The 126,394-nt window shown below is 41.1% G+C and overlaps 11 protein-coding genes and 1 long non-coding RNA gene across 15 annotated transcripts; 7 read left to right on the plus strand and 5 right to left on the minus strand.

Moving 5' to 3' along the window:
• Positions 1 to 13,864: 13,864 nt before the first annotated feature.
• camk2n1a (calcium/calmodulin dependent protein kinase II inhibitor 1a) lies at positions 13,865 to 17,091 on the minus strand. The gene is made up of 2 exons (XM_085273581.1): positions 16,472 to 17,091; positions 13,865 to 15,658 (listed from the first exon to the last, which is right to left on the minus strand). The coding sequence occupies exons 1-2, from the start codon at positions 16,638 to 16,640 to the stop codon at positions 15,585 to 15,587; spliced, it is 243 nt and encodes an 80-aa protein (XP_085129707.1). The 5' UTR covers positions 16,641 to 17,091; the 3' UTR covers positions 13,865 to 15,584.
• Positions 17,092 to 19,344: 2,253 nt separating this feature from the next.
• Positions 19,345 to 27,334, minus strand: LOC146574027 (trypsin). Its single transcript, XM_085273580.1, has 5 exons — positions 27,126 to 27,334; positions 25,865 to 26,024; positions 24,107 to 24,248; positions 23,722 to 23,988; positions 19,345 to 19,802 (listed from the first exon to the last, which is right to left on the minus strand). The coding sequence occupies exons 1-5, from the start codon at positions 27,265 to 27,267 to the stop codon at positions 19,626 to 19,628; spliced, it is 888 nt and encodes a 295-aa protein (XP_085129706.1). The 5' UTR covers positions 27,268 to 27,334; the 3' UTR covers positions 19,345 to 19,625.
• Positions 22,060 to 23,978, plus strand: LOC146574028 (uncharacterized). The gene is made up of 3 exons (XR_014892454.1): positions 22,060 to 22,353; positions 22,592 to 22,747; positions 23,792 to 23,978. It is a non-coding gene; the product is annotated as an uncharacterized LOC146574028 (long non-coding RNA).
• Positions 27,335 to 32,753: 5,419 nt separating the features above from the next.
• Positions 32,754 to 39,826, plus strand: LOC146574029 (trypsin-like). Its single transcript, XM_085275531.1, has 6 exons — positions 32,754 to 32,878; positions 33,801 to 33,869; positions 34,510 to 34,660; positions 34,854 to 34,995; positions 38,653 to 38,910; positions 39,212 to 39,826. Exons 2-6 carry the CDS (start codon positions 33,806 to 33,808, stop codon positions 39,359 to 39,361), a joined length of 765 nt encoding a protein of 254 aa, XP_085131657.1. The 5' UTR covers positions 32,754 to 32,878; positions 33,801 to 33,805; the 3' UTR covers positions 39,362 to 39,826.
• Positions 39,827 to 40,030: 204 nt separating this feature from the next.
• cdab (cytidine deaminase b) lies at positions 40,031 to 42,392 on the plus strand. Its single transcript, XM_085273583.1, has 4 exons — positions 40,031 to 40,286; positions 41,105 to 41,216; positions 41,635 to 41,692; positions 41,932 to 42,392. The coding sequence occupies exons 1-4, from the start codon at positions 40,100 to 40,102 to the stop codon at positions 42,070 to 42,072; spliced, it is 498 nt and encodes a 165-aa protein (XP_085129709.1). The 5' UTR covers positions 40,031 to 40,099; the 3' UTR covers positions 42,073 to 42,392.
• On the minus strand, positions 42,386 to 53,698 carry LOC146574031 (dnaJ homolog subfamily C member 16-like). The gene is made up of 15 exons (XM_085273582.1): positions 53,131 to 53,698; positions 52,879 to 52,945; positions 52,595 to 52,740; positions 52,093 to 52,268; positions 47,330 to 47,514; positions 47,085 to 47,189; positions 46,590 to 46,748; positions 46,371 to 46,501; positions 45,972 to 46,149; positions 45,429 to 45,611; positions 45,220 to 45,296; positions 44,875 to 44,955; positions 44,637 to 44,732; positions 43,902 to 44,072; positions 42,386 to 43,779 (listed from the first exon to the last, which is right to left on the minus strand). Exons 1-15 carry the CDS (start codon positions 53,316 to 53,318, stop codon positions 43,299 to 43,301), a joined length of 2,424 nt encoding a protein of 807 aa, XP_085129708.1. The 5' UTR covers positions 53,319 to 53,698; the 3' UTR covers positions 42,386 to 43,298.
• A 928-nt stretch (positions 53,699 to 54,626) lies between these two features.
• Positions 54,627 to 57,609, plus strand: b3galt6 (UDP-Gal:betaGal beta 1,3-galactosyltransferase polypeptide 6). Its single transcript, XM_085273584.1, has 2 exons — positions 54,627 to 55,129; positions 55,455 to 57,609. The coding sequence occupies exon 2, from the start codon at positions 55,465 to 55,467 to the stop codon at positions 56,482 to 56,484; it is 1,020 nt and encodes a 339-aa protein (XP_085129710.1). The 5' UTR covers positions 54,627 to 55,129; positions 55,455 to 55,464; the 3' UTR covers positions 56,485 to 57,609.
• Positions 57,610 to 58,890: 1,281 nt separating this feature from the next.
• On the minus strand, positions 58,891 to 61,676 carry LOC146574033 (protein FAM107B). The gene is made up of 5 exons (XM_085273585.1): positions 61,575 to 61,676; positions 60,366 to 60,399; positions 60,025 to 60,181; positions 59,169 to 59,310; positions 58,891 to 59,027 (listed from the first exon to the last, which is right to left on the minus strand). The coding sequence occupies exons 1-5, from the start codon at positions 61,596 to 61,598 to the stop codon at positions 58,926 to 58,928; spliced, it is 459 nt and encodes a 152-aa protein (XP_085129711.1). The 5' UTR covers positions 61,599 to 61,676; the 3' UTR covers positions 58,891 to 58,925.
• A 2,117-nt stretch (positions 61,677 to 63,793) lies between these two features.
• Positions 63,794 to 66,944, plus strand: tmem167b (transmembrane protein 167B). The gene is made up of 3 exons (XM_085273588.1): positions 63,794 to 63,943; positions 64,645 to 64,776; positions 65,871 to 66,944. Exons 1-3 carry the CDS (start codon positions 63,934 to 63,936, stop codon positions 65,951 to 65,953), a joined length of 225 nt encoding a protein of 74 aa, XP_085129714.1. The 5' UTR covers positions 63,794 to 63,933; the 3' UTR covers positions 65,954 to 66,944.
• Positions 66,945 to 69,393: 2,449 nt separating this feature from the next.
• Positions 69,394 to 94,806, plus strand: mapk14b (mitogen-activated protein kinase 14b). 2 transcript variants are annotated; one of them, XM_085273586.1, is made up of 12 exons: positions 69,394 to 69,850; positions 75,304 to 75,433; positions 82,917 to 82,975; positions 83,846 to 83,957; positions 85,587 to 85,616; positions 85,970 to 86,017; positions 86,146 to 86,260; positions 87,091 to 87,162; positions 89,547 to 89,626; positions 90,745 to 90,823; positions 92,450 to 92,623; positions 92,704 to 94,806. In XM_085273586.1, the coding sequence occupies exons 1-12, from the start codon at positions 69,732 to 69,734 to the stop codon at positions 92,769 to 92,771; spliced, it is 1,086 nt and encodes a 361-aa protein (XP_085129712.1). In that variant the 5' UTR covers positions 69,394 to 69,731; the 3' UTR covers positions 92,772 to 94,806. The 2 variants fall into 2 exon arrangements, with proteins under 2 accessions (XP_085129712.1, XP_085129713.1); XM_085273587.1 differs by lacking the exon at positions 89,547 to 89,626 and adding an exon at positions 90,136 to 90,215.
• Positions 94,807 to 96,687: 1,881 nt separating this feature from the next.
• Positions 96,688 to 120,449, plus strand: srpk1b (SRSF protein kinase 1b). Of its 3 annotated transcripts, XM_085273591.1 has the most exons (16): positions 96,688 to 96,812; positions 97,448 to 97,502; positions 109,357 to 109,484; positions 110,321 to 110,429; positions 113,090 to 113,177; positions 113,269 to 113,356; positions 114,021 to 114,127; positions 114,295 to 114,460; positions 115,013 to 115,038; positions 115,141 to 115,363; positions 115,502 to 115,909; positions 116,552 to 116,646; positions 116,789 to 116,896; positions 117,590 to 117,659; positions 117,825 to 117,917; positions 119,031 to 120,449. In XM_085273591.1, the coding sequence occupies exons 1-16, from the start codon at positions 96,800 to 96,802 to the stop codon at positions 119,213 to 119,215; spliced, it is 1,962 nt and encodes a 653-aa protein (XP_085129717.1). In that variant the 5' UTR covers positions 96,688 to 96,799; the 3' UTR covers positions 119,216 to 120,449. The 3 variants fall into 3 exon arrangements, with proteins under 3 accessions (XP_085129717.1, XP_085129716.1, XP_085129718.1); XM_085273590.1 differs by lacking the exons at positions 96,688 to 96,812; positions 97,448 to 97,502 and adding an exon at positions 100,667 to 100,845; XM_085273592.1 differs by lacking the exons at positions 96,688 to 96,812; positions 97,448 to 97,502 and adding an exon at positions 104,224 to 104,539.
• Positions 120,450 to 121,355: 906 nt separating this feature from the next.
• Positions 121,356 to 123,667, minus strand: lhfpl5a (LHFPL tetraspan subfamily member 5a). The gene is made up of 2 exons (XM_085275469.1): positions 123,256 to 123,667; positions 121,356 to 121,606 (listed from the first exon to the last, which is right to left on the minus strand). The coding sequence occupies exons 1-2, from the start codon at positions 123,656 to 123,658 to the stop codon at positions 121,356 to 121,358; spliced, it is 654 nt and encodes a 217-aa protein (XP_085131595.1). The 5' UTR covers positions 123,659 to 123,667.
• Between the last annotated feature and the right edge of the window lie 2,727 nt (positions 123,668 to 126,394).

Consider the following 126,394-nt stretch of genomic DNA (forward strand, 5'->3'; position numbering starts at 1 on the left):
TGCATGTAGAATCTTTAACCTTCATTTGTGGATGGAGCTGAGCACAGTTCACCAACTGTGCTCACGACTAAGATTTCTGGAAGTGTTCCTGAGCCAGTGCAGTGATTTCCATGACCGATTCAGAATCAGAATCAGAATCAGAATACTTTATTGATCCCTGGGGGAAATTATTTTTTGTTACAGTGCTCCATTTTAAACCAACATTAAGACAAGACAGACAATACGCTAACTAAGAATAGTACAATATATACATATATATACATACATACATACATAAGTCACTTATAAATAAATATTTGGAAAAGAAACATGTGTAGTTGTAGCAGCAAACAGTGTGTTAAGTGGATGCGTTGTACAGGGAGATGGCCACAGGCAGGAATGATCTCCTGTGTCGTTCAGTGGTGCTTTTCGGTAATCTCAGTCTCTCACTGAACGAGCTCCTGTGACTGACCAACATGTCATGGAGTGGGTGGGAGGTGTTATCCAACATTGTCTTTATCTTGGACAGCATCCGCCTCTCCGACACCACCTTGAGGGAGTCCAGCTCCATCCCCACAACATTGCTGGCCTTACGGATCAGTCTATTCATGCCTGTTTTTAATGCAGTGCCACCCAAGAGCCTGAAGATCAGGCATCCAGTGTTGACTTTCGACCTTGTCCCGTGCGCACAGAGATTTCTTCACATTTGATAATGATATGAAATGAAAATGACGAGATATTCAAAGTCCTTGCAATGTTACATTGAATAGACATATTTATGAACTTTTTCCATAATTTCAATTTGCGTGTCTCCATAGTGTCGTGCTTTACACATTTACCTAACAAGCAAAAGATCCCTTAATCAGTCCCACGAGGAGACGCAACTCCCTTTGGGAAGGACATCTAGCATAAAAATCTGCCAACTCAAACATATGGAGCTACCTGCTGCATAGACCCCTTGTGAATAAGAAAGCTGCCAAAAGTAGCTCTACCATAATTTGTAGATGCAGATTGGTGAACCTCTGCAAATCTTTACATCTGAAAGTAAAGATGTAAACACCCAGTCACATTACAGACTTAGACTTACTCAAAGTGTGCATTTTCACAGCTTGAACATTTGATGTTTTCTATGCTCTTCTGTGAAGAAAATCTGGGTTTGTGAGATTTTTCAAATCAACTGCGTCCCAAATTTTTTACCCCTCAGCCCTAAAGAGCTGGCATGGTTGGTGTGGACACCTGAGTTTGTCAATGTGATAACTCAAGAACGAGGCAACGAGCTTCAAATTGAAAAAAGCATGGATGAGTTTGAATCTCAGTGAAGTCGATCTCAAGGTTAGGGTCAAAGGTAAAGTTTTATGCAAACAACTCTAGAAGGAAGTCAACCAAGATTTTCAAATTGATAGCATAGGCACAACTATTAAAAATCTCAGAGGAGTTTGGATCTCAGTAACCTCAAGATCAGAGTAAGTAAGTCTGAAAATCTTGTGATAACTTGAGAATAAGGTGACCTAGGACTAAGTGTCTCGACTAGGAGACGGAGTGGAAACACTGGGGGTTGCCAGCATTTCTGGAACTGGCATTAACCAAAGCCTCTAAACTAGATTTGTTTAAAGTAGCAGGAACACAGTGAAGTGAAAGTGAGTCACTCAGTAAATCTGAACCTGAAATGCAAGTAAAGGTTTCTAATGAGTGCCAGTGATCATTTAGTAATCATTTATGTATTATTGTAGGTTTTTTTTTTTTTTACCAAATAACATAAAGCACAATAGGAAGACTGTTGTTAGAAAGAGTATTTCTGCTCTTCTTCTGGTCCTTTGCCACAGCACAATTAGTGCTGTGGCAAAGTTATCCCAGTTTAGTGCTTTAGTGGAAACTAGGCTATTAACCAGAGTTGAACTCCACTAAGGATCATTCAGGAGCACTGGGGGTCACATCTGGAGCAGGAGTGCTGTGGCTGACTGCTCCTTAATTGATTGCAGAATGGATTTCGCACATTTTGTCTCCTCCGCTGGGATAGCTAGATGGTGACTGTGGCTTTGGACTTTGCTGGAGCAGATTGCACTGATCTCTGTTCTGTTCTGACACCCAGCACTTAATTCCCCTGCGTGTGCATCAGTTTGAGTTTATATGTATGTTAGTGGGCGTGTTAGCATGTGAGAAAGGATACAGGGAGACTCTCAGATCTTCAGTTTGGAGACAAATTTTTGTCGGGGGCTTGATAGAGTAGAGTTTATTGTTGCCTCCAATCAGCTGCCTTAGCAGAGGTATCCATGGCAACTGAAAGAGTAAAAGTAAGGTTTGAGGTCTCCAGAGGATTTGGAAGAGACAGAGAGAAGGACTTTGTATTTCCATGTAGCACTCATTTCAAGAGCTGAATATGACAGAAGGGATATGAAAGTAGAAAAGTAGAGTGGTCGTGGTGCGAGCGATCTGAGGAGAGATAAACACGCAGCCCACAAATGCATAATGTAAGATCACTCAAACGCTCCTCCATGCTCCCACATTGACAATGTGTCAGTGTTTAGGTAGGAAGTATAATATATATGCTCCATAAAATTACACTTCAACACTTCAGCAAGGCGCAAGCTGGAACTTGTCTTCTAGGGTTAAACAGGGATCTGCCTCCTCCTCTTCCTTCGTTATTTAAAAATGCAAGTGATGCAAATGCAAAAGCATCGCCAGGCACGGGAAAATTCAAACCTCAGAGTTCCTTTTGCAAGAGGTGTTGTGTTTTACCGCTTCATCTGCAAACTGAACATTATGTCGATATTAAGATTGCTTTTTTTTTCTCATTTTCTTTTTGAGGTTTTTTTGACAGGAGACTATATACTGCGTGGGTGTAGTGCTGGTAAGGTTAGCCAGTGTGTTTGCATATGTTTGCTTCCTTTACTTTCTTTGCTTTTTTTGGAAAATGCAAAGTGAGCAGGAAGTATTTACTTTTTTTAGAACAAGCGTCGACCACTGGGAGTTTTTTTTTATGAATCATGTATTTATATGTTGTGTTGTGTATCGTGGACTGTGAAGTGATAAACAGGCGGCTCGCGGGTGACCAGGCACCACTTCAGCTTCGAAAGCAAATGCAAAAATGTGACCCTGTTGGATAAAATGGAGCAACTATAACCACTAAGACGCTATTAGTAAACAAATGAAACAAAATGACTGATCTGTTTTTACACTGTCTTGTGATTGGCTGACCACAGCGGATGGTAGAGATCCGTTATAACGTACAACAAACGAATACAGTGTAAAGAAGCAGAAAACGTGCGATAATATTGGTATTTTTGGGGTTTTTTGCTTCGCGTGGTAATCTTACAGGCGGCAAAGACAAAGATATCCTTTTACTGAGGACTGCAGTGCAGACTGACAGTAGACAACAGGCTGCCCTCAAGCCGTAACAAGTACAGACAGGCAGAACTGAACAAGAGGTAACAGGCTTAGACGACTCGGCTGATGATCTGGGAGAAAATAAGTAATGGCTTTTCCTTGATACATAGTGGGGCTGAGGAGCTGCTGCAGTGACAGATGAAGGGATATGTGAGGTCGAGACTCTGTAGTGACAGCTGTTGGATGGGTACAGAGTGGGAATGCTGGAGACATTCCTATTCTGTATAAACACATAGGTATCAAGTGTGTGTGTATACATTTTTTTAATGTACATTGGTTTATTGTCAAAAGGAGGAACAAATGACAAAGGCAAGGCAGAACTGTATTATTTGGTACACCTTGGTAGCACTGGGTTGGCCCTCCTTTTGCCTTCATATCTGCCTTAATACATTGACATGATAGTGATGATAGCGCAGGTTGGGTGAGCCCAAGCAAACTGCAGTCTCAGTTTCCTGTTCCTAGCTGACAGGAATGGCACCCAGTGTGGCCTTCTGCTGCTGTAGCCCATCTGCATCAAGGTTCTGCATTCCTTGCAATGAGTGGTTATTTGATTTACTGTTGCAGCTTCTGAAACACTTTGACCAGCCCGTCTGGAACCAACAGCAATGCCATGTTCAAAGTCACATGGTAACAAAGAGAGAGAGAGAGGGGGAAACAGTGGCGCGACTATAAGAATAATAAAATCAAGACAGAAATAAAATAAAAAACACCACATCATAAAACTGAAACTTATCATCACACAGGACCCAGGAGCTCAATAATGAAGTCTGAGAAAGTCTGAGGAAGAGGCAGTAAAATCCATTAATGGGAGCTGTTAATGTGCAGATCAATCTATTATCATATCATCAGGACTTTCTGGCCTTTATTTAATTTTATTGCGAGCAAAGATCTATTTACGGTGTTTCTTTTCACACCATTTTTCTTTATTTGGCTTTGTGCAGTTGAGTGTTTTCACTTTGAAACAGGAATCAGTATCCCTGCACTGCTGTTCCAAGTAGACTGGTGTCTATAATATATTATATCTTAATACTAAAGTTACATCGTCAAATGGTACAGAGTGGTCTGGCATGAACTATGAGTACTATGAATAGGCTTTCACATACTACCTAACATGAGGCAAAGAACAGAAGCAGTGGAGTTGAAGACTAAACTGCTACCCTGCTAATATAATTTCTTTCTTTACCTGAAAGAACCACCATATCACACTGTGCTCGTTCCCCAGAGAACTCGTAATAGTCTCACACACATTGCCACCTTTAATTAATGCACAGTAATCATCCCACTCAATATGGTTACCAATATGTAAAAGAGCCAAATATGACTCTGCTGTGTAGTAAAGGCAAGGTCATGTGTGAGACTGAGCAGCAGCAGGACTCTCTCTTCTCTGTTACTGTTTGCTTTAACACGACGGAATTCAAGTCCTTGGTTGTCCATTGACAACTAATTAATCAAAATCAAAGGGAGACAAATCCCATAAACACACACGAGCTGTGAGCGCGGGTCCATAGGTAAGAGAGAGACAAGCAGAGGGGGAGAAAAGGAGATTAAGGAAGGATTCTCCCCAGACGTCTTCTTCCCACTTTCTTCTGGTAGAAGTCATTAGGATTCATACCCCTGATCCTTTACTCTGTGCGGCTCCTCCGCTGCTCGCACCGTGCATCTCTAGCAAGCAAAAAAAATAAAAACTAGACAGAACCTGGACGCCCACGCCAGAATTAAAATGGTGATGCAGCACTTGTTTTCTGTCAACAAGAGTGAACATACTGAAAAAGAGAGCGAGAAAGAGAGAGTGAGATAGCACAAGAAGAAGAGGGAGAGAGCGAGAGAGTTCGGGGCTGACTGCTGGTTGGTATTCCTGAGGCTTAGCCAGAGAGGCTGATGGTGCAGAGTGGACATCAACAAGGAATTTCAATGTGGATGCAATGGCTTGCAGTTTTCAAACCTTTTATAGTAGTGTCTACAAACGACACACTGAAGTGGTTAACATTAAACAACATGAGATCGTCCCTCATTACCTCATCAGCATAAAATATCATTTTAACACATTAATCGTACTTCACATTGTGCATTTTCCTGTTATACAGCAAGTTTTATAAGACGACGAGGCAAATGTGTTTTTGAGTCAGTGCAGCTGTTTTGTTTGGTTTTTTCAAATCTACTTTTTTGGGCACAGACGAGTCGCCCTGTAGTCAAGAAGAGGCGAGCACTTCTGCAGCTGTTATTGTTTCAATTGATTTTGATCTTCATTTTCCTGTCCTGTTAAGAAAGCGATTTGCAGTGATCTGTATGAGTATTTCACCAATTTATGTACAAAAATCAGTTAGGCAGATGAACTTATGATTGGGATTTACGAGAGTTAAGATGAAAGAATCAGCGTTCGGGGCTGAGCCTCCAGCACACGGCACAGTCTCAGCCCCAACGTCGGCCAGGCAGCAATAAGCATCTGGATCCAGCCTCCCTCCTTTCTCAAGGGGGAAACCTAGCTCTCCCTAAACCCAACCAATTCACTCAATAAACAGCTGGATTATTACATAAGACACGGCGAGGGCTTAATAGCCCCAAGTTCTTTGAAAAACCTGAAAAAAAAAAGAGAGAAAAGATTAGGCAGACTTCTAATTTGCTCATGCAGTTTGGAGTTCAACAGTCATTGACAATCGTGCGGCCATGTTCATTCATCTACCGGGGCCAAAGAGCTTCAAGGCTGTCAAGCCCCGGCTCAACAATTTTCAATTCCTTAATAATTTATTGATGGCGGGCAGTCAAATTGCATATCAATAATGTACAAGGGCTCAGTACAATGTTGATACGAAATACCCTTTCAGCTGGGCTCATTCATGCTCACAGACCTGCAGACATATGTACCGTGTTTAGTCCCACGTGGTCCGGCGCTGGCACGTTGCATGAATACAATCTGTTTCTGTGAGCTGTGTAAGTCTAGTTGATGATAGAGCATCTAAAAAAAAAAGGCCTCTCATGTTTTCATGTTTCAGGATAAAACCTCAGAGGAGGAGGAGAAGAAGAATTAAGCTTTTCATGTGGGGGCTGGGACAGAATAGCAGATCAACTACAAAGACACTGATATGAAGAACAATGACAAAGCAATCGCTGTGTAAAGTGATACAAGCGTGATGCTGTAATAATATACATTCTTTATATTGTTGCACGCTCTTTCTCTCCATACATGCAGAAAGAAAGTTTGCACGCGTGCATTTCCTCGACGCTTGTCTTGGTCTTCGATTGGGCAGCTATACTGTGGGTTTGGGCATGAGCCAATCACGCGTGTAGGACAAATTAAGTGACCAATGGCGGATTTCCATCTAGGTCAGCATCTTTTATTCAGGAGTCATGCGTACACAGTTACATGCCATCCCGCCCTGGGGGCCCTGCGGAGACCCGCTCTGCCATAGAGAGATGGTCCACCATTTTGTTCTGTTTTGAAAATGATCTCCATGCATGAGATTAGCTGGGGGGCCCGCGAGCTCTTCCCTTTGTTGTGCATCCCAGTTTGGATTTTCCCGGTTGGTGTCTGTGCGAGTGTGCTGGGAGTGTGCACGTGCAGGGCGTGCATCCGTGGCGGCGAGCTGCATCTGTGCATGAGCGTGCATATTGCCTGTGTGTCTAAGAATGTGTTTAATGGGGGATTTTGCTCTGAGCAGAGGAAAATGCAATCCTGATGGAGACATCCGATGCCCCACTCAGTGGTCTGCTGCTGAGCTCAAAGCACATCTCCGGCTTTGGCCTTTATAGCAATGCACACTTTTTCATTCATACCTCTACATGTGCAGCAGGTATCTATGCCTCTTTGCATGAAGAAGGGTCATGGACTAAACATTTATGAAGGTCATTTCTTAAACTGTGCCTGACACTGCACTGCTGCTCCCAGCATCTACGCCTTTGTAGGAGGCTTGTGCCTGGGACGCATCGGCTGGTGTGTTGTTTTACATAGCTTTAAAAAAAACAACAAAAAACCCCAACACCTTTACCGTATGAAAAATAATGTATACAAGTGGCTACAAAAGTATGTAAAGTTGGTTTTAAAGCTGATGTTGCCACTGCACCAAAATGTAAAAAGCTGTCTCTCTCAGCCGTTGGTTTCCCTCCACAGACTTAAAGCAGCAACAAAGCAACTAGACAGAGAGACGGAGAGTGAGAGATAGAGAGGGAGAGAGACTGGGGTATGTGGTTGCTATAGTAACCATCTGGTGGGTCTGAACTGTTTCTCCCTGGCATTCATTTCATCATATCGAGCCCCTGTCTCTCTCTCCGCTCTCTCTCTCTCTGTACGTCTACTCTCACTTTTGTTTATCCCTCTCTTTTTTCCCCTCCATCTCTCTTATCTCCTGATTCCCATCTCGTGCCGCTCTCCCACTCTTTCCAAGCTGCCTGGCTTCCTCCTCCTCCCCTTTTCTCCTCCGGTTCTCCTCACTTTTGTTGCAAAGCAGTCGGAGATGGAGAATGTTTAATGTTAAATGCGCAGTGGTCATTCCATCTCTGTCCTTTTGGCTGTCCGTCCATTTTTTTAATCACCCTGCCCTGACAGACCCATCTGTTAATCCTGGACCTTTTCAAAAAAAAGAAAAAGAAAAAAAAAAAAGGGGGGGGGAGAACTCAATTCGTACAGCCAGAAGAGCTGAGCAGAAGCTGGACTGATATCTAAGCGCAAACTTGCTTGAACGATTGACGTCATCTGTAATCACGATTTAGATGCAAACAAAGCGTGTTTTTACCATCATATCATTGAGGAGAGTTGCTTTTTTGGATAGATCTCTTTAAAAATGTGACGTGTAACTCCACTCGGGAGCAAACAGAATATTCTGGAGTGGTCTAAAGGGATATTTATTTTATTTTTCCAACCAGAGCTGCCTGCATTTCCCCCCTTTTCCTTCTTATCAGCAGTTGTCCTTGTGATTTCCCAGCAGAGTCTCAATCAGCAAGAGAATACCTGATCCCAATGCCCACTGATATTTTTTGCGTCCACACACACACACACACACACACACACACACACACACACACACACACACACACACACCACAAAATAAAAAGAAACATCAACACATGCATGTATAACCGCACACACGCAGTGGAACCAAATGCAAATGTCGCCTCAGCCATTTGCATGCGCACACATTATATTGCTGAGCCATATAGCGCCCACTGATTCACGCCAAAACCAACAGAGCGGGTGATTTTCCCAGGGAGTGGTTCAGCATGTCAGGTCACACTGGGTATTTCCCTGGCAGAAACAAAGGTCAGATTCAGGGTTGCAGTGGAGAGCAGCATAGTTTGGGATTTCCGAGGGGGACAGCCGTGTGAGAAACTGCCCGAGTGTGTGTGTGTGTGTGTGTGTGTGTGTGTGTGTGTGTGTGTGTGTGCCGCAGCTAGCAGGGTGTGGTTTCTTTTTTCCTCCACTTTCTGCCAGCGACCTGTGAATGTTCTCTCTCATTCTCTCTGGATTGTCTCTTCCTGTCCTTCACAGTGCTCCTCTTCATACTCTTTCTGCCTTGTCTTCTTCACCTGTTGGAGCTTATGTAACCTAACAGCTACGCTGAGTTTGACTTTCATCTGCCCCCCCCCGTCACAGCACTGGTGATTACTTTCTCATGAGTGCTCATCACAAAACTCAACTGCCACAATATCATCCAAGAAGCAACTAAGCATATTAATCTGTTAATGACAATAATAAAGAATCTGTTGAATCGTACGTGTCATCTTTTGAGCATCTTTTAACAGTGATGGCCACACAGGAAAAGTCTGGGCAACATCTCCTGCACCTCTCTGCATCAGGAGTTCTAGTTCTGCTGAACTACAACATAAGAGAGAGAGAGAGAGAGTCCTGCAGAGAAAGAAGGTGGTTGAAATGCAATTTCCAGAGGTAAAAAGATTTAAAAACCTTATTTTGCGAGCAAAGCCAGCAAACTTTATCAGGCTTGACCGGCTGATTCTATAAAGGCCGTTTTTATATCACAGTGGCCATTGACAATTTATATAATATTTTATAGTAACTGCCCAAATAACTGCACAGAGACATTTCAGCCCCGGCTAAAGATATATCCCCAGAGTGAGTCAAAACTGCACGTTTATCTGTGAGCGTGTATTAGCTGTGTCCGAAAGCAAGGCCAACCAAAGACCACATGGCGTCAAACATTCATGGACGATCTGAGAACTGTCGACATTGCCTGGGATGAAGCTGAAGCTGACCGACATCGATGGAGATCACTAGCTGCCCGATGCGCCACCCGCCGTAGGAGGAACTAAGTTCTAAGTAAGTAAGTATTAGCTGCGTAAGCTAGCAGCGATAAACTGTATAATATAAAATGGCTAAAGGATTTCTATTGCGATGCACAATGAGGCCCCCAGAGTTGTAAGTTGTGCTATTTATCCAGTGTTTTGCTGGATCTATGCGTTAAAATATTCCAGAATGACAACTGAGTAAGTTTATTATTGTCATGATCCTGGGTTATTTTGACCCAGCGTTTTGTGTTTCCTTGGATTTCATTTTGTGTTCATTCTGATTTTGTATCAGTTTAGGGTTGAACCTGGAGTTTAGTGTTTTATCAGCCCTACCTGTGTCTGTCCTCGCTGCTCTGTTCGTGTCCTCGTGTTTGTGTTGTAAAACAGTCTGTGTGTTTCCTGTTTTACTTTGAAGGTTCGTGTCTTGTCTGGTGAATTAGGTTCAGCTGTGCTCCCCTCCTGTGTGCCTTTCCCTCATTACCTTCTGTGTATTTATAGGGTGTTTCTGCCTGTGTCCCTCATTGTGCCGTCTGTGTTTCTTGTTAATCCCAGTGTCTCTCTGTCCTTTATTCCTGCTCGCCATCACCAGTGTCATTTCCTTATGTTTTTCTGTGAGTTATGGTTTCAGGTTTGGTTTGTTATTAGTTTCCCTAGTCTAGGTTTATGTTTAGTTCTGTCCTGGCTTTGGTTCTTTTCCACTGTAAATAAATCTTCATTCGCATCTCCACCGCCATCTGCATCTTGGCTCCTCATTCATTCCACAACACGACTGCTGCCCCAGCCGTGACAATTATAGTCAACTAATATGATCTTAAAAACCAAACCAGGTGAGAAAAGCTGAAATAAACGGTGAAAGACAGACATTTTTTCAGAAATGTCTTCTTTTTTTTATACTGTGAAAAACAAACTTGTAGATTGCGGAAAAACAGGAATATAAGAATCTGTTTCTTGATTACTTTGGTGTGGTATGAATGCCAACTGAGAGCAGGGTCTTGGTCAATACAAAAAGCTGTAAAGCGTGTCAAACACACAAACTTCAAAAGCTTGCCCACCTTCAGCGGCCAGGCTTTGTTTCCGGCCCCCGGGCCTGATGTTTGACACCCCTGTTCTATGGGATGACTTCATGTTTACACGACTCTGAGTAAGCTACCTTCACAGTTTGTGCTGTTTCTATTGTGGTACCTGTGTTGAACTTTTTTTTATTAAAAAAAATCTCCTAAATAATACCGTTAAATAATAATTTCTCAATATAAATACAAAATAAAAACGAATATAAAAATGCTAAACTGTGACAGCTACGTCTCACCACTTTGATAATGCCTCGGGGCAGTTACCTTTCACTCTGATCATGTATCTGGTTTTAGTCCAACACATATACAACCTCACTTTCTATTTCTAACCTTGCACCATACATAATGAAGTTAAAAGCTATTTTTATGCACACAGATCTGTTATTTATTGCTCTGCACCCACATGAATGTGGAATCTCCCAGAACTTCCTTTCAGCTTTGACACCGTTCACAAAGCTTTGCATGACTTGCAAAACTTGTCTTTAATGCTGATGAAAGAACTCGCTCAACATTTTGGTCCAAATGAAGGGAAAACCTCTCTTTTCAGAAATACTTCATAGATTCAGCTCATCTTTAAGCTTCACAACTTGTGGGAAACGAGAAGATAAAACTAGGTTTTCTTCTAATGCTGAAAGAGAGACATTTGTTGCAGCTATAAGAGTTTTGTTTGCTTGACTGTGTTCTGTAAATGCTATTCTGGGATACTGTATATCTCTAATATATAGGCTATGTTCCTTGTATACCTGGATTGGCTGGTTCCCTTTTAACCTCCTGCACATGGATTGTATTCATTTTGAACCTGTTCTTTGGTTAAATCCCCCTTAACTTTCCCTCCACATGCACAGCTGGATAGGGGTATGACTACACACCTTTGGAGCAGGAGTTGCAAGTTCGATTGAGTGGGAACAGTTTGTGAGCCAGGACCAGGATACTGGCTAGACCCCCCCGCCCGCTAAATACCAAACCCTTGAATGGCACGGCTACGTCTGCAGCCAGCTCGGACACAAAACATTTCACTGCATGTTGTACTCTGTATGACTGTATATGTGACGAACAGTGTTGGTCAAGTTACTTGAAAAAAGTAATCAGTAACTAATTACTTATTACTCCCCCCAAAAAGTAATCCCATTACTTTACTGATTACTTATTTTCAAAAGTAATTAATTACTTAGTTACTTTTATACGATTTACAACCTGAATAGGTGATAAAGCGATAGATCTTTCAGCCCAATTCTACTTTTTCTGCATAATCTGTCATACAAAATGTAATTAAATGGAAAAGTCTCTTTTTAAAACTTGTTTTATTAGTTTTAATCTTTTAACTTTATGCATGAAGCAAAAATGTAATTATGTGAAATTTGTTTAATATTTAAAGCTATTTTCTGCACATTCCGGCACATAAAATAAAATATTTTTTTGTGTTTACACTCACTCTTTCAAATAGATGCAAGTAAAACACAGCAGTAAATAAATAAAGTCAAAGACTAGCGGTCCTGTTGCTCTATTTTCACTGTAAAGCAGGAGTGGGATAGGGAGAGGTTTGCCCTGGTGCAGGTGTGCCGCAGCGGTCAGTGGAAGAATCCGCGAGTTTCTCTGTGAGTTTCCCATTACATGGTAGCGCACTCGGTGCTTGCTTGGAAGTTTAGGGGTTGTTTTCGCTGTAAAAAGAAGTTTTCTTCTCACGCACAACGGACACTAATGTTTTTGTCACTTTTTATGGAATCAAACTCAAAGTAAGGTCAGTACTTCCACGCTTTAAACGCTGCAAGCTCATACGCTCTCCTGCACTCGATATATTATCCATTGTTGATCTGCACACAGCTGTTGTCACGAACGTCGCACTCGCTTACGTCACTGTCATGCGACATTCTCGCAAAAAGATTCACGGTTTTAGTAACGCAGTAACGCAGCGTTCCTACGGGAAAGTAACGGTAATCTAATTACCGTTTTTGCAATAGTAATCCCTTACTATACTCGTTACTTGAAAACAGTAATCAGATTACAGTAACGCGTTACTTGCCCATCTCTGGTGACGAATAAAGCTTGCTTGTTTCTTAGAAAGAAATACCTTGATCCTTGATATTGGGACACAAAATGCCCAATTTTATCCAAAGTTGTAATCACAGAAATTCCTGCATCGAGATTCAGACCTGGTTAATTAAATTAAGATCAAGTTCAGCCAAGCTGACCCTACGTCTTGTTACATTTCTATGAAATCAACCGAGGTTGCTAATAAAAAAGAAAATTAATACTTGCCCAATTCAGGGTCGGACTAGAGCCTATCCCAGCTGTTTGTTGTGGATTCAAACCTAGGACCATGCTACTGTGAGGCAACACAGTTCACCACTGTGCCACCCCAAACCATGTCATCTGACCTAACTGGCAAATGTAAAAATGATCCACTTATCTATCATGGGTCACTCAGACTCTAAAGGTTTGGTTGTGTGGGAACAGTTTGTGAGTTTTACTTCAGACTGAGGAGACCCAAACTTCATCCAACTAATCGAATCGAGCATTCCATGCACGATTTTGTATAAAAAGATCCACCGCACAGGCAATGGTAAACCGCTACTCCCCAAATGTAACATCCCCTGATCCTGTGTGAGGGGATAGACTCTTACTGCAGTAGGCATTGCTGTCATGCTTTACTGCCATCTTGGAGGAAGGGACTATTTTGGCAGGATAATGTGGTCACGCCACAGAGTGAATAGGGGGTCTTGAGAGAAGAGGGCAGAGATAAGAGAATGGAGAGCATTCCATTAAAGCTCGCGATTGCATCAAGCCAAGGCTCAGGGAAGACTATTCTGCACCGAATACCCACCGCAACACCCATCAAGTGCAAGGTGCATCTGTTACCATGGTACCCGGCGCAGGCAGCCCCTTTCATGTCTGTCAAGATGGGGAGGGAGAGAGAGACTAGCAATATGTTAGTCTCGCCTGCAGTTGGAGCTGAAACGGACATGCGAGTGCCTGTGTTTGCTTGTATGTATGCGTTTGTAGCATAGATACAGGCGGCCCGGGTTTTAAGATGCCGTACGCTGACAGAGGCTCGTCACACAACATGAATCATTTAGCCGCCACAGCAGAGCTGGAAATGTCACGTCTCATCAGCATTGCTCACGCCTTGGTGCTCCTGCACCATTCACATCTCCGGCAGCGGAGTTGAGGGACGACTTGATTAAAGAGAGAAGCTGAGATTTTAAATGCAAACAGACATTTATTGCATTGGGAAGCAGTGGTGTACATTTTCCCCACAAATTAATTTGCAGTACTGTAGCACTTCATGAGATCAGAGTCTGTTGTGCAGTTGTCCAAGCAGTGTGTCAACTTTCCTTTTCGACAAATCGCTACAAAGTTTCGATTCCAGGCTCTTTGATGGGATTACTCGCTCATCATGCCGTCTCCTTCCATATCTGCTCTTTCCAAGGAGTAGGATGCTACTTTCTCACAGTGGAAAATGCTGACTTGCCAGATAGGCAATCCAATAACAACAGGAGAAACTGTACAAGGAACATATCCAAAATTTTAAGCCAAGCTATCTGCTAATGTCTCTCTTATACAAAACTATATTTTTTGTGTTTTTGCTACAGATTTAAAACAGTTTTAACAAAAAAAAAGCAACATCAAGTACATCATTCCTTATTGTAAACCACAATCAACACTAACAGTAAATAGTACTTTGTCATAATCTTTATTACAAGATATTAGGCCACTGTACAAATCAGTGTGAATCGTACAGTACAACGCAGAGTTAAGACTGTTTCTCGAGGTTTGTCATTCAAAGCTGTATACGAGGTGCTTCAAGAATACACAAGATTTTCAGAATTTTCTGCCATGCATGCATGATTTTATATTTGCCATGCATGAGTCGGTATTTCAGTGTTTTAAGAAAGAGCCCTAAAAAATGGCAATCCAACAAAACAATTAAACTCAACGAGTAAATGTATAAAGCACGAAAAATAACAACTTGTCCGGTACAGTATATCCCTCATGAGATTTGGCACACACAATAATGCACAATGCAATATAAATAGTCTTTTTTTTTTTGTTATCAATAAGGTGTGTACAGTCAAGTTACAGTATCAACCAATCCAGGTGAAAGCCTGGGAAGCTTACAAACAGGTGGGAGGTACACGGTATATAAATGACTCGTTAGCTGCAAAGTATGGTAACAAAAAACACTCAGGCAACATCAAGAATTGTTAAGTGAAAAAAATATCACTCTCGTTTGCTCACAGTTTTCTCAACATACAAAAAAAAACACTCCCTCAGGCCTTAAGTCACTGCAAAAGACATGTTCCCAAGGATCAATAATAAATAAAGTCTTCAACACGAAACAAACCAGTTTACCAATTCCCACTTTGTGCAAGAAAATATGGGCTACCCTTTCCATATTTACAAACTGCTATTCATTTGCCCTCGCTCAAAATGAAGAGCAGAACAAATGGTACCACAGGTTTGATTGATAAGATATAGGAGAATTGTGTGCTTTAGGTTTTATATTAGATTTTTTTTTGTATCCTGTCCCTGATTTCTGCATTTCGACAGCATTGCCTCCTGCCTTAACACCCCCACCACTGCACCCCTTGCCCTCCCCCTTCCCCATTGCCTTCCCCTGCGTTTGTATTTATGGCAAAACCCTGTAGTTGAGGGTGTGTGTGTGTGTGTTAGTGTAAGTGTGTGTTGGGAGTGAGGGGGGAGGGTCCACTTGGGGGTCTCCTTTGCTGCCATCTCCCACCCCTGCCAGCATGTGTCATCCGGACAGCCATGACTGACTGGGAGAGGAGGGTGTGGAAGTGCTGCTTGCTGCCACATGAGAGAAAGTGCTTATATACAGTGTCTTTGGATCAAAACTGGTAAATATCGCCATAAAAAATTTAAAGAGTGTCTTTTGAGGGGGGTGGTGTGCTGACCACTCTAAGCCTCTGCCGGGGTCTTCTCTGTTCCATTTTTCTGCGATTCGTCGTCGCCATTCTCATCCTCAATCACAACTGTGGATGACAGGGGAGAGAGTTAATGAGGGGAGGGGAAGGGGGGGGACTCATCTTGGTGTGGCGTCTTGAAAATTCAACATCGACACAAGGGTGTCAAAGCCCTGAATCGTTAGTGCTGCAACTGTATGAGCATAAGTGATTTGTGCATGCATGAGAGCGTAAGCCCATGCAAAAAGAGCGCGATAACCACGAATGTGCATCGGCGCCTCTGATGCATATTTGGGAATGTGCAGGTGTGACTGTGTACGAGTGTCGGCTGTGCACCCACAGGTGCAAGTCTTATGTGTCTTTGTGTTTGCCCATGTCTCTGTGCACTACTGTATATAGAACTATGTCTGTCTAAATGTCTGTGCCACCACAACTGAGCCTCAGTTTTCAAGGACTATCTACCTTGGTAGATATGCAGGAATGCAGGACACACAAAAGCACATACATGGCCAGCCTGACTTGATCATGCAAACACAAAAATCTCCATCACACTGCATAGAAAATTCGTTCAGCCATTCATCTGGGAGGGGACAATCAGCACAACTCTGTTGAGCAAGATTCAGGAGGCATTTAGCGGCACGCACTGCGCATCCAACTTGTGTAGCAATGCGAACAGAATAATTAAAAAAAAAAAAACAATACACACGCATGCAAACAGCAGACTGGTTCGCTGACCATACACTCGACTAAACATCTCGTCAAGGCAATAGTGTTGCTGATCTGGTTTCTCAGGCAAACATCCTTAAATATGCTGCACTAACAGCCGATGTGCGCATTCACCACATCACCATACAGGCGAAAACGCCTTAATTATATAATTACCCCGTTTGCTCCTGCCTATTTGCCCGAGTTTCGGCGGACGTTTGTTCTGTGAGCCGTTGAAGAAGTTGTTGGTGTCTTGAAGACGACAGGTGAAGGAAAGGTGTCCCTCGTCGCCCTCATTTCCATAATGACTCATATTTTCTTCGTTGAAAGGCAACACTTCCGACATCTCCAAATGCGTCTTTATCACCAAGGCGCACAAACTGAAATGTATAGCTCGTCGCCAAGCTTGAACCGGCTCCTTCGTAAAAAAAACAAAAGGGGAAAATAAACAATGAAATCTGCTGGCACGACCTAGCCCTTTCTGCGTGCCCAGAAGACACGTGTCTGTCTCCGTAGGTGCGCGACAGAAATATCAGTAACTCAAAATGTCCTCAGTTTCCCTGCTCGTGGAGCCTCGGCAACATTATTCAAAGAAAAAAGAAAATGGGGGGAGAAAAAATCCACGGGCTTTCTCTCTGTGCGTATTGCTTTGGAAATGGAGGCGCGCGTATAACCGAGCCGTGAAGCGCCCGCTGGTTTTGAGCGGCTGAACCCGTCGCACGGAAAATCTGAGGAAGAAATGCAAATTGAGGAGCGATGCAAAACACGGATCCCGGGGAGACCTGGCGAGGGAGCTGTTCGGGGGTTTTCTGGTGCAGCCCAGAGAAGCCAAGTCCAGTTGGAGTGGTGGAGTAGTACTGCCAATGCTCCTCTCTCCTCGAATGTGGACGCAATAAAAACAAATGGCGATTTGAAATTCGAAGGTGGCACGTAAATGGGAATCGATTCATATCTTTATGTGTGGAGGGGGGGGAAGCAATTCCGATTGCGCCACCAGTTGACGAGCACGAAATATTAAAAACTCGAGCCTCTTTTATTAATTTTCAGATTTTTATTATTAGGGTTCGTGGGGTTTACGAGACCGTCAAACCTCACCAGATGATGGCAGTCTTTTCACAGGCTGGGATGTGACTTTTGGCCCCGTGGCGCACTTTAAGTTCCCAGCGGAGGCCCTGGTGCTGTTTTCACGTTATCGCCCACAGTATCTCGGGAAACTGCACATCAGCATTTTGGAGTGAAAAGCACGAAGGTTAGCATAAAAAAGCAGTGACTGTGTTTGTTTAAAATATAATCCATGTTACAGAAACGATGGCTAAATATCAAGTAGACCCCCCAGAAAGAAAACAGTATGTATGAATTTTTTTCTTCATAACATAATTATTCCAAATACATATGCTGTAATAGTATAATAGGATCCACACTGAGAACATTTCGCCTCATGTTAGCAGAGAAAGCCTGAAAAGGTGTTTGGTTAAACTGATTCCTCTGGAACTTCTTTTACCACCCACTGCTGTCTACTGTTTGCATTAATCTCACTTCTATAGGTATGACAGTACAATGGACTGTCTTACAAAACAGACAGGGCATGGAGGAACGGACAGGTATTCAGTCTTGAGATAGACTATCCTTTCTCAGAGGAACTTCCCTAAATATCATTACACAGACAATGAAATGAAAAATGATATTGGAGCCTGCAGCAGAGCTAACTTTTATGTGCCGTCATGACACACCTCCTCCCTTCGGAGCTGAGGTTACAATGATTTTATCAGAGGATCCTTCTTTCATATGAGAACATCTCAAAGAACAATATTTTTCACAAAATGTGGTTACATCGCCATCAAGACTGTTTTTTGGTCTTAAAGCTCCCAAGCAATGAAGACAAGTAACCTGATAAAATAGTAGCAGTAAACCCTTGAGAGTGTTGGATTGGGAAAGAGTGCATTTTCTTCTTGCAAATTCTATTTTTTTGTCTGCTAAATCAAGTATTTGTCATGTTTTCTTTCCTAAAGCTTCAGTGCAGCTGCTGAATAAGGTTTGATGCTAACATTATACTGAACTTGGCTCAAGTATGTCTTCATGGAATTAGAGCTTTATGACTAGTTAAATTAGATTTTCAAAAACAAAAAGAAAGAATAAACACTGCAGTAGTTAAAACTCAGATGAACTTCTCTTTCAGGCCTGTTTGGGTGTGGTTTGTTCAAATAAATGACTCCATATATTGTCATCAGATACTGACTCAAATGCTGCCTCAAATCCTTCATTGTTTTTGCTATCTTGCATTTATCAGAGTCACAGTGAGACAGGAAGGCAGGAGGGAAGATTGAGGGAGATGCCACGCAGCAAGGTGTAGAACCAAAGGGTGCTACACGTGGCTCTGAAGTGCGAGCTGTGGGGGAAGGATTTCAAAGTACAGACAGGCACGTGCCTGCTTTTAAACAGAAATGAAATAACAACTTGTTACAATCAAGGTACGCAGAAGAGCATTTCTGAATGCGCAACATATTACAGCGTAGCTGTATCAGTGATTCAGGCTACTGATGGTGATGTAATGGTGTGGGGGATATTTTCTTCGCACAGTTTAAGCCCCTTTTGTACCAGCTGAGCATGATTAAACACCACGGCCTACCTGATTATTGTTGCAGACCACATCCATCCCTTTATGATCACAATGTACTCATCTTCTGATAACTTGTTAAGGCAGAATAACTGGACATGTCACAAAACTCAGATGATCTCACTGTGGTTTCTTGAACGTGATAATGAGTTCTGCGTGGTCAGATGGCCTCCACAGTCACCAGAACTCAGTCCAGTAGAGCACCTTTAAGATGTGCCACGAAAAAATGGGGTCCAAGCAAGTTTTAGCATTTAATGAATTACTAGTTGAGTGTATACCACACGAGAAACTGATTAAAAATAAGTGTTTGTGTTTTTGTTTTTTTTTTAGAAAGTACATGATCAGATCTTTCTATTTATCTTTTTTGTACAAAAGTCAAACTATGACCAAAACTGATTTTTGTCATTCAGCATTCAGAGCTGACACAACTCCACACCAGCCCCAGAGTGTTTTATTGGCATCAAAAAACTTTCACAAATCTGTGAGCTCTATTACATTTACAGTAACTGTAAACGGTGCACATTCTAGTGAATCCTATAATCATAGTAATTATTTCAGAATATCCAGCGTTTAACTATATTCAAAAGGTGATCTGAATTATCACTGCAATGTTTTTCTCAACAGCCACTGCAGCTTCCAACAGAACCACTTCCTATCCATGCTAACTTAAATGTGTTTATGGGAATGTTTCCTTTCAGGCACAAATGGCTCCTTTCATTATCTCCACGGTTTGAAGCAACGCAGGTATGACCCGTAGATGGTTTGATCTATCCACCGGCGGAATCTGGACACGGCCGTGTAGACTCCAGGAAACTTAGCATCACCACAACCATTGCCCCAGGATACAACTCCATAGATCCGTCTGTCACACACCAGCGGTCCACCGGAGTCGCCCTGTAATAAATAACAATAAAACCCTTCTATTAGTTCCCATTTCACAATGTGACTCCTGGAAAAGTTTTTTGTTACCATAGTATTGATGTAAAGCTTCTTTAATTTCCCTGATGTTACATGATACACAAAGTAATACAAAGTGTCTGAACATGGGCGCCTCATAGGAGACTGTTTCAAAAAGCATTTACCGCCCAGGTGGGTCAGATATCCCAGGCATTGAAGGTTACTTGCTGTTGGTCTATTTTAGCTCAAAGAACAACATCAACTGATTCCCAAAATGCATAAATGTGAAAACTTTCTTATAAAAAAAAAAAACAAGCAACAAAAACCTGAAATCGTGTAAAATGGGGCTATTGCTGTAAAAGGGACATGAAACAATACAGATATAACAGCTCATTTGCACCACTGAGCCCTGCTCCCTAAAACTAAAATAGCTGCAACACTGTCTGTGAAGCTGGATTTAAGAAATAAGTGCTTAAAGTGAAACTTTTAAAAACATGTTTAGTGCATCTTCTGTCAGTACGCGACGTCATGTGCTTGGTTGGTTGCGGCTAAAAGACTTACTTTAGTTTATGTTAGTTAACTAGCAACAGAATCAATAACCCACAGGAAAATAACAACACTAAAACTAAAAATCAGTTTAAGGGGTTCACTTTTGTGCTGCCCCTGGCTGCAACAATGAGTTTTATGTGAAGAAACCGAGGATACACTGTCTACTTTCACTCTGTCTCTTTAGCTGTGGCTGTTTGCTGTTTGGCTAGCTGCACTCAAATGGGAAAATCCACCTGTTAGCCGTAATGTTGAGGTTTGTAGAGCACTTTATAAATAAGAACAGCGAGGAGGAGTGTGAAGTCCAGAAATAAATAATGAGAAAACATGTTTTTATCTTGTGACTTTGGCCTATTGTTTCTTGGCTAATAACCAGGGGTGCACATAAGTGGTCCGCAGGTGCGGAAAATAAAATAAAAGGCGCGCACCAGATAAGAAGTTGCAACGCGCGTTTGCGTACATATAAAAGGCACTGTTTTTTGTCAGCTAGAGATGCACCACATCTCTGTGCGTTCATCATTTGTTTGAAGCAGGGTCGCCTCCTGCAACCACTTTTCCGAGAATACGCACTTCTTTTGTGGTTCGGACTCCTTCTGACATTTCTTTGGAGGTGGAGGAGCACCAAAGTAATTGCTTAAAGGAGCTTGCTTCTTCGACATCTTTAAGAGTTCTAAACAAATGTCTGTCCTCCTCCAGAAAATCTTATGTACGCAAACGCGCGTTGCTACTTTTTATCTGGTGCGCGTCTTTTATTTTGACAGCGAATGCGCACCTGCGGACTACTTATGTGCACCCCTGCTAATAACCCACATGATGTTATGCAGTTGTAGCTCCTGTAAAATTAAGTATAAGAAGGTGAAATTGTTGCCCTTCTTACAGTAAAAATTAGTTTACATGTTCCAATATTTAAATGTGCAGCATTGTGCAATAGTCTTGAGCCACCCATTGCATTTTCATGTTTTTCTTTCAAACATTTTTTCCAAGTTTTTGTTTGGGCATTGGCTGCTTTTTCACTCATTTGGGATGTGTCATTGGTTTTGGTCCCTGGGTTTTCAGTGTTTGTGAGTTCATATTTCCTTTGGATTGTGAGAATGTTTTATGTTTAGGTTTCATGTCTGCTTGGTGACTTCTTCGTTTTTTTAATTACCTTTCCTGCACCCTGTTTGGATTTTGCTTCTTTATTGGAAGAAGTCCTGCATTTAGGCTACCCTCTGGGCTGAGTTTCTGTATTCCTTGTTTAGCCAGTATTCAGTTTCCAGTCTATTCAGTTGTCGTGTTATTTTCAAGTTGTGTTTAGCTCATGTTTTGTATAGACGCTTATGGTGTATAGCCGTGTTATTTGGGTCTGATCTATTCTTTTTTCCACTGATTGTCGAGCCTTCAGTTCTTGTTAGTTTCAGTTTCTGCTGACGTTCCGATTTGCTTTGAGTTAGTTTCTCTTTGTGTTTTTTTGTGTTCCAGTCTCATCTGCTTTTGACCTTTTTCTGTGCTCCCCCGTGTTAAGTTAACCATTGTTTCCCATTCAGATGTGTCTTTCTGTTTTATTTTGGTAACTGTTCTTCTCTTTGTCTGGCGTTGTGTTCACTTCCCCCACCTCATTATTCCTATAGCTTCCAGCTGTGCGTCCTACTTGTTGTGTATCTGCATATTATCCTGTGTGTGTATATATTGTCTCTACCTCATTTCCTTGCCCCCCTCATCCCTATGAGTGTGTTAATGCCAGACCTGTTTTACAGAGAATCTTTTATTACTGAATGATTCAGTTCATGTTTGTGCCACAGTTTCATGAGAGAACATTTTTTTCTATGAATCATACAAGCTTTAAAGGGGCACCTAAGTCAAGATGTGAATAAGGGTTGTTTCTAACAGACAACTTAGCAAACAACCAATTTATCCTTAGCCAGATAAATTGGTTTTATCTGGCTAAAATGTAAACTTTTTGCAAGAGCTTAATCAGAAAAGGTTTCTGTGGAAGGGTGGCTGTCAAAAAGCCATTTTTAAGGTAAGGGAAGAGGGAGAAAAGACTGAGGAATGCCAGATTATACAAGAACTGGACTGAAAATCAGTGGTGACAGGCCTTATGGGCGATGAATCCAAATTTTGTCTACAGCTATCTTGGCGTCAACATGGTGGAAGCATTGCAGCCAGTGATCTTGTCAAAAGTGATGGAATTATGAACACAGACGTATCATGGGATACCATGTAGACAGCATCTGAATGGCAACAACTGTGTTTTTCAGGATGACAATGATCTCAAACAGCAAAACCATATCTGGATAGAAAAACACCTGAACACCGTCAGTCATTGCATCAGCCTCCCCAGAGCCTGGACCTCAACATTACTGAAGCAGTGTGGGATCATCTCGATAGAGACAAAGGCAGCCAACATCTAACAGGTGCTGTGTTTCAGTAATTCACTGCACCTGTTTCCCATTTCTTTTTAGCAAAATATAAAGAAATAATGGACGGCTTAAGACTTTTGCATAGTACCATATCTCATGTATAATGCACTGCATGTGTGAAATACTCACATGTGGCTTTTAGGATGTAGTGGTGAAGACAAATTCCAACTGGCCAACAAGGTATGGATTTAAACTTGACTGAGTACAGCTGGTCTGCTTTTCCTTTAGAAAAGTTCTTTCTGGTTTTTGTTTTAATACTTATCTTTGAATCATATTATTAAAAATCATTATTATTGCTTGAAAAAAAAACCAACACACAAGGACTTTGTCAAACACACAGGTTTTACATAGAGTTTATTTTAAACTAGTCATTCTCTACTTTGCCGAAGGTGAGACATAGCTTACTCACATACCACACGCTGAATTTCGTGTAAATTATTCTTTCACACCAACGACCGGGCTGAAACTCTTTCACGGTGCAAATAACCAAATCATAGGTTATTTTTGCTGCTATGTAAGCGTTTACAGCAAAACTCCAGGTTTTCAGTCGTGTTGCTACTTTAAGGGTTGCTTTTCTATCTCTTATGCGATTATTACAACTGCAGTAATGTTTCAGGACAAACAGGCATGTCTCCTTAATAAAAGCTTGTAGCTCGAACCAACACTGACATGATCAACTGTATCCTTACACTGTCGGGGGAAAGAGGTTTCCAGAACTGTGTTATTGTTTTGCTCTTAAGTGAGATGATAAAAGTAGGCTCAGCTTGTGCTGTGTGATCACCATGGATGGTACCTCTGAGAGTCTATTACTTCAAAATGAGTTTCTTGCCTTTTCAAAACATCAAATGAACATGCTTGGCACAGAGGGCCGCGGCGGTGTCCAACACTCACTTAGCTTGCAGCTGAAACTTTTAAAAACATGTTTTTTTTTCCTGATTAGTGAAAGGTGGTGTCTTTGTTCTTTGTACCTTGCATGCATCTTTGCCTCCAGTGCTGTAGCCAGCGCAGATCATGTTTGCTGTGATGTTTCCATTAAAGGAGTCGCTGCTGTTACACCTTGCAGTTGAGACAATGGGCACTGTGACTGTCCTGAGTGTGACAGGCACCTGGCCTCCTTCCAGACTATTGTAGCCCCACCCAGACACCCGACACACGTGGCCTTCAGCTACACCTGTCCCCTGCCTGGGAAGAGGCGCCAGCGACACGTATTTGTTCAGAACCATGGGAGCCCGCAGCTGGACAGAAAATTGTACAGTTTCCACGTGAACATGTTTTTCTTTTAAAAAAAGAAAGATGTAACAGATTAAACTTTAACAAACCACTGGTAACTTTTCTGCACCGATTCTGTGGCACCTTAATGAGCATGATGTCTGCGTTGTTGGTGCTCCTGTTGTACAGGGGATGGATGACCAAGATGCGGGGCTTAGCGTACTGCTCAGTACCCTCAAAGATGTTTACCTTGTAGTCGCCTGCCACTATCATCATTTGCTCTGCCCTAAAACACAGAAATCCATGTTGCATCACATTTGTTAACAGAGCACTAAAAAGATGTAATCGTGTAATCGTAATCTCTTTGAAAGAGGAAACAAAAGAAGCCTTTTCCCACAAATAATATAAGCTTAATTAACTATTTTTTTGTATTTTACTAAATGAATGAAAGACAAAGATAAAGTAAAACGACCTGAATACAAAGTCAAACTCGAAGTGTGCACAGGGCTTGATCGTGACCACCATGAACTGCTTGTCTGCCAGTGAACAATGGCTTACTGTGAGCAGGCGGGGATGGGGACAGTGTGACAGAAATATGGCCAATTTCCTACATCCAGACAAGATCACACTTCACCGTCTTTCTCAGTGATGCGCCAAGGTCAGCTGACTAAATCGCATCTGTGTGCTGTTTGACTTCCCACTGGCCCCCATAGAGGTTGAGTTTGTGTCCTGACGTTACCTACCCACAGCAGAATGAATGTTTGTGTTTAGGCATCTGTTGGGACCATCTGCTCGCAATAGAAAATCATGCCAAGTTAACTCTGAACCACAGTGTACTGAAAAAATGCCAGAGAAATGTTCCCGTCTGTGAAAGTGTTTCAGATTTATGGTGGAAGTGTACATATCCTCATCCTTGATTTGTGGCTGACAATCCATTCTTTTGATCAGCTACATCTGAGTTCACAAAAATGAAGGCTGTAGAGTATAGCCAGCCCACATTTGGAAATGATGCACACAACCTGCAGTGCCTAGTGGACATTCCAGGTTACGTAGATAACCCTCTGATGTATTTACCACCTTCGGTCAAGCAAACTGCACCCTTGGCTCCCATAACCTCTGAGCTTAAAGTTAACATACTTAGTTGCTGCTTACTTACTTCACTTGTTCTTGCTACAAGTTGCTGAATTTCTTGTACCTTTTGCAGTCCCTTGTTTGCTACGATGCTGTTACTCTCTTACTGTGTGGATGCCCATAAATATTACATCTATGGCCATGCTGGTGGCTCTCTGAGGCTCTCTTCTCTCACAGCGAGAAGGTCCTGCGTTCAAAATCCAAGCTGTGGCATTTCTGTGTGGAGTTCAGGTTACTGTGGCTTCCTCCAACAGTCTAAGACATCCATGGGCTTAAGTTAAATGGTGTTAAACTGGCTTTAGGTGTGAATGTGAGCCTGAATGGTTGTTTGTCTCTATGTGTTAGCTCAGGAAGATTGGCAACCTGCCTCTCATCCACCCCCCTTCGACCCTTAAGTAGATAAGTGGAAGAAAATCGATGCATGTTTACTATGACGTACTAAGATCCCCTTGTTACCATAGCACTATACCTCTTTGAAACGTCCAGCCACCAACTCTTATGAAATAATAAAACTGAGAGGAAGGCTGTGCTCAATGATATTTGTTACTTTCACATAAGCTTCTTCTTTTTTTTTTTGGAGTTTAGAGGTATGCTACAGTATTTGAGTGCTAAAAGTTTGAACTTAGGAGATCGACCAAGTTATTGCAGTATATGCTGTTGTTTGTAGATTACTCAATTAACTAACTGATAAACCGTAGTTGGATTTTTTTAGACACATGAAACTTTAGAAGTCACAGATTGCTGCTAATGGCAGATCTTGAAGATTCTTACCCGATGTTGCAGTGCGCTGCAGTCAGGACCCAGTACCTGTGAACTAGTGATCCACCACAAAAGTGTTGGCCGCTGGTGCTCTTCAGTGACACGAGGTATTTGATGGAATTTGGTGCAGCGGTGTGACCACCTACTATACGGCTCTGCATGAGCACACGGCCTGTATGGAAACATTAGCAAGCCAAGAAAGGAACATAAGTTGCGCGTGTTCTGTTTAACTTATCTTTGAAAATGAATAGGATATGAGGAAGTGGACTTTGTGAAGATTAGACACAAACGAGACACGGACTAACTCTCAGTATCATCACGCTGAGACATAAATTGCCAAGAGTTTTTCGTAAGTACTAAGATACGTTTCTCAAGATCTTTGATTCTTTCCCCAAAACATTAAAAACACACAAAAAAAATTCAAATAACATTTACAACATTTTCTGACAGTGGCTTAATTATAAAAGGAAACTGTACAATTTGTAAATTTTGAAAGATAGCTACAAAAATGTCAAAACAAGATGCAAAAAAGAGAAATGGACTCCCAGCCACCATCTCCCTCTCCAGACTCTTTTTTTGTTAACAAGGTGATGCACTGAAACATCAGCGTACACACCCATCAGAGCCTCTGCGCGGCGGCAACAGAGGATCTGATGACATTAGGTCTTTCACTTGTTACTGCTTCCCTCATTCACAAAAGAAAAAGAACAAATAGATTATATGTTATATATATTTTAGATTGCATAAGACTCATATTACATGTTCCTTCTTTTTTTTTTTTTCAATTTCATCCACAGTATACTCTGTCTCAGTTGCTCACAGTCCATCTAACATTACTGAACTGAATTTGCTCTCCCTCCTCTGCCTCCCAGATTGCTGCCATCCAATGTTGGTATCAACCTTCAGCACACCCATGCACCCATGTACACTCTACCTTTTATCAGTCCCCCCCCCCCCCATCATTAGCAACAAACTATGCACCGTTTTGAGCTGAGTTGAGAGTTTTAAACGATTTCTGTGCTTTAGGTGTGTTTAACTTCTGCCTCCTGAGGAAAATAAAAGTGCTTGCAGAAAGGTTAAATGATAATTTACCATTTAGGGTTTTGCTAAAAGAGTGATTGATTCAATAAATTAGCTTAGGCACACATCTGGGAGAATGGGAGCTAATGTTTTAGTAATGTGGAAAAACTCTGATTGGATATAATATTTTAAATCAAAGAAAGCTTGAATCTTTTGTTAGCAAAACTATAAAAACAAAACATTAGATACTCACTGTGGACTGCCATAAGCTCCAACAGCACACAACATAAACACATAAGCAGGCTCGTCATAGCAGAAGAGGTTTTTGAGCTGTTGCACCATACCAGCTGCTGAACCACTGCAGTGTCCTCTGCTCCTGTCTGCAGCCTGGTCATTCATTCCTCACAGGAAACAGTGGGTGTCAGCCCCACCAACCTTTATCCTCGAGTTTCCTTGAGGAGTTTTTAATTTCATTGTTGATCGTGCAGCAGCGCGAACCAACACTGTAGCATTGATTGAGGAGGAAAAAGAGGCGAGAGAGCAACAAAGTTCACATTCAAAACGTATCTCCTATCACAACTCTTCCTTCTGACCCTCCTGACTTGTCGAAAGGCCTTACATTGTTACTATGGCAACACTGTGGTGAGCAGGTTCATCTATACTGTATCAGGGTGCTCTGTCTGTGTCATCATCCAGGCTTATCCCTGTTGAAATGTTTCAATAGTCTCTCTCTCTGTGAGTAAGAGTGTGTGTGTGTGTGTGTGTGTGTGTGTGTGTGTGTGTGTGTGTGTGTGTAGACTCGTAGCAAAGCCAAGACAACGCAGAGGTATTCTACGCACAAGTGTTTCTCTGTGTGAGTCATCATCCATCACTGAATCCGTGTCAGCAATGATAATAACATATTATCATCAGCCCGATGATGATCATCACCACCCTTCTGGCAAGTCAGCATCGTCCACAGCATGGAGGGAAGAATCTCGCCTGACCTCCTCTTGTCCCACATTTACAGTAAGCTGAATAATTGATGCTTCGCCTAGCAGAATAGGAGAGGGAGAGCTTTGTGTGGCCTCCAACTGTCAGGTGTTTCCTGGGCCAACACTAACCCGCCTTCATACAGTAATTTTCTTTCTCCCTTTCATAAATTGCTACAAAGCACATAATTCAAGTAAATGGTATGGAACTATTGTAATACAATGGTAATATAAATGCATTGTTAAGAGGTCAGTTCAACTAATGAGATAAAACCACTGACTGTATACAAAAGATGGACAAAGCCACCCTCATACCACACAGTTACTTAGTTTTAAAGCCTTGAATAGCTTTATGGTTCTTCCCACCTCCATAATTTGGAGCCAGTGACTGTGCTTAAATGAGAGGACAGAGTGTTAAGTTACCACACGTTACCTATCAGTTGATTTAATTAAAAAAGCATCAACGTCACAAACACAGTAAAGAGGTCCAGTTCAGCTCACTCAATGAAGCCTAGCAGACAGCTACCAAATACAGCTCCTTGTTGGGCCTCGGCTAACGTCAACTTTAAGCTTGTACAGGTGTTATGAAAGAGTAAATTAGCTCGTTCGTCATATAATTAGACATACATTTCATTCCCACTGGTTGTGTTTATCAGTTTTACAAAAAATTCAACCAATGATCAGTTTTATATTGGGGCGTATTTCTTTTTCGTTAATAGAAAAAATCAGGGAATTGGTAGAAAATGTTTTGTTATAACCTTTTTCCCCCCAGTGTCTGATTTGCTAAATGTCAACTCTTTAAATTAAAACCAGGACATATGTTTTTGCATCATTATTTGTTTAAAATAATTATTAAAACATGAGAAATGTGTTTTTAAAACTATTTGATTCATTCATATGCTTTAAATTGCACTGTAAAAAAATGCGTGAAAAAGCAAAAAATGTTCTGGAAATTTTCTCCCAGTACATTTGACACTTTTTGTGACATTTTCCATAAATGATAAAAGTGTAAAATTGAATGTTTATACATAACAAACATCGAAAGATTTCATTTCCTTCATCTGAGGTGATTTTAAATTCAGTGTGGTAAGTTTCTTCCTCTCTAATTCAGTATTTCTCTAATGTCATTGTTGGTACAAATGCTGTTATATTCTTGGATACTTGTTTTATATATTAGTGTTTCAACAGTTTAGAGAAAATTTGTTTTAATTTATTTAAACATGAGTCCATTGTCATAGTTCATTATTATTATTAGTAGTAGTAGTAGCAGTGTTTATATTGTACAATATGAAAAAAGTGTTCTTACATAGTAATTACATAAAATCATGCAATTCACATGATATTTTTAGAAGTAATGGAACTAACCACTCTTATATTCTCTAGGTACAGTATATATTACACTGAGTATATAAATACACTTTTCTACCAGATTAACCATGTGCAATACTTGTATGAACAAAGCAATGATGTGATGGCTCGTTTTGATATGATTGAGTGGTTTGAAAGGATGGGTTCCTACTGAAGTTTGTGTCATTTGATCCATGACAATTACATTTGGAAAACTGCAAAGTGCTCCGTTCTCTTTTCATTGCTATTACAGCGTTACAACTGCAGTATTACATATAGTTATATATAGATAGTTTTTTTTTATCTTTTGGGAAGATAAGGTTATCCTCTACTGAGAAGCTGAAGAGAGAAAGGCTTCATATTTATAAAAACACCTACCTTTATCTTAAATACAGGATTCTCTTTTTCTCCTAATCCGTCCTGTCAACTGTGTGATTTTTGTGTCATAAATCTTTTAAATGTTGGCAGACATGCAATGAAAATTTCTAGAGAGGAGTCTTACATAAGGATGATTAGTAATTCCAAATTCAATGTAGTGTGGATTTATGGTGAAAAAAATATTTACCCTTGATGATATCAGCACACAGAAATCCATCAGACTTCATATTTTTAAATCAGATAGACATAAGACCTCAATGTGAAGCCTTTTTTTCAAGCATGTATAATCTTATCTGACTTCTATGACACGATTTGAGGGCATAGTACAGTTGTAAAACAACAACAACAACAACACTGAATTTGAATTGTTTGAAATTCAGTCTTAACTCTGACAGTTAATGGATCCATGGATTTCGCTGTGTAAGCGAGTTGAATATTTAGAGAAAAGTAACACTGGTCTTTTGGTTTTAGTTGATATGAAGTTTAAATTTAAAATCAATCAGTTATGGAAATAAAAGACAGGCTGTAAACAATTTTTATTTATGAAGCTGAACCTTTTAATGTGGAAGTCCGTGACAATTAACTACAGACGTTGTATGGGACCGACTCACTTTGGGAAACAGCCTCAAGTTGCCATTAAAGAAGCTCACCTTTCTCAGTACTTGAGCTTACTGATCATCACTTGTGCCTGGCAGTGTAGGCGAATTAGGTATTATTTTCACAAATATCTTTTTGCCATGTAAATTTATGCAGATGCTCCTCTTTAAGCTATCCATACTGTGCATGTACTTTTGCCAAAGTCATCTGTCCTGCTCTGTCGCAAACACACACAAAGAAACCCTGTTTGTCGCATCGGCTTTGCACCTGAGGGAGAGCTGAGCATGCTATCGCCTTTCACCCTCACAGTTACAATGACACCTTGGGGAGTGAAGACTATATGGAGGTTATGGCCTGCAAACGAAATGCTCCAACGTGTGGGAACTCAGAATGGAAAAAACCCTTCTGGGAACCTAAATGAGAATGACACCTGGGAAGAGAAAACTCAGGGAGGAGAGGAGAGGAAGGATACAGTGTATACCTGCTCGAGCAGGCTAATCAACACAGGCAGGCTGTGGCACTGATTTCTCAGCTATGACAGTGAACATTTCTACAACACTAAAAAACATTACCCATAAGCTGTTACGATGTTTTCAAGACAACATTTGAATCAATTGTTCAAAGGATGTTTGAAGGATGATGACGAAAATGAAAAAGTTTGTTTTTAATTATAAAACATTTGCAAAATGTTAGCGCGCTGTGAAAAAGTAATTGCCCCCTTCTTAATTTCTTCTTTTTTCAGATATTTGTCACACTTACGTGTTTCAGCTCATCAAACAACCATTAAATCACAAATTAACTGCACCCAGGCCTAGTTACTGCCAGACCTGTTGGATCAAGAAATCACTTAAACAGAGCCTGTCTGATAAAGTGAAGCAGGGTAAAAGATCTCAAAAAGAAAGTCATCACGCCACGATCAACAGAAAGTCAGGAACAAATGATAAACAAATTCATTGCCATCTATAAGCATGGAAAAAGCTTTGGGACTCTAGTGAATCACGGTGAGATCCGTTATCCACAAATGGCTAACCCTAAGCCGACCAGAATCCTGAAAGAGAATGTCCGACCATTGGTTCATGCCCCGAATGCACCAGCAACACACCACCAAGTCCAAACCCCCCCAAAATGAAACAAAAAGTAAAATGAAAAACTGTACGTTTATCCTGGAACAAAAAAAAAATATTATGCAAATAAGAGTGGGCTAAAATTCCTCCACATTGATGTGAGAGAGTCATTCTCAGTTATCGCAAATGCTTCATTCCAGTTTTTGCTGCTAAAGGTGGCACAAGTAGTGGTTTTTAATTTAGGGGGCAATTACTTTCACACAGGGTCATGTGGGTTTGGATATCTTTTTTTCCCCTTTAATAAATGAAATAATCTAAAATATGTTTTGTATTTACTGCGGTTATGTTTGTCTAATATTAAAATTTAAGATTTGCCAACAAAAACAGAACAGCCTGCAGTTTTTTACAGATGTGGTGTGGGGGAGCTGTTAAGGTAAGAAATTGTTCTTTTTAAGCTCGTCTGCTTGTCCATCCATAAACCCCTTTGGTAAACTTTAGTGACTATACTCACTGCATGCTTTATTTTCCCAGGTAATAAACTTTGCCATACTAGGACTGCACTGTAGTGGTGCTGTTACTTCACAGCAAAAAGGTTCTGGAAACCTGGTGGATACCTGGAGTTTGCATGTTCTCACTGTTCTCCACTACTTTGGCTTCCTCCCACATTCCAAAGACATGCATGTTCGCTTAATCTGTTAATCGCTTAATCTGATAATCTGTCAAAATTAAAACACTGTACGAATGTATGGCTAAAAGAGTGGTCAGTAGAAAAGGTTCTCCTCCAAGTACTCTGGCTTCCTCCCACAGACATCGATGTTAGGTTAATTCATTAGAAACTGGCCATATGTGCAAACACTTGACAATTACATAAGCTTACATAAGAGTCAGACTTGTTATTAAAAACATTTTGAGAATGTTGGGTCCTAATGGTTGAAAATGTGACACGTTTTAAAAGGTTTACCACCAAAACTTTTACATTTTCCTTTTTTAAGAAAACACCAGAAGAACAGTTTAGAGCAAACACTGAATCATATCGCTCTGCAAGTGTTTTAGAACAAAAAGATGACGATGGTGTCTTTTTATGTGGACCTGTGTGTGCAGGGGGAAGCAGACGGAAATGCTCTCACGCTCATCTCAGTTTAACGCAATTTCTGAGAATACGTTTTTCCTTGTCCAGGTAAAGAATAAATGCTGTTATATGTTCGGCCACATCTCAGGTTGATATCAGTCCTCATACTCGTGCTTTTGTCCTGCGCTCTCTAACACCACTGGATATACTAACAAGATGTCTGGTAGGTGTATTTTATCATCTCTCTGGCTTGTTGGGTTTCACCATTGCACAGCAATACTTTGTCTCCACCACTAGACAATAGGCTGAAGCTGTGAGAACAAAGGCCCCAGAAAGAAAGGTGTAATGAAAGACAAGGCTGGGGATGTCTTTTTTTTTCTTGTACTAGGTCAGACTCTCCTTTCTGTGTGTGAGAGAGAGACATTTAGATAAATGGTGTATCATGGAGGGGAATAATGAGAGTGGCAGGTATGAACACAATATAAAAGAGGCCCAAGTTCTCAGACTTGTCTCGGTGTGAGAGGATTGTGTTAGAGCGTGTGTCCCAGGCTGTGCGGATTTATACTCGACTCCCAATAAGGTGAGGAAGCCTTGCTTATATAGTATTGCTCATTAGCAGCGCGGGTGTGGAATTAATGGCAGTGTACCAGCTGATTGTGTAATAAGAAAGTAAAGCTTAATCTGGATTTTCTTTATTTTTAATTAAAAGTTCAAATGACTCCATTTAAATGTAGAACTTGGACAAACTTTATGAATGACTTCTGTGTTAATGCCCATAACTTCACCGCACCATTGTATTCATAAAATTCTAACTTTGCAGGAGTTCATATTGCCACAGATGACATGTGTTGAGACTAGATTTCCCTTTGTGAGGTTTTGAGTACCTTGGCAGCTTTTTGTACGTGTGTGTTGTGTGTTTGTGTAGCGATTTTGTGTATTGATACTGTCACTACTATGCTACATAGATCACAAAACTCTGAGATAAAAGTTCTAAGATGTGATGAATAGTTAGTAAATGATGCTGGTAGTAAGAGTGCTAATGCAGCCTGTGTGAACAACTTTATTTGATGTATTGATACATATAATTTATTAGCTCTGGTATTTTTTTTAATTCGTGTGTGTGTGCGTGTGGAGTGGATACACTTACAATTTTAGGAACTTACAACAAATTGCGTTTATATGCGTTGGCATGTTTCTAATGTCTGCCTGTGCGTGGACTGATTTGGTCATTATGTTTGTGAAACCATCTTGCAACCTTGTTGTGTTTGGTTACAAATGATCACACACGTCACATGAGTTTCCTATTTAGGGATTTTGGTTTTGTGCAAAATAATACCAGAATTTTTCAATCAAACTGATGATTTTACCTCATTAGTCTGTGCAGATTATAATTGACAGCGTATGAGATTAAAATGTCTGTTTTTTCCACTCTACAAAACATCTTCATGTATTTGTGATCTGTGATACTGACCATTGATGCTTATTTTTTCTTCTTGCACCAGTTACTATGATGAACCCGGCTCAGTCCTGCCACCTCTTAATGGCCTTCCTGTTTGTTGCTAAACTAACAGGTGAGTCGATGACACTGACTACACAGTTACGCAATATCTGACTTCAGGTATAATCTGGTTTCCAAAAAGTTGGATGTTTTGCAAAATTCAAATAAAAGCTCAGTGGGAAATGTGGGAAGGAAATTTCAAAGTATACGATTCAAAGACCATCTTCTAGATGCTGAAACTGAGAATTATCATTCGATGCCAGCAACAAAAGCTAAGGTAGTTGCAATTAAAGATTAAAAACAAAAGAGGCAGTGGGACACTGTACAACAATTTGAATTATTCAGTAATATGAGCGGTATAAACATCTTTAATTCTGAGAGGCTGAGCCTTTCAGAATTAAAGATGCAAAGGAGTTCACCTTTCTGTGAAAAACTGTACAAGTAAACGACTACAATTTAGGTTTAATGTCTTCTCAACATAAAAAATTCTTACAGTACATTATATGATTAAAAAAATACAAAAACAATGCAAAATCCATATTAAATGGCCACAATTGTCAGGCAGTCTGACAGCACTGCATTGAAACAGGTCTGATTTTGCTCATGGACACTGGAGAAAGCCACTGTCTGTGAACATGGAGGGTCACTGCAAAGAAAATACCCCTATATGTATAGAAAATTTTGACATAATCCTTTGTCTCTGTGTATCTTAGGTGCATATGGGAACAGAATAATTGGGGGTACACTGGTAAACCCTTACACCATCAAATATCAAGCCTCCCTCTTGTACAGCAACTCCCATTTCTGTGGAGGCACCCTCATCCACCCGCAATGGGTGGTGTCTGCTGCCCACTGCTGGAGGGCGTAAGTTACTGCAGCTGTACATCAGGAGCACAGACACTGATCAAAACCTTGCATTCATATGTTAATACAGAGCACATCAATGTTTTGTGCTATCATTATAATTATTAATACATTTATTCCTTTTTAAATATTTGGACAACTTTTGTGTGTCTTTGATCAGCTGAACAATTATTCATGTCTTCCCCTCTTGTAGGAGTCACACGATTAAAGTGGTCCTGAGTCAGCACAGTCTCACCCAGTGGAATGGATTGGAGCAGATATTCAACGTCTCCTTGATCGTTAAAAACTCACAGTACAGCTACTGGATGCTTGACAATGATATCATGCTGCTTAAGGTAAGGGACAGCCATGACTAAGACCTCATGATTTATTGTTACTGTTTCTAGACATTTACCTTGGGATGGGAGGTACAGATAAGTGGCACACCCAGGTTGTAGTGTGCAAACAGAGCAGGATGCTTAAAGATGTTTAAATAGTTAAGAATATTTAGAATAATTAGAAAAGTACAGATTTTCTATTGTACCCGTGCATTAAAAAGTAGACATGTAACTTCCAATAAGTTAGTGCATATAAACTGAGAAAAGTAGTTATAACAGTGGTAGTTGTTCAGTTGATTAGTGCAAGTTACAGCGCTGATGTAAACATCTATGTTTGTTGGGAGCAGTTTTGATTGTACAGCTGCAGGGAGGAAGGACCTGCGGAAACGCTCCTTCATGCATCTAGGATGCAACAGTCTGCCACTGTAGTAGCTCTGCAGTTCAGCAACATTTACATGCATGGGGTGGGAGACTCTGTCCATCAGAAAGGTTATTTTGGCCAGAGTCCTGTCTCCCACCACCTGCACTGGATCTAGGGTGGATCCCAGAACAGAGCTGGCCTTCCTGATGAGTTTATCCAACCTCTTTCTCTCAGCTGTCGATAAACTGCTGCTCCAGCATACAACACTGTAAAAAATGATGTATTCCACCACAGAGTCATAAAAGGTCTTTAAAAGCGCTCCCTGGACTCCAAATGACCTGAGCCGCCTGAGCAGGTAGAGTCTGCTCTGACCCTTCCTGTAAAGAGCATCAGTGTTGTGGCTCAAGTCCAGTTTATTATTCAGGTGAACACCCAGGTACCTATACGAGTCCACTATCTCGATGTCCACTCCCTGGATGTTCACCGGTGTCAGTGTGGTGGGTCTGCGTCTCCGGAAGTCCACCACCAACTGCTTGGTTTTCCCGGCATTGATCAGCAGGTGGTTCTGCTGACACCAGTCCAGAGTTCACTGTCTGTACTCTGAGTCGTCCTCACCTATGATGAGGCCGACTATGGCAGAGTCGTCAGAGAACTTCTGTAGGTGGCAGCTTGGGGAGTTGATGGAGAAGTCTGCAGTGTAGAGGGTGAAGAGGAATGGTGCCAGCACAGTTCCCTGTGGGGCCCCCGTACTGCAGACCAGTGTATCAGAGACACAGCCCTGTGTCCTCACATACTGTGGCGTTCTGTGAGGTAGTCCAGTATCCACTGGGACATGTGGTGGTCCACTCCTGATAGCTCCAGCTTGTCCCTCAGAAGTCGTGTCTGGATGGTGTTGAAAGCACTGGAGAAATCAAAGAACATGATCCTCACAGTGCTTCCAGGCTTCTCCAGGTGAGTCAGAGCTCGGTGCAGGAGGTAGATGATGGCATCCTCCACCCCAATGCCAGGCTGGTAAGCAAACTGCAGCGGATCCAATGAAGACCTCACCAGGGGGCGCAGATGGTTTAGAGACAACCTCTCGAGGGTCTTCATCAGATGTGATGTCAGGGCTACTGGCCTATAGCTGCTGAGGTTGTTGGGATGGGAGTTCTTTGGTACCGGTACCACACAGGAGGTCTTCCACAGCTGTGGTACTTTGCCCAGCAACAGGCTCAGGTTGAACAGATAACCTAGGATGCCACACAGTTCATCTGCACAGCACCTCCGGACCCTGGAGCTGATGCCATCTGGACCTGCAGCCTTCCGCACCTTGATCTTGCGAAGCTCGTTCCTCATTTGAAGTGCTGAGATAGATAGAGTGGATTTTGGGGGAGGGGTGGTGTATGTTGGAGTCCACAGAAGCCTGGGGTGAGTGTGATGGCTGGGAGGTGTGAGATGAAAGACAGGCAGTCACTGAAGATGAGGGAGATTGCAGCAGGGGGGACTATGCTGGGGGAGGTGTGGGTGGTTGATCAAACCTATTAAAATATTTGTTTAGGTCACCCACCCCAAATCTCCTGCAGCCTGGGGGGTTGGTTTTTGTCCTGAGCTTGTCTTCAGGCTGCTCCAAACCCCTCTGATGTTGTACTGTTGCAGCTGCTCTTCTGTCTTCCTGCTGTAGTTTTCCTTCCCTTCCCTTATCTTCCATTCTAGATAATAGATAGAAGAAAAGTCTTTAAGCTGGTAAACAAAATGACCTATGTAGTTTATTTAGTATTACATCTGTCCTTTATAGAGGATTGTGTAATTGTGTTGCTGAGCTCTATTAATAATTTCCTGACTGATGATGAATCCCTCATTGAGCCAACAATAAAATGTTTTCCAGCAGTCGCGGAAAGTCGATTCTGTTCGTCTGGACATAGCATTTCCCGAGGCAGAAACCTTTTGTCACTCATCCAAGTGACTTCTTCAATCTCAGCTGACTGCAGGTTTGATGACCGAAACTAGCCCCATTGAATAACAACGGACCAGGAGGTCACGATCTTTAATATTCACCCTCTTACAACGCTGTGAGTGCTGTCATTCCTCAACTCTCTGTGAATAGTATCCATGGACATTTATCAATGGTCATGACAATTTGCATATTAATGATCATGAAACTGACCTCACAGCCTGTTGTGCTAGTTTCGATAATTATAGGAATGTACTGTTTATAAGTTTGGGGAAACCTGCAGTCAGCTGAGACTGAAGAAGTCACTTGGATACGTGACGAAACGTTTCTCTCACTGAAAATCCTACAGAACAGAATCTACTTTGTGGGATTTCCTTACCTGGATGATTGAGTATGCAAGTGTGTCAAACGGCATAAACTATTATGTGGCAACAAAACCCATAATAGTCATTAAACCTTATGTTTTAACTTTGCCACTTTGCTTCAGTTCGTTGAACTTTGTGGGCATTCCCTCTGCACAGCTCTCTTAAGGTCTTGCCATAACATTTCAGTCAGGCTAAGGTCTGAACTTTGACTGGCCAATCGATTCTTTTCATTTTCAGCCACTCTGTTGTATATGTTACTGCCCTTGGGATCATTGTCCTGGTACATAAGCCAGTGACTCTAGAATACTTTGCTATACAGAGGAGTTCATGGTCGTTGTGCTGTCTTTGATTTTTGCAACACGTGGTGCTGTGAAATTATGGCCAAACATCTTCATTGTTGCAGGAAGTCTTGTTGTTTCCTCAGAGTCTATTTTGCAAACTTAAGTCATATGTATGACTTGGGTTGGGTATAAACAAGTATAGCTTGTTTGTCATGAACTTTAACATTTAACATGCTCACTGAGGCCTAGAGAGTCTAAAATGTAATGCTCCAGACATGCCTGCAACTTATCCTCTTAATTGCTATGGAAGCAGTGAGGGTGTACTCAGTTTTTACCAGAGAACTCTTTCCTTTTCACATTACTGTACCTCGCACTATGATTCCTTTAAGTTTTACCGAGTTTCAGTAAACGTTTCCACAAAGTTCATTTTAGTATCTAACATTGTTGGGATTCTATACCCACTATACCCTCTGTCTCCAAATCTATAAAACAGTAGTTATTAGCTAATAAAATGTGTTGTCATAATCTGAAGTTTTCACTAACTGTGATTTTATAATAATTGTGTTAACATGCTTTTGCATCTTTTTCTGAATCATTCTCTCAACCTGGCAGGGACTGCAGAAGAAAACTAGCTTTTATGGCTAAATATGGCACTGTTAAATGATAGACTGAACGTTATATTATGTATGCTATGTAGACAATGTTGACTGACAGAAGGATTTGTTTTTTGTGGGTCAGCTGGACCGTCCAGCTATCATCAATGACATGGTCGAGCCAGCCTCGTTGCCAGACCCTAACTCTCTGCCACTGGAAAACCTGAATCTTTGCACAGTTAGTGGTTGGGGTGTTACCTGGATGTACAGCCAGAGTTTATCCCCCGAACTGAGGTCAGTGGAGGTGGAATTGTTCACCAGCTGCTGGAATTACTACCCCTTCAGGATCACAAACAACATGATCTGTGCTGGCTCTAGGAGTGGCGGGAGAGACTCCTGTCAGGTAACATATGTAAATACAAAAATTAAATACAAAAGAATGATACAAGACTTGGAAATGGACACTTCAGTTTGTCTATTTTACACTGATGACTTTGCATTTGTTTTTGCTTTTTAATGGAGTAATGCGGTAAACTTTAAATTGCCAAACAGCAGCAACAATGTCCCACTAACAAAAGCAATATCACTTCTAATGGTTGCTGGACTTTGCATATTTTGTATTTCCTTTAAAAATAAACAAATAAAATTTGTCCTATCAGGTAACAAACACCCTGAAATCTTTTTTTTTTCTTTTCCTTTTTCAGGGTGATTCTGGAGGACCTCTTATTTGTAACGGTAAATTTGAAGGCATTGTATCTTGGGGCATTGGCTGTGCGATTTCATACTACCCTGGTGTCTACACCAAGGTCAGAAACTACATTGGATGGATGAATCAGGTTATTGAGAACAGCTAATAACAATCCTTACCACTAGCTAACAGAAAATTCTACCTTGATTAAAAAAAAGAAGAAGAAAAAGAAACAAACTTGAATGGCTCCTGAAGGACCAAAAATGCTATGTTTATCTTTTATATAATTGTTTTTATATAATCACAGATATATTTGTTAAAGCTAAATTACCTGGAACCTACACCTGACTGACTTTTATTCCCACTGACTGAATATCACCGTTATGATACAAACTGAACCAGGTTTTACAATTCATTCTGCTAAAAACACTTTTTTATGTTACAGTTATATTACAGTGTTATACAGAAATGAAAACATTGTCATAGATTTTGGATAACGTCTGTTTCAGGAATTGTTTTTGCTCCTTGAAACCTTCTATTGTCCACTGACTATAAACATATGGACCTTAAATAAACATTTTCTGAGAATAACCTGTGTTTTTTTCGGTCATTAAACTAAAACTAAAACTAAAACTCACTACGAAACTTCCTCAGAATCCGGTCAGGCAGGTGAGTCACACTTAAGTCAGAGTCTTGCCCAAACCCCGGTTTCATGTCACATCTGCACAAAAGTCACAAAGGGACAACACCTCCCTTTCTTTATGACAGCATGCTGACATTCTGGTGAGTGATTGGCTGCTTGTGCCCTCTCCCCTTTCCCTCGGTCCCATTCACATTTAAAGCTGAGCTGCAACAGGCTCACACACCAACTTTAAAAGAAATCTTAGAAAATACAACCGTAATCATGGCAGGAACCCAGTCCAACAGTGAGGTGATGCATATTGAGGATCGTGACATTAAACATGTTTCCAAAGAGACAGTTGCAAAACTGATTCAGCTCTCCCACGAGGCGAAGGAGCAAACCTACTGTCCTTACAGCAAATTCAGAGTCGGGGCTGCGCTGCTCACCCTTGACAACAGTGTGCATACAGGTAAGTCTCATGTGAAACTTGTTGTTTAGTAGATGCATGTATATCATATGAAGCTTTAAGGTAATGGTTTTAGGTTTGGGGTGAACACAAAAGCAAGTTATTGGCTACTATTTACTGAATGAATGCTGTTGCACCAAAACACAAAAGTAACTTTTAGCATAATTGTACCCTGAAAAGTATATAGTGAAAGACGGGAAGACGTGAGCTAAATTATTATGCTGTTTGTATCTGAGTCAAGTCAATTCTTGCTTCTTTATGGTGCAAGATCTCCACACACGAGCGAGAAATGACAAAACCTCCCAGCTCTTACCTTTGTTTTTGTTTTATCCAAATGAAATGCACAAGAAATTACACATTAGTTTGTTCTGAGTTGTCTTGATCCGCTGTGTTAATGATTACCTGACAGTTCAAATGTCTGGACTTGGTGCGGAAAGCTCAGATAAAGGTTTATTATTTATCGTGTGGCTCTACATCCTCAGCTTTTTATAATTCCACATGACTGAGTTAAATCACATTTCTGAGAAGGAACACATCTTAGCGTTCCCGCGAGCTAAGGGAGCCCTTCGGTTATCACTTGCTTCAACGGCACTGTGTGCACCGAGAGGGATGTCAGACCACTGTCTACAGTAAAGCAAAGACACAAAAGTCAGGTCAGTGTCACTGGACTGTACAAACCTTGGCAAGTGTCCCTCAGTGGGAATATCTGGGGAGGGTAAAAGGCTGGTAAACAGCTGTGAATGTTTTTTACCATGTGAAGAACCCCGTTTATTGCTCATGTTGCCAAAAACAATCCCTTTCTATTCTTGTGTCTTCGGCAGGTTGTAATGTGGAGAATGCCTGTTACAATCTGGGAATGTGTGCTGAGAGGAACGTTATTGCAAAGGCAGTGTCAGAAGGGCACCGACGTTTCAAGGCCATTGCAATTGCCAGGTAAGGAGCACGTATAATTAACACACACACAGTAATCTGGAAAGTTCTCCATTTCCACAGATGCAGGCATCCTTCCTGCTGTTGCAAAGTCTGAGACTATGACTCACTCCACATTGCATGTCTTTGTGCACGTCGCTAAACCTTAAGAAACACAGACAGACTACCAATGTTATTTCTTAAACCAGGTTAAGACTTTTTTTGTCTGTATATTGTTTGTTAGGGAAGAGTTAAGGCTGTAGGATACTTCTCCTTAGCAGTCACAAATCTTGAAAAAGCTGGAGAAGTGATACTATAACTAAGTATGTGAAATTCTGCCGTGAATCCTAATATTAAATAGAAGCCATGAGTTTTTCTTTCTACATTTCATATAAGTAAACAACTATTTGCCAATTCAAAACTCTTCTTCTCCTTTCCTCAGTGACATGAGTGACCAGTTCATTTCCCCATGTGGAGGCTGCAGGCAGTTCATGAGAGAGGTATTAACTCTGCTCATTTTGGTTTGGAACAGATTTGTTTAAAGGGGACCTTTAATCTCCAGTCAGTGATTGTATACAGTACACAGTGACAAGCTCACACGTCACTCTAGCCAATATTTATCCTGTTTGTGGCCTGTGTAACACATTAGAAGGTGCTAGTTTGTCATTAAACAAACATTTCAGTGTGAAACACTTGACTATCCTGTAAGACTCCAGCCCTTTGCTTTCCCCGTTTACAGTTTGGATCAAACTGGGATGTATACTTGTCAAAGCCTGATGGCTCGTATATGAAGATGACTGTGGAAGAGCTTCTGCCAGTTTCCTTTGGCCTCGAAGACCTAACCAAGAAGAAAGTGTCTTACATTCCTAATAACAACTGAGCCAGTCTTCTAGTACGAAAACACACGAGTGTCCGTGACACGCAGCGTACTTCAAGCACATGCTGATCATGCATTGATGTAATGTAGTAGAAGTTATATTTATGGTCAATATTTGTTCTTGTATTATTTGTTGAAATGTAAACAATGTCAAATATTTAAGTGTACTCTAAATACCAAGTGATGCTAAAAATATACTGTGGAAACAATGCATCTGACTCAATTAGTCAACCATTTGCCCGCTTGTATATGATGAGTACTGTGTAGATACATAAACAATGTGTGTCGGTTAAAAGAAGCACAAACAACAGAGATATCAAGGTCAAACATATTTGCACACTTTAATAAATAAACCGTTTTAAAAAGGAATTTAGTTACACTTCATTTTATACAGTTAGAATGACTTCCAAAAGACATAGAAGAATACAATTATTATTTGTTGAGCAGCAAATTATTCTATTACAGAGACAAGGGTGAGTTTTATGATGTGATTTTAGGTCTACTTATTCCATGCATTAACATCTGCTGTGGTTAAAGGGCCAAGTATTAAAATGGACAAATATACGGTTTGATTTATTGTTCCTGTTGATTGGAGGTAACAAACAAAACAGGTAAATCAGCCTCAAGCAGGTTAATCAATATGCATATCACCCTGTTATTGGGTGTTCTGAGGCTGTGTAAGTTCTGTTTGTCTGAAAGCGATGTCAGCTATGAATAGCAAACTAAAGTACAAAATCAAATTCAATTGAAGGATCCTGCAATCCCACAGAGACAAATCATCTGTAACAGTGCAACAATTTCAGTTTGCATGCCATCATTAGCCTGCTCCCAAAGAAAGCCTCTGAAGTGTCAGATTTTTCCATCAGTGGGACATAACGTTAAAAGATCAAACTCTAGGGAGGTGTTAACAGTGGATGGAAAGTTCAGAGGTTCAATGTGGTTTTAAAGTCCTTGAGCAGACAGAAATAAACGCACATCTCCCATGCTGCATGAGTTTAACCTCATGAATGTAGATAAACATTTTTGCACTCACAGCTAGCTAGAGCTAACGTCTGAGCCGTAATGCATTGTGTGGATGTAAACACGTTAACAAAACAATTAAGAACGCGCATTCTGCTGTTGTAAAACACTGGGTTTCAACAGTTCAGTGGCAAACTACATCTGCAAAATAGAGCTTTTAAAAAAAACAACAACAAACAAACCTGAAAACTAATTTTCTTAATTCAGCTTCAGCCCTCTGCAGTGTCGTCAAAAAGCGTGGGCCATGCTGGGACACGTATCCTGGGCAGGGTCCCTTCCATTAGCCTCTCCATCCACAGTCCCAGCCTGTCAAGCTTATGGTGGACTTCTATGCTAGTGGCCCTGCTGGAGCCTCTCCTGGAGCTGGATCCATCCTCCCTGGAACGGGATCGCGACCGGGAGTGTGAGCTAGACCTTGACTTGGAACGGGACTTCCTCCTGCTGTCTGAGGAGAATGAGGTATCAGAAGATGAATCGCTGCCATCGTCCCCTGTGAACACGGGTCTAAAGAGGCAGAAATATTTCTTGTGGCCATTCAGGGCCAGGACATAGCCCATGTAGTTGGAAGACTCCTCCTCGTCATCTGAATGGCTCTGGCTCTGCGCACCATCATGATCCAAGCGAAGGAGTGATGACATCCAGTGGCGATGCTTATCGGCGTTGAGGAAGGAGAAGTGGAGGGTCTCAGACCTGCAGATAGGCAGCAAAGAGATTTAGGATTTAGGATAGCCATTGGAGGATATTAGCAGGCCAGATCAATAGTATAGCAGATACCACTTTAGACTCATGAAAAGTAAAACCTCCACACTTACCCAGAGAAAGAGAAAACCTCCTTGGCAAATTTCCGGAGCAAAGCACTCTTGGAAGAATTGGTGAGCACCAGCAGGACATTGATGTGGCCAGGCCTCAGCTTGACAAGGTTGCTGGTGTATGTAATGCCTGTTAGCTCTGTCACCTCCACAAAGTCCTTTTTTGGAGGACGGCTACACAAACCAAAGAGGAAAAACTAATGAAATATGCTTTTGTAGTTCATGTCCATATACAGTACAGTGCAAAGGTTTTGAGTCATTATTCATTTCTTTATATTTTGCTTCCAAAGAGCCAAATGTTTTTGTGAGTTTCAAAGTTAGTCTTGAGCAGTAGCTCTCCAGGCTTTCTCGGAGGTCTTTCAAAGTTTTTCTTTGCACACTGCCTTCTTTTGCAATCCTTTTTAGTGCAGTTTCATGTTTCTCCTTGTTTGTTTGTTTGTTTGTTTTTGTTTTTTTACACCACTTCAAAGTGACCTAAGAATCCTTCAAGCATAAAAAAAGTATCTAACAAAAATGACCCATACCTGCACTCTCTTTTGACAAAGGTTTTTGGTGTATTGGACTGAGAAACTATTAACGCACAAACATTATTCTATTAGGTCACATGGAATCATCCATGATCCTGCCTGCTAGATAAAAACCTACAAAATTTCAAAATATGCTTTCAAAAGCATTATTTCCAATTAGAGTCGCTCATGGAAGGTATGAGAGTGGCTCTTATACTTGTCATTACATTACCTGAAGGTACTTGCTCTGCTCGATGCATCATCCTCAGTTCGTGTTTGCTCCTTTGGCTTTGGTTTTGGTTTTTGGGGTTTGCTCTCACCCGGCTCACTGAAAATATACCAAAGAAAGAAAATCATCAGTCTTTTGAGATCATGATATTTTCCCAGAGTTTGACTCAGCTCAACATCTGCAAGCACCTGCCAACCAGTCAAGTTTCAGTGTGCATGTCTGCCAACAGGGTCTACCTCACCTGAACGCCTGGATGATGACGGTGCCAAAAACAATGAAGAGAGCTGAGAAGATCAAGGACAGAATAGGCATCATCTCTCGCCTTGCAGGAAAAAAATGAAGTAAAAAAAGGAGTTTCAGCTAATTTTGTCTCTACATGTTGATACACTTTAGAGGAGCAGCGTTACAGCTGTAATTAAAGACAGAACGTAAGAACATACAGAGCCACCTCAATGTTCATATTCATTCTGATACAGAATGATTCACCTACTTAATCATTTCAAAAATATCAGGAAAAACAAACATTGTTTGACTGTCTCTTTCTTACAGTGAACTCAGCAGATTCCCTGGATCAGTATTGTCTTACCAATTTGAGTAGAGAAGGTCATCGTATATTTGAAGCATGTAATCATAAGCAGCATTCATCCACCGAATGATAAAAATCTGATAAGGGAAAAATAAGGACATTAATGCAAAAATATAATTCAATGAAGTTCACCCTCAGATGAATGTGTGAATGCCCATGCAGACCCAGCCTGGCAGGCTCTCGACTAAAGCATCTACGCTGGCACTTACGGGGGCCATCTCGTTGTTGAGTTCTGGTAAGGTGGCGTCTGAAGTCAGATAGGTGGGGTCCTTCTGAAGGAGCTCCAGCTGTTCATGAAGGTGGTACTTGTCTTCCTCGCTGCCATTCCAGCCACCGCTCACGGAGCGGTACAGGACTTTACCAGTCTGGCTCCGCCTCTCGAGAATCACCACCTGTCAGTGTTTAGGAGCACTGTGACTGTAATTTGAGGCGCTGCACCATCTTTAGTCTGCACATATCGGTAATGTGACACATCGTATCAGAGAGATCTTCCATTGCAAGTTGTTCTGGGTATATGAAGGTGGTTTGCCAAAAAGTGCAGGATGTCCTTGAGGTTTTGTTTTTTTTGTAGCAATAACAGACAGAAAAGTGATGATTGTTACAAAGCAGTGATTCCCAAAGCGTTGGCCGGGGTGGGCCGCAGTAATAACAGCCACTAAAAAAGATTTTCTGGTTTTTAAGCGGGCTGCAGAACTCTTGACTTTGGGGATTGCTTTTGTAAAGTATGGACTGTGTGTGTTTTGACCACTGACCTGAGCAGAGTGTGCTCCCTGATTTTGGAGCAATGCCTGGCAGAGAGGCTGCTGCTGACGCTGGTAGACATATGCAAACCGTAGCACATCTTTGCTGTTGGCTGAGGCGAAGTCCAGGAAGGCCTTATTGGCTGCGAGATAGGCTGGGTCATCGCCTGTGATCAGCAGCACACAGTACCTGCAACCCACTCACAATCAGCTCCCCAGCCACCGCAGTCAAATGTAGCTACACAACCTTTGCATTACCATCATGACAACTGTCCAACTATTCTGCTTCTTACAGTTATAAAAAAAATTATTTTTCTTCTAACAGTCTTGGCTCAGTTTACAAAAGGTCAATCTAAGTAGGATCATAAGTGCAGGACTATTGACTACTAATCTGTTCACAAAATGTCTTACTTCCTCCGCCGGTGGAACTGCTTGACAGGACATAGCTCATCAAAAAGCTGCTGGCTGACCAGTCGTGGCACCTGCAGGAACTTGTTGTTTGAGACAAACTCGTTCATCATCTGTCGCTTCATCCCTCTGGCCTGATAAAAAACAAAGATCCTTCTATGTAAAGTTTAAATCGATTACCATAAGGAACCGGCTTTAAGCTGCAGCATATTCCTGGTGTACCTGGATGATGTCAACAGGCTTCACCGTGTCTTCCTTAAAGAGCAGCATGGTGGGAGCATATGTGTTTATGTTGAACTGCAGCAGGAGCCTGGTGCTGCTTGTGCCACTCTGGTCCACAAAGCCGAAACGCACATAATCTCTGAAGGCGAATGCTGTCAACTGTGGGGTCGAATGGAAAGATTAGAGCCTGAAAGGGTGCTCAAGACAAAAATGACGCTGCTTTTGTATTAGTTTTTGATTGTTAACCATCTAAGGTGAAAATAAATTAGCTAAAATTCTGTGCGGTATATAAATATAAAATTAATCTATTTGGAAAAAGGAACAATTTTAAGTGGAAGAGCTGCAAAAACAGAGACCTCTGCACTTGCTGTTGGGAGTCTATTTATGTGCCGTCATGCATTTTTGTTTTTTATAAGCAGGGGATGAGGCAGGCTGAACAACTCATTCTGTAATGAGTGATCTATTTGCTTGGAGCTGGATGTGTTCTTCTCCTACCTTGTAGAGCAGGGGAACAATGGGGACCTGATCAAACAACAGAACTCTGGGTTTATTTTCCACATGCCAGTTTTCAAGAAATGCCATGTAGTTATCGTCAGTGATCTACAAAAACAACAGAAATTAGCTGAAAAATATACTTCCTGCAACTTTATTAGCCATGATGACTAATCTATAAACACAGAAGAAAAACTGATGATGGCACACACATGCAGTAGCAGCACAATTGTGTCAGTTTTAGTTACCTTCATCACCAGTTTCTGGGGCAGCAAATCTTCAACAAACTGTCGCAGGAACTCCCGCACCACTGCCTGATGGAAGAAGGTCACTTTTCCGTTCACCACCCCGATGATGGAGGGAGCACGGTAAGCTCCCAGCTGCTTGGCCAAAGCCCGATCAAAGCCCAGGTCTACAATACCGATGCCTACACCTGGAGTAAAAATAACAACAGATTACAGTTGGACCTGGCATACTAGAGTAAAACAAATCCTCTGCCTCAGCAAGTTAAAAAGAAATAAATAAATCCTAAACAGTATTGGCAGATTTGTTATCATCCAATAATTTTACATGGTGAGTTAATGTCATTGAATGAAACCTTTTTTTTTCACTTACAACAAGCTGATGGCAAATTGCTCTGTATTCAAATATATCTATGGCTAAATCTGTTTATAATAATAAAGGATGCAAGTGATGTGAGTAAATCTTATTTCAGCTCTTTCCCCTTGGACACCTGGTAGTGCTAACCCTCGTTTCTCTTTTCTGAACTGAGTTTCAGGTTTCTGTCATATTTCGGCCTGCTTCCAGAAAAAAAATGACTGTGTGTGCATAAGAGGTTTAGCGAAGGAGGTCTATACAGCTTACTGGGGCTAGTCTTGGAACAAATATTCCAATGATCTTTACTTATATACACCGGAGAGGATTTTAAATGTCGTCTTTACGAGGTAAAGCGTTAAGATTGATTTTCACTTTCACTAAACAACTACTGTGAAGCTCAGGAATAAGAGACTCTTAAAGCGTCTAAGAAGAACTACTATTCCCCTAGTTTAAGTCATAAAATGACCTGAACAGCACAGTACTTAATACCGCTTTAGCATCAGAAGCTACACTAATTACCGAACCCGTCCAGACTCAAGCACCACTGTTAAGTTTGCAAATAATACAATCACGAGTAGCCTCCTAAATGACGCACACAGGGAAAAGGTTCAAATTATAATAGTATGGTGTGTGAACACAAAGACCAAAGAGATCATTGTAGACATCTGGGCTACAAAATAAACCACACATGCACCTCAAAAAAATCTATACATTAATGAAAGAAGCCATGGAGATAGTCCCCAACTTCAGGTTTCTGAAGCTGGGATTTCTTGGGATGGCAAAACCTCAGCAGTTGTAGGTGAGTCACAACAGCTGTTTGACAGACAAATAAAGGACCCTCCACACACCTTAGACGCTATTTATTATGCTCGCCCCATGAGGCAGGCACCTTCAGAGCTATGCTTCTTCTGTATCTCACGTACAGTCATGTTTTCATCCTTCAGATAGACATATTTATATGGGTACATGACTTATTTTATCAACATTTTAGAACTTGCATAATCATTTTGCACTCTGTCCAGTACTATCCATCCATCCATCTTCATCCGCTTTGTCCGGGGCCGGGTCGCGGGGGCAGCAGCCTAAGCAAAGAGGCCCAGACCTCCCTCTCCCCAGCCACCTCCTCCAGCTTATCCGGGGGAATACCAAGGCGTTCCCAGGCCAGCCGAGAGATATAATCTCTCCAGCGTGTCCTGGGTCTGCCCCGGGGCCTCCTCCCGGTGGGACATGCCTGGAACACCTCACCCAGGAGGCGCCCAGGGGGCATCCTTGTCAGATGCCCGAACCACCTCAGCTGGCTCCTTTCGATGTGGAGCAGCAGCTGCTCTACTCTGAGCCCCTCCTGGATGGCCGAACTTCTCACCCTAAGGGAGAGGCCAGCCACCCTTCGGAGGAAGCTCATTTCTGCCGCTTGTATCCGCGATCTCGTTCTTTCGGTCACTACCCACAGCTCGTGGCCATAGGTGAGGGTAGGGACGTAGATCGACCGGTAAATTGAGAGCTTCGCTTTTACACTCAGCTCCCTCTTCACCACGACGGACCGGTGCAGCGTCCGCATTACTGCAGCTGCAGCCCCAATCCGTCTGTCGATCTCCGGCTCCCTTCTCCCATCACTCGCGAACAAGACCCCGAGATACTTGAACTCCTCCACTTGTGGCAGGAACTCATCCCCGACCCGGAGTGGGCACTCCACCCTTTTCCGGCTGAGAACCATGGCCTCAGATTTGGAGGTGCTGATCCTCATTCCCGCTGCTTCACACTCGGCTGCGAACCGTTCCAGTGCGAGCTGGAGGCCTTCACCCGATGAAGCCAACAGAACCACATCATCCGCAAAAATCAGAGATGAGATTCTGAGGCCACCAAAGCGAAAGCCCTCCGCCACTTGGCTGCGCCTAGAAATCCTGTCCATAAAAATTATGAACAGAACCGGAGACAAAGGGCAGCCCTGGCGAAGCCCATCACCCACCGGGAACGAGTCCGACTTATTGCCGGCAATGCGAACCAAGCTCTTGCAACGGTTGTATAGGGATCGAATGGCCCGTAGCAATGGGCCAGACACCCCATATTCCCGCAACACCTCCCACAGGACACCCCGAGGGACACGGTCGAATGCCTTCTCCAAGTCCACAAAACACATGTAGACTGGTTGGGCAAACTCCCATGCACCCTCAAGTATCCTGGAGAGGATAAAGAGCTGGTCCAGTGTTCCGCGACCAGGACGAAAACCGCATTGTTCCTCCTGTATCCGAGGTTCGACTAACGGACGAACTCTCCTTTCCAGCACCCTGGCATAGACTTTCCCAGGGAGGCTGAGGAGTGTGATCCCCCTGTAGTTGGAACACACCCTCCGGTCCCCTTTCTTAAAGATGGGGACCACCACCCCGGTCTGCCAGTCCACAGGTACTGCCCCTGATCTCCACGCAACATTGCAGAGGCGTGTCAACCAGGACAGCCCTACAATGTCCAGAGCCTTCAGGAACTCGGGGCGGACCTCATCAACACCAGGGGCTCTGCCACCAAGGAGTTGTTTAACTGCCTCAGTGACCTTGCCCCCGGAAATTGGCGGGTCATTCCCCTCATCCCCAGACTCTGCTTCCTCCTCGGAAGACGTGTCAGTGGGATTAAGGAGGTCCTCGAAGTATTCCTTCCACCGCCTGACAATTTTCTCAGTCGACGTCAGCAGCGCTCCGCCAGCACTATACACAGTGCAGGTAGAGCACCGCTTTCCCCTCCTGAGACGTCTGACGGTTTGCCAGAATCTCTTCGAGGCAGTCCGAAAGTCTTTTTCCATGGCCTCTCCGAACTCCTCCCACACCCGAGTTTTTGCTTCAGCCACTGCCCGAGCCGCATTCCGCTTGGCCTGTCGATACCTGTCGGCTGCCTCCGGAGTCCCACAGGCTAACCAAGCCCGATAGGACTCCTTCTTCAGCCTGGTGGCTCCCTTCACCTCTGGTGTCCACCATTTGGTTCGGGGATTACCACCACGGCAGGCACCCACCACCTTGCGGCCGCAGCTCAATGCAGCAGCTTCGGCAATGGAGACTCTGAACATGGTCCATTCGGACTCAATGTCCCCAGTCTCCCTCGGAATGCTGTCGAAGCTCTGCCGGAGGTGTGCGTTGAAGATCTCGCGGACTGGGGCCTCTGCTAGACGTTCCCAGCACACCCTCACTACGCGTTTAGGTGCACCAGGTCTGTCCAGCGTCCTCCCCCGCCACCTGATCCAACTCACCACCAGGTGGTGATCAGTTGACAGCTCAGCCCCTCTCTTTACCCGAGTGTCCAGAACATATGGTCGCAGGTCTGCTGATACGATTACAAAATCGATCATCGACCTACGGCCTAGAGCGTCCTGGTGCCACGTGCACTTATGGACACTCTTATGTTCGAACAGGGTGTTCGTTATGGCCAAACTGTGGTTAGCACAGAAGTCCAATAACAGAGCACCGCTCGGGTTCAGATCAGGGAGGCCGTTCCTCCCAATCACGCCCCTCCAGGTCTCGCTGTCGTTACCCACGTGAGCATTGAAGTCTCCCAGCAGGACAACAGAGTCTCCAGGTGGAGCACCCTCCAGCACCCCCCCCAGGGACTCTAAGAAGGCTGGATACTCTGAACTGCCACTCGGCGCATAAGCGCAGATGACAGTCAGGACCCGTTCCCCGACCCTAAGGCGCAGGGAACAAACCCTCTCGTCCACCGGGAAAAACCCCAACGTACCGGCAGCAAGCCGAGGGGATATTAGGATACCCACCCCAGCCCGCCGCCTCTCACCAGGGGCAACTCCAGACTGAGACAGAGTCCAGCCCCTCTCCAGGAGACTGTCCAGTACTATAAAACTGCTAACGCGCCCTCACTCTTGCTGTTCTTTTTAGCTTTGTTAGTGCAGAATTTTTAATCATTTGTACTTCTTACATTTTACTTGTTTTCTTTTTTATTTCTGTCACCATCTAAATGTTACGTGCCACGGGAGATTAGTATCGCTGTAATTTTGTTATGTTTGCATAGTGACAATAAAGGCCTTGAATCTTGAAGCAAAGCAAGAGACTTTTGTTAAACAGTTGTAACATCCACCTTGTGAAATTCTATGTAAATCCCAGTTGTTCTCACAGGTGACATCAGCTCGGTGCAAGAGGGTTGCATACACAGCAAGACGGCTGATACAGACTAACTGTGCTTCTAATAAGCCAAACTCTCAGCTATTCACAATCATTATATAGAGTTGAGTTCTCTTGTTTCACTCTTTGCTTCAAGAAACCAAGAACAACAAATAAACCATAATGAATAATTAAAGAAGTGCAAGGCTCTCAGTAAAGCATCTCAACACTGTTGCCCTAATGGGCAGTTGTGCAGACATTAATCTTGTGAGCTGATGCCTTTATCCCCAGATGGTGTTAGGACACACTGATATCCTTACCTAAAGGCTCCAGCTCCTGCACGGTCTCCTTCCACACTGGCTCGATATGGATGCATGCAAAGCACCACTCTGAGGTCACTTTTATTAGGTATGGCCTCTTGTGGCTGTCTGGAAGGACTTCGTTGTTAAACTGTGCAAGGCGAAGCATGTACTTGCTGTCTGAAAAGTCTCTGTTCCTGGAGAAAAGCAGGGAAAAACATGAAGTGTTTTAAGATCTAACCTCAAAGATGCTAACAGTACACAGCTTGAGTGTAAACTGCAACTGTAACTTTCATTTGTTTGCTTGGGTTGAATTAGTGTTCATGAGACAGAGAAGCTTCTCCAAAAAAAGAAAGAACAAGAATAACAGGATCAAGTCTAAATATGTGTAAAAGGCAAAATTGATGTATTCAGTGTATGAACTGATGTGTGATGTATGTAAGGAATCTGCTTATATATATATATTTTTGTTTGGTTTGCAAACACAAAGAGGAGCCCAGATTACACTGACAGCAGAGGGTACCTGGGGAAATGGAAAAAGGACTCATCAAAGTAAAAGCTGCTGTGAAAGCTGCGGAAACCATGATGCTGTGACTGGCCAAAGTGCTGGTTTTCATCCTTCTGCCCAAACCGGTCAAAGTTGGACCTTCGCTCCTCATTAGATAGAATCTGTGTGCAAAACAGGAAACGGGAAACGATAAGGCTCTGACAGTAATGTCTGCAATATGGGGACGAGACTATGATAAAGAAAGTGAAAGTGAATTAAATGAACTATGTTAAAATGCCTAATGATCCCTTTTCACCCACCTCGTAAGACTTAGAAATCCTGATGAACATGTCCTCAGCATTAGGGTCCTTATTTTTATCTGGGTGCCTACAAAAGGGTGACATTACGGATTACCAGCAGATTCAAAGAGGGTTACATTTAAGGTTCTGAAACAGGCCTACACAGTGATGGGTTAAGCAAATACTAACAGCAGTTCATGCCAAATGTGAAATGCTGACTGTCAGCTAAGATATGATGGGCTGACATTAGGGGCCCGGTTGTCAGTCACTCACCATTCTCTGGCAAGCCTCTTGTATGCCCTTTTGATTTCGGCTTGACTGGCACTCCTGCTGACACCCAGGGTGTAATAGGGGTCATATTCAGAGGCTGTTTTCACCAGCTCTGCGCTCAAAATTAGCATAAAGATGGCGAGAAAAGCTGCACATTTCCCAGACTGTCGGCTGGTCCTCCAAACCCTCATGATCTGTCTGTCTCTGTCCTTGACCAACAGTAACGTCAGTTATCTACCGTACTGTCCAGATGAGTAACGCTACAAAGCTCTCCAGCAACAGACGGGCTTACATGATCACACATGCCGAACTCTTTGACTGCTATGCATAACCACACACAACATTGTAGTATTTCACTAAGACGAAGCCATTATTTCCAGGAACTGATGGACATTAGCACAGTCGGTATCATGCCGGCGATGAAAACCAGCTTCCGGTTGAAACTTTCAAAGTAAATGAAAATTAGGCTAACTAAAGGAACAATAACTGAAAAAAAAAAAGTATAATTCAAGAAAAATCCATAATTAATTACAAAGAAATAATAAAAACCACACGAGAGCTAATAAAGGCATTGTCGAAAGACTGATCAACTTATGATAAGATGACTGCCGATGATAGATTTTTATTTAAATAGCTTAGTGCAGACCTCACTTGTCTCAGTTAAGGCCAGAGTTCATGATTCAACAATAAGAAAGAGACTGGGCAAAAATGGCATGGCCTAGTTAAAGCCCTCACATAAATCCTTTTGAGATGTTTTGACATGACCTTAAACAGGCCGTTCATGCTCAAACCCTCCAATGTGGCTGAATTAAAACACTTCTGCAAAGAAGCGTGGGAGAAAATTCCTCCACAGTGATGTGAAAGACTTATTGCTGGTTATCACAGACTCATGACTGCAGTTCTTGCTGCGAAGGGTGACACAAACAGTTATTAAGTTTAGGGGGTAATTACGTTTTCACACAGGGTTTGGACAACCTTTTTCCTTTGAAATTATCATTCAAAACTGTATTTTGTATGTACTCGGGTAATCTTTGTCTAATACAATATATATATATATGGTCTGAATAGTGTACGTATAAACATGAAATACTTTTCACAGCAGTGTAGATGAAGGAACAACTAGCAGCAGTCTTTTAAAGCTGCATTGTTCAGTGGTTAATAACTGAGTGGTCAGGTCACCCATCACTGATAGCTCCTGGTATCCTCCCGAGCTCTACCTCACACAGACCCCATAATGACAGCCTTAGTATTTGAGGTTTGTGATTATCTTTAATTTGCCAAAGGACTTGCATGCTTATATTTTGAAGTAAACATAACAACATCCGGTCTGGGCTCCAAGCTGGAGAATGACTACTGCGCATGCTCTAGTTTACAGCTGTTCACAGCACTCAATTTTCTTCAGTCTGCTTTAATTTGAGATTTTTTCTTTATTATCACAAGTGGCAAAATTAGATCTCGCAGCTATTTTTTTTGTTGTTCTTTTTTGTGTTGTTTTATATTACTGTAATCATTGTGTTTTATCCGTTTTTGGCAAAAAAAAAACTGCAACATTGAGTTGTGGTGTTTGTCTATTTGCTTATGCTCATTTTTAAGAATAAAAATTAAATGAAATCTTTGTCAATATAAACCTATCTTTTCGCCATTTTAAAACCTCTATTTTGGGGGGCGGAGGTTCACTTCCGTTTCCCCTGCGTCACGAAGACCCGTAAGTGACACTACTTGGAGGTAGACAGTGATTGCATTGATACCTTGTGTGCGGATCTCTGAACGGTGAATGACAGAGGCTGCTTATTGTAACCCAGACTGACCCAGTGAAAAGACCAAGTTTCCATCCTTCCTTCCAATATGAGCTGTCTTTCTGCGTTTGCATACCGCGCAGTGAGCTTACAAAGTGCGCAGATGGTCTGGTCTCGGTAGCTAACGCTAGCTCTGCAAAGCTGCTATCAGTGGTCCGCTCCAGCTGTACCGTTCACACCACAGACACACGCTTTCATTTGCTAAGGTAACTAACAAATTCTCTTCAATTCAGTTCATAACTGGTTACTGCATTTGTGTGTGTGTGTGTGTGTGTGTGTGTGTGTGTGTGTGTGTGTGTGTGTGTGTGTGTACTGTTAAGCTACTAAGCTTAGAAACCAGTTGGTGCTGCAGAATCATGGGTGAGTGAAAGAGCTGAGGTTACTTTGCTAAAGCATCTACGTGAAAACAGAAAGACGCAAAAGCTCTTTGCTCATTCCCCTTTAACTATACTTGTTCATATTTATGTTTGACAGTTATAATTCGTGATGATAAAGCTGATATATTTTGCCTCTTTTGTTTTTTCACCCCAGAGTCCGCATCATGAATCTCTTTCGTCTGGTGTGCCGCCACAAGACAGCGCTGGTCATTGGCACAGTTTGCAGCTTTGCTGTAGTTCTGGTCTTCTTAGCAAAATGCACATCAGAAACCCTAAAACAGGGTCACCCCGATCCTCCTGGCAGAGCCCCCCAAGCCATCGGTTTTCAGTCCCGCCCAGCGCAACAGAATCCTCCCTCCGCATCCAAAGACTTGTCAGCATTTCTCGTGGTCCTCATCACAACAGGACCGAAGTACACGGAGCGACGTAGTATTATCCGCAGCACCTGGCTTGCCAAGCGGGACTCTGATGTTCTGGCCATGTTTGTAGTAGGAACACAGGGCCTTTCCAGTGAGGACCTTCAGAATCTTAACACGGAGCAAGGGCGGCACAAGGACTTACTCTTACTGCCCGACCTGCGAGACTCTTACGAGAACCTGACCCTCAAACTGCTGCACATGTACACCTGGCTGGACCAGAACGTGGAGTTCACGTTTGTCCTGAAAGCAGATGACGACACATTCGCTCGCTTGGACCTCCTCAAAGAGGAGCTGAAGGGGAAGGAGCCCAACCGGTTGTACTGGGGCTTCTTCTCGGGCAGAGGCCGGGTGAAATCGGCGGGGAAGTGGCGCGAAAGCTCGTGGGAGCTGTGCGATTACTACCTCCCCTACGCGCTGGGCGGCGGCTACGTGCTCTCGGCCGATCTGGTGCATTATGTGCGTCTTAATGCAAGATACTTCAAGACGTGGCAGAGCGAGGACGTGTCGTTGGGTGCGTGGCTGGCACCGGTAGACATCCGGCGGACACATGACCCACGCTTTGACACAGAGTACAAATCACGTGGCTGCAACAACAAATACCTGGTGACGCATAAGCAGAGCTTGGAGGACATGTTGGAAAAACATCAGACTCTGCAGCGCGATGGCAAGCTCTGCAAGGAGGAAGTCAAGCTGCGTCTGTCCTACGTGTATGACTGGAGTGTGCCACCCTCACAGTGCTGCCAAAGAAAGGATGGGATCCCGTAATCATTGTTTTCTAAAAGGCTGAAGTTCGCTTTATATCTATAGTCATGTCGTCAAAGTCAGTAATGTTATCGGATTTTTCCTTTCCACCAAGTCTCCATTGTTAGACCGTTTAAAGTCACCTAACTGATACAAGACACACAAATTGTAGCATTTGTGAAAACACAAAAAGGGTGCAATTCACTGTTTTTTGATTTTATTTTTGTTTGCTCATGTTAAAGCAGCTTTAGGAGCTCTAAACCTACAATTAGTTTCATTTCCCTTTTGTGTGGGTTTGACATGTTATAGCTGTGGTTGTGAGGGTTTGGATGGAGAAAAAGCCATGAACGAAGAGATTCACATTTTCACAAATCAAAAGCTGTGTTTCAAACACTCTTTTGGGGGCTCCACACATTAATACTCACTTTTATGTGGTTATAGAGCTAAAATCACCCATTTAAATCAGAGCGACAGCTTGAAGTACGATGTCGGGTATCAGTTTTACGGCTTGGCGTGAACCGTCAAGAGATATTGCTCCTCGAGTATTTTAACAGAAGCCATCTTCAATCCTGCTTCGTTGTTGAGCCCCTTCGGTTTTACTGTAAGTGCTTAACCTTATCACCTTCTGCCTACTTCTTTTCAGTGTCTGTATGTTCTCTTAACCTGTTGCACCTTTTTCTACATATATGAGATATGCTTTAAAGTTATTACAGTATAGTAGCTAGTACAAGAAAAACCCAGACAGGAGATCGTTACCCTTCTGTTGATTCTGTTGATGTCTACCTTTTTTCTTTTATTTTATTCTGCGGCAAACATGACACACTGGTATTGAGTTTGGACGGGCTTGCAGTGGGTGTGGTCGCTGCTCATGGATACAGTTTGTATTTAAAATATGTTTGAGAAAATTTGCAAAAGTCGTAGATTGACTTTTTGTTTACGATCGATGGCGCTCAAGGTTTTGCGTGTCTCAGAGAAAATGGGCGAACATGTGGGATTCGGCAGGACTTCTTTTTTTTCCTCATGTTGGAACCTGTTTGAGAATTCCGTTATGGTACTTACATTTCTGATAGAGCACTAAAGTCCAGGCGTGGATATTTTACTGTACAGAGGCATAAATCTGAATGTTTTGTTTGCAACACAACACGGATGCGGGAGTCGACTACCGGCTGGCACTGAGTCACTTTTTTTAAGCATGAAGACTTGTTTTAATTTCTCTCAATCGTTATTTATCCGTTGTCTGTTTTCTCTGATGTTAGCCTCCCGAACGGAAACCCACCTTTGTGATGTCAGTGGCTGTTTCCCAAAACTTGTGAAATCTGTACAGCAGCTTTGATCAAAGGGGTAAGACACATTGGAGCGCTTAAAAATGAAGACTGCTGCACAAAGGGCAACATTTAAGCTCTTTTTTTTTTTTTTTTTTTTTTTATGACTGCTGTTACATTGTTGTGAATAATGACTCTTTCTCAGTGTTGTCAGTAGCAGATTTTAATTCAATGCAATTCAAGTGTTTGTCACTTTTTTTTATATATATATAAATATGTAAATGGTCAGCTGCCCCTGGATGTTTTATTAAAAAAAGAAATAAATTATTCTTGTCATGTAAATCTTTTACATCAGTTGTTTAAAGGGGCACATTACAGCCAAATGCATTCATAATGGAGAACTCTACAAAAGGCCGGTCCTGCTAAGATTTAAGAATATAATGCTGCTTTATTAATACTGAAAAACTGATGTGCCAACACGCCACGGCCCTCTCTCTTGCTACTAAAGTTGATCTGTTGTTATAGAGACACGGGACCTCTGGGAAGGTCGTGTGGCAGCAGCATATAGGACACATGTCCAGGATGCTCAGTTAAATTGGGATCTGGGGATTTTGCAGCCTGGGGCAGCATCTTGGGCTTTTTGTTGTCGTCCTTCAACTGGTCCTTAGAAGTTCTTATACTGTGGCGGGCCTCGTCATCTCGCCATCCTGCTGTGTCAGCGTGTGCCAAGCAAAGAGACTGTGTGCTCAGTCTGCAACAATGCAAAGTTCGGTGGTGGTATATGTCAGAGTAACCTGAGCCGCATGTAACCACATGAAGTCTGCCCAAGGTAAGCAAAAGGCTGCATTTGCATCATAACAAAAGGATCAATGTGGCTGTGGTCCTTTACCTGGCAGCAGTGGTTCTATTGGCTGAAATCTTTACCCATGGCATTCATTTTAAAAGATTTTTTTCCCCGCTCAAATGTAAAATGTAGCAAAATTGATTTTTTTTTTTTTTTTTTTTTTTTTCCCCCCCCACTGTGAAGCTTGGAGGAGCCTTTTTGCAACTCATAACTACTGTAGTTTATATGAGTCGGCACACTTGAACACTTCTGAAATACAAACAGTTCTCATTCAAGGATCGTGTTCCTTTCAATTTACAGTATCAACAAGAATCTGTCTGGACTTCACGTTAACGGTATGTGCAGATTTTCTCGAATCGTCACAGGGAAGGATTTGCGATGTGCTTCAGTGTTTGTCTCACACGAATAAATTCTGGCACATTCTTCAGACCTTCGCTCCTCTTCTTCTCCTCCAGCTCGTACTGCAAGACAGATATGTGTTGTTGGATGTCCTCTCTAACGATTCAATTTTAGTTGGCATGCAAATATTCAAAAAGTATACGCATTATTGTAGAATTCCCTGCATCTTTTTTTTCCTTTTTTTAAAAAATCTGAGTACTTACAAATTGCATTCTCTGCTGCCGTATACGTAGCTTCACCTCCAAGTCAGAGGGAGGGTGGAGAGCCAGCTCCTGGTTTTTCTTCTGTCTCTGTTTTTGTTCGAGGACACACAGCAGCTCTGGCTTTTTTCTTGGCAGTACACCTCTGAGGGCACAATAAAAAAAAAAAACTGATAGAAGACGTGTCTCTAGATTAAGACAAACAAGAAGACCATAACATTGAATTCCTGATGTGGTTCTTATGAGTAAGTGCAGAAAGGTTACCATTAATGCAACAAATCCTTTGTTTTGTGTAGGTATATACAGTAGATGGGTGTCTATAGTTAATAAAACTTTTATTTTCTTCTACCTGCTCCTTTTCACGCATGGTTGCAATGTTATATCAAGGGAAAGCATGGTTTGTGTGTATGAAAGGACAAAACTGTTGAAACTATTGAACCAAGTGTGAAATAAAGATATAAATGAAAGTTTAATAGAAATCTTGTTTAAGCACCACAAATGTCGTTGATTGTGTTACATTGATTATTTTGTTCTTTCTCAGACTTGAGAGCGAGAACACTCAGTGCTGATCCCTCAGCAGGGGTCAAATGGGCATTTAACTTTTGACTTGATCCACATTAAACGCCACCTAAGCATACTGCTAATCCACGGCTGCCACAACTCCAGCCAGCGGGAAAAAGGTTAAATAAGAGGATTCTCCAACGGACAAATGTTTGAACACTAATAAAATACTGCAACTCAGAGTGTTTTTAGTAAAGGTACTATAACATGAAGAACAATTCAGTGCAGAACTCTCAAGTAGACAATGCGGAGTAACATTTGTGAACAGCGCCTGCTACCTGTGTCAGTGTTTTCTCACCGTCTGTGGCAGAATAGCAGCTCTTGATGGAGAGCTCTGTGTTGGTGGGAAGCCAGGACGGGATTTGGCAGCTTTCTGGGTTTAATGAGGTCACTGTCCTCCTGTTGTTGATTTTCAGTCACCTGGTGAGATGGGACCATCCAGCACTGACGTCTGCCTGATACACATGATAACAAGCCAGTGCAATTTATTCAGTGTACACAATACTACAGCCTATGTTTACAGCAAGATATTCATGAAGTAAACTAAAACTAGTTTCTATCACGTGAAGTGAAGCTCGTTTGTTTCTTTAGATTCACTCAAACTCCACGAGCTTCACTTTCATCAAACTTTAATCTTACCTCTTTTATTGTGGATGCCCATTTTATGTGGTACCTGAATGAAAACCAGGGGTAATTATGTGAATTATGAAGTGCAACACAAACAAAACAAAATGTAAAAATGTGCATATGAGCATATTTAAACATTTGATAAAATAAAGTCAGACTGGTTATTAAATATTCTTAAATCACCAAAAAGGTAAATAGATTTCTCTAGTGTGAATCAATTGAAGCCTAAATTTAGGATGATTATTATTATGCAATCTAAACTGTAAAATCTAGTTGCGTGACACCTTTTTTAGCTAAGAATGCAAAAGCTCGACACCCTTCCTGTTAAAGGGAAAACAACCCCCCCAAAAACTCTTAAATACATATAAATTGTATAATATGGCATTTAAATATAAACATAATTGATAGATTCACTATTTAATTTCAAACACGTAAATAAATAAAAAAATTAAAAGAAAAAAACATTATGATGCCATGACTAACTTTATATATCACAAAATTTACATGATCAAAAAGGAGTAGGATGAAGTTCACACTTCTTTGATCCTACGCCGCTTAACTGTAGAATAATTTACAAACCAGTGTTCATCAGGCAGCAGACATGTATAACTGATAAATAATAAATTTTAATTTCAAACCCTGAACCTGAACTCGAGTTCGATTCAGTTGGATTCAATTTTCTTCACATAGGGCCGGCTGACAACAACAGTCGCCTCCAGGCACTTTCTATTGTAAAGTAATAACCCTACAAAGATGTTGCCAAATTTAAATGATCACGTTTAGCTACATGAACTATGCAGCTGCCAAATGAATTATGAAGAAGTAAAGAAGTAACTGGTTAGTATTGATGCTTGCCTCTGCCAAATAAAGAAACATAATTTTCCATCCATTAGTGAAAATCTTAACTATCTAAATTTTTTGAGTTAGGTTTCTCAAAATTTAAGTAAGTCGATTTAATAAATTGAAATTTTGTGAATTTTGTGACTCCTAACTCAAAATAAGAAAAACTAATAGATATAATTATTTTATATCTCTATATATTTTATTTATTTATTTATTTGGCAGAAATATGCTTCCATACACCAGGGTGGTAACTCACATGCACTTACTTTTGATAGATATCTTTATCTATAATCCAAATAATTAATTCAGTTGTTCCTTATATGGTTTTCCATTTAATAAGAACTCACTAATCAAAAGCGATCAATGAAACCGCCTTACCTGGGTGGTCGGGTGGAGAAGCATTGATGAACAGATGCAAAGGAGAGACTGCTGAGCTGTGTTCCTCAGAGACGAATGCACCGGAGGAGGAGGACGGCTTTGTTTTTGAGAGCGGGGTGCCCCGTGCTCTGCAGCCGGAGCGCAGATGATCAAACAGGTGCCACGCTATCAAATCTCATTAACTGTCTTATGACTCTTTGTTTCCTTCAGGGGAGAAACTTCTGTTGTCTCAGAGCAGCAGCATATGCAGGGATTAGGGCAATTCATTATAGCAATAATGAAAAAACACTGCCAGCAAAATAAAGATGGCTTTTTGTGTCTTTTGCTCTGTTATTACACACAGTGATGGGAATATTCAACGCTCACATTAAATTGTTAAACCTATGAGTCTATAATGCATTTTTCTTTGTTGTTAAGGTGCATACTTTTACCCTACCCTCATTAAATATATTATTAAATATATAAGCATAAGACATTTAATTAAAGTAAAAAACAGGCTAATCTAAGACTGACACAATGAGCCAGTGAGTGTAGAAATGTAGGGATTAGCCATCTGTGCAACACAAGTGTGTTTTTATAGGTGTCTATATGTTGTCACCGTGACAACATTTCTGTCTTTTCCATGTCTAGGATATTCAAACATCACCGAGTCTGGACTCATGGTTTTCTCATCAGTAAAGCCACACATTATGTGCTTCAGAGGCTGACTTGCACCTCTAATTCTCAACTAAGAATGTTTTTTAATGTTTTGTGTTATGTATTTTACATATATACATAATTTTTTATTTTTGTTCAGGTTTTCACATCATGTGTTAAGCACTGTGATGCCACTCTGCCTAAATCTGACTGAAGCTTTCTTGTAATTGATTTATTTGACGGGGGCAAATGATGTCAGCTCACTGTAGTGTGGGTGGAAGCTCACTTTAATCCTCATCCTTCCCTCTGCTGCTGCATAAGGTGCGTCCAGGTTTACAGCTGCAGCAAAGTCAGCCTTTTTCTCCAGCTTGTTCATTGTGCCTCGACATTCCACCCATATTATTTCCCTACAGGGAGCAGTGTGCTGGCCACAAGAAACAACCAATAAAAACCTGCCTTGTGCTGTGCTATAATAATTTATTACCTCTCTGTAGAAGCACAAGGTTAGAGCTTATCATGTTTACAAATATCTCTCAGCTTTGTTGCCTTGGTTGTGCTGCATTAAGAAGAGTTTATGAGAAAGTTTGTAGAATATTATTTAAGTGATTTTATCCCTACATCAAAGAACTAGAGAGGTACTCGGTAAGCACATGAAATTTTAATATTAGACAAAGGTCACCCAAGTAAATACAAAATACAGGACCCAAACTCTCACCAGGCCACAGAATATTTTTCTAGAGTCTTGGGGATCCTCAAGACCTTTGTTCTTACATGGTTGATATTTTTGCACAGTGTCGTTCTTACTGTTGAATCATGAACTCTGACCTTGAATCATGAACCCTGTAGTTCTTCAATGTTGTTCTGGATTATTTTATGACTTTCTGCACAAGGTGTTGATGTGATGTGGTCTTGGAGTAATTTTAATAGACCAGCCACATTTCATATTGCAACACAGCTCTCAGCATGGTTTGGTGGAGTTTCAAAGCCTTAGAAATTGATTGTCCAGATTGACTGTCAATGACTTTGTTTTCAAAGTCCTTGAAAGTTTCATCTTTTCTTGAGATCAGGGCATGATGTGAATCTGTTTAACTGATTTATTGATTCAGCAGGTTTGCCAATAATCAGGCCTGTGTGTGGCTTGTGAAACTGAACTCACCTTTCCAAAACATATGGGTAATCACAGTTAATTCACAATTTAACAATGGTGAGCAATTACTTTTTCACATAGGGTCAGCTTTGGATAGGGGTTTTCCCTTAAAAAATGAAATCATAATTTAAAAGCTCAATTTGAAAGTAGTTGCAGTGTTGTAGATGTTTCTCTTTGCATTACAGATATCAATCAAGAAATTCAATTGGGGATATCTAAATCTAATTTTAAGAAGTCGAACTTGATGGGTGAGTGAAATTGTAATTTTTCATTTCGTATTTTGAAAAATATAAATCCGATTTCCACAAGTAAAAACTTCTAGTTACATCCTAATTGATTACAAGTTTAAAGGGGCGTTTAAAACTGTAAATTTGAGCTCTTAATCAAATATGCCAGTAGGTGGCACTAACGCTAACTGAACAGCAACAGTGTGAAGCGTAGAAGAAGATTTTAAGTCAGGGAAACGGAAATGTCAGCCGAGTGACTGCATAATATCTCTACTTTAAAATTTAGGATGGAATGCTAGTTTAGAGGAACAAACCGTCATATAACATCGTCAAAGAGAAAGCTGCGAATATGACAAATGGTAGGTTTTCCGTGTTTTCCAACTCGCTAGAACTTGTCGACAACAAGCGGGACATGAAGTTATGCTACTTCTTGGAATTGAGGCTAGTTGAGGCTAGGCTAGTTGTAGACGTGGCCCTGGGCAGCACTGCCACTCTGTTAGCACCAAAACAAACTCGTCACATATTACAGTGCTATAGTACTTGTCTTTCTATTAAATAACAGTACTGTCACAAAGCCTGCTGTGTTTAGTATGAACCTCTTCCTAGCTTCTATTTTTTTGTAAGGTTACACGTATCTATGCTATCAGGCTTTGACTTGTGTGTGGCTGTGGCTAATGCTACAAAAAAAATTCAGGATAGCCAGGTAGACAACAAGCAGCAACAGCACAGTTTGGTCAAAGGAAAAACATTCACTGTTAGGCAAAATATACATGTATGCTTCACCACTGGCATAAATATTTGTCTCAATGGTAACTACAGAGAGGAAATCAGACGGTGACATCCATAGTTTTGTTTTGCATACTATATTAATATGACGCTTGGAGTTAGTGGTTGATCAATGTCAATATTTGCTTCCTTATAAAGCAAACCTCTTTGGAGGCTGTGCTGCATTTAAGAGTGTATTTGGTTGTATCTGAACAGAAGTGAGTGATTGTTACTCTGTGCTCTTAGATTCTCTAATATAATAAGTGCATGCAATGCCACTTTTCCCTTTCCATAGTTTATTCATTCGATGGCATCCTTGTCTTCGGGCTGCTTTTTATCTGCACTTGTGCATACCTCAAAAAGGTGCCTCGCCTCAACAACTGGCTGCTGTCAGAGAAAAAAGGAGTGTGGGGTGTGTTCTACAAAGGTAAGTATGATGTAGTATGATTCAGACACAATGACTTCCCCCTTTTCTTTTTTATATGCTTAATATTAGCAGCCTGCTGCTTTCTTTTTTGTCTTGCACTCTTGTACATATATTATTTAAATTAAACAATGACAACACGCAAGGTTGGTTGATAATAAATAGATCACAAATACTGGTCCCTCTTTCTCAGAACTCCTCATCTTCTTACTATAATGATCATAGTGTATGTATGCATGTCCTCCTAGTAGCATCAATCAATCTGGATGAAATATACTACATAAACTGTCTAGGGTTACAGGATTATTAATATTTATATAGGTTTTGGGATTTATTTAACTCTTAAATCCTTCCAAATTATTGATTAAACTACATATTACGTATTACACTGCATATTAAAAATTATATGTAGTGGCTGATCTCAAAACAAATGGCAACATTACATCTTTGTTACAATGTATGATGTTGTTTGTATATGCATTTTTGTTAAACTAGTTTTAGTGGTGTGGCACATTGGAATATTGTCATACATATCTGTTAATAAGTATATCTCAAAGAATTACATTAATAGTGCATGCAATTGATTACTTTGTCTTATACAATGAATGTGTAGCTTATAAAGAACAACAATGAAAAATGTGTTTTTATTACTTATATGTTTGATATTAATGTACAGCCATTTTTGCCTTCTCACTATATACAGAGATATAATGGAGATTAAAAAAAAAAAGAATAATAACAAATTCGTACATGAACACACAAGCGCTGCAAATAGGACAAAAACTGCCTGTAGTTTAGGGTTTTGTTAGTAAAGGTAATAACAGTTCAGCTGTTTGGCATTTACAGTTTTATTATGTCATTATAAACAAAGGGAAATAAATGCAAGGCCAGCTTTATTGTACTATTTGACTGGAAGAACTTTTCCAGTTTGATGTAATACCTTCATTTCTCATGCACTTATATTGTCAGATTAAGCAAAAATGACTGAATTTCCAGATAATGTAGTATGTCACAATATCCACTGATATTTCAGCTCAAGATCTGACTTTATGTCTGATGCTTTCTTCTTGTTTTAACTCATCTTATCTCGTTCTCAGCTGCAGTAATTGGGACAAGGCTTCACATCGCTGTGGCAGTATCTTGCCTGGCCATGGCCTTCTACATTGTCTTCTTAAAATGATGGTGAGGCTAGATGGGAAAGGACAAACTTTTCAGAGAGGGGATGGACTCATCTCTGCGGTCACGTTTTAATCCTTGTTGTTGGGACACCTTTTGGATTCTATGACTGATGAACCCCCGCTGGACCTTTGGACCCATGTGAAAGTGAAGTCAGTGCTGCCCCCTTCTGATGACTGGGTACACAGCTTCTACCTTAATATTATGTATGCACTACAGATGTGAAGTACTCCACAGTTATTTCAGTGGAGGGAGAGTGCTGGGTCACATGGTAACATTCTGTTGTTGGGTAGTACTGTCTGACGTCTCCATCCACCCCACGTAATAATTAATACTGAAGGATGCAGAAGATTGAAGGGCTGTGTGTGCATTATACCTTACACCTGTATACAACTTAAAAATAGCCTACCTGTGTATATTTGGAAATAAACATAACGCTAGTTATTTGCTAGAGGTTACATGTGATCAAAGTGAAAATGATCAACTCTGCTCATGCCCAGCAACTCTTTTTTTGTTTTTGTTTGTTTGTTTCTTCTGTCAGTGGTGGAGGGAAAGATAAAAGCTAATATATAAAAATGTCCATGTGTACACTTTTATTTACTTTTTTGGATCTCCCATGTTAACATTTTTTAGGTTAGAAAAATACAGATTTTAAATAAGTGTATGTTGTATATACTTTGTTATCAAAATGTATACTGGAAAACATGTTTTAAATGTCACACATTAGACTGTAATTAAAATTCTGTCAAAACTCTGGAGAAACGAGTAGTACCTGCAACAGATGAGGCATATCTCAAAATTTTGCAAAAATGTGTTTGCCGTGTCTTGCTTGAAGACTTACAAGCAATGCCAAATAGGGATGGTGCTTCTCATGCCATTTTAAATGTATACTGCTGTTACGACTTCATTTCTGTCACATTATTTCTATTCTCAAAAGAAGAGATTGTTTTGGGAGGGAATGCAATGCAATTTTAAGTAAAATGTTGATCATACAATTTCTATGTATTGTTGTCTTTAAAAAAAGTTTATCTGCACGGATTAGCCACTTTATTAAATATGCCTGTTCAAATGTTAAATGTACATATCTAGTTGGCCAATCTCATGGCAACAGTTTAATGCATTGAAGCATGTCAAGGTGAACTGCTGAAGTTCAAACCCGCCATCCGAGTGAGAAGAAGTAGCATGGTATATGTTGCCAAATGGGTTGGTCTGAGTATTTCATAAACTTCTGATCTGCTAGGATTTTCCTCATGTTTCAGACTATTCTCTCTAAACGGTCTAAAGAATAACCAGTGAGTGGCAGTTCTCTGGGTGAACATGAATTGTTGATACCAGAGGTCAGAGGAGAATTACCAGACTGGACTGAGCTGGTGGCTAGTCAACAATAACTCAAAAAGCTACTCATTACAACCAACAGAAGATAATACATGGAGCCTTGAAGCAGATGAGCTACAGCACCAGAACACCACACCAGATGTTATAAGTTTGGCAATATAAGATTGGAAAGATGGCGCCTAGTATGAGGAATCATAGTTCCTGCTGCATTATTCAGATGGTACGGTCAGAATTTGATTTTAAAAATATAAGCAAAGATCCATCCTGCCTTGGACTTGTATTCCAGGCTGCTGGTGTTGTAATGTGGTGGGGTATATTTTCTTGGTTCACTTTGGGCTCCTTAATACCAAATGAGCATTGTTTAAACACTGTAGCCTACCTGTGTATTTCTGCTGATGATGTCCATATCCTTATGACCAGTGTATCCACCTTCTGATGACTGCTTCCATGTCACAAAGCTCAAATCATTTTCTTGAACGTGACAATTACTGTACTCAAATGGCCTCTTCCAAAACCTTGCTGAATCTGTACAATTGCAAATTAAACTAGTTCTGAAGAGAACAGGGGGTCCAGCCCAATACTATTAGGTTTTACCTAATAAAGTGACCAGTGAGTGTATTAAGTATATTCACCCCTGTCCTTGTGTTTTTTTTTTCTTTTTGTTTTCCATTGTGATACAACTGTAGTTTACATCAGCTTTGCACATCTTGCAACCTACCTGAGTTTTGCCCTGACAACATTTGCATTTTTGACTCTGTTTTCTGTCACTCCTGTGGAGTAGCACGGTTCTTTTTAAAAATCTCTGTCGTCATATTTGGGATCTGAAGTCATTTCTCATGAGGTAAAGTGACTTTTCCCCCCTCAATATAGCAGTGTTTTTGCTGGTTTCATTTTTACCCACCAACGTCTGCTGCAGAAACCCCCCAGCAAAATCCCCCCAGCAGCATTGATGCCTTCAGCATGTGTCATGAGGGATAACTGTGTGCTGAGGCTAGTGTAAAAAGTTTGCACCGAGTTTGTAGATCATTCTGGTTCTGTAAGACCACTAACCCCCAGCTCAGCACCTAGTGAACCTTGTACCTCTTTACACGTGTCACACGCCTTTCAGTGTCTTTTGCCACCAATGCCCTCTCTGTGAACATTCTCTGTTATTAAAGGCAACCTTCAGCAGATAAGTTATTATCTGTAGGAATATGCCTTACTTTCTGTACTTTGAGGGACATGGAGTCCTTTGAGAGTTGTCTGATACATTTACTGTGATAGGAAGGAAAGCACAGGTGGAATTTGTATTTCCAATCCTGGCGTGGTCTATTCTGAGTTATGACAGTGTGAGTCAGCGTGTTCGTTAAAAGGGCACTAAAACAGAAGTTGACCATCATTCATGTTATTATTTGTGTGTCTGCTTTTCTTGTTATGAGTGATAGACCTTTAGTGACATGTGAACACTTAGAAATACCAAATTTGCTAATAAACAATCTTGGACTTTCCAGTGTAATTAAATTCAAGCAGCTGTCACACCTTATTGACATACAGGTGGTGTCAAGGTTCATTTGCAATCAGGTATGCAGCTAGTGAGAGCAAGCCAGGTTTTGCTTGGGGGCATTATATAAAGGGCCTAAATGCTGTGCTTGTTTAACCAGTCAGGACTCTATAATTAAGTAATGGTCTGGCATTAATACCACATTAATAAAGTATTATTAAAGTACCACAGTGTAAATGAGCTATGTAGCAGGGAAACGGTACTACTCAGCTAAAGATGTCCCCTGTGAGTGTTATATTGCTCATGTATATTATCAGATATTCCTATTGTTTTTAACTTGAAGCAGGATCTCTCTCAGATCTCTCTCAGATGGTTAAAACGGAGCTCATTTGCTCATCTGATAACTATTTTCATACTTGTATGTTCCACTGCCTGACGTAAACATTTAAAGAGGAGAAACGTGTCGCAATTAACATAACGGGAGGGGGAGATTCCCGCTCCTGTACACGGTGGGGATGGGATATCCCCTAGTTTCCCAATAGCGGCCAAATTCTCGCGAGATATATTTATCGCTACGTGAGCGCGCACTGGCTGACGTAGGAGCGAAGAGACGTACGCGTACACGTTTCCGCGCGCCCAGCAAAGCGGGGACAGGGCGAAAAATCCAGCGAAAGCCAGACTGAGCTTCCTGACCCCAAAGAGCTTCGTAGGGGAAGTTATCAGACGGCCCTCCCGGCGTGCACGGAGAAGTGGGATTTTACCTGCGCAACTGCACCGAAATTTGCACGACAAGGCGGCTGGAGTTTTTTGTTTTGGGTTTTCTTTGCTTTGTTCGGGGTCGGCTCCGTGTAGAGTTTTATTGCAGAGCAGCATCACTACCGCACGTCGTGCCGCACAGGGAGGAGAGGAGAGGGCAGAAGTTTCCGCTGGCTTGTTTTGTCACTGCGGGGCTGGTGAATCCGCAGGAATGTCGCAGAAGGAGAGACCCACGTTTTACCGACAGGAGCTCAACAAAACCGTGTGGGAAGTCCCGGAGCGCTACCAGAACTTATCTCCTGTCGGTTCCGGTGCTTACGGATCCGTGTGGTAAGTTGTTGTTGCACAGCAGAAGCGAGCGAGAGAGCTAGTGCACACACACAGCGCGATTGCACAACGACCAAACGACTTCCCACCAACCACAGTGGCCCGGGAGAGCTATCTGTCGCCGGGCTGCTTAACCAGCCTGCGCAGGGTGTCCGTGGAAGACACGGGGATATAACTTGTGTCCTTTGTTTACGTCCTAATACTCGGGCCGCGGTAGCTCAGCCGTGCACACTCCACACAGTAGCTCGCATTTTTTCGGCGGGTGGGGATTGTTTGTGATTTGTGCACGTTTTTTTCTGACTTTGTTGCTTTACTTTCTCGTGTCGCCTGAACAGCCTGGTGTAACTTGTAGCGTACGGTAAGCACAGTGATGGCCCCAGGGCGAAGTTTAACTGCTGCTTTGAAAAAAACAAATCTTTTATCAACAGAAGGCTACATGTGCGACATGTCTATGCTTGCATCATCTGGTTTAGGAAAAAAAGGTGGTGGTGGGGGGTTCTTCCTTATCAGATCACATCTGTAACAATTACACAGTTTAAGGGTTAACCAGGACGTCACGAAGCACGCGTTTTCCACTTGAAATAATTGCCGTGTTGCTGTATGTGCCGCCTGGCACTTTACACATCCGCACATTGCATATATTATGCATTTCTAGTTGGGTGCAGCCTGCAGAGTACCAGAACGTCACGTGGTTTTCGGAAAGTAGGCCCCCCTCATGCACAGTGAGCGCTTTCTACAGGAGCCCATCCGACGACGTCGATGACTCTAGAATGATGTCATCCTTTCGCCCGCTGTGGTACACGCATGACTCACGGTCCCGAGGTTAGGTAGTGGCATCAGCCCTGACGCCTTCTAGTCAGTACAAAGTCATGGACAGCAGCGGGTCGTAATTACAACTTTACAACTCATTTTGGCCGCACTTTCATCTCTTCAGCTGTTGACTGTAAAGGTTGTTTTTTTTGTGCAGTTTTTAGTGGTGGATGGTGGATGACCTCATTTTGTCCTTAAGACAATAACTGGGTTTGGAAGCACCAGTGACAAAGCCAAATGCAAGGCATATGTTCATAGATGACCATTGAATGAGGCTTATTCTTGTTACGAATTTAAAATGCACCACTTCCAAGGCAAAATGTGAGCACTGCCATAAGCAGCTAGTTTTTGAAAATTCCTGTGGGGTTTTTTTTTTTTTGTTTTTTTGCTTTTTTTCTGTAAGGAGCTGTCAGCTTTTCTTGTGGAAAACCTTTTGCGTAATGCAACTTCCCAAAAACAAAAAAGAATAAAAAAATCTGCAACTAGAGTGGTCCAGAGAGCAGTGTGCCTCTAAAGCCCTTCAGATGGTATCTGGAAAAATATAAATAACCTCATAGCTCCTCCACCAACATGTCACGGCTGTTGGTTAGCTGGGCACATGCTCCCAGGCACTCAGCGGGCCAAGTCTTTGTTGTCTCCACCATAATGTTGCTTGAGTTCTCCACTCAGTAAAACAGCCACAGGCATTAACTGTGTGGATTTTTCATTTGAATTGCCTGATCAACTTTGCACTCGCATACACCAAAGATAATAACACTACTGATATCTACTTATATCTTGGCTGTACTATTTTTTGAATGACAGACTTGAATGGATAGCCAGGGCTGGTGTGGAGTAATAGCTGCTGGCTGGGATTTCAATGTGTCCTTGCACTTTTATTTGTAGGCTTCCCAGCTAAGGGTGTGTGTAGGTACTTTAACACAGGGCAGAAATATTCTTAGCCATAGATAAAAAGAAAAGACAGCCCAGTAAAGAGCACGCTGCTCAGTATCACAAAGCTTTTTAATTTTTTTACATATGTATGTTGTAATGTCAGTGTTGTGCAAAGACATACTCTCAGATCCGCAGATTCCCGTTTTCATGGGCACTCTTTCAAAGCATGCTGAGATTAACACTCGTTATTGACAGGCCTAAACTGTTTTTGGCAAATTTGCAACCTAAAGTTTACTCGGCACAGCTCCAGCTGATAATGCAGGGTAAACTCTGGCTCTGCTTACACACATTTCTTATTCATGAAGTTGAAATTCGACCTAAATGATTCTGTTTATATTTATTAAGCTGCAAGTTACAGCTTCAGAACTTCTTTACCTGGAATGATGGCTTTATGTGCTCCTGTTTTTTTTGTTTTGTTTGTTTGTATGGTTTTTTTTTTTACATTGTCAGACAGCATTTAGTGTTTCATATTTTGCTGATGAAGAAAGAATTGCACAAGGCTCCTTGGGTTGTCACGTCAGAGAAAAATGCAATGATTTTTCAGCTTGTGCCCAAAAGCAGCAATTTTGTGACTTTGGTTTTAGCAGCTGGTCATGTGAGGTCTATGACCAAATGCATCAGTGATGTTAGAAAAGTAAACCCCCTCATTTTGGTATAAAGTTATGGATTAGAGTTTGAATCCCTAAAACACAAATACGACTTTTTGCAGTTTTTGTTTTTTTTCCCTCCGACAGCTTTAGCAAGCAAAATCATGGTCTGAATGTCCTGTTGTGCCAAATCTCTGTAGGTAACACTTGCTAGTCAATTTCTTTAGATTTTAAAAACATACTTAAGTTTTCCAACTTCTAAAATTACTTTGATTTGTGAGTGTGACTAGGTGATAGAGTAGACATAGGTGAGTCGACCTCATCTGTAGGTCTGTTAACTGAGCAGGTTTGTGTTAATAATGCCATTGATAAATCAATTAAACGATGATGATTGCTATTATTAGCTGGAATATGGCTCTAATGAGATTATTTCAAAGATCAAGTAAACACGATAAGCATGGTGTAACGTCACCAGATCATTAAGTCACCCCACTTTCCATATTTATTATATCATTTAATGTCTAACATTGATGTTTGAGTGGCCCAGAGGAAATTAAGTCTTATCGCAAGCACTGCTGTGCCTTATGTCATTGTGTGCGCATATTAAAATACTTCCTGCACCACAATGCACTCATCATGAACTGATGATTCGTCCCCAGCTACAGGAAAGCTTGATGATGACGATGATGATTGGGAGTGTGGCGTTGACTGCGTTGCTGCTCTGAAATTCAGAATCAATCATCAGAACTCACTCTGCTTCTCACCTATTGTTTTACTGGCTTTTCAGGACACGGTGTCCTGCATGACTCTGTCGTCTTACGGTTGCTTCCTTTCGTGACTGTGTACTGAGGATTATGATGCATTGTTGTTCCTAACAAACATACAGGTTAGATGAGGTTCTTTTTTGTTTTGCAGAAAGAGGTGTTACTACCATTTCTCGTTTGACCTGCGCTAAGGTGAAGTATGTGGCTCAAAGTGTTAATGCAACACAGAGAGTAAAAATTGTAATGTGTTCTGTTGCTATAATTCTGAGTTTAATCCGTGTCAATTATTTCACCAATAATGAACAGATCATACGTTATGGCTCGTTACTTAAAATGATACTGCGTGTGGTAAGATTTGGCAGTGCCGATCACGTTGATGGCGTACACGAACCCCGTCATGCTCTGATATGAAATCCAATGTATACATGTTTGTGCTCAGATAAAGAGTGCACAAATGCAGCGTTCCAGCTTTCTCGATGCACGTGCACGTCTTACGATTATAAGACAGTTACTACAGACATCTCGACGACTCATCTACAGCACATATTTGCCTGTTTGCTCACTCTGGCCTTCTGTTAGTCAGCGTGCTGCTTCTCTACTTCCCTGTGAAGCTGTTGCTCCTTTTTTAGTCTACGCTTTATGGCCATTTCTTATGGCAGTTCCATTTACTGCTGACTAATTGGATAGTGTATGCTTAGACCCATCTTGTTTGCCCTACAAATTAGCAGCAGTTTGAGTGCGTGTGCCTTTGTTTTGCCATTTAGGATTGGTACACTGTTTACTGACTATGGGTTTTCCCTCACTGCTGACACATTAAAGTTGTTCTGCAAGCCTCTGACATGGAGCACATTGGGTGTGGGAGATTATCTCAGCTTTACTGGAAAAAACACAGTGCTTATCTTAATGTTCTTATTATGGATGTGTTGCACTCTGGGTCATAGCTTTGTCACTCACACAGAATCAGTTTTAACACTTCTCCTGTGCGTGGCGTTGCACTCTCAGCCATAGGTGTGTGCAGTTAATTTTAAAAGGTCGACAGTTTGAGCAAAGCATTTCAAGAGAAACTGACTCCCATATCCTTTTAAACTGAAAGGCAACAGAAAAACTGGCCCGCTAGTCTAGTTCTGGTGGTTTCCTTGTGTCACTCCATGCAGTTCCTGCTTTTTGTTTTAGTTGGTCTGCGGTGTAAAAATAACAACAAGAACAACAACGAACACACATATGGGAGCACAGATTTAAAGATGTTGCAATCATCTATGCACGATGTACCGTATCTGACTGACCTGGAAGGAATGTGGTTAATTGTAAGTAGGTTGCCTTCCCTCACAGATAAAGGAAATACAGCAATGTCAAGCTTCTCTTTCACATTGTCTGTCTAATAATCTTAAGAGTCAACCAGTGCTCAACTATTTGTTATTGTAAATAAGTAAAACACGTTCATTTCACTCATCTTTTTCGTGTCTATGCTTTTTGGCGTCTACATTAACCATTACCAGAATTGAAGAAAAATAAAGATCTGTGACATCTCCATCACATTTACCAGGCAGTTGCTAATTTTGAGTTTGCTCGAGTTAAATGAGATATCCAGCACATTGAACCGTTTTGAATTAATCAGCTGTTGAATGTTGACAGTTGTGTAGACAAAAGAGGAAATTGAGGCCACACACTTAATTATAAGACCTTTTTCTTTTGTGTTTTTTTTGTGTGTGTTTTGTTCCTGTTACATAAAATGATCTGTTTTGCTGTCTTCCTGTGATAAAAATACTACTAATAATGTTTTGACAGATTGGGCCTTCAAAAAGACGTCAGCCGTGCTTTTCTTGAATGGGAACCAATTCTCCAAATAGAGCTGCAATAACAGACTTTCAGTGGTCAGTCACAAGTGGTTGTGGACATCTTGTGCAAAGTCAGACAGTCAGCTGGGTTACATTAATGTTAGAACACTCTGTAGCATGTAAACAACAGTTTACAGCAGCTCTATAATAGATGAATGTTTTACTCTATCTGGAGACTGCTGATCATCAACCAGCATGTTGTGCAGTTAATTGTTTTTCAGTAATTAGCTGCTGTATTTTCACACTCCTGTGTCATTGCCCACCATGCTGCTGATATTTGAGAACAGGTTCAATCATGTTCCCTATTCAACTTTAGACTGTAGAGTGTAATAAGAACTGAAACCAAGCGCTCGGTGTTATGTAAGTATTTGCTTTGTTTACTGCGTTAGACACCTACGCAGTCTAATGAAGAATCTCATTGTCAGTTTGAGAAATGTTTGGGTTTTTTATGTGACAGCTGTTGGTAGCGATGCATTTTCTTTTTTCTGTTAAGAGCCCACCCGTTTCACACGTTACCTTTCTTTCAGCTCGGCGTTTGATGTGAAGACGAACCTGAAGGTAGCAGTGAAGAAGTTGTCCAGACCTTTCCAGTCCATCATCCATGCAAAGAGGACCTACAGAGAGCTGCGACTGCTCAAACACATGAAGCATGAAAATGTAAGTCACCTACAACTGGGGAAACATCACCTCCACCTCTCAGCAAGCGGCAGTGATTGCTCGCCTCTTTTTCAGTATTTACACAACATTTATTGTGCATTTAACGTCTAAAGGAATTGTGGCATGCAAGTGGACATGGAAAAGCACACGAGGTTTACAAAAGGATCAGTCGCTTTCGTGACTTCTGACCATATCTTTGAGTTGGTGGATGTAACAAGCCTGATGGATTGATCAGGCTGGATTGATGGCGCTTGAGGGGTTAACTTGCTGAAAAATGACGATGAAAGAGTTGAAAAAACATGTAGCTCGTGCAGGAATTCAAAAAAGGAAAGCATGTAAAGACACATCTATAACATAGTGATAAGGTGATAAGTCTATGTGGTAGGATATTTCTGCTAGCGTCTGCATTGTTTTGACTTTGAGCCACCTACAAAGAAAGGATAGGTACTCTCAGTTTAACATCACAGCATCTGCATGTCAACTACCTGGAACTGACTAAAAAACAAGAGTTTAACTGTCATGTTTAAACCCCAGTGTTAGTCCTTCTGGTATTTTCGTGTGTCAGCATGAGCAGGCACGGGTACACTGTCCTCAGGCATTAACTGTGTATGCTAACAGGACATCACAACGGAGGTTTTCCCCTGCTAGCGTCTAACGCCTATTGCTTGATGTTGCTTGGTGAGGTATGAGTCACCAAACGGGTTTACATCTGCAGCCCCATCACCTACTGTGGTGTCTTTTTTTTAATCTTATTTTGTAGCTGCAACTTTAAAAAGAAATCTTGCTAAGTATCTCAACTTTTTTGCCTTTGGTGTGAGTTTCCCGCCTATAATCACTGCTTTGGTGTGTGTGTGTGTGTGTGTGTGTGTGTGTGTGTAGATACTGCACATGCAGACACTTGCCCGCATACAAAACGCAAACATTGTTCCTGGTTTCTGTGCTGTTGCTTCATCCGGGGTTACGCTTTTGACCAGAGAGACAGGATCTTTATGTGTTTTGAAATGTGAGCAATTATTTCTCAAGCTGGCGTGCAGATGAAGGCTTTTTGAGTCCTGTGTGGAAACAAATCCACCTGGTGAATGTTGTATATGAGTTTAAATATTTCTAGAAAAGAGGGAAGTGTACAGTGTGAGAAGAGGTAGAAATATTTAGATTGCCACAATATATGCAAGTGGACTTTATGAGATATCATCTGCCAGCAGCACCTGTGAAGTGATAATTTTCAGAAGGAAAAAAAAGAAACTTTAGCTGTAAGAAGCATGGAAAGTCTTAAAGGGGAAAACCCCCTAACAACAGTACAACAAACCTCACAGTTAAATGAAAGCCCATCTTGTAAAGTTACGGTTTAATGTAATATTAGCTGTATTCTGCACTGTTTAGTTAGCTTTAAGAACTCATTGCAGGCGCTCACAGAATTCATACAATAAGTGTTGCGCAACTCTAGAAGCTATCACAACACACGTAGGGTAGTCTTTCTAATAAATGACAGCTATGAAGTCATTAAATGGAAGATCTGATTTGGGATTGTTGCTACTCAGAGTGTGCCTGTTTGCTCTGATTAGAAGCTGCTGTGCAGAAGTTATTCAAATCTTATGGAAATGTGAGAAAGAAGCGCACCTTTTAGCTTGCCTTACATGTATTTAGATGAAAGGCCACCTGGAAGAAATGTACACAAGAACACGCCAGATCACCGTAAAAAAAAATCCAGGTCTCCTTATGTTGTGAAAAAAGTTTAATATGAAACGTCATCGCCCATGCCAGAACTTGCTGTGGTTCAGTCCGAGCGCACTTGGCTCAGCATTCACACATTACTGTATTTTTTTAAAATTCTTTCTTAGATCCTGTTTTTTGCACAAGCCCTGATTTCACTTCTGTTACAACTCGAGCAGTTTTGGAATTAGTGTTGCGCTGTGCGCTGGCACTGTGGGGAAAAACACACCAGTGCATTTGAAAAACAGGTTTTACGTGGAATACGGATTATGAAGGATTATACAGAGTCTGTGCCTGTATTGCTGTGTTGAAGGCAAGACGGTAACGTCGCGTAGAAATGTCATTCTGATAAAGAATCTCACTTATCTCGGCGTGAACATGCTGCTGCCAGGTTTTTTGTTGTACTAACAGGAAGAAGAAAAAAAACATCAAGTTGCGGTGGTTTTCTGTTCATAAATCCTCTGTGCTTTAATACATATCTGTGGCTTACATAGGGAGGGATTCTGTGTTTTGCTCATGCTGTTGCCAGGAGACTCCCCGAGTTTTGAGTTTGGAAAGCCTGAGTGGACCAATCGGCTGTTTGTTGTGGCCGTGGCCCACCAATCAGCTGCAGATTTAGGTCTTGTGTGGGTGGGCCGCTCCAGTATTTTTACAATACCTATCTACCTCAGTTCCCCTGACTCCAGGGGGTGGGGGTAGCACTCAGGGCTGCTCTCTGCCAGTATGTCTGCATGCATGTGTATATGCATGCCTGAAGTGTGTGTACAATACACGTACTGCTGAAAGACACATAAATAAGAAGACTTTCTGTTTTTTCTTTCTTTAGTTTATTTTGATGCACCGTGAAGCTGCAGATATTCAACTGTAGTGATTGTATGCATCCATATTTAGTCACTTTCACACATTACGTTGTTTTTTTTTCATACAATCACAAACTTATTGTGCAAGAGACTGTGGAAAGGGGAGAAGGACCCTGCAAATACAGTGTATTCTAGGTTAAAGACTCCAGAACACACCCCATCTCTAAAAGCTTTTGTATTGCTAGAGGAAAAAAAGGAATAATGCATCCAGCATTTATAAGCCATTATAAATAACTTTGCATTGTTGGAACCAGCATAACCGGTTGCATGCAACTTTAACTACCTGAAAGGTGCCTGTGCTGTCAGCTTGGTGGATTATCCTAAATAATGCATCAACCAAATAATGTTCACTACTTCCTTTGAAGAGACGAGGTAACTTAAGCACAGCACCTAGTGCTAACACTAAATTGAACATAAATCAGCAACAAATTCTTTGCTTATTATTGTTGTTTTTTTGTTTTTTAATTATTATTATTGCTATACTGTGCAATATGCATTGTTTCCTATTAGGGTTTGGAATTGATAAGAATTTAGCGATTTGATTTCTTATCGATTCTCAATGGTTTCACTTTGAGACCATCTCTAAGCAGCATATCAAAGACATTACATTCATGCAAATGAATTACATGGATCTTAGAGGTATTTCCCCTCTTTGTTCTGATCGGTGTTGCGTCATTCGTCAAAAAAAGTAAAGTAAAAAAAAGCTTTTACACATATCACACAGAAGACTTTTATTAAAAGTAATGCAGTACGTTAATTACACCCAGGAGAAAGACATTCGTTATACTACTCATTACGTTACTTTCATTTTACTCTGTAAAATGAACTGAAACACACTGATACATAATTATAATTTAACAGTATAAACCTGCAGGCTAGCTATTCTAATGAGGACACGTGATCTTTCCCTTTAGTATTTAGTAGGGGTGCAACGATATTCGTATCGATATTGAACCGTTCGATACAGTGCTTTCGGTTCGGTATGCATATGTATCGAACAATACAAAAATTTATTTTATCAATTTTCCTTCTGACGATGCTGTCTGTGTTGAGCGCTCAGTGAATCTGCGTTCGACTACTCCGCCTAGGCTCGACAGTGCAGCCTAGGCGGAGTAGTCGAACGCAGATTCACTGAGCGCTCAACACAGACAGCATCATCAGAAGGAAGAGCGCAGGGCAAGCTAGCGAGACAGAAGTTAAGCTCTCCTTACAACATGGACCTCCCGCACCCTCATTCAGATCTGGCGTTTGGAATTATTTTGGTTTTCATGTGACGTATGACCCTGAAGGTAAGCGAGTCATGCACTAAAGTAAAACAGTATGTTGGATGTGCCATGCAATGCTCAATTACATGGGTGGGAGCTAGTGTGTTAGCGCAGTTAGCTCGTTAACGTGTTGGCCGTCCAGCCCCATGCACAGGGCGATCGGCGGTAGCTCGTTAACGGAGATTTGCCGTGTTGTGGCGTTAAGGTCATTTCAACGAGATTAACCTGAAAGCACTAGTGGGAACTAGAGATGGCACGATACCACTTTTTTATGTCCGATACCGATATCATAAATTTGGATATCTGCCGATACCGATATGAATCCGATATAGTGTTTTTTAATCAACAAAACTGTTTTTTAAATATCTTGCTGCATTTTGTATAAGTTCATACTCAAGTTTAAAACAACAACTACACTAAAGCTATTCTGTTATACCTGTATACAAAAAAAAATATTTCATAGTTCAGCAATACTGATCAATCTAATAAACTTAAACCTACACCATCCTCCCTATTCTGGTATTTTAAAGAGTACTTAGCATAAATATTAAGCAACCTAACTAATAGGGTTCCAACTCCCAGCAACAACAAAAATAAATAAATAAAAAATAGGGAACCACCCCTCACGCTCCACCTCATGATGCTTAATCAACGTAATCAACCTTAATTTGATGCAGTGTGAAAAAAAATGCACAGAAATCAATTATTTTTCAAGAAATATTAAATAGATTCAACATCTTTCTTCAACAAAATTGCAGACTGCACAGATGGTACCTTCCCAAAGGAAAAAGTACTATAGCTTACTAGGGTATATATTAGACTTAATAGTTACTATATACAGTAATTGACTTCTATTCATTTTACATCAAATTGAAACTTTGGGTGTCAGATAATTATTTATTAAAAGCTAGACATTTTAAATGAGAATAAGAAAGAAAAGTATGTCTTTGTGCCCCCTTTTCCCTGTTAATGCCCTATCGGCCCCCCTGGCTAAACTTTGCTAGATCCGCCCCTGCACAGTTACCAGCGTCAGCTACGTAGAAAAAGATCCTCGAGTAGAAAGTAATAATAAATAAATTCTAACAACAGCTTATCAAGCTTAAACGTGCTGCTGTTGTTCAGCCGCTGGTTTCCTCTTTCTGGTGCAAAGTGGGCCAAAAGCAAACAAGAGAAAAGCCGATCAGCTGATCGTTAAGCAGTTTCATGATTGAAGTAGCAGCAAGAAGAGGCAGTCGCTCCATATATCGTTTGTTAAGCTTAACGCAGGAATGCTTTACAAACATTCAGAGATGGACTTACACACTTGCTTTACTTCTCTCGGGATAACTTTGTCAGAGATGAAATGCCGGGTTGCTAGCGAAGCTCCAAATGCTATCCAGACCACCGACAGGTCCTGCATGCCACAGCCGCTCTATCACGTGATGCATACTGCTCCGACGTGCTAACTTTCTGAGGTGAGTTACGGCGTGTTGCAAGTTTTGTGAGGTGCTTTCGTGATATTTAATGGATCGGATTACATTTTTTATTTTTCTCCGATATCCGATCCAGTAATTTAGGTCAGTATCGGACCGATACGTAATATCGGATCGGTCCATCTCTAGTGGGAACACAACGAATATGACTGCACATTTACCCCGACATCATCCTAGTGCAAAGACAAGTGGAAGCAGAAAAAAAACAAGCAAGCATGCTACTAACTTTAGCCGAGTCATTTAGACAGCTGTTAGCACATGATTCTCCTTATATGTTTAATATGCTGCTGAGAATATAGCCCAGAAGAAGCGGATAGTATAGCTTTTATTTTGGAAAGAGACATTTCTCTGTAATAAACTCTCTTTTTCCAAAGATGAGTGATTCCTCAATCAGATACAGGGCTCGCAATATCGCTAGCCCCACGTCCCGGGGCTAGCGATCTTTTCAGTCGGGCTACCAAAATCTATCTCTGCCCTGCCCGTCGGGCTATTGTAGGAAGAAAAAAAATATATGTCAATGCTTTTGCATTCTTTCAGAAATGTAGCTGGGTAATTATGTCATTGGCATCGGTGAGCCACTGTCAATATGTGACATATTGAAGTCGCGTTTGAATTTGCGCTTGTTTTTTTGCTTTCACTTTGCAATGACAGCACTGATCTGTGAGTGATGATAATTTGTGCACCAATTCCTCTGACATCGTCTTATTAATTGTTAGCTTACTATGCAAACATGACAAGTGAAATCTCCCGCAGCAAGCTTAAACATGTGAGAGGTTGATCGCGCAGAGAATCGCTGAGCTTATGTGAGTGCGTGTGTAAAAGCAGCAGGATTTATATTTGACTACGATGACCTTCACAGACAGATATATATTTTAGTTCTGCTGAGCCAAATAAGACAGGTCAGGGTGAAGAAGTGACAGCCAAAGAAAAGCTTACCACAAAACTGAGAAGTTATGACAAATCAGACTATAAGGCAAAAAGAAAGTGCAGCTTTATGGTTTCATGGACAAAAGAATTTCTGTGGCTGCGATATGACGAGCTAAATAACCAGGGCTGCACATAAGTGGTCCGCAGGTGCGCATTCGCTGTCAAAATAAAAAACACGCACAAGGGTTAGGGTTAAATTTAAAAACTGTACTTTTGAGTTAAAATATATATTTATAATTTTAATAAATGACAAATTAAAAAGGCATGAACATTTTTTTTTGTATCGAAAAAATATCGAACCGTGACACCAAAGTATCGAACCGAACCGTGAATTTTGTGTATCGTTGCACCCCTAGTATTTAGGTATGAACACAAAGATGAAAACCAGCACAAAGAGACTTTAAAGCGATTCTACTTTAGAAACACAAACAGGTAGAAAAGGAAGCTGCTGTCTGGCTGCTCATTGGTTTGTTACCTGTTGATTTCAGCATCGGCTTCACCGCAAGTGACGGCTCACTTTATCACGGTGCTGGCCGGGTGTCAACATTTACTCAGCTTTAAAATCACTCTGGGTTCTTGGCTAGCTTAGCGTTAGCATTATGTCTGTGTAGGTGCTTGCGAAGAGCCAAAGCTTTGTTAGCAGTATAATGCAGTTGTTTATGCCCTGGAGCAGTCTCCACTTTCCCAACGCGCTCTTATCCTTTTGTGCAATAAAAATAAAAGTAATGTCCATGTCCAAACTGTAGACAACGCCACAATTTTCCTCCACACAAATCAGCTGATCATAGTGAGAGTGCAAGAACCGATATGCAGGCAGACACACAATTCCAAGGATCTTGACTACTTGGAACCGGTTCTCTACAAGAACCGTTCTCAATTTCCATCCCTATTTGCAATCCACATTGCACTGGACCCCTATGGCCCCTCCAGTAGTCTGTGGCCTTATGTGGCCTATTTACGGAGAGCACAGCCAAGGCCCTGTGCCAGGCCCTACCTCCTCTTGGCCAGTCTCCTGGCTGGGACCCCAGTTACCGTGATCAGCTGGGATAACATGATCTGTTATTTTGTTTTTTTGTCAGGCAAAATGGCGTTGACAGCCTAGGTGCTGAGATCACTACAGTGCTTAAACCTCTCTTATAATAAGATGGTGATTCAGGGTGGGGTGTTTGCTTATTTAACTAAATTAAACTTCACCCACCAACCAGTTGCTAACTGTCTCTAACCTCTGACCTCTCGGTTTTTCCTTCAGGTGATCGGCCTTTTAGATGTTTTCTCACCAGCGACAAGCTTAGAGGAATTTAACGATGTGTAAGTCACTCTTTCTTTCTTTTTTGCTCTCTGCTTTTCTCCTTCTCACTCGTTCAGTTTGTTTATTTTCTTGCTTACTGTCTCAGCGTCTATAAGCTTCACTTTTTACACAATGAAAGCGTTCGTGCCAGCAGATAATCGCAAGATTACCTCGATAGCCAAAACTAGTTAGAGATGCACGAGGATTCTTAACATCATGAGAGAGCAGCATGTGGCGAGTGGTACCAAGGTGAATGTAGGGTGAACACGTGCTCCTAAGGAACATCACAGCTAGTCTCCATGGTAACAGCCATCTGGCAGTGTATGTGTGCAGAATAGTCAATCAGCGTCCTTGAATTCTCTGCATGGTGTAACGTCATCAGCATGTTGCACATTTGTGGAAATGTGAGATGAACCTCAACGCGATCTCATACACGAGGTGAAGTTTAGCCAAAGACGTGGTGCTTATCTTTTCACGTGACCATTAACGAACACCTCGTTCTTTGACAACGACCTTGGACTAGTGCTGTGTGATTAAAGAGGTCATATATATATACTACAATCACTGCTGGCCTCCTTCAAGTGGTTTACTTTCTGTTTAAATATTTTGCTGTTGAGAAAAAAAAGTGTTGTTTTTTTTTCTGTTGTGTTGTTTTTCTGTTATCATCACTTTAATCTTGCCAACTTTTAAGTTGCCACATTTAGAAATAATTCTTACAGAAAATGATGAATGATTTTTTATCAAAAACACCGTTAGCTGCACTTTACACAGACCTGCTAATCTGCAAAAATTAAATCTTTAAAGTTTAAACTAAATAAAGCTGCAGCAGAAATCAAAGAGAGACTTTCCTGAATTATAAGATTACATCTGATTGGCTGTTTGATTTGCAGGTACTTGGTGACACACCTAATGGGTGCAGACCTCAACAACATCGTGAAGTGTCAGAAGCTCACGGATGACCACGTCCAGTTCCTCATATACCAGATCCTCAGAGGCTTAAAGGTCAGCGAGGCCCTCATTTTCAACTCAAAACTGGCTGCTCCTAAAAGTTGACTTGCATTCAATCTGTGCAAAAGCGGTGCCTTGTGGAACCAGGCAAAGCTAGCTCACTAGACCACAGATGCATCTGCATTGTTCTGCGTTTAGACCAGCTGAATTCTAGTTGGAAGCGACGTTTCTGTGCCACTCTTGTGACTATTTTTTGTTTTTGTTTTGTTTTTTTAAATTTTCTGCAAACAGTGGCAACTGAAAGTGAATGGATAAAATTCAACAGTTCCTCTTTTGCAGATTGTTGCAATGCAGGAAAGAGCAAATGCTGCTCAGTTGAGTCTTAACACAGACTGTAAAAAGTTAACTGGATACAGCTACAGCTAGTAGTATTTGTAATGTGAGCAAACCATGTATGATTACAGCCTATTACACACTTGATTTTGTTGTTCCATGAAAGTGTTATCTTTGTCAATCACCTGTTTACGCCACTTGTTGAGAGCAAGCAGATATGTCAGAGTTGCTGTGATTGTGTTTCTTGTAGTTACATTTCAGAGGAGAGAACGGTTTTGAAACTTTGGCTTATATTTGTGGATCTAGACAAAGCATATGATAGGGTGCTAAGAGAGGAACTGTGGTACTGCATGAGGAAGTCATGATGGTGCACAACATGTATGAGGACAGTGGTGAGGTGTGCAGTACGAGTGACAGAAGTGTTCAAGATGGGGATCAGGGATCTGCTTCGTGTTTGCAGTGGTGATGGGTAGAATGGCAGATGAGGTGTGCAGCAGGGGTGTCCGCTGACTGTGATGTTTGCAGATGATAGTGTAGTCTGTAGTAAACATGGAGAGGTGGAGGTATGCTCTGGAGAAGAGGCATGAAACTCAGTAGAAATAAGACAGGATACATGTGTGTGTCAGTGAGGGAGAGACAGGTGTAATAGTGAAGATGTGTAGAGGCAGTAGAGTTAGTGAAGGTGGACAGATTCAAAAACCTGGGGCCAACAATCTAATGCAACAGACAGTGCACAAGAGAGGAGAAGAAGAGAGTGCAGGCAGGGTGGAGTGGGCGGAGACGTGTGTCATGGGTCATCTGTGACAGAAGGATAGCAGCAAGAGTGAAAGGGATGGTAAGACCTGCTGTACAGTTTTTAGACGGTTGCACTGACGAAAAGACGAGAGGCCGAGCTGAAGATGTTACAATTTTAACTGAGAGTGACCAGGATGGAGATAATGACCATATCACAAGGACAGTTTCAAGTTGAGCAGTTTGGAGACAAAGCTAGACAGGCAAGGCTAAGATGGTCTGAGCATTTGCAGAGGAGGTAAAGTGGATACACTGGGCGAAGAATGCTGAATATGGACCTCAGAGAAAATTTATGGACAGAAGAGGAGGCTGAGGCAGATGATTGGCTACGAAGGAAGATGTTAGTGGTATTTCTGAATGATTACTATTTAAAGAAATGTACACTAGTTATGTTGATGTTCTGCTCGTTTTATCGCTTGGGAGTTCAGCTGGTGTACATTTAAAATACCATAAGCTAATACACACTAATGTAAGTGAGGTGTTTTTTGTGACTGCATGCTTTCCATATGGATGGATGCATTAGCATTTAAATATTTTTATGTTCTTTCCCCCCTACAGTACATCCACTCTGCAGATATCATCCACAGAGTAAGTGATGGCCTCACTGAATGTGTCAGTGTCTGCAAAGAAAAACAGTCCAGTGCTGGTTAAACTGAACAGAACCATTAATGGCACTTTAGCTTTTCTGGATGGTGTTTTATTAAATCTATACACTAGAGCTTGAAGTAATCAGATTAACACGACAATAAAATAAAAATTTGGTTTGGAATGTTTTACGTTTCTGATTGTGGATTAAAAATATAATTGAAGGAATGAGTGCAAAAACAAAAAACATACACAAATGTTTGCAATATGATGACATGTGTAGCAATACCAGCAGGATGTCTCCCTGTTGTTTCTAAATTCTCATCTGGACTCTTTTTTTCCCCCTCTCTCCTCAGGATTTGAAGCCCAGTAATCTGGCTGTGAATGAAGACTGTGAGCTTAAGGTGAGGAGACTGATTGTTTCAGATCCAAGCTTCACCATATGCGATATAACTTGCTGTCGAGCTAAAGGTGCTCAGTCATGTCTCATTTGGTTGTCTTTATGTCGCCTATGCATTGTTGTATCACTCAGATCCTGGACTTTGGTTTGGCACGGCACACGGATGATGAAATGACAGGATACGTAGCCACACGGTGGTACCGCGCCCCGGAGATCATGCTCAACTGGATGCACTACAACATGACCGGTACGCACACTGACATTCAATCATGTTTTGAGTGCAGTTTCATAAAAGTGTGTTGAAATAGCTTTTTGGACATCTGTTACAAGTCAAGAGTCATGCGTTTACAATGATGTGGGGGGTTATGTGTGCAGTGATCATACAAGGATACTAAGTTTTTTCTTCTCTATAAATAAGGAGACAACTTTAGAGAAACTAGGACAGCTTTTCAAGCTTTTCAATTTTCTTGTTTATTCAACATGATGTTTAGAGGCCTTTTCATCAGCCTAAATCATCCACAACAGACGTTTGCCTTGTTGAGTGCCATTTAGTTCTGCTTCACACTTTCTTTACAAAGCATTAAGTGTTGGTGTAAATGGGCAAATAAACGAATGTGGACTTAAACTGTGCAAGCTGTTTAGCTGTGCTTTTGAGCTGTGCCTTCCCCAGCAGCTTTGAAACGTTTGGTTTGTGAAAAAAAATTGAATTTGTTGAAATTCTCTTCCTATTTAACAGTGAGAGTTATTGAATTAAACGTTGCCCATGTAACACAACGTAATGCAGCGCAGTTCGTTCACAGTTTGACAAATTGTCAGGATGCTGTCACAAAACTGCAGTCTCAGCTCTCATCAGGAAGCAGCGTTTAAATCTGAAAAGAACAAGGCAGACTTCATTGAATTCACCGCAAGTAGTGAAGATTACAGGATGATACCATTACATCGTTGCATTTGCATATGCATGTGCAGCATGCACGTACAGCTGTGTTGTTCTGCATTATGCTGAAAAGCTTGGATTTGTGTCATATCTAAAGGATTTGTTGAGATGCATGTTTGAAATGATTTCTTTTTATTTAATAGTGGATATCTGGTCGGTGGGCTGCATCATGGCTGAACTACTTACAGGACGGACACTCTTCCCTGGCACAGACCGTATCCTTCCACCTCTGCTGCTAAAATAAATGTCAGATTGTAGCCAGCCTGCAGGTCTGTGTTAGATTAGGAGGAGGTACTGGTTGAGTTCAATCTGCTTATATGCACACGGTTTACAAATATGTATTAGACTAGTTATATAAGAATTGTTGTCCAGTGCACTCACTGCCAGGCTCTCACAGAATCTATTGCTGCAGCACTGTTGCAAGCACAGACAAAAGCACCATTTTACCTAGTTGGGCTGACTTAAAAGCATTGCTGAGTATTGAATTCAGTGAGCTACATGCCAGAATAGCCAGGAAAGTGTGCGTGTGTGTGCATGATATGCACACACACACTCTCATATGGAGTTAATAGTGCCCTGTGGTCTATGACTCAGTGCTGCCCACTTTTATCTCCACTGCTTTTCCACGATACTTTTTACACTACCTTCCTGTTTCCCTCCCACAAAACCCTTACACACAGCAGAGCTGTCATGTGATTTGATATAAAAACATACCGGAAAACCCTGTAAATTAGCGCGCGCACACACACACACACACACACACACACACACACACACACACCTTTAAATATAGAAGGTAGCATACGCCACCAAGTTGGTGGTTTTGTTAAAGATCAAAATCTGTTTCATAACGTGTTCATAATTCCTGCTCTAACTAATCAATCAGGCGATCTACACCTTCTTCGCTGCATGCCTTGCAGGGGTATGTGTGCTTGAATGTGTCGAAACTGCTTTGTGATGTAGTGGAGCTACCAACCCACAGTGCTTGTTTGAATATACAGCAAGCAGTCTTTCTGGTCTGTCTCCTTTTACTTGTCTGAATGGAAGCTGATCTCTGCACATGAGTAGAATGAGAGGGATTGTGGATACAATGCATCTCATTAGCCTTTGTACAGTGTAAGTACAGGTGCACTCCCATAGCACCGGGATTAAAAATGTTAAATAGTAGACATACTACAACTGTATGTGGTTCATATTTTGGGTACTAGGTAGTAGTGTGTCAACAGTAGCATGAGCAAATCACTTCAAACTGCTCGTTAGATGTGATTTAGAGAATTCTTGTCATGCTTTCTGGTGACATTTTTGCAGAGTGGAGACGCAGTAGTTAGTTCATTTATTTTTGTTGATGGATCAAATGATTATCTGAAACTTTGTGGACAATTATTTTATAGTTTCAGCTTGTCTGCACTAAGAATTATAAACACTATTCCAGATTCTCAATTTTTTGTAGATTCAATAGTCTGTGATGGTTTTATCACTGTTCATAAGATTTACACGGTGAGTTATAATCACTAGTTGCACACCTAATTTTATGCATATTCATCTATCCATTTTCTACCGCCTGTCTGGGTTCGGGTCATGAGGTCAGCAGTCTGAGCGGAGATACCGGAACTACCCTTACCGCAGCCATTTCTTCCAGCTCATCTGGGGGGGGATACGAAGTCACAGGGTATGCCTAGGAAGGATTCAGGAGGCATCAGATGTGCAAATCACCAAACTGCCTCCTTTCGATGTGAAGGAGCAGCGTCTCTACTCCGAGCCTCTTAAATGGCCCCGCTCCTCACCCTGTCTCTAAGGGCGAGCCAGCCACCCTTTGGTTAATCAATAAAACAACAGTTTATCTTTTATTATGAGCCTTCTCTTCACAACAGGTCGATGCATCCGTATCACTAGAGACACTGCCCCAGTCCGTATGTCAATCTCACCCTCCAGTCTTCCCTCAATCGTGAGCAAGATCCCCAAGATACTTGAGCTCCTCCACCTAGAGTAGTATCTCATCCCTGACCCAGCAGACAGATGAGAAACAAAAACAAGGACTTCTTTAGACACTAACAAGAATTCAGGTAGAAAACAACAGGAATTACATTTATGAAAGAGCATGCCCAGAATAAAAGCAGCTTTTGAAAATGTCCATGTTCAACCTCCTTGAGTCTGAGGGATGAAAATTCCAGCCAGACTTTCTGTTTTGTTTGTGATGGGTGAAGTAGAAGTTTTGCTTTTCCTTTTCACCACAGCAGGCACAGAAACTACAGCACTGTAGCCTGTTAGCTCCACCAATGTCACCTCCAACTCTGATTGCTTCTGGTCTTTCATTTATAATTTGCTTTGATATTTTCTATTGCATCTACATTGAGTCATTTTTAAGTACTTTAATACTTCACACAGTCACAGTAAGTGATATAGTCATAGTCAACTCATCTGTGAATATTTATGCATCAGTGTGACGTTGTATGATTTTTAGTTGGTGCTTGATAACTTTTATTTTGAATAAGTGGACCTTTATCAGTTACAGGCTACAGCATCGACAGTTGTACCTCTCACCCCTCTGTCCCCGTTACGTCCTCCATCCTTTCTGTTTTCCTTCATGTGAGTGTGGTAGATATTGATCAGTTGAAGCTTATAATGATGCTCGTCGGAACGCCAGGGCCTGAGCTCTTGATGAAAATCTCTTCAGAGTCTGTGAGTGCCATCCCATCCAGTTTTGTTTTATTTATTTGTTTTTTCCTTTTCTTTTGCATTGCCCATCCTCCCTGTTGCCTTTGTGTTGCCCTGGCTCTTTATTTTACGACCTGGTGTCAATGCTACTACCTCTTAACTGCACCTGTTTTGCTCTTAACACTCTGCTTTTATCCCATTTGAGCACAGTGCTTTGATTTCTGCTTCTTTCCAGCATGTACTATGACTTTTTTCAGAGCCACGCTGATAACTTTTATGTGACAGTAAAAACGTTAGTGCCAAACTGGACCACAGTGTTCGTGATTATCTGAATATAGGTTGCAGACAATGAAGGTTTTCTTTATATTAAAGTTTAGAAACTGTCTTCCTTTCTTTCACATCCTCCTCATCCTCACCCCGTGTGTGTTCCCACCCCAGTCCCTATCCTTTCTATACATCCACCTTCCTAACTACACCTGCTCTTTGATGTGCTGACCTCCATGTTATGATACCCCTTGACTCAGAAGGTTTAGATATAAACCAGCTGCAGCAGATAATGCGCCTGACAGGGACGCCCCCAGCCTCCCTAATAAGCAGGATGCCCAGTCACGAGGTGAGACAAGTTCCCTTCGTCTTCCCACATGCCCCGTCTCTTCCCCACAGCTGGAATCAGGGCCATGCTGCAGTCATCCATCAGCTGATAGCTACATTACTGTTTAGAGATAAATGCAGCTAGACTTGATGTTTAAAATATATCCTACCAGTTCCTTTCTGCATACTGTCCTCTGCTCTCACGCCACACATTCCCTTTTTCCTCTTTGACTTGTCATGCTTTTCACAGCAAGGCTTATGAGAGTGCTCTGCCAGTGCAGCCAGCGTGTTCTGATCATCTATCCTATTTGACTATGAAAATAATACCACAGTGTTTATGTAATGCATGTGATTTGGGTGTTAGTTAAAATGCTTGGAACATGGCTTAATGGGAGGATGTACAGTTTGTCTTGCAACAGGCAAATTCAGTTTAGTATTGTAGTTCTATTGAAATATTGCACGTTTTTTGCAGTTTAAAAGCTGCCTTATTACTTGGAAATCTTCTGCAGTTTGCTTTTACAGTACACTTCTTTGTTTCTGTTTTCTCACAGGCGAGGAACTATATCAACTCACTTCCCCAGATGCCAAAGAGAAACTTTGCTGACGTGTTTATTGGTGCCAACCCTCTTGGTAAGTTCCTCTTTCAGAATGACACCATTGGGTTAGGCTGCTATTGGCTCACTGGCTCCCTCTAGTGGTGGTAGTTATAATAATGGGGGAGCGGTTTCATCTGTTTTGGCAAGATTTTTTTTTTTATCACAGTGGGGGTTTTTTTAGCTTTAGCTAGTGCAAAAGGAAAAACAATTAGCACTGGCATGAAATAACAGTGTCTCATTTGCTTTGCTTTACATGAAGCATTTGTGCTTGCATGTGTAGTTACTGCACAAAGACCAGCTCCACGCCAGGAAAAACCCTGATTGCTATGCATGTTAAATCAATCAAGTTAAAAAAAAAACACACAGAATGGATACAGGTGACAGCCGAGTTGGATTAGTGAAGGGTGCTTTCTCATGTGCATCTCGTACCACATCAGGAAATTATTTCACGTAACCAATGTCAAGTTATGTAACGTGAACAAGCTACATTAACTTTTGTCACCTCGAGTCATAAAGAGCTCTTCAGCAGATAATCTAGGGGATGTCATTGTAGGATTATTCCGTCACTGACTTGATGCATTTTACAGCACACAGTATTTGTATAAATGCTTTAGATAAAATGCTTTTAGACTGGGGATGTTCCTGGTGACTGATTTTCTAGTCGACTAAACGAGGGAAAAAAATTAGACTAACCAACTACTCTTAAACTAAGAGACTCTGTTATCAAGTTTTGGAAACTGTTTAATGTGAAAAACTCTGCAAAGCTGCATTATGAATGACGCACGCAGATAAAAAATTCATGACAACCACTTAAAAAAAACAAAGTCCTCCAGCTTGTCCGGGGAAAAATTGATGCATTTCCAGGCCGTATTATCTCCACTGGGTCCCGGGTCTCCTCTGGGTCTCCTCTGGGCCTCCTCTCGGTAGAACATGCCCAGTCGGAACCCTTTACCCAGGGGTCGACATCATGAATGACTGAACTCCTCACCCTATCAAAAGCCCATCCACCCATCAGGGAAAACTTATTTCCCCCGTTTGTATGCATGATGTCACTTTTTCTCCTTTAAAAGAACTAACAGTAAAAGCGTTAACCCCCAAAATCGGGCCCAGATTAATAGATTTATGGTGTTTCTCAGCAACCGTGCTCCATCTGGTGGAAGACGGCTGCATAACATTAGGACAAAAGACTTTATTGGCATTGGGTATCAATTAAAATGTAAAACAATTGGATTAAACGACCCGTACATCTGGTACCGACTAGTGACAATGACAACAATCAGTTGTCACTGTCACACTCAGTTTCTTCAAAGTCTTCACTGCATACAGTCATGTGAAAAAGAAGGTTTTCACAAGACTTTGTGCAGTGCTGTGAAAAACTAACCACACCGATGATTCAGTAGTTTATAGAAGCTCTCCTAAGGTCCCAGCACAGCATTTTAATGGAGCTGGGATCACTGGAATCAAAGTGTTTAGTATAGGCTGACCTTTTTTCTTACACAAACAGAAGCTGATGCCATTATTTGAAAGGCTGCCGATAGTTAATATGAGCATCGACTGCTGTCACAGTACATATATTGACAGAAAAGTTAGCATTCTGGACCTTTTTGCTCTGACCTGTAGTTTTTCTCATACTCACCTTTGTCTCCTTTCTTTCTTTTAGCGGTGGATTTGCTGGAGAAAATGTTGGTGCTTGATACAGACAAGCGGATCACAGCATCTGAGGCTCTGGCCCACCCTTACTTTGCCCAGTATCACGATCCAGATGACGAGCCTGAAGCAGAGCCTTACGACCAGAGCTTTGAAAGCCGTGAGCTGGAAATTGAGGAATGGAAAGGTGAGTTGTTAGAAACCAAATAGATTTTAAAGGTTATTTATTCTGTATGTTGGAAAGTAATTTCAATTATCTGTTCTCAGCCTTAACCTACGACGAGGTCATCAGCTTCGTGCCACCATCTTTCGACGAAGACGACATGGAATCTTGAGGAGGAAGCGGCTCTCTTCCACGATTTGTTTTCCAAGAAACACTCTCTAAAGACTATCGGTCTCATGTGACTATCCGCCACTTTCCTCATACACGCGCACAGCGATGACATTCAAGTGCCTGCCGTCATTCATATGTGGGGGGGACGTTGCTCTATCAGGGAAACGAAAACAAAAAACTTGACATCGTGTTCATACCGTCCCCTGCTCTGCTGTTTTGTTTTTCTTAACATGAATCCCACCGTGCTGAGGTAGACTTTAACTCTCCTTATGCATTAGTAATTTTTTTATCTCAGACATATATTCTTTATATTCTGTCCCTTATTCTACATACACAGCAAAAAATAAATAAAAAAGAAAACATTACATGTCAGTATCTCCAGGCAAATTGTAATAACGGAACATGTATTATGTATTTTATTAAAAAAAAATATGGCTGAAAATAATGCTGTAGGACAACAATTCTGGAAAGTTTTAAACCATGCTGAGTGTGAAGTGTATCTTTTGGCACATTTTAAATTCTGTTATTTCTACGAGTACATAGAACTATGTAGATACTACAGAAACAGTATTTGTACATAAATCGTTCTGGGAAAAACGGCTACCACACGTGTAGTACTGAGGCTCGTCAGCCGCCCACATTGACAGTTTGTTCTAGAATGGCATATAAACCGATACTGTGTGTAATTTATTTAGAATATGTATAGGATACGCCAAAATATGTAAAATATTCAGCCCAGTATGGAAAATTCAAGGCTTCATATTTCTTAATGATTGAGTTTTACACATGGCAACCCCCCCTCCCAAGGAGAGCATTTCCCACGTGTTCATTTTCATCTATTACTTTAGTAAGCTTCTTCCGTCTTCTCGCACATGTGTTGTTTCACATGAATGTTTCAGCGAACAGCCACCAATCTTTGCAGTTTCACCACAGCATGTTAAAGCCAGAGTTTTTGGCTTACTAGTTTATTCAAATTTTAATGTTTTTCCATCACAACGTCAGCTGACAATGTAATTTAATCATATTGCATTTATGAAACAGTACTATTAATGTTTATGGAATGTTTGGAGCGCCAGTTTGCGCCGTATATTTATGATCTTTTCTTATATTGTTTGTATATTGATGTAAAAGAGAATATTATTTGTCAGAATTTAAGGTTGTTTGTATTATTTATGGAGAGCTTATTGTATTAGTATCCAAATGTGTCATCGATAATTTCATAGATCACTTGAGCCACAGTGGCTACAGCTTTCATATCAAGAGCCGACAATGTTATCAAGAGATCGTTTGGAATCAGTTTGATACATTCTGCTCAGTTTGCTAAATTACCGTTGCTGAGGTTGTGTTTACAGCGCGCCTTGATTCACGGCCCAACAAATTATCACAATTTTTAAAAAAAGAAACCCAAAACATATCCTTTAATGGTGGCATATTTGTCACCATTTATTGACTAACAAACCACTAAACTATTTCTTTAGTGTGAAGACTTTTATGACAAAATGCTTCCAATGTGAAGCGTTTGAAAAGTCAGACACGCAAGCTGTATCCACAGTTGCTCTGCCTTTGGCACCCAAACAATATCAGACATCAGTCATGTTTGATTTCAGCCGCTTGTTTTAAATGTAGTGATTTTTCTAATGTGTTATTTTACTCTTTGTGTGCTAAATCAAGATTTCATGTTATTCTGTGATTCTGTAATGATTGTTTTATAAGCAGCACCAGAAGCCTGTTAGAGTAATTTAGAGGAGGGGGGGGTGTCACATGTATGCAGGAAAGTGCATATGTTTACTCACTGGATGCTGAAGGGCAATGCCGAAGCCTCATATTTTATCATTTTTAAACAACTGCATTGATTTAGATAGGATATTTATTTTGTCCATATCCCGATGTCATTAGTAAATTTGGTTACACTTCGTCTGCCTGAAATATGTTTTTCTGGGTTTTTTTGTTTTTTTTTTTGACCACATGTATCAAGATAGCAGGCCATGCCACCTGTAAATACCACCATTAGAAAATAAAGCCTACTATTTTTCAAAGCTGTAACAGAATTCATTCATTGGGTGAGCTTTTGCCTTGCCTTTTTTTCCTTTTTAAGCATGTCACCATTGGATGGCAGCATAGCACAAGTAGAGCAGAGCTTGTCTGTCATCTGGTGTGTGACGGGTTGAAAGCCTGCTGGGCTTTTCAGAGAGACTCCAAGATTCCAGTGCACTTCAGACTCAGCAACACTCTCTCAGAAAAAATCTGCTTTATCTTAAAGATAAAACGCCTAAACACAAACAAAGCCACATAGATTAGGCTGTGCATGTGAGGAGTAATCTGACTTTTGCCCTCCAAACAGCCACTCCACAGATACACGGCACAACAATGACAGAGACGTTTTAACAGAACCAGGATCGGCTGCACATCTGCATTTAAGGTTAAAGGATGCCAGTGTTCACAGTTAGCTGTGCTTTGCTCATTTGACAACTCACACAATCGATAGTCCAAGACCCCTATGATGTAGATGCTGAAAGAAGTAGCAGGATGACTTCTGAAGTGCAGGGCTCTCCACTCCGATGCAGATGAATGCTGCAAAACTGATCACAGTTCTTCACAGTTCAAAGGGATAATGAGCCGAAACAACTTGCAAAAGGAACCTAAGACCTTTTCAAGGCTGATTGTGATATTCTTCAATGGCCAAGTCAGTTACCTGGTCTCAACCAAACGGAGCATGAATTTCACTTACAAAATATTTTCACTTACAAAAAAAATACAAAACTGAAGTCAGAGAAACCCACAGAAAAGCAGCAAATGAAGGTGGCTGCAGTAAAAGCAAACACATTTGGTGACGTTCAAGAATTTTAGAGTTCAGGTAGTCATTGACTGCAAATGATTTAGATCCAACTATTTAACTTAATCCTTATAGTTTAGAAAAAGCTACAAGAGACCTTTCCAACTTGTGTAAATCTACAGTTCTCTTTCTTAGATCTTCACTCTGTTCTTATACCATTGTTCTGAGTACTGATCTGTCCATTGAGAAACTACCAGTTATCATAAATCATGATCACAGACGAGAATTGTATGTATGTATGTATATATTTGATTTATATATATATTTATATATGAACCCTATGTATTCTTTTAGACTTTTAGACCCTGTATCGATTACAGAAAATAGTTTCCATCACATTTAACAAAATCTCCAAAGCTTGTGACTTTGTAGTGACTTTCCCTAATGAGTATGGCATTAGACGGGCTAACCTGCTACTAAGTACAACAGCAAAGCATTCCCACCATATCCACAGTGCAAAAGCCAGGATTTAAAAATTTGCCTGGCCTACAAAATCAGTCAAATTGTGGGACAAGGGATAAAAATGCAGTGCATTCATTCCCACATAAAAAGGACACCTGGTCACCCAAGCTGTGACACTTGTGAAGCATCAGAGTTAAATACCAAGTATAAGTCAGTTGAATGTTTTCCCAGTATTAAAGAAGCAAATAAATAATAATTATTAGTAAAAGGAGTACAAGACTTCAGTTTGTTACCCAGCTTGGCATTTTAGATAATTAAAAGTAAATGATGTTTTTTCACGCAAACAGAGTGCTGACTCAGTGCTCCTCTCAGGTTGATAGCTGCTTTGATGCTTCTCTCTGATGCTCTCAGCACTTTGTAGGCTCTCCCTGATTTATAAAAAGCCCAAACTTTAAGATGAAGGGGAAAAGTAATGATTAAAATCCAAAATACTCATGAGTATTTCCTCAGGGAAGCTTTTCTTCTTCATGGAAGAAGTGCGACTTTTCAGTGCAAAAATAAACAACAATAAACAGTAAAGCTAACAATCAAACTTAGCAAGGAATTCCAAAATGAAGTGCTGAGCGCTAAATTTATTTGACAAAAGATACTTAATACGATCGAAGGCGGTATCTACGGACACTGCCCCCAGGAACAAACGCATATCCGCTCTGTTTGGTCATTTTGGCGGACTTTAGAGTTTTCACTTTTCCAACAGTCCTCGAACGCAGCATATGCCCTGACTGGTTTTCAGCATGGAAAGAAAAGGTAACGTAGCTAACTGAAGCAAAATGCTTTTTATACGGATTCTTGTAGGAGATACGCTTTTCTTTTCGACATTTATCAGGCCAGTTGTCTGCTGAAACGATAGTAACAACTAATGTTATAACAAGAAACGTTAAGAACTGACAGAAAGTATAAGTGGACCATGCGCTCTGCTCTCTCTGTGTATGTGTTAACAGTATGCTAGCTATAGCCGTCATAGTAGATTAGATGGTGGACAAAGTATGCGGAAAGTGTCGATCCGAATTAGAGTATAAATGATACACACAGTCCCAAAAACTTTAAATAAAATTTACCAGGGGTCCACATGATAATGGAGAAAGGGGAAATATCACATTCACTGTGAAAAGCACCAAGTTGGCTATTAGCAGCTAACTTAAAATGCCTCTTTTATGTGAGGCAACACACCCCTGAGGCCGGTTTTCTGTCTATTTACGTACGCGGAGTAACCTGCTAGCCTCATTTGTTGCTAATATAAGTTTGAACTACGAGTTACACCAGCACTCCCTGGAATAAAAAGTCACGAAAACGGCTTTTGACATGGTGTCGTGTTATAAAGATACAGCTGCTATATTTGGAGCTGTGCTTTATGTTGTACCACTTTCCTCTCTGCTCTTTAGTACTAGCGATGCAAGCAAGGAAGAAGAGGACAAAGCCCCGGAAACCTGGCAAAAAGTAAGTGAAGATGGACCTTTCTCTTGTTTTTACACCACAAGTTAATTTATATTATTATAAAGACACAAAGCAGATGGTTCAGTCCTGAACACTGCTCGGCTGCTTTCTATCATTTGGCTCTTATTCGATCATTTGCAACGCAGACTGATAGTTGCAGCATCACATTGTAACGCTTTATAATTGAAGATAATTTTAAGTTAGTTCATAATTATAGAGAAAGGGCTTTGATATTTGAGGGTTTTTGAGTCAATTTTAAACATATTGATGCTTCAGATAGTTTGAGTGCATGGTTTGTCACAATTCGTGACAGTTTTATAAACTTTATCACCGTGGTTAAAGTGCATTATTTGACCTTTATAACATTAAGGGCAGAGGAGAATAGATTTTAAACAGCAACCTAATGAAGGCACAAAAAGGCAAATATATGTGTGTATGGAGTGTATAACATTTGCAAGCTATAGATGTTTACAGACAGTTGTGTATTCAGCTGTATATGTATGCATATGCACGTGTTATGTGTATACAAAACAAAACAGAACACACAAAATGTATTTGCATATATTTAACTAAAAATACCACTTGGAATACAGATGCTACTTTAAGACATATGTTAAACAATAAAAGCTACTTCTGGCTGCTCTCTTATTTACAAGGGGTCGTGACAGCGGATAGCGCCGCAGTTTGATCTGGCAGATTTTTTCATACAGTGGATACATGGCTGGATTCCTGATGCAACCACAGATGCATTTGTGTGTTTACACCTTCTATTTTCATTTTGAGACAGCTGTGCAAGACAATGCATCACATGTTGAAACGGAGACCTTTGGTTATTTATTTATTTAATTTTTTAAAATCCATACATGTGTTCATTATTTTGAATTGGTTGCCAGCAACACGTTGAAAAATTTACATTGTTATGCTGGAATAACCTTTCCTGAAATTGTCATGAAGATGGTAGCAAAAAGCTTGCATTCAGCATTAATGGTGCCTTCACATATGTACATGTTACTTCTGCACGTGTATACATAGTAAGGCTTTGATTATAATGGATTATGGACAGTTAGAGTACCGTTGGTCGAGTAGTCATTTCTGTTATAGTTCGTTGAAGTCCGCTGCTGGGACGCACGTGTAGTTGGTGCATTGCAATGTAAATTTTCCATAGTCGAGTCTCCACAGTCACAAAAAACAGGCAGGCACGAATCCTTGTCCTCACTGTCTGATGACAGAATCACTTGGAGGACCCTAGTGGACTCATTATCCAGTAGGGCTGCCACGATTAGTCGACTAGTCACGATTACGTCGACTATCAAAATCGTCGACGACTAATTTAATAGTCGACGCGTCGTTTGAAGCTTTGTAAGATCCCAAAAGACGCAGGAATTAGTAGGATTTAAGAGTGTAATAACGGACTGAAACAGAAGATGGCAGCACTGCATGTACAAGGATGCCAGCTGCCGTTAAACCCCGAAGAAGAAGAAGAAGCTCTGTCCCAGAATTCATAGCGCGGCCCAGCTCAGTTTCCAACAATGGCGGCAGCTAGTTAGTTTTAATGTTACTCTTATTATTCTTTCTGGGTCACAAAATAAACGTTTAACATATTTTCAGGCGAGAATGTAGCTGTGTAAACCTCAAATATCTGCTCAGTTTATCAAGACACCACATATTTTCAAAAGCGCTCCGACGTTTTCGGAGACGTCTGTTACCCACTAGCTCGATAGCTAGCCGGGGGCAAGGCTCACTAGAGCCGTGAGAACACCGGACTCCCGGCAGATCGTTTTCAAACCCACTGCCGTCTTTCGCTACTCAGGTTAAATATATATAAGTCACTTAGATAACTTAAAATGTTATTGTTTGGCTTTTTTTAGTATTTTATTTGTTCCTGAGTAAATCAGTTTGTCTGAGATTAAAGTTATAGTTCTTACACAGCTGAATAAACGTCAAGCAGACAGCTGATTATCAGAAGTGTGAGATGCTGTAAAATTTACTCCGGTGTCCCGTTATATTTTAGATAGCAGGGAGTTGATTAAACTTCACCGAAACAATCTGCAGATTTCATTAAAATTTAATAAACTATCATCTTGTCTTTATTTTTAGTTAGCACAGACCTTAAACACTTAAAGCTTTAAGCTAATGATAGTTATATAAGAGCAGATGCTGCTGGTGCAATAAGCTGTAGTTTTACGTCCAATGGATGATGATCTGATTAGTCGACTAATCGCAAAAATAATCGGTGACTAGTCGACTATCAAAATAATCGTTTGTGGCAGCCCTATTATCCAGCTTAATGTCCCCACACCATCACAGGTGCTTTTTTGAAATCTGTGCAGATCACAGGTTGAATGGTCCCTTTGTTCTTTAATCTGGAGGATGCATGGTTTCCACAGTCATTAAAATTTGCTACAACCCTTGAAAACTTTTTGCACATGAAACAATGATGCACTGCATGTATATTCAGCATAGACAGTGTAAAAGATGGAAGTAGCATCCGGTTGAAGAAAAATGAAGTCAGTGTGGAAAAGCCTTCAACCGACATTCTAGCAAAGAGTGATAGCAGAGGGAAGATGTTCCTCTGCCAGGAGATCTAGAAACACTTTCCCGACACTCAGTTGCCCATTTCACATCCTACTGAATAAAACATTAGGTCAGTTTTGTAAATTTGGGTTATTCTAAATGCCAAAAAAGGAGGCTAACAACTTGGTTAATGATTGACAAGTGCTTAACCAATGAGCTTTTGGTTTCACCATCAGATCCACCACTCACTCGTTTCAAAGCACAGAGACAGTGAAAGCGTTCGTCTTGAAGCTTCTACACGGGACTTCAGAAACCAGTGTGTCATCATGGTGGCTATGTCCATCTTTTATACAGTGTAAGGTGTTCAGAAGAAAGTGCTTACTTGCTCACTTACCAACACACAAGTAGAAACCATTCAAGGATGGATCAAATCTTCTTTTTCCACTTTTTTCCTCTTACTCTGTCTCCCTTTTGCACTATCTGGCTCTTTTTGTCTCATCTCTCTCTCTCACTCTCTCTCTCTCACCCTTACTCCCATCGTGGTCCTTCCCTCCCGCTCTCTTGTGTCAGTCGCTCTGTTGGGGCTGCTGTGCTGAAAGGACACAGCAGCTAGTGTACAGTTAAAGAGCCAGCGGAGAGCACATGGACCTGGTCTCAGGTCACAAAAGTCTTAATCTAGCTTTAAAAAGACCTTTGCCAGCGCTTATTTTAGTTCATCATAGACTTGTGTAACAAAGCTTTAGGCTAGTGTCTTCTTAGTCATGTGGCTTCTGGACTGGATCTTCTCCATCAATTCAGCTGTAGTGAAGCTTGCCAGCGGTCTAACATGCAAGTGAGTAGCACTGCAGTTCTCTTGTGGGAAGCGAGTCAGACTTGGAGCATGCATGTTCTGGTTCTTTAATCTGCCACGATGGGAGTCAGAGTAGTGTTTTAGTGTGTGTGTATGAGTTTGTGTTGCTAGTTTAGACAGAGCTTGGCTGACATACTGATGTTCTGATCCCATTTTTTCCCCTTTATTTTTGTTTTAAATTAGGGAGCACGTTCAGGCTTTTGCCTTACTAAGCACCTCACTGCCTGTTCATGTGTTTCACTTAGTCCTTTTACAAGTGACTGAGAACAGGATTGGAAGATTTATGCTTGTCACACAGGACCTTATTTCTGCTTCCCTTAAAATTTTATTTCTTGTTTCAGTTGCAGACTTGTTTTCTTGTTTGTTTGCATCACGTTAGACAGGAAACATTTTTTTTTCCCTGCAAATTTCTGTGCCTCAGATTTTAATTTTAGGACTGCGGTCCTCTCAGGCGACTGAACACGAATAGCCATTATTATATTTTCCAGCACCATTGCTCTCTGTTATATTTTGCTTTCATTGCTCTCTTTTCTCTTCCAGCCATTGCTGCAGTTCATTACATAACACATCAAATCTTTCATCATCTGCAGCTGACTACAGCTCTGTGTTGCTCTGTTTCTCTCTCTCTTGCTTTCTTTTTGTCCTCATGCTGTAGGTTAACCACTGTTCTTTCTTCCGTCTTGTCAGAAGCAGAATAAATACACATAAACACGAGTATTTTTTGGGGGGTGTTTGTGTGTGTGTGTGTGTGTGTGTGTTGGGTGTCATGGGGAGGCGGGTCACATCAGGCCTCAAAAATGTCGGGGTTTCAGCTGTTTTTATGGAGGGATTTGTTTTTGTGAACCATGGAAATCTGCAGTGGTTTAAGTAGTGGTGTGCTGGCCTCTCCCTCCCTCTGTGTCTTTCTCAGGCTGCTTGGAAACCTGGTTTGTACAAAAAAACTCTGCGTGTAACATAAAACACTGTCTCTATTAAGACAAATTTCTGTAAAGTTAACCCACATAGCTCTGAATATCGGAAAGAACATATTATATAAAGTTGGTGCTTACACAGCAGGTAGATGTAAATCATTTCTGTGAGGAAGATTTGAAGACGTTAACAAGCATCCTTTGCTTCACTCGTATGCCTTCAGTAGGTGTTCGAGTGCTAAAGGCAAAATGCTGCACCACACACATTTAGACTTTGTCTGCACTGCACCCTGAGGCCTTCGGCACAGATACCTATTGCTGCTGTTTCATTTTGCTGCCGAGGCATTTTGCATTGATTTCATTTCGAAGGAGCAAGTAGGGAAGCTAAACTTCTTGGCCATACTCCATCCTCACAAGCTCCACTGCTTCTGTGTGCCCTTGTTTGTTTTGCTCTAACGATCTGATAGGGCTGGATGGGTGGAAAAAGTTTGGCTAGGAGAAAGCAGGAGATGCTAACACATTCTGTCAGATCAGATGTGTGCTCAGAAGTGACGGGCATGTAAAGTGATTGCAGTTTTTTATAGATTTTGTCTCTCTGACGGACAATAACGGAATAACACATTTACAGACTATTTATTGGGTCTTTGTGTACAAAAGAGTTAAACAGTCAGCTCAGGGTGACCAGTTTTGTTGAAGCTGTGGCTGTTCAAATTTTGGCATGTGGTTATGTTTGCTTTAATCCCTAAAAGCAGGAGTGTAGATAAGAGTTTTGGTTCCAGAGGCTTTCTAGACCAAGTAGTTTAGACCTAATATATTTAAGCAGGCTTTGGCATGAACACGAAAGGTCTGCAGGGAGAACAACACAGGGAATGCACTGGCTGCAGCGTGATCTCAAGATAATCAGTTATTTCATGACCACAGTTTAGCTTTTTATTATTTATTTATTTTTTAGATATCAGCTATCCTGACAATTGCTTACCCCACCAAAAGGATTAACCATTGTGGCCTAGAGGGTTAAGTTATTAGATGGCAGTCAGTGGGTTCCTGAATTGGTTGTTGTTGTTGGATAAAAACACTATCTGATTATTTTTCAATGTATAATAAAAACTGGCAGCAGTCACTGAAACACAGAAAACTGTTTTGAACTTCAAAGTGACTGCGCAAAGTTTATAGAGCTCTTTTTTTCACAGCTTCTCATTGTAATTGACCAGGTTGCATTCAAGTGTGTGCACACGATAACAAATCTGAAACTGCAGCAGAGAAATGAGATTCAGTTATCACACATTTCTCTATTGACACATATGCTTTTACTTCTACTAGATTTTCATGTGTGTTCTGGGGACGAGTACAAACCAAGTAACTCTCATATATAGAACGAAGGTGGATTTGCTGCATTGTCCAGATTTTGTATTATTCTGTAGTTGTATCTAATTTACTGTCTCAGATATCTTCAACAACACAAACATGGTACTCATAACTGTCTGCTTTTGTAGAGATAACTTTTATTTTGTACTTTTGTATAATTTTATCTTGCTAATTTAGATAATTGGCTGTAAAGCAACATTACTGAATTGTTTCGTTGACTCATAGTTTGTAACTACGATTGCAATGCACTGGAGACCTGTTAAATACTGTTGGGTTCTGAGGTATCCCAGAGCCCATACAGTGTACGTTATCTTTATTTTAAAAGGTTTTCTTTAGTAACTTCAGTACGTGTTACACGTTGTACAACATGTTGATCATTTATCCCTATGTGTATGTTAGAAGTTGGAAAGAAGTTGCTAAATCATTCATGTCCCTCAGGTTGCTTGTTGGTATTCATTTTCACTGTGAGCAAGTATATGTGTGGAGGGAGAAGAAGGTTCAGCAATCTCATTGTGCGCTGTTGGAAAATGTTAAATGGCCAATCACAAAAAAATGGCCCCAAGTCATGCAAAGCTATTCCAATACAGCTCCAGAAACTTGTGAAGTGCAGTAGCATTTCAAGTTGCGGATACCTAGCTGATTCCTTCCCCATTACATGAATCGTCCAACAGTTTGAAAGTCTGCCTTTCTATGAGTAAGGTCTGATGATTGCACAATAAACTGCAGCATTGATGTTTCCGTGCAAATATGAGTAAGTGAAGCATTGTTGAATAACAGGCAAGCGCGATGGTGATCGACAGACAGAGAGGGGGAATAGAGAACAGTGTTGTTTTGGTCAGATTGGTTTGTGTATGTGTGTGTGTGGGGGGTTGATGTCGTCCCTCACCTGCAATGCAGTGCTGGGCTGTATCATCCAATCATGTCCCAGCTGTCGGCGAAAGAGGGCTGGGCCAGAGGCTGACGACAGCCAAGGAGAGTTCTCGGTCAGACGGAGAGAAAGAGAGACGTGAATGTGTGAGAGAAAAAAGTGAGCGAGAGAGTCGGGGAGTGTGCAGTGGTACCCTGCGCTCCAGGACTCAGCCTCAGTGCTCAGCCTGCAGTTGAGCCTCTACATTTCTCCTCTCTTCGCTCGTATTCCCCATCACTGCTCTGATCCATCCTCTCTCCTCTTCTCTGCTCTCTTCTGTTATAATCACTGCTTTTCAGTTGTCAGCACTGATCGCTTTCTCCTCCTTCTCCTCCACTTGTACTTTTTTTTAACTCTCTCCATCCCTTTTCTGAACCTCTAATACCTCTTTCTTTTCCTCCTGTTGGATGGAGTAAGAGGCTTTTTCAACACCTACACCCTCTCTTCTCTGGGTCTCCTCCCTGCATCATCCCATGGGTATCCGTGCATCTTGCAGGTAAGAGTAGGATGAGTGTGTATGCGTTTGTTGACAGCTCCAGACGAGATATGACTCACGTCCAGGTGTTTCCAGTGCTGCAGAAGTCCTTGATGTATCCAGGTTTTTGTCGTGTGATCTGAGGTCATTGAACTGTCTCGGTCCAAGTGTCGTCGTACCGCAGTTAAAGGGGGGGGGACCAAACAAACTTAGATACGTGATCTGGAAAAGCATGATTGCCTGCTGTGTTTTGGCTTCAAATGTGTGAATGCTCTTGATCGGTTGGAGGTCGTGCTACATTTTTTTTTCTTCTCCTGGTTTACATGCAGGCATTGGTTTCTAACCTCCACATTTCTTTCCCCCTTTCTGTCCTAATGCTGTCAGCTATTTTTAGTTGTCTTTGGATTCAATGTCCAAAAAAACTTTGTGGCTGATTTAAAAACTGTCAGCATAAATATGTTGATGTAGTTCTCTTTATTGACATGTCATGGATCTACATATAAAAATCCCTTCATTGTGTTTAAACATTACAAAAGAAGCTTAGAAACTTGGAATCGGTTCTTTCTTTTCTTTTTTCTGTTTTTGTTCATTGTCGTTGTCACTTTAGCACTTTCCTCCATAAAGATGACATTTATTGACATCCCCTGTACCCTTATTCACTAGCTTTGACATGTCCAAATATAAAGATGTTGTTTCAGGACTATTAGAATAATATCCAGGTTTTTCCATGAGTAGCTGCATAGGCAGAGACCACCCTCACCTATTTTTGATACAAATCTGTTTTGCTTTTCATCATTTGTATATTAGGAATGAAAGGAGTTAGGCCTTTTGAATGGTTTCGCTCAATGACTGTGCTCTGTTTGCTCTGAGTAAGCAAGCAAATTTAGTTTTGTTTTGCCTTCATCAGACTGTTTGTGTTCATATTTCTTGCAGTAATGTGCACAAAGTCTGGAGGCAGGAACGCTTCTGTTAGTCATAATAGAAATTCACCTTGTAGGAGTTGTCAGCTCTAAAAGTAGTGCGGTTTTGGTGTTTATTCACTTGAATACTGCAATCAAATCTAAGGGGACCCAAAAATTTTCAGGGGTGCATACAGTCCAATCAGAGGGCAGGAAAAAATGCGCGTATGCCCATTTCAGTGACACCTTTTCAGGAGGAATTCTCACCGCAGGCGGGTGAATGTGTAATGCAGACGCAGAACGAGTAATGATACAAAACCTTTTTGTCTTATTCTTTTTTCCTTTGAGGATACCTCCCACACACAGCAGCTAGACTGATATCAGCAGGCCTGTAGTGTTATTGTGATATTTAAAATATCACAGATCTGTTGTACTGTGTTGGCAGATATGCAAATAGAAAGTGCACTGGGTACATGTTTCACTGGCTGCATTTGTATCTTCTCCTCTCTTATACACCTGCATCATAAAGGCAGAAGTGGTCAGGTTCCAAGCAGAAAGCCTATTTTAATTTCACCTACTTGAACTCTAAGCTACTTTTTGTCACTGTAGAAAAGGACTTTGGTTAATTAGTTAATCTCTGCAGTTCTGACTTAAGCTCAACATTATAATTGCCTTCCTCCCCTAAGGAGCAGTAATAAACAGCTGAGTTGAACAAACAACTAAACGTGACACAGCTTTGCGGGCACATTTTGTTAAGATGCATCCACAGTGGTCATCCTGCTCTGACCTAAGCCAATGAACTGATTAGCTATGCACACTAATCCTAATTACTTTAAAATTGATCGCAACTGGAACACGATAAAGTACCGACCGAAGCAAATTTAGCATCTCCACACATTTTCTTTTTCAGAGGGTGCACAGTAATGTCAGCTGCTTATTACCCTGTCACTTCCTTTAATTAGCTGCAAATCTATGTGAACAACATGCTGTTATGCTTTAGCTCCAACATTGTACATTAGCTGGATAAATGAATCTGCTTAGACCTGAGATCATAAGAGATTTTATATGTGAGATTGGAACATCTATTCAAGGCTGGAAGTATTATAAAGAAAGAATCTGTCAGCTGTGAGGAAAAGCATCTGCCTGCACTGCATACAGAAAACATTTCTTGCTGGAAGCAGTGAGCTTTTATCTTACTTACCTCCACAGTGTACCGTCACCGGGGGGAAATAGGGTAGCCCATTATAAGCACTTTGGTTTTATTGATGCTCTTATTTCTGGAGGAATGGTTACTTAGATTTAGCTGATTATTTAATTTATTCTGATTTTACTGACACTATGGATTCAAATTGTAGGTAATTACGTCAAAAGTATTGAAGTAGATTATTATTATAATTCATATTTAAATAAAGATAAAATCGCATTAGAAATGGTGACATTATGAAGACCCATAATGGTTGTTACCTTATTGGCCTGCAGTTTCTTGTTGCACACTTTGGTATAAATACACACACGTAGCTCAAAGCTTAGAAAGTTCATGATCTTGTAAATCTTGCGAGAATCCAGTTGCCATGCAAAGTAAGATGCTTCAGTCTCTGTGTGGTGTTTTTCAGGAAACACAAGTCACGCACCTCTTCTCTTTTTCTGCTTTACATCCTGTGTGTAGCTAAAAAACAAAATAGATTCTGGAGCTTAAGAGCTTACATCAGTTTCTCTCATTGATGCTGGCACTTGCTTTCATGCTGTTATTATTTTTTTCAAATGCTACTCCAGAAATGTGCTACAGTGGAGTTGAGTAAATTATGTCTAATATTACTTGAAAGGAGAAGGATGACAAACTGAATTAAGGGAAGCCTGTGGAAGATTAGATATTAAAATGGAGCCAAATAATAATAAATATATTAAATAACTGAAAATAACAGTAATATAATAAAGTAAAGCACGGGAATAATTTAAAGCATGTTTTTTTGGGGGGGGGGAAATATGTTTTTGTGGAAAAATACATGTTTTGCTCTTTTAATGTAATTTTTTCTAATTGTTAAAAAGGCTTTGGACTCTCAGGAGGTAAAATAAGAAAGAATTTATAAGTTGAAAATGCCCCGCTTGGCAGCAGCTCTGCTAACCAGGCCACTTGGCTTCTCTGATCCAATTTTGTACTGCATTGTTCTTGTCCTGACCGACGTCTCTGTACACCTACAGTGTGATGAAAAAACTGCTCAAAAACAAAATACTACTGCATTTAGATTTTTTTAAAAACATTTTCACTTTGCGTTATTGTTTTTTGTTTTTTGTTTTTTTTTTTAAATGTGTATAACCTAATATTTAAATGAAGTCACTTTGACCCAAATTCCTCGAACTCTCAGGAGTGAGTAAATATCTGTGATGCGCTTGTCAGACCTCCTAGGGCGGGGAGAAATGGTTTTGGCATGCAAACGTATGTATAAAGTCACCACTTTAGAAAAAAGTGCCCCATGTTACTTTTAAAAATACACAATCCTATAAATAAATAAAGTATTTTCTTTGTAACTTGTAGATTTAATGATGATTTTGAATATCCATTTCCTTTTCCAACCATCTATTTCTTCTGTTTATCCAGTTCAGTGTTAAGAGGGTGCTGGAGACTACCCCGGCTATCATAGGCTAGAAGGTGGGGTACAGCCTGGAGAGGTCGCCAGTCTTTTAGAAGCCTAAGGCCTTCTTACCGTCAGTTTTTTTCCACCATTTTATTGATATTTCAGAGCAGAAGTTCAGAAGTTTACAGATTTTATTGGGGCGGATGTTGCAATAGTTTGAAAAGATGAGACTTTGTGGAAAAGCATTCGGCAATGTGCTAGCTTGTGGTTTTGAGTTTTTCTCTTCATATGTCAGCGCTGATGTTGCTATATTGTCTGAGTGGGGACACCTATTATTCAGGTGAATACTGCAGTGGCTGTCTCCACCTTAATACCGAGCATAAATAGAAGTGATTGCATGATCATCTTTGCGGCAGCCCATGTATGCCTGCACCTTAATGCTGCGTTCCAGATACCTCGGAACTTGGATGTTGGATTTGGCGTGTACCAGGAAAAGCAAGGAAAAACAATTTTTTTTTTAATTCCAACTGGGAACTCGAATTTTAACTTCCAACTTATTCCGGGATGCACCATGACACATAGAGGGAGTTCCCAAAGTAGAACCTGCACAGGCACGGGGAGAACATTCACTTGCCACACAGAATAGTCGGCGGATACAAACCCAGGACCACGATCTGCTAACCACTGCAGCATTGTGTTGCCGGCTACTGGAAATTAAGGAGCTTAACGTGACATCATTTCACTTTAACTTATTCTTTCTCAAAATACACGCTAACTGTGGTTACTTGTTATTCAGTTGATAACAAGTAACCAAGTAGAGTCAGATGATTACTACCGATGTATAGTTGTTCTCAGAGGTTTACATCCACTCACCTTGGATATGAATTTCATGCTAATTTTAATGATTTCCTTTAATTGATTGGAATGATTGTACAGCATACATCTTTAATGATTTTAAAAAACAAGAATTGGGTGCACAAGTCTGAATTTGTTTTGAATCTTCTCTGATCCAGACAGGGTCAAAAGTATCCTGGCTTACATATATACATCAATATTAATACATTGAAGCTCAGACCCTTTCCATAATGGCTGTCATCACAGAAACATTACACTTGTACTTTTTAGTGGATTGAGAATTTATCCTGATCCTTGATATTGTTCATGAGTTTATTTTGGATAAAACCGTGCTGTAAACTCTTTGACATCCATCTTTGTGAGCCAGTCTGACATCATCTTTCACCAGCTTTTCAGCCGTCAATGTTTTTTCTTTCACACTTCCCTTTCTTCCTGTCATTTATGTTCCTGAATTTCACACTTTCCTGTCTGTTTTACCACCCCTGTCTCTCTGGTTCTCTTCTTCACCCAGACCAGAGCCTCATGGCCGTGGAGGCGGCTCTCAGCCAGGTCAGGCAGAGTCTCCGTTACCAGAGCAGGATGAAGAGATCTTGGGCTCTGATGACGATGAACAGGAGGACCCCAACGACTACTGCAGGGGTACGATCTCTCTTACTCTTTACAATGAAATGTGTGTTTGTGTGTGAGGGGTGTCATTTTTTTCTTTCTTTTCTTTTCTTTTTTTTTTTTAAATGCATGAAGGAACTCAACAAGCAGGCAAACTAAAGTGTCCCAAGAAAAAACTGGGTCTCAGCTAACACATCCTCAGAAATATCTTCAACACCTCTCTCAGACAGGCTGTCGTCTTCTCATGCTTCAAAGCCACCACTATACTGGAGCCAAAACAAAGTTCCAGTGTTGTCCAGTATAGATGTAAAGCTGGTGAACATGCCACCCAGGCTTTCTGTAACACTTAAAATGTTACATGTTTTAAACTCTGTAAACCTTTTTACTGATGATGATGATAATATATTATCAACACTTCACCTCAGGGAGGAGAAACAGGGGGACAAGGGAGGGCGGGAACAACTGAGTTGTAGGGGCTTTTCTACACGGTGCAATATTTGCAATATTTGTTTTTTGTTTTTTGTCTCTTTCTTATATTTGACTGTGCAATAATCACTGTGCAATATACTCACTCAAATGAGCAATCCTATTCATCCATATTGTATATTCTGTATCTATATATGTGTATATATGGTGTATTTATGCTTATATCCCTACTCTCATCCCCCTTAATGTATCTGTAACATGCAAAAAAAAGAAAAAAAAAAGCTCTTTGCATATTTGCATAGGAACAAACAGAAAACACCACCCCACTTTAGTTTAGTTTCACCCATTTCAGGCTAATTGCATGAACAGTAAAACCTTTAAGCGAAATCCTCCTGCAGGATATTCTGTATACATTGTTTGACAATGCATGTGCCTTTGGTCAGGTGGATATCACCATGTGAGGATTGGAGATCTGTTCAATGGGAGATACCATGTGATCCGTAAGCTTGGCTGGGGTCACTTCTCCACTGTGTGGCTGGCCTGGGATATCCAGTAAGTTTGCTTTCACAAAATATTATTAATTTTTCTGTGTTTAGAATTAATCACCTGACAACCTGATTTATTTATTAAAGAGATTTTACTTTTAGAGATCAATGCGCGTTTCTGTAATTCAGACACCAGTGTGGCTAACATTTGATCAGACTTATGTAAGTTGAGATGCTGAATTTCAGACAGAAATATTACCAGATAAATGGAAGGAAATATGCACTATAGCACTTCAGATTGAAGGTTGTATTTCGATTCGTTCAGAATTCCAGAAATGATGGCAAAAATCTGCCCAGGTTACCCGAATATTAGGGGTGCAACGATATTCGTATCGATATTGAACGTTCGATACAGTGCTTTCGGTTCGGTACGCATATGTATCGAACAATACAACATTTGTAATTTATTTTATCAATTTTCCTTCTGACGATGCTGTCTGTGTTGAGCGCTCAGTGAATCTGTGTTCGACTACTCCGCCTAGGCTGCACTGTCGAGCGCAGATCCACTGAGCGCTCAACACAGACAGCATAGTCAGAAGGAAGAGCGCAGGGCAAGCTAGCGAGACAGAAGTTAAGCTCTCCTTGTAACAGGCAAATTGAACGTCATTCAGATCTGGCGTTTGGAATTATTTTGGTTTTCATGTGACATATGACCCTGAAGGTAAGCGAGTCATGGACTAAAGTAAAACAGTATGTTGGATGTGCCACGCACTGCTCAATTACATTGGTGTGAACTAGTGTGTTAGCGCAGTTAGCTCGTTAACGTGTTGGCCGTCTAGCCCCATGCACGGAGCAATCGGCGGTAGCTCGTTAACGGAGATTTGCCGTGTTGTGGCGTTAAGGTCATTTCAACGAGATTAACCTGAAAGCACTAGTGGGAACACAACGAATATGACTGCACATTTACGCCGACATCATCCTAGTGCAAAGACAAGTGGAAGCAGACAAAAAAAAGCAAGCATGCTACTAACTTTAGCCGAGTCATTTAGACAGCTGTTAGCACATGATTCTCCTTATGCTGCTGAGAATATAGCCCAGAAGAAGCGGATAGTATAGCTTTTATTTTGGAAAGAGACATTTCTCTGTAATAAACTCTCTTTTCCAAAGATGAGTGATTCCTCAATCAGATACAGGGCTCGCAATATCGCTAGCCCGACGTCCCGGAGCTAGCGATTTTTTCAGTCGGGCTACCAAAATCTATCTCTTCCCTGCCCGTCGGGCTATTGTAGGAAAAATATATGTCAATGCTTTTGCATTCTTTCGGAAATGTAGCTGGGTAATTATGTCATTGGCATCGGTGAGCCACTGTCAATATGTGACATATTGAAGTCGCGTTTGAATTTGCGCTTGTTTTTTTGCTTTCACTTTGCAATCGTGCGAACTGTGTATAGAGAGCGACAGCACTGATTTGTGAGTGATGATAATTTGTGCACCAATTCCTCTGACATCGTCTTATTAATCGTTAGCTTACTATGCAAACATGACGCAGCAAGCTTAAACATGTGAGAGGTTGATCGCGCAGAGAATCGCTGAGCTTATGTGAGTGCGTGTGTAAAAGCAGCAGGATATATATTTGACTACGATGACCTGGATGACTGAGAACCTTCACAGACAGATATATATTTTAGTTCTGCTGAGCCAAATAAGACAGGTCAGGGTGAAGAAGTGACAGCCAAAGAAAAGCTTACCACAAAACGGAAAGTTATGACAAATCAGACTATAAGGCAAAAAGAAAGTGCAGCTTTATGGTTTCATGGACAAAAGAATTTCTGTGGCTACAATATGACGAGCTAAATAACCAGGGCTGCACATAAGTGGTCCGCAGGTGCGCATTCGCTGTCAAAATAAAAAACACGCACAAGGGTTAGGGTTAAATTTAAAAACTGTACTTTTGAGTTAAAATATATATTTATAATTTTAATAAATGACAAATTAAAAATGCATGAACATTTTTTGTATCGAAAAAATATCGAACCGTGACACCAAAGTATCGAACCGAACCGAACCGTGAATTTTGTGTATCGTTGCACCCCTACCGAATATATATTGGAAAAACATGGTACACGAATTGGGACTCATTTGCACTTACCCTGCTTCTGTCCAAGAAGCTATTTCACCAAAATCTTGCAAGAGAGTCAAAGGTTGCATTGATCCGGTTGATACCGCAGGGTCTGAGAGGTCAGCTGGTAAATATCTGTTACAATTACTATTGACAGCAGTAATAAATGCATTATGATTAGGTTGAAACATGATGCTCCTACATATCATATGTTGTTGGATATGGTCTGGGAGATCTCTTAAGGCTTCAGAAAGATTTATTCATCAGAAGTTGGAGACCTGTTTTTACAATATTTTAAACATCAAAGAGAGAATTTTAGAAATCTGTGTTTTAGATGGGGGCATGACATTTTATTTTATTTTATTTTAGTTTAATTGTTTATTTTCTTTTTAAAAACTTATTATTATTGTTTAAAAAACGCGTTAGTGTCATACATCATTATATGAATGATGATGTACAAAATGTGTAAGAGTAATTTTACTAGTAGACAGAATAGGTATAAGATGGTGATAGAATTCTAGCACAGCCCCAGTCTTTTTAAGCAAATGCAGCATACACTGAACTGTATAATGTGTTTTACTCACTGATTTTGTCCATGTAATTTCCAGGGAAAAGCGCTTCGTGGCCATGAAGGTTGTAAAAAGTGCTGAACATTACACTGAGACTGCTCTGGATGAAATCAAGCTGCTGAAATCAGTAAGGCACAGCACTTTACTTCACACAGACTCATAATGTAGATATCCCACAGCTCACATCACCGATTGTATCTCTTTTTTTATTTCTCCAGGTGAGAAACACAGATCCCAGTGACCCTTACAGAGAGAAAGTAGTGCAGCTGCTAGATGACTTCAAAATTTCTGGCATGAATGGAACTCGTATCCTATATTTTTACTCTGTCACAAATGAAACATTATCCTTTAAGTGGTGCAAACTAACCAGTTTTCTGACTCTATCAGCTGATGCCTGATCATTCTGTTAAGGAAGGCATTAGTGGCTTGACAGCAGCTTAATTGCTAACTGCCCTTGTCCCTCCTGCTGTTGTTGTCTCAGTTTGATGGCATGGGCATAATGATTACATTCATTTCCAGGCCAATTAACTACAGTAGTGATGAACGTCCAAGGGTAAGACCACACCACCTCAGGCTGGATGTGAATTTAGCTCATCTGTGTTGTTGTGCTTCAGTGCAGACATGCTGACAAGATGCATTTAGACTGACAGTCATTGGAAAGTCAGGATATCGCAGTTTAATTACACTCCATATTTACATTTGTTGTTCAGACATTCATTTGAACTTTGTCTTTTCAGTGTGACAGTGTTTGATATAGTGAAGCTCATGCTATCTCCATCTGTCTTAGAGCTCTGTGCTGTATCCTGTCTAGACATCCTTTAAATTAGTAGTGAAGCAGTAGATGGAGATTGTGTTTGTGATGTGAAGAAAACATGGGATTGTGTGTGTGTGTGTGTTCGTGTGCACTAGTTGATATAGAAAAACTCTAATTTGCAAACACTACTTCAGTCCTTGACTTCCATTTCTCCAGATGTGTGTATGGTCTTTGAAGTACTTGGGTACCACCTGCTTAAGTGGATTATTAAGTCGAATTATCAAGGGCTGCCTTCGCCCTGTGTTAAAAGCATCATACGACAGGTACTGAACAGCAAAACACAGACAGGTTCTAGTGGGAGAAAAGTGTTTGTCTTTCAGTGAAGAAGATGGTTATATCAAAACTATCTGCCATCATGAATGATGCACTTTAATTGATATTATGGGAGACGTTCACCTTTAACCCTGAATCTGACTTTTCTGAACTACAGGTTCTGCAGGGTTTAGACTATCTCCACACCAAGTGTAAGATCATACACACAGACATCAAACCGGAGAACATTCTGCTCACTGTGAATGAGCCCTACATCAAGAAGATGGCTGCTGAAGCTACTCAGTGGCAGAAGACTGGCACCGCACCTCCCTCGGGTTCTGCAGGTCGCAACCTTTCTCATTCAGATCTTTGTGGTTTGATTGACTTGCTGCGTACAACTAGGAGATTTGCTGTTTAGGTTTGTCACCAGGTGCTGTGACTTGAGGTGTTTCAGATGTATTTATGTGGCGGTGAGCCATAATCTTCCAAATAATGCCATTAGAGAACTGTCACTGTAAGTAGTTTATTTTAAGATTGTGTGAAGAAGCACAAACAAGAAGTTCAGAATAAAATGTTTTTCCAACCCTATGATATAATCCAGTGTATGCCATGTACGTATTCAGAGACTAGAGTGTTTGTGGATGTTTTTAATAAAAGTGGAGAGCTTAGCTGTGTGCTGCTATGAGTCACCGCTGGATTGGTTATGGAAATTACCAGCTTGCTTAGAGGAGTGTGACTCTCACTGAGCAGGGTGCCACTGCAGACAGTCTATTAGTACAGCACTGGTATGAATCAGCTCAACCACTCGAACAGAATACTAATAATAGAGGGACTGAGGATGTGCCACATGTCATTCAGCAACATAAATCTCTTTTTTTTTTCCCTCTTTCCTGCAGTGAGTACAGCCCCAACTTCCAAACCAGTAAGTTATCTTTTTGTGTTAAGCAGATCTTGTGCAGGACTTTGTACAATTTACATTTGAATGAATTCAAAATGCAAACTATCCTTTTTCTCCCTCTCCCAGACGGCCAAAATGTCAAAGAACAAAAAGAAGAAGATGAAGAAGAAGCAAAAAAAGCAGGCCGAGATGCAGGAAAAGAGGATACATGAGATGGAGGGAGGAGCATTACCCGACACCCGAGAAGAGGAGGATGACGAGGAGACTACGGAGAACACTGAAGATACGTCCTCAGCCACTCTTTCTACGTCTGCCACGCAGCAGGACATCACTAACCATACTAACGCAGGTAAATGAGAGGATAGACCCTGGTCAGGGTCATGAAGGGCAGCCGATAAGTTTTAGTTTTATTTGCAGATTGAATTCATGTTTGATCGCACAAGATATATTTTTCTTTACAAAATAAATTATTCTCTTTTTGCTCCAGACTTGACTCCCGAAGAGCAGTCTGCTCATACGTCAGGGCTAAATGAACAGAGGGAGGTTACGGCCGATGACGAGAACAGAATGGAGGTCAACTGCAACGGCCACGCCGCCACACCGGAGAATGAGACCAGTCTAGAGGTTCGAGGGACCGAGCAATGTACAGAGGAACAGGAGGATCAACAGGATGCAAAGCAACCAGAAAGCAATAAAGAGACCGACAATGCATTTTGTGACAAAGAAGAGCGGCCATCCTGTAACGGAAACTCTGATACCGAGCAGCAACGTCCCCCTGCTTCACTCAGTCCAGACTCTGTCACTGTAGAGCTAAAAGAGGGAGACAAGATAGAGGAGCAGATGGACACTCTAAAGGAGACCAAAAGAGAAAATGAGGAAGAGAACAGCCAGGATGGTTAGTTTGGGGGGGGGGGGGTATTAATGTGTATTAATTAAGAAACTGATATCTAAAATACAGTGTTTACAGCAGCTGAGACCAGAGGAATCATGTCTTTTAGTTGTCAGATATGTATACGTCCATTTAGAATATTCTTCAAATTAGGGTGAAAGTTCACTTAATGATGAACTGATGAACTGGTGGTCAGACATCATTATCACATCTTTAAACACGATTTCTGACTTTAATGATGGGTTCAAATAAAGTGGCGACATCTTTTCTAAAAGGAGACGTCTGGACAGAGTACAACTTAACTGGTTGGCAGAGACATACCTCATGTTTATAAGGCGGTAATACTCTTGGATATGCAAAGCCTCTTGATCAATGCATTGCTCGTGAAATTGGTACAATATTTTGCATGGCTACTACCACACTGCAGTATTAAGGATGGTAACCCATAAGAAGACTGGGAGAATGATTTGGAGTACACCAAATCACTTTTACCAGTGTGGCGCAATGAATATGGGTTGTAAGGTTTGTTTTTGTTTTTCTGTAGTGCGCATTGCTAATGCCCTCCAATAATTAATTATCTTGACAATATCCTGCAAAGAATTGCTCTGCAGACACACCAGCTTCACTTTCTTCTCCTCTCTTTAACAGGAGCAACAGGAAGCATGTTAGTAAACCCCCTGGACCCTCTCAATGCTGACAAATTGCAGGTTAAGATTGCTGACCTCGGCAATGCCTGCTGGGTGGTGAGTATAATATTCAATAAAACTTTTTCTGTAAAAAACGTTTAAGCAGAACTTGAAACATTCACTGTGTCTTTTTACTGTAAATCTTCCAAGTTCATGTTTTTCATTTTGTGACCCAGTCTTCACTTTTCTGTTTTTATAGCACAAACATTTCACAGATGACATCCAGACACGGCAGTACCGCTCTCTTGAGGTGTTGATAGGAGCCGGCTATAGCACACCAGCAGACATCTGGAGCACAGCCTGCATGGTAAAACAGACTCACACACAGTACACCTGTATGCAAATGAACTGATCCCACAAACCCCCACTGAAAAGCAAACTTAACATAACTTATGTTATGCAGAAGCTTTCAGTGTGACGAGGAACATATGTGTCAAAACCCCTGGTTGAAGGAAAAGAGAACATGGAAAAGAGGAATATAGAGACACCATGGACAACAAACCGGACAAAACACAAACTGTCCAAGAGAGCAGGCAACAGGTTTTGATATAAATTAATGGAGAGTGGAGAAGATCTTAGGTCATTGTGAGAAGTCTCCAAGCAACCTTAACCTGAAGCAGCAGATCTAAAAAGATGGTCTAAGATTCCCTAATTCAGCCCTAATTATAAACTTTATCAAAAAGAAAAAATTAGACTTAACCTTGCAAGAAAGAGGCATCTTATCTCCTGAATCCAAACTGAGAGGGCTGATAGCTGAAGACACTGCTTCCCATTCTACTTCTGAAAACTAGGAACTGAAAGAAATCCTCTCCTCAGAGATCAAAGTGCTGTATGGCAATATTGTCTCATTATTAGGTTTATGATGGAGCTTTGTCATTCAGGATTTTGTATTTTAGGAGAAGGATTTTAAATTGTAGTTTGGGTTTAGAAGGGAGCCAGTGGGAGAGTATGATCTCTCTTTTTTTTTAGTATTCGAGTTCTTATGTACTTCTTTCCTCAGGCCTTTGAGCTGGCTACTGGAGATTACCTGTTTGAACCCCACTCTGGAGAAGACTACTCCAGAGATGAAGGTTGGTGTGGTCCAAACATCCATATATCTAAGTTTAACTAGAGAGCAGTTCCAGCAAAGACGAGCTTCCTCCTACACCTCGTTTCGACATATTGTGACTTATGTCTTATACTGAAGAAACAATAGTGAAGTCCATCTGCTTTTGTGTTTTGCCGCCTCACTGTAGATCACATAGCGCTGGTCATCGAGCTGCTAGGCAAAGTCCCTCGGAAGCTGATCTTGGCAGGCAAATACTCAAAGGAGTTTTTCACCAAGAAAGGTAAACATGGCCGCCTGCTACCACCCCTGCAGCAGCTACATCCAGTTCAACCTTAATATACTCTCAGGTATTTGGTGCAGAATTTCTATTTTAGGCCCAACACCTGATGGCTCAAGGGAACAGCCATCTGCTCGGTTTGAACTAGCAAATTATAATCAGTGCAGCTATTTCAAGTTTATAGAGGTGGTGCGGTGGATTTATCCCCACAAAGTCTACAGAGAAAGTGCAGCATGAGCAGCAGTAAGAGATCCCACTACGTGTTTACTCAAGAGATACTCAGGCTTGTTATAGAATCACTAAGAGTACAATACCAGGATAATTATAGTTATGAATATGAAATGGAGATAAATAGATTTGAAGCCTATGAATTCACTTCAGATGGTTCCTACATGCTCTGTGACATGTGATCCCACATAGTCCTGTTCAGTTACATGGGTGGTGAATAGATTCAAGATTCATTTAAATGTCATTATTCAACACATGCTTGTATAATAAACTTTAAGATGTAGCCCGTTACATTAGAAATCAAATATTAAAAAAATGTATTTTAGTCTTTATGTTAATAAATGGAACATGATTTTTGTGGTGACGCGAGGAGGATCAGTTCAGTAGTCTCACAGCCTGAAGGAAGAAACTGCAGCAAAGTCGCAGTGGATATTTCTGCATTGCTATGGGCTCTGCAGACACTTCATGACATCAGGATCAGTGATGCTCTGTCGATTGGTGCTGGTGATGTTCTGGGTGGTTTTAATCACCCGCCTGTAGAGCCTTCTGCTGGTGGGTGTGCATAATTTATACTGGGTTGCGATTCCTTCAGACAAGATGTTGTCTGTTGCTCTTCTGTGCAAACAAGAGCTTTAGACGGGAATGTATCCTTGTTGAAGTTTAAGTAGTATACTTTGTGAGCTGTCTTTATGCTGTGGTTGTGTGTGTGAGTGGTTTCCAGGTAACTGAACCTGTTCACCTGCTTCACTTTGCTCATGTAAACAGGGACGTGTTTGTCTAGTTGTTGGCTAAAATGTGGAGGTGTATTGTTGTGATTGACGACTGCGAAAAGTGATTGTTTGTGTCGATGAAGCAGCAGATTGAATTTTAAATGTGTTTTCCTCCCAGGTGATCTCCGGCACATCACCAAGTTGAAGCCTTGGGGTCTGTTTGATGTCCTGGTAGAAAAGTATGAGTGGTCCAAAGAGGAGGCCCACTCTTTCAGCAGCTTCCTGCTTCCCATGCTGGACCTGGTGCCTGAAAGAAGAGCCACCGCAGCCCAGTGCCTCTCCCACCCATGGCTCTCATCCTAGAGGATGCCTGCACACACAGCTGCATATTGTGAAAAGGATAAGATGGGTTTGAAGGGCTTAAGCTTGAAAACGTACAGTAAGCAAATACTTCCATTTCTGTGAGAGCCTGTGATTCCATCGTGCCTGTAGCCTGTTGTCACGGCTCTCACGGGTCTACTTACATTCATCGGGAAGCATTGAGACGATAGACAGACTGCTGCTGAATCTCTGTTCTGTTAGGGAAGGAGAATAAAACAGGCTCAAAGTACTCTCTCAGTATTTATGACTTTTTGTTACTGGCTGAATAGAACTTATTGATCTTATTTTCCCTTTTTTGCCAGCTCCAGATTTTTCTCTTCTGCTCATTATTCTCTGTATTTTAGACACAAGAGATCATCAGGTTTAAAAGGACATTTTTCTACAAACGCAGAAAGGTACAGGATGCTAACAGAGTTGTAACAGTCACCATCAGAGCCACTTTCGATTATCATATAGGTCACTTACAAGTCAAATTTGTCTGTTTGCTCGTCATCATGTTAGGTGTACCAGCTTTTAAGCCTTTAAAGAGAGTGCAGAGAGCTCAAAAGTGATAACTACATATTGCTTACTGGAATGAAGAGCAGCTAGTAGCTTTCAAAGCACCGTTATCAGAGAACTTTTTACATTTGTATACAGGTGCAGGTCATACATCGGGAGTTCAGAATCACACTGATAGCCAAACTGTTGTGTCGGTTTCTTGTGTAAGTAAAGATTTTTAGCTTCAGCATTAGTTTATGTTGACTTAAGAGAAGTACTTGACACATTATAATGTGAAGAAAAAAAAATCAGAGCCCTTCTCTTTTTCATGCATGAGTCTTTTACACCCGGGTTGCTTTTTTTTACCTGATAAGTTTAATTCCCACATTCACAGTCAAATCCAGCGATAGGTGGATTCACATCAAGTGTACAGTACAGTGTACCAAAGAGTCGGACTTTGATTTCTCCTTTTTTTGAGCTTGAAGCTGGAACAGAGTGAGGGCACAGTCAGTTCTTTTACACGTTCTTTCTTTTTTTTTTTATCTTTAAAGGTGTGTATTCAGGTGTATAAGAAGGTGCTGGATGTGAAAATCATAGATTGTACTTAAAGTTATTGTAATATTCCTTTCAGTCCTATCAGAAACATGTTGCTTGTTTTTCTATAAAGGCTCGACTGTCCATGTCTCATCATTTGATTTTTTTTTTCTTTAGGCAGTAAGAATAAATAATTTTCAAAGTTTCTCTGGGTTGTTTATGTCATTGCTTTCCACAGTTTTTTTCCACTTAAATATTCTCTCCATCACTGAACACAGATGCATGTGAAAACACAAATGTCCAACAGAAGTAGCACAAAATGGTCTTTGAGCTGGCAGCAGCGTAGTGCAGGGTACGTGCAGGGATTGGAACCCATGTGAGAGTATCACACGTAATGGGTGGAGTCAAATGAAGACACTTAGGCAACATCTTCCTAAACTTAACAGTATTTACAGATGTGAAATCATCCCTTAAGTCAAATATCTACTGTATATGCATATGGAAATATGTCTCTTAAGAGAGCATGAATGCTAAAAATAAATTACAGAAGCACAAAACCAAACGTTATCAGCTTGGGTATCATTTTATTGTTAGCGCCATTAGATTTCTCACATAGAGAGAAGGCAACAGTGGCTAATACTGTCAGGCTCAAAACTCAAAATGATAATAACATTTCAGCAATTAACATTTATTTTAAAAAATCAAAATGCTTAAAAAATGTAAAGCAGCAAATAAAAGTGAGAGCTAAATCTGATGTAATAAGTGGCTTTTACTGACGGCAATCTGAAGCTGTAGCCTTGGAGATGAGGATGGACAGTGACTCTGATGAGCTCATTTTGAGGCAGAGATGGACTCTTATTTCTTCAAAGTGACTCGAAGCCTCGGGATATCCTCTGAAGTCAGTGGCACTCTTCATAAAATCTCATCCATTCATGCCAGTGTCCACTGGGCTCTATGCGTTATCTGTAGTCAAGAAGAGACATAGCTGGTGTAAATATAAGCCAATAATAACTGAAGAAGGATACAAATACATCCTCATATAGTATTGTTCTCACCATACACACAGCTAAGATTTAAGGAAAAGCATTCCCTCACTATCCTTCCCCACCCCTCACTTCCCCTCACCTTTTTCCTCCACCTGGAAGTCTTCGGGCAGCAGCTTGTCCTGTCTATTGCCCAGGCTGAAGGCCAAAAAGGAGAGGATGAGGGAGTCCATGATGCTGATGATGGCCAGGATGTAGGCCCAGCGCACTGTGCAGTTGCCCAGTGTGTACTTGTCAGTCCGCTGGCCGCACATGCGCTTCACCTCATCAGAGTCCCAGCCGTCAGGATAGATCATGCAGCCGATCACCATGCACGTACCTGAGAGGAGAGAAGACACAGGCTGACGAGTGCTGGACTTCAGCTCTGTCTGTGTGATGGTTTTACTTTTATCTTACTAGTGTTTTGAAATTTTTTTATTCAAAGTCCAAAAACATGCATTGATTTGTGGTGGGAAACCTGTAAAAATGAATAGATGTGCTCACTGTGACAGACCATCTTGCTGCTTTTGACAGGCTCGGGCAACAAATGACAGCGAAACCACCAGAGAAATTAAATATACACTGTGTTCATTCAGGTAGATACACACACACCTACAGAGTTTAGTTGCCTAGCAACTCCAGAGCATCTCAACTCAATAAAGATGAACTTGTTCATCTATTATTGACTCCACTGACAGACAGCTAAGACCTCTTGCCGTCCCACCTCAGCACAAGGAGGTGCAGCACAGCACACACTTGCCTCGCATCTCGCTCTCACTTTCTGATCCTCACAAAACCTCATCTTCATGCATTTCTGAGACTCACTTTATCAAGTCCTCTTTAAAATTCACTAAATATTTGAATACATTAGAAAGACCCTTTCAGTTAAACTAATACAGCAAAATTCTTTCCTTAAACTGACTTTATTAAGCTCACACCTCAGGGGCCTCTGGTTCAGCGAATTAATGATCCCATCCTCGTAACAGACCCGATAAGTTCTGCATCCACTCACTCCAAAGAAGGCCCTCAAAACAGCAATTTTCAAACAGCCCTCTCAAAGCCTGCATCCAAATATCCTTAAAAATGAACTTGGTGTCAGAGCCAAAATGACATTGCTTCTCATGAAGATGGATTTACAAGAACACGTGCGAAAGGGGGAGAGGAGAAAGTGTAACAGCACACCTTCGGGTTAATCTCATTACTTGGTTCATTACAGGCCTCTCCTTTCACTCGCAGGTACATCTGCTCACAAACTGCTTCATGTTTCAAACAGAATCATGTTTCAGCTCTGTCTGTGTCTGCGAGTCTGCAGGGAACTACAGAAATGTCACCAAATGCTTAAATTCATAGCTTTTCGTTTCAGCTTTGGGCTTTCGTACATGTTTCAGACTCTGAGTTTACAGCTGTGAGCCACCATTATCCTTCACAACCTTCTTACAGATCTGTTCCTAAATCTTAGTTTAATGGGTATTCATTTAGTTTCCACTTTGACTGTTTATTAGCTGGATTCATTACTTTCCTTGGCTTTTTTAAATACTTACATGAAGACTTGCATGAATAAATACATTTTTAAAATACATAAACAAGATATAACCGTACAATAGCAAAATTATGAAAATAATATCTACATGCAAGCTCTACGGGTAGTGGAAGTCTTCTCCAATTCATCTATTCTAACTAACTGCATTCTACATCTGTATGATCAATACATCATATAAAACTGTTAAGCCTCTTAATATTGCTCGATTAGTGCCAGTCTTTATCTGCAAAATACTAATATAGTGGAGTAGACTAAATGTACTGTATACATAGGCTATTTTCAGTTTTAAAATGATGTTTCTCTTAATTGGAGCCTACATGGTGATGCTGGTAACACCATGATGATGGTGTTACTTTCCAATAATGTAAACTCTTACTGTGACATCTACCCTGTAATTTAAACACACTTAAAAACTCTTGAAACTTTTTTAGTCACAGCCTGAAGCTCACTGGAAGCCAGCTGCATCCAGGCACAGATCTTGTAGACGCTCCCCGCGTTGCAGAAGAAGAAGAGGCTGAGGCAGACGATGCTGCCCACCACCAGCAGCATGGAGATCCCCACGAAGAACATGGCCGTCTTGAAGGCGCCGGACGGGATGGAGCCAAAGTCCAGCGCGCTCCCTTTGCAGGTGAGCTCCGAGGTGAGCGCGTTCCCGATGCAGTAGTGGAAGAGGCCGAAGTATCCGGCCTGCGGTGTGTTGACGCTGTCGCCGATCCAATAGGGCTGGATGAACACCACCACGGTGATGACGGCGAAGGTGATGGTGAAAACGATCCAGAGCACCCCCATGGCTCGGGCGTTACGCACATAGTTGGTGTGGTAGATTTTGGCTGCCTCCTGAGCAGGAAGCATGGCGAGAGGTGGAAGAGCTTCTCAAAAGAAGGAAAGAAAGAAAGAAAAAAACGAGAATTTAAGTGAAGGAGTTAAAAAACGAACAAGTGAGCACCTTCAGTGTCCTGCTCAAAAACATCCGCTGACAAAGTCCTCATTCTTTATTAAGCGCTTGCTCCAGTGAGATGGGAGTAGCTCCAGTGGTTCTCTTTGCAATTCAAAACCACGGACAGCTCCCGGTACTGAAAACACACCTGTATGAGAGACACGCTCCCAGTGTCTTAGTGGGCCCTGCAGAGGTGAACAGTCCCAGAAACCACCGCATTCAATGAGGGGATGTTTGTTCTGGATTTCACCTGGCAGGGGAGGTTCCTCTAGGAAGGCTGAGGTAGTCAGGTAATAAATGATTAATGGTTAAAAGATCCGCTGGATAGAACAACACAGGATGGCAAGCAAGGCTGTTTCACATGTAACAGCATGTGTTACTTAATCAGCTTTCTTTTTTTCTAATATCTATCTATCTATCTATCTATCTATCTATCTATCTATCTATCTATCTATCTATCTATCTATCTATCTATCTATCTATCTATCTATCTATCTATCTATCTATCTATCTATCTATCTATCTATCTATCTATCTATCTATCTATCTATCTATCTATCTATCTATCTATCTATCTATATTACTGCTGTAAACCTGCTGTACTCATATAACACGAAAAAAGCAAAGTAGGCTACTGAATACAGAAAAACATCCAATTTGAATTGTGTATTTGTTAATATATTCATTTGCTCTTAAACAAATGTACTAAAAATGTTAAACAGTTCAATATTAGTGTTTATTTGTAGCAATGTTTTAGCATAAAGGAGCATGAGAAATTAAAATAAAGATGCATTTAAGCACTGTAGGCTTAGAATACTGTGCAAAAATAGTGAGCCACTCCTCATTTCGTGTAATGTGGCAAACCTCAGCCTATTCTTCCTGTTTCCCTTCATTAAGAATGACTTTTATCACAGCCACCCCTTTACTGAGACCCCTTCTGATGAAACTTCAGGAAAACATAGATGGGTCAGATGCATTTCTCAGGTCTTATGTCAGGTCTATGCTGGATTTGTAAAATTTCTTAATAATGTTCACCTGCTGTAAATATTTGTTTAAGCCTACTACTTCTTCTTTTGCCCTCAACTTGTCCAGATTTCTCTTTATTTGCTGTTTTTTAACGACACACTGCATAGTTGTCCTGATATGCCAGAACAGCTAATAACTATTTATGAATAGCCATGTTGATGCAAAAATACTGTATTAGACTGCATTGTATTTGACATTTTTTGATTAACAAGAAACAAACAACAGCAACAAACAAACAAACAAATTCTTTTAAAATGGTCAGGTACAAGCACTGAACTGAAAATAAAAAAGGACCAGAAAACATAGAAATGAGGGGCTTTTGCACAGTCCTGTGCACTGTGATCGTCACCTTCACACTAGACAGCATAGCAGGGGCGGCACTGAGGGGGAGCACTGAGGGGGAGCACTGGCCACCCCCAAAATTTGCCCACTTTGTGTGTCTCTTACAATTTCCCGTCGTCAGCCCCTCCCCTCCGCTGTGCCCCTGCACTGCTCTGTTTTTGGTGTTCCACCCCAGTATTTTTAGTGGCCTTCATATGACCACCCCTATGAAACAGTTCTGGAGGCGCCCCTGCAGCGTGGGCACAAATCCACAAAAACCCTTCCACATTGTTATAACCACACCTAGCATCACTTTTCAATAGATTCAAAATAGCTATTGAATATTGTCCCACCACCTCGATGGGACAAGACTCGGCTGCCCGTCTGCATGTAAAAGACAAAGGACACTCTTTCAAGGACGCCAGTGTTCACATTTTGGACAGAGAGGACAGATGGTTTGAAAGAGAAGTAAAAGAAGCCATTTATGTCCACTGTGAACGACCATCTTTGAACAGAGGCGGTGGTTTACAACACCAACTGTCTGCCATCTATAATCCAGTTTTGTGAGCCCTTCCCACTTTAACGCCCACTCACACCCTGGGCCATTTGACCTCAGTAAATCACATGATAGGGTGGGGCTAGGTTTCACTTTGGGTTCACCCGAACCGACCTTGGCTGATTGTGACCCACACCTTTTCGCAACTTGGCTTGTGTGATTAGGTAGAGGATCCATAGTCGGTCCACGACCCTCTTGGGGACACTCCCATAGAGCTTAAAATCTGGGACTCCCCATCAGTTGCTCTTAGAAGTGAAGAAGGTTCTCGGATGAGAGGTGAAATGTCTTCAAGGAAACTTAAAGAAGTCCAACCTCCTTAGACAGCAACATCGTATGCTTACCCTAACAACTCTGAGATTTTATAATGTAATCCTGCTATTCTGTGCCGAAGTTCTCCTAACATCCCTCAGACAAACATCCGGAGTTTAAGGAGGGACATGGTGACTCCAGCTTTCTTTGCACGTGCTATTGATGGAGCGATTGAATGAGACGCTGTGACGTCTGCAAGCTATTTCTGGATGTACTACAATCAAACACTAGATGGAGCTACAGAGCTGCAGTCTCATCTAGCGGCCTCACCTTGGCACTTAAGTCAATCTTCCTGTTTTTGTCTCAAATGATTTCTCAGACAAATTCCAAGCTGCAAGATTTTTTCAGAACATATTCTAACATAAAGTTAAAAAAGGGAGTGAGGTAGCTTTTTCTGATAACTACACATTGAAAAGCATTAGGGAAGTATTAATAAATA

This window comes from Mchenga conophoros, linkage group LG5 (genome assembly GCF_057382185.1).
Source record: "Mchenga conophoros isolate Kocher_MC1m ecotype Shallow Benthic linkage group LG5, M_conophoros_male_GT1.1, whole genome shotgun sequence".
Classification (NCBI taxonomy): domain Eukaryota; kingdom Metazoa; phylum Chordata; class Actinopteri; order Cichliformes; family Cichlidae; genus Mchenga; species Mchenga conophoros.

What these genes read in the sequence shown, in the direction of transcription:
- camk2n1a (XM_085273581.1), bottom strand. Translation starts at nt 16,640, where the DNA reads ATGTCGGAAGTGTTGCCTTTCAACGAAGAAAATATGAGTCATTATGGA. An exon ending in AATAGGCAGGAGCAAACGGG is followed by an intron (nt 15,659 to 16,471) that starts GTAATTATATAA and finishes TGTCATCCACAG; the next exon opens with TTGTGATTGAGGATGAGAAT.
- LOC146574027 (XM_085273580.1), bottom strand. Translation starts at nt 27,267, where the DNA reads ATGACCAGGCTGCAGACAGGAGCAGAGGACACTGCAGTGGTTCAGCAG. An exon ending in GGAGCTTATGGCAGTCCACA is followed by an intron (nt 26,025 to 27,125) that starts GTGAGTATCTAA and finishes GTTTCCATACAG; the next exon opens with GCCGTGTGCTCATGCAGAGC. An exon ending in GAGGCAAAGATGCATGCAAG is followed by an intron (nt 19,803 to 23,721) that starts GTACAAAGAACA and finishes TATTTATTACAG; the next exon opens with GGCGACTCCGGTGGACCGCT.
- LOC146574029 (XM_085275531.1), top strand. Translation starts at nt 33,806, where the DNA reads ATGATGAACCCGGCTCAGTCCTGCCACCTCTTAATGGCCTTCCTGTTT. An exon ending in ATGATATCATGCTGCTTAAG is followed by an intron (nt 34,996 to 38,652) that starts GTAAGGGACAGC and finishes TTTGTGGGTCAG; the next exon opens with CTGGACCGTCCAGCTATCAT. An exon ending in GCGGGAGAGACTCCTGTCAG is followed by an intron (nt 38,911 to 39,211) that starts GTAACATATGTA and finishes TTCCTTTTTCAG; the next exon opens with GGTGATTCTGGAGGACCTCT.
- cdab (XM_085273583.1), top strand. Translation starts at nt 40,100, where the DNA reads ATGGCAGGAACCCAGTCCAACAGTGAGGTGATGCATATTGAGGATCGT. An exon ending in TGACAACAGTGTGCATACAG is followed by an intron (nt 40,287 to 41,104) that starts GTAAGTCTCATG and finishes TGTCTTCGGCAG; the next exon opens with GTTGTAATGTGGAGAATGCC. An exon ending in GCAGGCAGTTCATGAGAGAG is followed by an intron (nt 41,693 to 41,931) that starts GTATTAACTCTG and finishes CCCCGTTTACAG; the next exon opens with TTTGGATCAAACTGGGATGT.
- LOC146574031 (XM_085273582.1), bottom strand. Translation starts at nt 53,318, where the DNA reads ATGAGGGTTTGGAGGACCAGCCGACAGTCTGGGAAATGTGCAGCTTTT. An exon ending in TTGTTCCCCTGCTCTACAAG is followed by an intron (nt 46,749 to 47,084) that starts GTAGGAGAAGAA and finishes TCGACCCCACAG; the next exon opens with TTGACAGCATTCGCCTTCAG. An exon ending in GTCATCATCCAGGCGTTCAG is followed by an intron (nt 44,733 to 44,874) that starts GTGAGGTAGACC and finishes GTATATTTTCAG; the next exon opens with TGAGCCGGGTGAGAGCAAAC.
- b3galt6 (XM_085273584.1), top strand. Translation starts at nt 55,465, where the DNA reads ATGAATCTCTTTCGTCTGGTGTGCCGCCACAAGACAGCGCTGGTCATT.
- LOC146574033 (XM_085273585.1), bottom strand. Translation starts at nt 61,598, where the DNA reads ATGCTTCTCCACCCGACCACCCAG. An exon ending in TTCTCCACCCGACCACCCAG is followed by an intron (nt 60,400 to 61,574) that starts GTAAGGCGGTTT and finishes GTTTTCATTCAG; the next exon opens with GTACCACATAAAATGGGCAT. An exon ending in CTGCTATTCTGCCACAGACG is followed by an intron (nt 59,311 to 60,024) that starts GTGAGAAAACAC and finishes TTGTGCCCTCAG; the next exon opens with AGGTGTACTGCCAAGAAAAA.
- tmem167b (XM_085273588.1), top strand. An exon ending in GTGGGGTGTGTTCTACAAAG is followed by an intron (nt 64,777 to 65,870) that starts GTAAGTATGATG and finishes TCTCGTTCTCAG; the next exon opens with CTGCAGTAATTGGGACAAGG.
- mapk14b (XM_085273586.1), top strand. Translation starts at nt 69,732, where the DNA reads ATGTCGCAGAAGGAGAGACCCACGTTTTACCGACAGGAGCTCAACAAA. An exon ending in GATGCACTACAACATGACCG is followed by an intron (nt 86,261 to 87,090) that starts GTACGCACACTG and finishes TTTATTTAATAG; the next exon opens with TGGATATCTGGTCGGTGGGC. An exon ending in TATTGGTGCCAACCCTCTTG is followed by an intron (nt 90,824 to 92,449) that starts GTAAGTTCCTCT and finishes TCTTTCTTTTAG; the next exon opens with CGGTGGATTTGCTGGAGAAA.
- srpk1b (XM_085273590.1), top strand. Translation starts at nt 100,775, where the DNA reads ATGTGGCTTCTGGACTGGATCTTCTCCATCAATTCAGCTGTAGTGAAG. An exon ending in GCCAGCGGTCTAACATGCAA is followed by an intron (nt 100,846 to 109,356) that starts GTGAGTAGCACT and finishes TTCTTCACCCAG; the next exon opens with ACCAGAGCCTCATGGCCGTG. An exon ending in TGGCTGGCCTGGGATATCCA is followed by an intron (nt 110,430 to 113,089) that starts GTAAGTTTGCTT and finishes TGTAATTTCCAG; the next exon opens with GGAAAAGCGCTTCGTGGCCA.
- lhfpl5a (XM_085275469.1), bottom strand. Translation starts at nt 123,658, where the DNA reads ATGCTTCCTGCTCAGGAGGCAGCCAAAATCTACCACACCAACTATGTG. An exon ending in CTGGATGCAGCTGGCTTCCA is followed by an intron (nt 121,607 to 123,255) that starts GTGAGCTTCAGG and finishes CTCTCCTCTCAG; the next exon opens with GTACGTGCATGGTGATCGGC.